This window comes from Hyla sarda, chromosome 2, assembly GCF_029499605.1.
Source record: "Hyla sarda isolate aHylSar1 chromosome 2, aHylSar1.hap1, whole genome shotgun sequence".
In the NCBI taxonomy this organism is placed as follows: domain Eukaryota; kingdom Metazoa; phylum Chordata; class Amphibia; order Anura; family Hylidae; genus Hyla; species Hyla sarda.
Window position 1 is genome coordinate 79991166 of NC_079190.1, and position 144179 is coordinate 80135344.

Consider the following 144179-nt stretch of genomic DNA (forward strand, 5'->3'; position numbering starts at 1 on the left):
GTGGGTCTCAGATACAGGTGAAATAAATGGATGGATTGCTTGGAATTGTGAGTGCTGTCTTATTCTTTCAGCTACATGTATATTCAGCACTGCATGGCTCTTTCTATAAAACAATTGGTAAATGTATAAAAGACGCCTTGATATCTGTGTTAAAATGTCCACTAATCAATAGAGGGGTGCTAATCGGTGGAGACACCACAGGCTGGGGCAGTCTCCTGGTGACATTTATGAAATACCATACATTACCGGAGTTACCTTTTGGACTTGAGGAGGATTAACAAAGAAATCGGAGACGATGAATTCACAGGAATACCATCGCATGAAATAATCACAAGGCTGAATGTGAACTTGGCTTTACACATAGATGAATGTTGGCTATTTATATTATGCGTTTTTATTGTCTGTTTATATTTGTGTTATGGCTTCCATACATGACTGAGACAGACCCCCAAAGTAAATTTTTTGGGACCATCTCGGACAGGCCAAGAGAGAGGAGGGAGGAAAAACGCTTGGCCATGCACTTCTTTCCCCACTGATTCTAGTGATTGGTCGGTGTCTGAACATTTTGGCGATGACATCTCTCTATGTCAAAAGCTTTTTAAAGTGACTTTAAAGCTAAGCATTATGGTGATCTATCCCAAGCACAGGTTGAAGTTAGATGCACCTGCTTATTTTATCCCCTACTAGCTGAGTACCCGGCGTTGCCCGGTTTTTCCTTTCTTATCCTTGTTGGGGAGGAAAATAAACAAAGGAGGAAGCTTTTGACTTCATATCCCATCCTCATATATTGTTGTCATATCCCAACCCCATATCCCATCCTCATATCCTGACCTCCTATCCCGTCCTCCTATCTCGACCTCCTATCCCGACCTCCTATCCCGTCCTCCTATCTCGACTTCCTATCTCGACCTCCTATTCTGTCCTCCTATCCCGTCCTCCTATCCCGACCTCCTATCCCGTCCTCCTATCCCGACCTCCTATCCCGACCTCCTATCTCAACCTCCTATCCCGTCCCCCTATCCCGTCCATCTATCCCGATCTCCTATCCTGTCCTCCTATCTTGTCCTCCTATCCCGACCTCCTATCCAGTCCTATTTCGACCTCCGATCCCGTCCTCCTATCCCGACCTCCTATGCCGACCTTCTATTCCGTCCACCTATCTCGAACTCCTATCCCGACCCGTAATATGTGTACCAGGTATTGAAATATCTCCAGCCATACGGAAGTTATGTGGGAACATACATTTCCCATTGATTTGTATGGGACTTTAAGCATAAACCCCGCCCCTGGCAAATGGGGATGAGTAAGGGTTAAATCACCTATCCTATGTTTGTTGTTAACATATAAGTAACGTGTGCCAAGTTTCATGTTAATATCTTTAGCGGTTTGGACGTGATGCTGGAACATACACACATACATACATACACACACACACACACACACATTGGGGGACATGTATCAAAGATTTTACCCCTGTTTTGTGTGTATTTTTTTGCGCAAAATTTTGCGCAAGCCCTTTTTTTTGCGCATTTTTTGCGCACGTTTTGGTAGAGCATGTCCTCCAGATGTGGCCAAATCGGGGTACCTTGGAGTGACATCTATAGTACACATGGATTTATTAACTGCGTACTTTTCCTTTACACCAAAACTTTTGCCGCAAGAGCTGTTTCAAATATAAGCCATCTTGGACTTAACGTAGCGAGATGCTCTAAATCATCAATTCCATTTTCCAAAGAGTGGATTGAGGAGATTACTATATTTACCCGCAATTTATGAAGCTCATTGCACTTGATTGATAAATTTAGCGCTTCTGCTCATAATTTAGAATTCGGGAAAAGGGGTAAACTGCTTCTACCATACACAAATAATGATACATGTCCCCCACTGAGTTTTATATATATAGATTTACACCTTATTAGGCTGTTTGTTGTCTCTACAACACAAACATTTACCAATGTTTGGATCATGCCATCAAACACTTGCACTACATACACAAACATCAATACAGTTTATACAGTTTTCACTTTCCCTATACTGTTGGTTCCTAATTTTAACAAAAAATGCACTGATCACTTCTTAAAGAATACCTGTGGCCAACCCCCCAAAAATAGGATTGCATTTTTATTAAATAACTTGGCCCACCATGATGACACAACTTGTTATAGTTTCCTAATATGCCCTTCCGTTCCTGAGATGTGTGGGTTTATAGTTTGACATTTCAGGGAATAAGTCAGATGGGTGTGAACTATAGTAATGGGAGTATATATCAGGTGATGGTGTAATTATACAGTCGGGGGAGGGGGGATTAGGCATACACACTCCTCATTCACACCCCTTGACTGTATAACTCCACCCATCACTTGATATTCACTCCCATTATTAAAATTACGTTTTTACCTTAAAACTAGATTTTTAGTATTTTACGTCCATGTACACATAGAACTGAATGTTATGTATTTTTTATGTTTAGAAGTCATGGTGCGTCTTGACTTTCTGCTTGAATCACACTTTTAGCCACCTATATAGTTTTATGAAAAATTACACTTTGACTTAAAAATCTCAAATGTGTCAAATGACATTTTGGCAATGTAACTAACTTCAGAAAATATACAGCCACATGGGGTTATTTTGTGGTCTAATGGGAATGTGTCATCCAAAAATTGCTTACATTTGTTTTTTGGGATTTTTTATTTTATTTTATGTTTTCCTATCTTTGCTATAAAATAACCCTGAAATCTTGCAGTTTTTATTCTCAACCCTAGACTTAAAGGGGTACTTCGGCGCTAAGACATCTTATCCCCTATCCAAAGGATAGGGGATAAGATGCCTGAGCGCGGGGGTCCCGCCGCTGGGGACCCCCGTGATCTTCCACGCCGCGCCCCGTTAGAATCAGCCCCTGGAGCGTGCTCTCTCCAGGTCTGATTACTAGCGATCACAGGGACGGAGCATAGTGACGCCACGGCTCCGCCCCGTGTGATGTCACGCTCTACCCCCTCAATGCAAGCCTACGGAGGGGGCGGGACCCCCGCGGTCAGGCATCTTATCCCCTATCCTTTGGATAGGGGATAAGATGTCTTAGCGCCGGAGTACCCCTTTAATATTAGGCTGAGACTTTTCTGTTCTGTGCAGATCACTTTCTACCAGTCTCCTCCTTATCATCACTGACAGTAGTACAGGTACAAGGTAACTTCAGTATATAGATAAGACAGGACCACAATAGCTGTTACTCCTAGCTCAGCTTACCCCTTCCTGCAAAATGACCTCCGCACTGGTCACAGAGTACGCCCAGACACCTCTCCCATAGTAGTGAAGATCGTCTGCTCCAGTCTATTGTGCCTATATCTTTGGGGCTTGTTGTAAAGCATATTCCTAAAGGCACCTAAAAACAGCTCAGGCAAGATGGCTGCTCTCATATTAATGTACAAAACATAAATAGAAAAAATTGCCAATCATATGTGAAGGGGGCCTTACTTTTGGCAAAATTCTACATGTACAGAGTACAGTGGCAGCATAACTCTCCCAAGTTTGAACCAAGAATGGGACATATTGGGTATATTAACATGCAAAGTCCTATGTTCCCCCAGAGATTGCTAAAGTTTACATACACATATAAGCTCGAGCATTCCCTTTTGACCATTTTTCTGCATAGATATTTGCTGCAACTGTATGTGTGTGACTAGAGCTAGACTAACAAAACAGTGGTTCAGCAGGGTCTCAAAATCAAACATCAATTTTTTTTTTTACCCTATAGAGCAAAGTTGTAGTTTTGCAACAGCTGGAGGCACACTGATTGGGAAATGTACATGTTACTTAGTGAATAATGACAACAGGAATACCTGTCTACAGGGTTCGGAATATATAGCTATAATTTCTAGAGTTCACAGCATAAAGTAAAGGAAAAGCTGAGCACAGATATAAAACTGTCAGACAAATGTCACACAACAAATACCTTTCTCATTACCATGTCCCTTCTGCTTTGTCTAATGTTCCAGGTAGATAAGCAGCTGCCAGCCCACTCTGTCACTGCTTATCTTAGCAAAACCACCAGACCTGTCTGATTCCTGTGTCCCCTAAGTAGCAGACCGCCTGTCAGTCCACATAGAGAAGGGATTTTCTAAATCTGTCTTTGGTAAATCTGACCGGGTTTCCTAGAAAATAAAAGATGTATTCTGTATAAATTCTTAGAATAAAAATAATGCAATATACTCACTTTAGTGATTATCCTTCATTTCTGCACTAGTGCTCTCTGCCGGTCACTGCAGTGTTTAGTTTACTCCTGTGTGCAGTGGTAAGGGTCCCAGTTAATAAGGTATTCAAGTAGCTGACATTTTCAATAAGATATAAAACTTACTAATATACTGTTATCACTAGTTGTTCTGGTTTCAACATGTTTTGGCTTGAATTACTCCTGACTGGAAGTTGTGTAGTCCTTTCATTGAAAGTGTAGTGTTGTCTCAGCAGCTCCTCGGCTCCTCTCGTTTCCCAAGATGGCACACCATCCTCTGTTGTCTCAAGAGGTGTGGCTGGATCATGTCTCTAGGCTTTAGGCTGCCCCAAATCATTTCTTCACCTTTGGCCAGTCCCTCCTACCCAAGTCACCACCTCTTTCGAGCCCACACAGCCCTGCCATATACACATACTCATGTATGTTTGTTTTTATTTGTGGTGGGAAAATAAATCTTTATTGGGATATTTAGGGCGCATGAGGTGTGCTTATAACATGCTGCCTTGTGATTGTAAACAATGCCACAGGCAGAGGAGCAGACAGGGGATGCATACAACAGGACTGTGTAAGGGCGCGGTTGCACATGGCAGATTTGTTGCAGAAACTCAAAAATAGTCCATTTACCTGGGAATTTTTCTGCAGAATAGGACAGTTGCAGAACAAATTCAGAGCAGAATTTTTGTAGTGTGCAAGGGCCCTTATTTTTCCCCCCACACTTATTATTTAGAATGTAGAAAAATGTCTCCCTCATGCCCCCTTATTGGGATATTCTAGAAAAACAGGGTATTGCAGAATGGAAAACCCTTACCTCACTAAATGTGTTGTGTTAACATAAGTAAGGTTTTTACAAACATTTTTTAATTAGAAGTGCCTTTTTTTTTCTACCTGAGCCCCAAAATGTCTGTACGCGTCCCTAAAGGATATGTTCACACTACGGAATTTCCACATGCAAAATTGTACTCAGGAATTCCCCTTTATAAACCTTAAAGGGGTATCCCAGGCCAAAACTTTTTTTTATATATCAACTGGCTCCGGAAAGTTAAACAGATTTGTAAATTCCTTCTATTAAAAAAATCTTAATCCTTCCAATAGTTATTAGCTTCTGAAGTTGAGTTACTGTTTTCTGTCTAACTGCTTTCTGATGACTCACGTCCCGGGAGCTGTGCAGTTCCTATGGGGATATTCTCCCATCATGCACAGCCTCCGGGACGTGACATCATCATTGAGCAGTTAGACAGAAAACTTCAGAAGCTAATAACTATTGGAAGGATTAAGATTTTTTAATAGAAGTAATTTACAAATCTGTTTAACTTTCCGGAGCCAGTTGATATATATAAAAAAGTTTTTGCCTGGAATACCCCTTTAACATTGGAGTGAATGGGTCTTCCGCTGAACCTATTCACACTGCAGATTTTTCTGCAGAAGTTGATCTGCTGAAAGAATGAACATGTTCATTCTTTCGGTGGAATTACGCCTGGACTGCACTAAGTCAATGGTGACACCGAAGGTCCGCACGGTCCTACCGCTGAAGGATTTTAGTGACGGCCAATCTGAAAGAATCTTCAAATAGAATTCCTGATCAGAATTCTGTAGTGTGAACATACCCTAAGGCTAGGTTTAGACTACGGAATCTCCAGGCAGAAAATTTCCGCCCGGAGATTCCAAGTTCCGCCTGCGCCGACTGAATTAGTTGGCGCTAGGACCGCGCGGACACTGCAGTCTCCTATAGACTGCTATGTGTTCCGCTAGGATTTCCGCCTGTAGAAAGAGCAACCCCTTTCTTCAGGCGGAAATTTTCTAGCGGATTTTTCATCCGGATTTTCCGCTTCACAAATTCCGAAGTGTGAATTTGTGAACGGAAAACCATTCACTACACTATGCATTATAGTAAGCGGAATTTCTGCCGAAAAATTTCAAAGCGAAAATTCCGGCGGAAATTCCGTAGTCTGAACCTAGCCTTACTGTGCAATACTGGTTGTCACCCAGCTTTTTAAAAGAGATTATTAACACCTTGATAGCATTTCTATGGACTGCTGTGAGTTTAACTTGTTCATGCTTAGGACAGTGTATCCCAATCAGTGTGCCTCCAGCTGTTGCAAAACTACAACTCCCAGCATGCCCGGACAGCCGTTGGCTGTCCGGACATGCTGGGAGTTGTAGTTTTGCAACAGCTGGAGGTCCACAGTTTGGAGACCACTGCTGTAAGGAGTTCCATGCTGGGAGTTGTAGTTTTGCAACAGCTGGAGGTCCACAGTTTGGAGACCACTGGGAGTTCCATGCTGGCAGTATGAATAAAGATGGTCCCCCTTATTACAACCAACTAGGTCAATGGTTGTCCTTGCATGCTGGGAGTTGTAGTTTTGCAACAGCTGGAGGTCCACAGTTTGGAGACCACTGGGAGTTCTATGCTGGCAGTATGAATAAAGATGGTCCCCCTTATTACAACCAACTAGGTCAATGGTTGTCCTTGCATGCTGGGAGTTGTAGTTTTGCAACAGCTGGAGGTCCACAGTTTGGAGACCACTGGGAGTTCCATGCTGGCAGTATGAATAAAGATGGTCGCCCTTATTAACAACCAACTAGGTCAATGGGTGTCCTTGCATGCTGGGAGTTGTTTTGTAACAGCTGGAGGTCCACAGTTTGGAGACCACTGGGAGTTCTATGCTGGCAGTATGAATAAAGATGGTCGCCCTTATTAACAACCAACTAGGTCAATGGGTGTCCTTGCATGCTGGGAGTTGTTTTGTAACAGCTGGAGGTCCACAGTTTGGAGACCACTGGGAGTTCTATGCTGGCAGTATGAATAAAGATGGTCGCCCTTATTAACAACCAACTAGGTCAATGGTTGTCCTTGCATGCTGGGAGTTGTAGTTTTGTAACAGCTGGGGGCACCCTGGTTGCAAAAAAAAAATAAAAAATTATTCAATTATTCCAGGTGCCCTTTTGGGACCCCCAGTATATCTGAAGGCTGGATAGTCCTGCTAGGTGAATGAATTACCTGGTTTCCTTATTGTGAACACTTGTTGCTGAAGTTTCCTCCACAAGTAGCCGGCAGCACATGTGAGACAAGGAGGGCGCCGGGCACAGCGACAAGAGGCGTGCCCAGGGGTGGGGGCAGAGGGGACCCACTGTCCTTCTCCCTATATGAAGCTGACGATGGCCGGGGAGAGGCAGATAGCCGGTCCTGGAAGATCTCAGGGTGACAGCGCCCTGGCACCGCCTGGATGCCGTACAGGGGACTGGCCACTCATAGGGCAGGGTGGTGCCCATGCTGGATGTGACAGGTGCCTCCGGCTGGCGAGCTCTCTGCGGGATTCATCACTGGCATTGCTTTACCTGGATCTCCTTCTTCATGTACAGAAGAGTGTGCTGGAATATAACTATTGTGAGGGGCTACACACCTGCCATAAGGCTGGGCACCGACCCCTGGGCACCTAGGGGAATCATTCCTATCTACAACACGCTTACTTGGCACTGACAGCCACCTTAGCCTGGTACAAGTCCACAATAGACTAGTGAGAAGGAGTCAAACAGTAGGTGCCCGATTGTGGAGAGCTGTGCCATATCTAGGATGCCCGCCATGCAGTGGTAAGAGAGGAGATGCCATCAGCCCGAGGTTTGGTCCTGGTTGCCTTCTTCTGGCTCCTCCTGGTCCCGGTCAGGTGTTGTGGTCCTGGCCGGGGTCCAGTGGGTCGGCACCGGTACATGCGGAAGCTGGTGCCCCTGCGCTATAAACAGTTCGTGCCCAACGTGCCCGAGAAGACCCTGGGGGCCAGCGGGAAGATGGAGGGCAAAATCCGGCGAGATTCGCAGCGGTTCCGGGAGCTGGTTCTGAATTACAACCCGGACATCATCTTCAAGGATGAGGAGAATACCACAGCGGACCGAGTCATGACCGAGGTGTGTACCCAGCAGAGTGCCAGGGTCTGCCTACTTACCTGCTTCATTCCTATAGAACCCCACTGGCACATTGCACCCCACTTCACCTCCACTTCTCTGTGATCTGCGGGGCTCATTACTATAGAACACAAGTGGCACATTGTACCCTGCTTTACCTCCACTTCTCTGTGATCTGCGGGGTCCATTACTATAGAACACAAGTGGCACATTGTACCCTGCTTTACCTCCACTTCTCTGTGATCTGCGGGGTCCATTACTATAGAACACAAGTGGCACATTGTACCCTGCTTTACCTCCACTTCTCTGTGATCTGCGGGGCTCATTACTATAGAACACAAGTGGCACATTGTACCCCGCTTCACCTCCACTTCTCTGTGATCTGCGGGGTACATTACTATAGAACACAAGTGGCACATTGTACCCCACTTCACCTCCACTTCTCTGTGATCTGCGGGGTCCATTACTATAGAACACAAGTGGCACATTATACCCTGCTTCACCTCCACTTCTCTGTGATCTGCGGGGTACATTACTATAGAACACAAGTGGCACATTGTACCCTGCTTCACCTCCACTTCTCTGTGATCTGCGGGGTCCATTACTATAGAACACAAGTGGCACATTGTACCCTGCTTCACCTCCACTTCTCTGTGATCTGCGGGGCTCATTACTATAGAACACAAGTGGCACATTGTACCCTGCTTCACCTCCACTTCTCTGTGATCTGCGGGGTCCATTACTATAGAACACAAGTGGCACATTATACCCTGCTTCACCTCCACTTCTCTGTGATCTGCGGGGTCCATTACTATAGAACACAAGTGGCACATTATACCCTGCTTTTCCTCCACTTCTCTGTGATCTGCGGGGTCCATTACTATAGAACACAAGTGGCACATTGTACCCTGCTTCACCTCCACTTCTCTGTGATCTGCGGGGTTCATTCCTATTGAACCCTACTGGCACATTACATCCTGTTTCACGTTTACTTCTCTGTGATCTTCGGGGTTCATGCCCATAAAACCCCACTGGCACATTACATCCAGCGTCACTTTCACTTCTCTGTGATCTGCGGGGCTCATTACTATAGAACCCCACTGGCACACTACACCATTCTTCACCTCCACTTCTCTGTGATCTGCGGGGCTCATTACTATAGAACCCCACTGGCACACTACACAATTCTTCACCTCCACTTCTCTGTGATCTGCGGGGCTCATTACTACAAAACACTATTGGCATATTGTATCCTACTTCACTTTCACATTTCTGTGATCTGCGGGGTTCATTACTATAGAACACAAGTGGCACATTGTACCCTGCTTCACCTCCACTTCTCTGTGATCTGCGGGGCTCATTACTATAGAACACAAGTGGCACACTACACCCTGCTTCATTCTCCTTCACTTCTCTTTGATCTGCGGGGCTCATTACTATAGAACCCCACTGGCACACTACACCCTGCTTCATTCTCCTTCACTTCTCTGTGATCTTCGGGGTTCATTACTATAGAACCCCACTGGCACACTACACCCTGCTTCATTCTCCTTCACTTCTCTGTGATCTTCGGGGTTCATTACTATAGAACCCCACTGGCACACTACACCCTGCTTCATTCTCCTTCACTTCTCTGTGATCTGCGGGGTTCATTACTATAGAACCCCACTGGCACACTACACCCTGCTTCATTCTCCTTCACTTCTCTGTGATCTCCGGGGCTCATTACTATAGAACCCCACTGGCACACTACACAATTCTTCACCTCCACTTCTCTGTGATCTGCGGGGCTCATTACTACAAAACACTATTGGCATATTGTATCCTACTTCACTTTCACATTTCTGTGATCTGCGGGGTTCATTACTATAGAACACAAGTGGCACATTGTACCCTGCTTCACCTCCACTTCTCTGTGATCTGCGGGGCTCATTACTATAGAACACAAGTGGCACACTACACCCTGCTTCATTCTCCTTCACTTCTCTGTGATCTGCGGGGCTCATTACTATAGAACCCCACTGGCACACTACACCCTGCTTCATTCTCCTTCACTTCTCTGTGATCTTCGGGGTTCATTACTATAGAACCCCACTGGCACACTACACCCTGCTTCATTCTCCTTCACTTCTCTGTGATCTGCGGGGCTCATTACTATAGAACCCCACTGGCACACTACACCCTGCCTCATTCTCCTTCACTTCTTCTTCCTCATCTGCAGGTTCATTCTGTTTATCTGTTCTTACATTTCTTGCTATATTTGTTTATTGTTACTTTTGCGCATTCTATGGGCTCATCATACATGAGCAGCCAGGCTTGTCTTATGATGTATTGTTATACTATTATTAATGATTAATACAGTGTGTGGGTCTGCTCCCTGCATACATAACCAGCTGTTAACCCTTTCAGCGCAGAGATTACCTGGGTATAGGTGATTATTATTGGCAGCAGGTGTGTAGCAGTGAAGATATCTCCAATGTTTCTCATTATACACTACTTATTTTTACCCATTGGTGATTGGAAGCTGAGCAGAGTTTAACTTAATGTCTTGTTCAGATATAGATGGTCTAAAGCACTGTTTCCCAACCAGGGTGCCTCCAGCTGTTTAAAAAAAATACAACTTCCTGCACACAGCCTTTGCCTGTCTATTCATGATAGAAGGTGTAGTTTTGCAACAGCTGAAGGTTGGGAAACACTGGTCTAAAGACACTGAGAACCAAGACACAGGGTTTTATATGATAAAGGAAAAACTAAAACTCAAATGACCACGGTTCTAAATTGGAACAGTCTATGGATATCCGGGCATGCTGGGAGTTGTAGTTTTGCAACAGCTAGAGGCACACTAGTTAGAAAACACTGTCCTAACTACTAACCAGACTGGGAGTCATAATTTTGCAACAGCTGGGGGCACCCTAGTTGAAAAACACTGCATTAGGCTATATTCCCATTCACTTTTTTGAGCCTAAAAAAAGGATATTTTTTTTCAGTAAAACTTTTTCTTTCAGATATTTTTCATCTATACCACATGCTATAATACAATTAGCAAACAGTTTTTTGGGAAAAAATTACCCCAAAATGTGCCTAACCAGTTCGTAAAAATGAACATGTTTTGAGCTGTATAGGTTGAAACAAGGACCTTGCAGTTAATGTGACGGCTGCAAAATTGTTCTGAATGGGAATTACCAGCCATTATTTTTAATAAGTTATAACAGAGTTCAGTAAAAAAAAAAAAAAAAAAAAAAAGCTATTTTGGAGCCATAAATGGCCATTGCCCTCAAGTCATGTTGCAAATGACTTAGCATATAGGACCATACATGAAAGGACTAGTCAGCGTTTGTATATGTTGACATTTCTTTAGAGAGTCTTCCAGACATGGATGGATTTCATACATCACTAGGGGCTGTTCACATTACAGTGTTGCTATCTGTCATATGTTTGAATGTCTGATAAACATATCATTTGACATACCTTTATCCTATTGTTTTTCAACCAGGGTGCCTCCAGCTGTTGCAATACTACAAGCAGCATGTTTAATTTTTTATTTTTTTTATTTTTTGAGGGACAGAATAGCATATTATCCCTAGTGGTAAAAGTTGAATGTGCACAGTTATATAAAAAAAATCCTTTTGATATGTCGTAGAGACTGCTGGGGGAACTGTGCACGAAGCGCGTTATCTCTCGACTCTAAATCACATGAAGGAGACAGTCTTATAATGTAAGTCTAAGGAACTGTCTCGGTCCCATAGACATGGCGTGGGGAGGGAAACGCTCAGTTGACCGCTTCTCCCCCTGATCTTCTAGCAAGCGGTCGGGGTCCAAAAACATAGAGCCGGACTAAATTTAAGTAACTTTGTAAATACAATCCTTTCTTGATCTTGTACCGATTCTGAGTTATAGTCTGTATTATCCTTCAAAGCTTCATTCATAGTTCTACTGGTTGTCGATAAGCTCAAGTCCTGTTGTTCTCCTGTATGTTATACTCTGTGCTAGAATCAGGATAAGCCATCAATATCTGATTGGTGGGTTCTGATACCCAGTACCCTACCGGTCATCTCTTCACCAGATCCATAGTGAATGGACTCGGAAGCAGACAGATCTGTACATTGTGTAGGGGCCATTATGTAGTGCATGGTAGTAACCCGCCATGGCCACAACACAATTATATTTTTATTTTATTGTTTTTATATTATCATTTTTATAGCACCCTTGGTTCCAGGACACTGTACATATGATTAGGGTTGAAATACATAACAAAAACGCAGTTACAGTGAATGTGATACAGAGTGAATGGCAGACTGTTATAGAGGGGGAGAGGTCTCTGTCTATCTACAAGGGGAGAATAGGGAAACAGTAGGTAGGGTAACAGCTGGGGGCAGGTTGTGGCTGGCCTTGCATGTCATAGCGAACAGCTTAAATGGGCACTCGCATTAAAACACATTTTTGCTATTGCACTCCTTATGGTAAATAAAAAATATTTCTAATATACTTTGTTTTAAACAAAATGAAGCTTTCTATGTTTTCTTTGTGCTTAAAAAAGCTCCATAGCACATTTTCCCCCATCTTATACACAGACTTTGGACCGAAGTCCAAACACAGGAAGTGCAGCCTGGAGTACTCCTTTAAACTGAATTAGTTGGCAGGAGGTAGCCAGATAAGGGATTGGCAGAGGCAGAAGAGGGGAGAGGTGGATTAGTCGAGCAGCAGAGTTGAGGATGGATAGAAGGGGAGAAAGAGTGTTTGATGGAAGGCCACAGAGGAGGATGTAGCAGTTGTCCAAGTGGGAGATGATGAGGGCATGTACCAGTTTAGTTGAGTCAAAGTTGAGAAATGAGCATATATGAGGTGAAGGCAGCAGAAGGTGGTGTGAGGGTCTAAATGTGCGAGTTGAAAGATAGTGCAGAAAATTAGGTGACCACAAGGCAGTGAACCTGTGGGACTGGGAAGAGAGGAGCCATTGTCTGTCATTGATAGATCGGGTGGTGGGGGCAAAGATAATGTACAGAGCTGTCTGCTTCCATTTCTCTTTACTGTATATATGGACATTGCGGCTCTATGGAATAGCTGATCAGCAGGGGGTGCTGAATTCTCACCAATCCAATATCCTATACTATACCAATGGCCTATGCTAAAGAGATCAATCAAAACGTAATTTTAATATCTCCTGCATCATTACTGTACAGTCCCCTTTGCAAAGTCCACACACCCTTAAATAACAAGTAATGCTGGGAGATTTGTGATCTGTGGGCTACAGAATTCTGAATGCAGCTGTAGACTGTAATAAAAGCCAGGTAACCAGGTAACATACATGTAATCCAATATATTTACAGTTACTTATCTTTTTTATGTAGATGTTATCTGTGTGTAAAGTGCAAAATGTGTTCAAAGGTGAACGCGTGTAGTTCAGTTCAGGGTATTTTGGGCCTTTAGGAATGGACACAGATTTTTAATATGTGTTATTTTAATGGCTATAACTTTTTTTATTTGATGACTTATCAATATGATTCTTGTAGAATTTTATCACAGCTAATTCTGATTTCCTTTTTTAACTTAAATAACTTAATTTAAATAACTTTCATCATCTTTAAAATTTATGCGGCTTATAGTTTAACCCGTCTAGGACCCAGGGCGTACCGTGACAACGTCTGGGGGAGTCCTTAGACCCCCTCCCATGTCAGCGATTCCGGGTCATACGGGTTTCCGGTGACCCGGAAAATACCGGGGATAGGGTCTGACCAAGATCGGGGCAGCGATCCTCTACCTGGTGCAGCGATCCTGCTGACTTCAGAAGCCGGTGAGTTGTTGCCTAGCAACATCTGGAGGGCTAAGGGTTTGAGACCACTGTACAGTGGTCTCTAAACTGTAGCCCTCCAGATGTTGCAAAACTACAACTCCCAGCATGCCCACACAGCAGTTTGCTGTCTGGGCATGCTGGGATTTTTAGTTTTGCAACCCTCTGGAGGGCCACAGTTTGAAGATCACTGTGAGGGGGTTTCTAAACCGTGGCCCTCTAAATCTTGCAAAACTACAACTCCCAGCATGCACGAACAGCAAACGGCTGCCTGGGCATGCTGGGAGTTGTAGTTGCGTACCTCCAGCTGTTGCATAACTCCCAGAATGCCCCTCGGCGATCAGTACATGCTGGGAGTTGTAGGTTTGCAACAGGTGGAGGCACACTGGTTGGAAAATACTGAGTTAGGTAACAAAACCTAACTCAAGGTTTTCCAACCAGTGTGCCTGCAGCTGTTGCAAAAGTACAACCCCCAGCATGCACGGTCTGTCATTGCATGCTGGGAGTTGTAGTTTTGCAACAGCTGGAGGTTTGCCACCCTGTACATTCACATGGGCAGGGGTTTACAGTGAGTTTCCTGCCTCAAGTTTGAGCTGTGGCAAATTTCCCGCTGCAGCTGAAACTCCAAGCGGTACCCCTAAAAACATTACACAACACTAACACAAAATAAAGAGTAAAACACTGCATATACACCCTTACACTGTCCCGCCCCCCCCCCCCCCCCCAATAAAAATGAAAAACATCTGGTACGGCAGTGTTTTCCATAACGGAGCCTCCAGCTGTTGCAAAACAACTTCCAGCATTGCCGGACAGCCACTGACTGTCCAGGCATGCTGGGAGTTTAGCAACAGCTGGAGGCACCCTGTTTGGGAATCACTGGCGTAGAATATTTTTGGTAGAGGCAATTGTAACACTTGTATCCAAGTCCACCCCTATGCAAATCACTAATTCCCTAATTTAGGCCTCAAATGCACATTGCGCTCTCTCACTTCCGAGCCCTGTTGTATTTCAAGGAAACAGTTTAGGGCCACATATGGGGTATTTCCATACTCAGGAGCAATAACATTACAAATTTTGGGGGCTTTTTCTCCTTTTACTCCTTATGAAATGGAAAAGTTGGGGTCTACACCAGCCTGCTAATGTAAAAATGTTTTAATTTAAATTAAAAAATGTGAAATTAAAAAGAGGTAAACGGAAAAAAATTTGTAACGCAATTTCTCCTGAATACAGAAATACCACATATGTGGACATACAATGCTCTGCGGACGCACAACAAGGCTCAGGAGTTAGAGCGCACTATGTACATTTCAGGCCTAAATTGGTGATTTGCACAGGGGTGGCTGATTTTACAGCGGTTCTGACATAAAGCAAAAAAATAAATACCCACGTGTGACCCCATTTTGGAAACTACACCCCTTACGGAACGTAACAAGGGGTATAGTGAGCCTTAACACCCCACAGGTGTTTGACAAATTTCCGTTAAAATTGGATGGGAAAATGGAAAAAGAAATTTTTTTTCACTAAAATGTTGATGTTACCCTAAATTTTTCATTTTCACAAGGGAAAATAGGAAAAAAAGCCCCCCAAAATTTGTAACCCCATTTCTTCTGAGTATATAAGTACCCCATATGTGGATGTAAAGTACTCTGCGAGCGAACTACAATGCTCAGAAGAGAAGGAGCGCCATTGGGCTTTTGGAGAGAAATTTTGTCTGGAATTGAAGGCCACATGTGTTTACAAAGCCCCCATAGTGCCAGATCAATCTGTCAAACACCTGTGGGGCGTAAATGCTCACTGCACCCCTTATTACATTCCATGAGGGGTGTAGTTTCCAAAATGGGTTCACATGTGGGGGGCAGAGCATTTTACGTCCACACATGGGGTATTTCCATATTCCAAAGAAATGGGGTTACAAATTTTGGGGTGTATTTTCTCCCATTACCCTTTGAAAAAATGGTAAATTTGGGGGAAAAACTGCACTTAAGTGAAAAAAAAAAATAATTTACACATCCACCTGTGGGGTGTTACGGCTCACTGGACCCCTTGTTACGTGCCTTAAGGGGTGTAGTTTCCAAAATAGTATGCCATGTGGGTTTTATTTTTTGCTTTTCTGGCACCTTAGGGGCTTCCTAAATGTGACATGCCAAAAACCATTTCAGCAACACTCACTCTCCAAAATCCCATTGTCGCTCCTTCCCTTCTGAGCCCTCTAGTGCACCCACAGAACACTTGCATGCACAAGAGGTATTTCCTTACTCGAGAGAAATTATGTTACACATTTTAGGGTGATTTCTCTCCTTTTACCCCTTGTAAAAATACAAAATTGGGTCTACAAGAACATGCAAGTGTAAAAAATGTTGATTTTGAATTTTCTCCTTCAATTAGCTGCTATTCCTGTGAAACACCTAAAGGGTTAACAAACTTTCTGAATGTCATTTTGAATACTTTGAGGGGTGCAGTTTCTATAATGAGGTAATTTATGGGGTATTTCTAATATGAAGGCCCTTCAAATCCACTTCAAAACTGAACTGGTTCCTGAAAAATTCTGATTTTAAATTTTTTTAAAAAAATTTGAAAAAATTGCTGCTGAACTTTGAAGCCCTCTGATGTCTTCCAAAAGTAAAAACATGTCAACTTTATGATGCCAAAATAAAGTACACATACTGTTTATGTGAATCAATATATGATTTATTTGGAATGTCTATTTTCCTTACAAGCTGAGAGCTTCAAAGTTAGAAAAATGCTAAATTTTCTAATTTTTCATGACATTTTGGAATTTTCCACCAAGAAAGCATGCACGTATCGACAAAAAATGTACCACTAGCATAAAGTAGAATATGTCACAAAAAAGTATTCTCAGAATCAGAATGATTAGGAAAACAATTCCAGAGTTATTAATGCTTAAAGTGATGGCAGTCAGATTTGCAAAAAATGCTCTGGTCCTTAAGGTCATAATGGGCTGTGTCTGTGTTTTATGTGTCTAGGACCTATATATCCCTAACAAATAGCATTTATATGTGCCTCACTTGTTTGTGTTCTTGCCCTCTAGAGGGAGCATGTCTGTCTCTCTCCTGTCTACTGTGGATGACTCATCTGGGAGCAGCCCTGGCATTCTGCAAATCATTGCACTTTGCAACCCTTTCTTCTCTGGGCAGTCTGCAAATCACTGCATAGTAGTTTTTATTAGGGATGTCCCGATACCGATACTAGTATCGGCATTTGCATGGTATCGGGGACTCGTTTAATGTCCCCGATACTACATCGGCTGTCCGGGCATGCTGGGAGTTGTAGTTTTGAAACTGGAGGTCCGCAGGTTGAAGACCACTCGGCCTTCGTCATGATCCAGACTCCCCCTTTTTTCTACTCACCTCCCCTCGGTGGGAAGGAAGGGTGAGCTGGTCCGGGCCATCTATGCTGCAGGGACCGTCCGGTGGGAGGGTTAGTCGTTTCGGGCTGTCCATCTTCACCGAAAGGCCCTCTTCTCCGCTCCGGGCTGGCCCCGGACTAGTGACGTTGCCTTGACGACGACGCACAGGGACGTTCATGCGCAGGGACCAACGTCCCTGTGCGTCGTCGTCAGGGCAACGTCACTAGTCCGGGGCCGGGCCCGGAGCGGAGAAGAGGGCCTCCCGGTGAAGATGGACAACCCAGAACGACTAACCATCCCCACCGGACGGTCCCTGCAGCATAGATGGCCTGGATCAGCTCACCCTTCCTTCCCACCGAGGGGAGGTGAGTAGAAAACTAAAGGGGGTCTGGATGATGACGAAGGCTGCAGTGGTCTTCAACCTGCGGACCTCCAGATGTTTCATAACTACAACTCCCAGCATGCCCGGACAGCCGATAGCTGTCCGGACATGCTGGGAGTTGTAGTTTTGCAACATCTGGAGGTTTGCAGGTTGAAGACCACTGAGAAGGGATTGACAGGCGGTGATGATGAAGGGGGATGATGAATGGGGGGGATGATGACAGCGTGATGATGACAGGGTGTTAATGACGGGGGTCTGGATGATGACAGGAGGAATGATGACATGGGGGGATGATGTATTTCCCACCCTAGGCTTATAGTCGAGTCAATAACTTTTCCCTGGTTTTTGGGGTGAAATTAGGGGCCTCGGCTTATATTCGGGTCGGCTTATACTCGAGTATATACAGTATTTTCATTTTCGATTTTTTTTAGTAAAATTGACTTTTTTATCATTAGTGCTACAAAATATAAAAAGTTTTTTTATAATGACGGTGCCTCTTTAAGGGGTTAAAAAATGCTTAAAAAAAATAATAAAATAAAAACAATTCTAGTAATCATATGATTTTACCCTACGATAGACTGTTTATGTGCGTTTGTCACTACGTGTACATAATTACTATAAAATGATATTACTATATCCTAATATGTCTATAGTAAGGTGATTTTTGGAGAGATATATTATGTGTATTTTTAGTTTAATTTATGTTTTGTTTTTCATGGATCTTCCTTCAAAGATTAAAAAAAAGACAATTGGGGTCCATTATTATTGATTTTTGCTGATTTATTGGTTCAGCCGACAGTTATTTTAGTATCACTTATATTGGCACCTTTGGATTATGTGATGTTGTATGTTACCTAGAGGTGGCTTCAGCATGCAACCCATTCCAGGTCAGTCTCATTTTAATGTGTAGTGTAAAACTGCACAGGAATGTGGTCAACAAGTGCTGCAATGTTAACAAATATAGTAATGGGAAATACCGGGACTAGTCATAAAAAAAGATAGCAGCTCCTTGCTATCTGGTTAGAAATAGTTATGCCAAGCAGAACATAAGTGGGTGTAACTTTTACTATTGCTATGAGGTCCCTTGCTCTCCACATCCTTGTTTCTTGTTTTCAGGATAATTCAGACTTAAACAATACACTACTTAGGCAAGAGTGTTTACATGCGTAATCTTACACAGGGGAAAAGTGCGGCAAACTGTGTCACACATATCTGACCAGTTAACAGTTGCCCCTGTTTATGGGGTTGTTGACCATGTGAGAAATGCGCATGTTCCACGCAAATAAGGTAGAGAATAGGGAACTAATAGATTATTGTGTTAAATAGTGAGTGTACACTGTAACTGGAGTTTGCGGGAGTCTACATCAAGAATATGCGCAAACATTTTACACTGACACTGCCGCTATGTAATGTATCTAATCTGCCTGTATGCAATGCAAAAAAAATGCTTTAAAAACACCTCTTCAAAATAAATTCAGATAAGGTTTGGTATAGCACTACCCCACTGTGTTTATATTGCAAGATCATGTTTTATCATGTTACTTTAGAAACCTTGTTTCTCCTCATAACTAGAAACAGCAGATTAGAAATATACAAATGTAAACTGCCTGCGCATGCGCTCTACCGACAGAGCGCAGCACTCACGTGACTAGGACTTGGAGTCACAAAATATGAATATGCTAAGTAAGGGGACGGCTGATTGAGAAGACGGAAAGAAGCAGCGGTGGCCAGCCGGGAGAGCCCCGTCTCCTGTGCGCGACTTCCTGAATTCAGAAGGGGAGCTTCGCCAGCCAATATTTCGGGAACCAAAGATCATAGAAAGTGACCCCTCTTTGGATTCCTAGTCACCAACACTATTACCCAGTGTATTAGTAACATAGTAACATAGTTCATAAGATTGAAAAAAGACCAGAGTCCATCAAGGTCAACCTATAACCCTAATGAGTCCCTACTGAGTTGATCCAGAAGAATGCAAAAAACCTCATACTAGTGGTAAAAATTCCTTCCCGACTCCAAATATGGCATCAGAATAAATCCCTGGATCAACGTTCTGTCCCTGTAAATCTATTATCCATAACCTGTAATGTTATTACTCTCGAAAAATGCATCCAGTCCGGATGGATCATTAGTGGATTTAGTATGACTAAGGCAGATACGTCCGCTGAAAGGCGTTACTCTGTTGTCCGAACGATCTTATGCTGATGTCTATACGGTTTTACTGCATGCCGCTGTGCTGGACCCTTTTTCGTTTCTTCTAGTGTAAATGTTAGTTGCATAGGCCATAGCTCTAAAATACTCTAAAAGAACCCCCAGCGATCAGATATCTTATCCCGTATCCTTTGGATAGGGGATAAGATGTTTAGGGGCAGAGTACCCCTTTAATAACATGAACTCTCCTGCACTAGGCAGTCATCATTTATCACTGACCTGTCCCCTTTTTAGACAGGTGTTCAAATACTGTAAGCCAAGTTGGGTGGTTGTTGTGTGTGCGCTCAACATTTATTGCAGAATTGTTTATTTGGCCTCTGCATGTGTTTACCCTGCCAGAACCCTCTGCAAATCTGGAAGTGGGAACAAGAATTCTTGATGTATTTTCCCACACATGACAATAGTAGTAGTCACCTGCTAGGCTGTTGAAATTTGCATACTTTAATAGGTTATTTGTTCACGGGCCAACTAAGTTTTACAACAACCACCGAAAACAAAAGAATCACTGAGAAATGAGGGGTTGACCATCACCCTCTAGTCAGTATTAAAGACTATTTATTAAAAAAATAAGATTTTAGTCAGTTTTTTCTCACTCTGTGATAACCACCGAAAACACAGAGAATTAAAGACAGATTTTTCTGACCTGTCACCCTTACCTGTTCACTCGGCGGAATTTCCAAGCAGAATTCGGGTTGATATCTATGGGATTCTGCTGCACCGTGGATGAGGTGGAAATGCTGATTCCGACGTCCGCAGAAAGAATAGTCATGACTAGTCTTTCTGCAGATTCCGCTTGGAAATGCATTGCCGCCTAAGAGACAGCGCATTTCCAAGCGGTCCTGGCGCCCACCAAAACATTCAAATGTGCAGAATCTCTGCTCATGTTTTCCAAGGGGGACATTTCACACATTTTTGGCCATGTGAACATAGCCTTAGGCAATCCTGCTTCATCATACCTGTACAGAAACTTGCCATTATCCTACCTCGCATTGACACATTGTTTTTTCAATGTGGCAAACTTATTGGCCAATCTCATAATATCACATATAAAGAATTGTGGTCAAACCTTGTGCTCATCCATATTTTTTCATTAGGAACATGAAAAGATTCCTTAAGTGTTGCGTAGTTCCATGGATGGCTTGTATTGATATCGTAGATTACATCTGTAAATAAATAAGGCATCTTTGCATCCAAACAATTCTGTTTGCACATCCTTGACATTTTCTATTCCCAGTATCATTATTTGTTATCTGTATGGTAATGACTAATAAATTAGTGTTGATCGGCATAGGCCACATTCGAATTTGCGATATTTCGCGAATATATGGACGAATATTCGTCATATATTTGCAAAATTTGCATATTCGTAATATTCGCGGTTTATTTTCGCATATGTGAAAATTCGCACGCCAGTCTCACACAGTAGTATTAGAACCTTCTTTACACCACACAAGCTGGAAGCAGAGAGGGATGATCACTGTGATGTGTACTGTGGAAAAAAAAAATATTCGTAATTATTCGTAATATTCGCGAATATTCGCGAGCAACACTACTAATAAATGATGGTGGCCCATTGAATTTGATCATCATTGAAGGAGTCAATTGTTATTGTTATCAACCAAAGTATATATTTTTTTATCTTTCTTACCCAATTCATAACTGGAGAGATTTAGGTGTGCTTAAAAGATATGAAGACTTTAGGCCATGTTTACACAATGGCCCTCATTTACTAAGAGTGTAGTGTAGGTTTCTTTGTGGGTTTTAAAGGGGTTCCCCACTGCTTTAATCTTCTTGGAGCAGTTGGGTAGTACTGTGGCTATATGTTATTACCCCTTTGTTTCCTGCTGGTAATGCTACTGTAGTTGGGTTATTTTTTACCCTATTTTCAAACCCGGAAGCTGGTTACTTCATTAGTTTGCTGGCTTTTTTCGACCACTGTTTTTTCAGCCGCCGCCATCTTTCCATCTTTACGTCACCCTGCAGGGTGTTGTGTTGGAGGCCGGCTTGCCCCACGCTCCGTACGTGCCCACCTCCCGCGCTGATGAATATTCCAACGTCATAATCGCGGACCTCCTTCCTTTCAGCTTCTTATAAGCTGATTGGGCTGCTCGCGGCGAATCGGCTCCGTTGTTGGGCGCTTGCACAGTTCGTCCTAGGTCGGGAGGGTCATCTGCCAGAGAGCGCCTAGCAAACCTTCGGGAGCTGTCCAGCACATAGGGACTCCCCTCTGGCAAGGTTAGTGTTAACAATACCCCAGCGCGTCAGTCCCGAAGCTGAAAACACAATGGCACATGCGCAGATAACCCTCCCGACCAAGGACGAACTGCGCATGCGCCCAACAACGGAGCCGATTCGCCGTGAGCAGCCCAATCAGCAATCAGCTTATAAGAAGCTGAAAGGAAGGAGATCCACGATTATGGTGGTTGAATATTCATCAGCGCGGGAGGCGGGCACGTACGGAGCGTGGGGCAGACCGGCCTCCAACACAACACCCTGCAGGGTGACGTAGCGATGGAAAGATGGCGGCAGCTGAAAAAAAAACTGTGGTCGAAAAAAGCCAGCAAACTAATAAAGTAACCAGCTTCCGGGTTTGAAAATAAGGTAAAAAATAACCCAACTACAGTAGTGTTACCAGCAGGAAACAAAGGGGTAATAACATATAGCCACAGTACTACCTAACTGCCCCAAGAAGGTTAAAGCATTGGAGAACCCCTTTAATTCCCTGCAATTTATTTTCCACGGTATTTACTAAGGTTTCCCTACATTTTCCACTTTCCCTACACTTTGCTTTTTTTTACACATGTTCTGATCTGTCTGGTTTTCCTCAGCTCAAATCCACCACATTTTATTCTCACCAAAAACAATGAGGCCAAATATGGAAAAAATTCATATACTTTATTGAAAATACAGTAAAAACTTGTACTAAAAAATTACAATACAATATTAAATCAGTGGTCATACAACACACACTGCAAGAAAATGATGAGAATGTCCCCTATGAGTAAACAGAATGAACATGATACAAAAAGTCTCATCCAAAATGGTGGCGTACCACATGGGGTATGTCAGTATGCAAACACACAATATGTATGAGAATGAGACTATGGAGAACAGGAATCAAATAAGAAGAAATAAAGACAGAGTAATCAAAGAATGGGAATAGCAAACAGATTCTGGTCATGCACCCTATCTTGGGACAGCTCACCTACCCCGAACGCGTTTTCGCTTGTCGCTTTGTCAGGGTGCATGACCAGAATCTGTAAATATTATAGCCGTAAAATATATTGACATCATCTTTTGTCAGGCGATTTGGACTTTTTTTGATTGGTATTTCCAGTCAATAAAAAAATGGCCAATTTTTTTTCAGCACTTTTTTTTTTTATGAAAAAATATCCCCTGTAAGCACTGTGTGAAAATGGTTTTAGTATGGAAATATACTTTTACATATGTTAGTGGTTACCACGAGTTAAAACTTAGCATACATTTTCAGGCTGCAATCTTGTTTCTCTAATTCATTTTAGGGACCCTGATATGCAGATTCAGACTTCTTATGTGGGCCCTCCTTACAGTAATACATGCTGAATGTGCTGACGCTGTTCCTGAGGGGTGTGTTATTATTTGAATCCCTTCCCCCCTGGCACAATACCCTGCGTTCTCTATTTATACTCTGATACAGTCTAGCCTCTGTGATCAGCCCTCCTGATCCTCCTCCTCGCTCTACATACTGATCCCCTGTGTACAACCCCTTCGCCCTCCCTGCTGGTATCTCTAATACCAGAGAATGGAGGAGGAGAGCAGATAGAGCTGGGTCTGCCCGATGTCAGACACCTACTTATGTGAAGGAATTGCACAGATATTACAACAGGAAAATCTAAATTTTTTCGTGAAAACTATTTAAAAACTTGTTTATTTTTCATTTTGGGAACCAAGGTGGACAGATACTAGGACTCAGGTTGCCAGGATCCTTCGGTTTACTTTCCTTTTGGTTCAGGCTCTTTTCACACTATGTTTTTGTAGTGTCCATCAGGGGTATATATTGGGGCACTCACTGATTGATACCTCCACCATATAACTATTACACATGGCACAGTGACTCACATAGCATCAGACATAGACTCCTCTGTAAAAATAAGTATATACTGTGCAGTATACGTTTTTTTAGGATCCCGCTCTATAGAATGAATAGCTCCGAGGTAGGTTCTTTTCTATCTAGCAAATAAGCAGAAACCATGACAGAAACCACCTGAACGGAGGCCAAAAGGACACTTTTTATGGTGAGGGGATTGGGGTCTGTAAATATATATATGCCATATGTGCATGTGACAAAAGTTAGGAGCTAGTTTTCCATATATATGTAGTGGTCTAACTAGGATTTAATTCACTTTATGTTTTAAATGTCTTCCTATTTTTGTATGTATGCCAGTTCATAGCTTTAGTCCTACCCACTAAAGCCATGATGTAGAAGCTCCGTCTCTTGGGTTTGCTCTTCCAATGGCTTGAGCGATGAGTGTGCATTCTTATGTCAGCTACCTAGTATATACCGTATTTTTCGTCCTATAGGACACACCGGCGTATAAGACGCACCCAATTTTTAGGGGCAAAATCTAAAAAAATAAAGATTTTGAACCCAATAGTGGTCTTCAACCTGTGGACCTCCAGATGTTGCAAAACTACAACTCCCGGCATGCTGGGAGTTGTAGTTTTGCAACATCTGGAGGTTCGCAGATTGAAGACCACTGCATAGGAGGTAATACTCACGTGTCCCCGCCGCTCCGGACCCGTCACCGCTGCCCTGGATGTTGCTCCATCGCTGTCGCCGTGTCCCCGTAGCTCCAGAACGTCTCTGCTGCCGGCCTGGTATCCTCGCTCTCCGTCGCCGTCATCACGTCGTTACGCACGCCGACGCACGTACGCAACAACGTGATGACGAGGAAGGAGAGCGCCGGCCATACAGGGGATCCCTGAACGGAGAAGACACCGAGGAGGCAGGTAAGGTCCCTCCCGGTGTCCTATAAGCACTAACCCGGCTATTCATTCGGGCTGTTCAGGACCACCGCGGTGAGATCGCGGCGGTCCCGAACAGCCCGACTGAACAGCCGGGTTAGTGTCACTTTCCCTTCAGACGCGGCGGTCAGCTTTGATCGCCGCGTCTGAAGGGTTAATACAGGGCATCACCGCGATAGGCCGCAGGGGCCGCTGATAGCTGCAGGGACCGCCGCGATAGGGGTGAATTCGCCGTATAAGACGCACCGACTTTTTCCCCCCAGTTTTGGGGAAGAAAAAGCGTGTCTTATACGGTGAAAAATACGGTAACTCATATACCCTGAAATAATGTCAATGTTGCTCAATTATGTAGTTTTTGCAGAAAAATAAATAAATTGCTCATTCCTGCACTTTAAGGGGTTGTAAAAGACAACTTATCCCCTATTCACAGAACAAGGGGAAAGTGTTTGATTGTGGGGGGGAGTCTGACCACTGGGACCCCTTGCGATCTCCTGTACGGGACCTTGACTCTCTGAAAGGAGAGCATTCTGGAGACAGCACACACTCAATTCCTTTCTATTGGAGCAATGAAGAGACCCGAGACTCTCAGAGAGTCAGTGTCCCGTTTAGGAGATCCTGGGGGTCCCAGTGGTCACATCCCCAAGATCAGATACTTTTCTATTTTTTTCCATAGACAACAAAAAACAGGACTTGTCCCACTCACAAAAATAGGAAACGTTACTTAGCATGGAGGGGGGATGCTGAGCTCTGCTGGGAATGTGGTGGATCCGGTGTTATCTCTTTAACGTTCACTGTGCTCTTCAATAGACAGGAAAAGGATCTGTACAGAACTGGAAGTCTCTGTTCAGTTTTAGACCTAGTGGCCAGAATGGAAACTGCAAGATTTCAGGATTGTTATTAAATATAGATTGTCAAATGAAGAACTGTAAAAAACAACACCTAAAATTCTTTAAAAAATATGGCTAACATAAAAACTTTATTTAAACAAAAGGTTATCTTCTGATGACACATTCCCTTTACCTAAATGCTTGTCAGCTTTGTGAGCAGTGTGTATTGAGCAGGTGCTTGAGGCTTATGCAGCACAGTCTGATGGTTGTGGTGGTAGGGCAGGCAGTGTGGTTCCTTCCATGTGTACAGCCACAAGAAGCTGTACTAGGTTCAGTCCTACCCCCATCAGATATTCCGACAAGCAAGAGAGACACCCCATTTTCTGGTATCTGAAAGAAGCTTGATCCAAACTTTTGACTCCTGAGCTAAAGTGAGCAGATATAGTTGGCTTCTTTCTTGAGAGCTTAAGAGAAGTTCCTGAACTTTGGCCATCACCAACAAGGACCTACGTCCTCTGTAATGACTGGAAGGTTTCCTCCCTATGTAGATCCTCAGAACCTATTACAGAAGACTGACTGTTGGGTGTCTGTTTTCAGGAGATAAATTGGCTAGGTTGTATTTTACCTTCCAAAGCTGGTATTGACAATAATGGAATGTAACAGCCGATGAATGATTGTACGATGAATGAAAGCACCGATCAACCTGGCTCTTGTAACGTCTACTCATAGAAAAGAGCTTTAACATTTCAGTTTGACATCAGTTTCTTAGCCTACTAATCTACTTAGGACACAAAGAGAGTCATGTGTCAATATATGTAGTTGCTCCAGTCATTTGGTGTACAGTTGTAAGTTTATTAATAGAAAATACATTTGCCATTATCGCCTAGGGCTGTACGTTTCGGTACTGCAACTAATTACAGTGTAGGCTTTCATTGCGAAATAAAATAAATAAATAAATAAAATGCACCATTTCTACAGTGATTCCGGCCATTCAAGGCAAAAATATATGTGGTAATTACATGTGGTACCAAAATATGTGAACACAGCCTAAGGCCCCAGTCACTTTTTGGCTAAGTTACCACCCAGGTTTTGGTAAGAATTTTCAGCTTCATTTTCAGCTGTTTTAATACAAGGCTAAAATAGTTGAATTGAGTCTGAGAGTCAGTCACATAGGGATGCAAAATGAGAACAAGGCAAGTTAATATAGAAAGAAAATATAAATCAATCATTGCAACAAATGAGAAACTTGCAGATATGTTTTTTTTTAGACATTTCAGCCTCATAGACAAAAACGTCTTTTTTTTTTTTTTCCCCCCAGTTTTTGTGTTTTTATTATGGGGTGTAAACTGCCCATTTTACAGATCAAAAACACCAGTATTTTAAGCATTTAGAAATTGCAGTTTTTCATGCAAAATGACTGGAAAATAGACAGAAATTTGCAATTGTGTTTGCATGAAACCGGAAGTTTTTCAAGGTCTTAAAATACGGTAAAATAAAAAACGTGTGAACATAGCCTTAATGTTAATTCCCAAACTATCAAAAAAGCTCTAGGTAAGACCTGGCACTGTTTAAAGGGGTATTCCAGGCAAAACCTTTTTTTATACATATCAACTGGCTCTGGAAAGTTAAACAGATTTGTAAATTACTTCTATTAAAAAATCTTAATCCTTCCAATAGTTATTAGCTTCTGAAGTTTTCTGTCTAACTGCTCAATGATGATGTCACGTCCCGGGAGCTGTGCATGATGGGAGAATATCCCCATAGGAACTGCACATCTCCAGGGACGTGAGTCATAAGAGAGCAGTTAGACAGAAAACAACAACTCAACATCAGAAGCTAATAACTATTGGAAGGATTAAGATTTTTTAATAGAAGTACAGTAATTTACAAATCTGTTTAACTTTCCGGAGCCAGTTAATATATATAAAAAAAGTTTTGGCCTGGAATACCCCTTTAATAGCATGGGCCGTATTCCCACCAGTATTGTTGAATACAGGACACTAATATCACTTTAGCCTTATATCCTTGCTCAGCTTCTATATGCCAGTGTTCACACTTAATCTAGAATTTGTATTATTGTAACACTTAAGCTATAACTTGCCATAAAGTATTTTTAAACAGCAACAAACACGTCAAAATAAAAAAAGGTCCTTTACGTAGCCCATTAAAAAGGGTTCAAGGTGTTCTGCCTTGTCAATAGGGTTCTGTACACAAGCCTTTACCTACCCCACCATATATATTATTAGGGCATGCCCCCCCCTCACCTCCTCACCCACCACATCCCGTCAACTGTACTTCCAAGCTTCTGGTTTAAATAGGATCAACAGTGTCCATGATCCTTTGGGGAATGTGTGAGTCACGTCACTAGTGAGTGGTGCTGGGTGCCGTATGTAATCCTCAGCCTCACCGTGACCAGGAAATCCGCTCAGGGTATGAGGCATCAGGGTTTTATTCTCCTGGTATAAGGCAGTAACCTGCACTTATGTAAAACCTCTATTGTGTCTAAACCCACAGGCTTCTATCAAATCTGTCATCCATCACTATGTATCCATCCACAAGGAAAAATAACAGTTATGGTTGGATTAGATACCCATATACCATATATTACATATCATTTATAACTAAGTACACACAAATCACAGAATAACTAGAATAAACTATATTCTCAAAACCTCAGGATTATTGGTTGCTGGTTATGTACAGCAGTTGTCCTATAATGGAAGTGGATATGGACCAGAGCAGTTGAAAGATTGTTGCTTGATATCTTCAATTCCCTTAAAGGAGTAGTCCAGTGGTGAACCCAGTGGTGAACAACTTATCCTCTATCCTAAGGATAGGGGATAAGTTTGAGATCGCAGGGGGTCCAACCACTGGGGCCCCCCACGATTTCCTGTACGGAGCCCCGACAGCCCGCGGGAAGGGGGTGTGTCGACCTCCGCACAAAGCTGCGGCCGACATGCCCCCTCAATACAACTCTATGGCAGAGCCGAAGCGCTGCCTTCGGCAATCTCCGGCTCTGCCATAGAGATGTATTGAGGGGGCGTGTCGGCCGCCGCTTCGTGCGGGGTCGACACCCGCTATCTGGCCGGAGAGCCTGGCCCCCGTACAGAGAGATCGCAGGGGGCCCCAGCGGTCGGACCCCCCCTGATCTCAAACTTATCCCCTATCCTTAGGATAGGGGATAAGTTTTTCACCACTGGACTACCCCTTTATACTGTGGTAAACATTAATGTATTTGTGTAGTTGTGTATAAACTGTGTAGGTTAAGGTGAGTCTGGCCCATCAGAGAACCAAATCATTCTCCAGGGTTTTGGAAATCAATAATTATTTAGCAACATTTTCTTCTCCTGTCTATATGTTAGGGGCATTTTTTATGGAACAACCTCACATATTGTGGATCAGCTGATCTGGTTGGCCAGGGCTTGTTTGAGCTAAGAGTTTCTGATTGATCAGCCTCTCTCCAAATGTCCCTGACTTTTGCAAGGTGATGCGGATTATGTCATATGCTGTTTGTGTCTAAACCACGTACCTTGTATTTCTCTAGTACCTTGTTCTAGCTTAGTATTCATCCTAGCCATTCAGTTCTTTGTTGGTTCATTATGTTTAGATATCTTGTAGTTGCTGTTGCTTCTCCTTTTTTATTTAAGAGCCGAAGAACGTGCTCTCGGATCACCCAAAGTGCACGAAAAACTGCAAACTTGTTACACTAAAAAAAAAACGTGCACAAAGGATGCGGTTCCAGGTTCGATGTCCCTTTTCGCCGAAGCTACTAAGGGACTACAAATGCTCCCGGCATCCCCCTTGGCCTTAGCCAAGGTATCTGCCTGCGGAGCCGTAAACGGTCAGTACCCTGCTCATGCAGGCGTACCCGGGGTTTTTGCAGGGAGGTGAGGAACCTGAGGGCCACACACACCTCCCCTAGACCGCAAGGAGGGACACCCAGCAGGGCTACCACTTCCTAACAATCCTGTGAACACACAACACGCAAAAAAGTGACACAGTGACAAAAATAAATAAATAAGTGAATGTGCGCAGGTATACGCCCGGACATCCGGACGGATCTATAAACATTTCTCTGATCCTAGCCAGAAGGCCGGAAATCAAGAGGTGAGTGCTACAAGGTGAAGAGATCATGGTGCCCGTGCTTCCACTTAGTGAGCCAGTACACCCAGTGAGTTTCGGCACCTCGGGGTCACCACTCCCCAAGGCACTAAAGTACCTCGGCTCTAGACCCTCTCAGCCTCATGGCGAGACCTGGAAGAAACAGGTCACATCAGGGCAGCCATCAAGCTGATTCCTCAGAACCAGCCCCGGAATGCCCCGGTACACCTGCCCCCTGCCATGCAGCACCCATCCCCACCAGCTCCACACTGGCGTCGCCTGCCACCGGCATGAAACTGATAAGAACAGATACTACACTTGATCTTAGCCAAAAGGCCGAGAAGCGATTCTGTTGTTTCTCCTAGTTTGATCTTGTTGCGGTTGTTCCTTAGTACAATACTGTTCAGCCTTGGTTTTTGTCTTTAGGTCCTAGAATCCTGCTGTTATTTGTGTTAGGGAGAGTTTTGAAGATTTGGGTTTGCGTTAGGGATATTCTTAGGAAAAGCAATAGGAAAAGCAAGGGTCATGCCACATCTGGTGTTAGGATATGTGTTCAGAGACAGCTCTAGGGAAAGATACCAAAAAGCTAGTTAGGGTCAGTTTTGTAGTTTATTTCTATCCAACTTCCATCTGCGTCAGTTCCTTAATGCCATCCATCTCTTTTTTTCCCCATCATCCATTCCCATAATCCTTCAGGTTTTTGTCCTCTATTGGTTGTTCCTATTCTTGTTTCCTTCTTGTATTGCTACGTGCTGTCTGGTTGTCACACTATTTGGCTCTACTTGAATTCCTGGGGAGCATCTGAGCACTTTTATTGTTAGGGCCCAGGAGATCAGTCTGCTATAAGTAAGCTTATTTTCTTGTGACCAGTTAGCATTATTACATCTGGTAGGTCTAGACTTTGACACAATAATAGGCCATAGTGAGTGTTTACAATATTGACAAAGATTACAATATAATAGGATAGGGGGTAATTAAGTAGGTGTACATATCTTTATGTATAACTAAGATGGAGGATGGACCCTCAGTACAATTTCCTCTGGTTGTCCTAAGGAAACCCCAGCCCAACTCTGACAAGAGGCCCATAGAAACTATTCAGGCCACTACAAAAATGGCACCAGTGGCCTGAATTGGTTACTTTAGGTAAATACAATGATTTTATTTTCACAGGGTTTTAATAATCTGGACTGTATAGATTGTACATGGTGCATATTGGATATGCAGTTTTGCAGGAATTTGTATATGTAAAATAAAGCATATATCTATTAGGTATATTATTTATGTTTGATGTGAAATTAAAGGGGTACTCCACCGGAAAACATTTTTTTTTAAATCAACTGGTGCTAGAAAGTTAAACAGCTTTGTAAATTACTTCTATTAAAAAATCTTAATTCTTCCAGTACTTATCAGTTGTTGCATGATCCACAGGAAGTTATTTTCTTTTTGAATTTCCTTTCTCTGACCACAGTGTTCTCTGCTGACACCTCTGTTCATTTTAGGAACTGTCCAGAGCAGGAGAGGTTTGCTATGGGAATTTGCTTCTACTCTGGACAGTTCTAAAAATGGATAGAGGTGTCAGCAGAGAGCACTGTGGTCAAGCAGAAAGGAAATGCAAAAAGAAAAGAACTTCCTGTGGAGCATACAACAGCTGAGAAGTACTGGAAGGATTAAGATTTTTTAATAGAAGTAATTTACAAATCTGTTCAACTTTCTGGCACCAGTTGATTTAAACATTTTTTTTCCAGTGGAGTACCCCTTTAAGGTCTTGTGTGTACATTTCCAACACATAATGGGTTAGCGGAGGGCCATATCCCCCAAATTTGTCCCTCTCTCTCCTCAATCATCTGACATTCTTCCCAGCCCACTGGAATGGCAGTAATTTCAAGGATTTTGAAGTGTTATTTATTTTTTTCTTTTTATGGGTGATAAACTTTTGCTGACCCTGCAGCACTCCTTGAACTCACAAAGCACCACCCCCTTCAGACAACAGAGCGCCCCCCCTCCCCTCCGCATTTCTTCTGCTACACACCTTGATCTCTCCCTCCACCTCACGCAGATACCTGCACTGGTCTGGGTGCTGCTAAGGTGTAGATGGGGGGCAGGGTCAGTCCTTACTCAGTCCTTTAGGTTAATATATTTTTGAACTTAGGTACAAGTAAATCTGTCAGTATAGTGAGTGCATTTTCATTACGATTTTTTAACCTTTGATAAGCGCATACTCATGATCATTGATTTTGGGCTCCTTACTCTGCACTATACTGTGGTGTGGTATAGGAGGATGGTGTAAATTTTCTTCTGCCTCATGCTAGCTATAGATCCTTAGAATAGGTCGTCAATATTAGATCATGGGGGGGGGGGGGCAACTCCCAGCCCCCCACTTAGCTGCTCAAAGGGGCTGCATTGCTAGTGCAACTGCTACAATTTGAAATGTGTCAGCCTTTCTTTGTTTTACTATGAAAACTTTCATTTCAGAAAAACCTTTGCATGTTGCAAAGACATGTCAAAAGTTTTTGATCAGCCAGGGACTCGTGCTAAGACCCCCACTGATCTTTAGAATGAGACAGGAGAAGTGCGCAGCTGAGCGCTTCTCTCCCCAGCTTGCTGCTCTCCCCATCTCGCTGCAGGCTCCACAGACTTAAAGGGGTGTTCTGGCTTTATACATCTTATTCCCTATCCAAAGGATAGAGGATAAGATGTATGATGCAGGGGACCCGCCGCTGGGGACCCCCGCGATCTTGGTGCAGCCCCCGACATTCTGTGCCGGGCGATGCCTCCGAGACGGGGATGTGACATCACAGCCACGCCCCTAGTGACGTCACGCCCCTCCCATAAACATGAATGGAGGGGGCGTGGCATGATGTCACTAGGGGGCATGGTCGTGACGGCATGTCCCCATCTTGGAGGCAGTGCCGGCTGCACCGAGACTGCAGGGGACCCCTGTGATCATACATCTTATCGCCTATCCTTTGGATAGGGGATAAGATGTATAAAGCCGGAATACCCCTTTAAGAGCATTAAGACAGTAAGAGACATACTCAGCATTGTCCTGCTCCTTCTTATGATAGGTAGGGTCTGAACACCCTGTCCCCGACCAACCAAAACTTTGGATATGTCTCTGTGACATGTCATATTTCTTTTCAAATGACAGTAACGCTTTAGGATTGTTTGATGGAATGTTGACTTTAAGACGAAATAAAAGATACATTTTACACAATTCTGGAGCTGTAGGATTTGCTAAATGAAGTGCTAATATTTTTGCACAAAATATGTTGTCACTTTTTCCTTATTATAAGAGGAATTTATGAATAGTTCTTGTGTAGATTTTGGTGTCAAATTGTCAAAAATGTTTGAGCAATCGTTTTATTTCCGATATTTTGCACAAAGATTGAGGTTGCAGAAAAGTTTGTATCTTTAAAAATTAAGAATAAACATAGTTCACCATAAACCTGTTTACAGGAAAAGTTGCTGAGTTGCCCATAGCAACCAATCAGATTTCTTGTTTCATTTCTCAGAGGCCTTTTCAAAAATGAAAGAAGCAATCTGATTTTTTCTCTGGACAGGTTTTGATAAATCTCCCCTTACCGTATATACTCGAGTATAAGCCGAGTTTTTCAGCACAAATTTTTGTGCTGAAAACGCCCCCCTCGGCTTATACTCGAGTGAACTCTCCACCTGTCAATACCTTCTCAGTGGTCTTCAACCTGCGGACCTTCAGATGTTGCAAAACTACAACTCCCAGCATGCCCGGACAGCCATTGGCTGTCCGGCATGCTGGGAGTTGTAGTTTTGAAACCTCTGGAGGTCTGCAGGTTGAAGACCACTGCGGCCTTCGACATCATCCAGGCACCCCCTTTAGTTTTATACTCACCTCCCCTCGGTGGGAAGGAAGGGTGAGCTGGTCCGGGCCATCTATGCTGCAGGGACTGTCCGGTGGGGAGGGTTAGTCGTTCCGGGCTGTCCATTTTCACCCGGGGGGCCCTCTTCTCTGCTCTCCGGGCCCAACCCCAGACTAGTGACGTTGCCTTGACGACGAAGCACATGGACGTCCATGTGCTTCGTCGTCAAGGCAACGTCACTAGTCCGGGGCCCGGCCCGGAGCGCGGAGAAGAGTGCCCCCCGGGTGAAAATGGACAGCCCGGAACGACTAACCCTCCCCACCGGACGGTCCCTGCAGCAAAGATGGCCCGGACCAGCTCACCCTTCCTTCCCACCGAGGGGAGGTGAGTAGAAAACTAAAGGGGGTGTCTGGATGATGACGAAGGCCGCAGTGGTCTTCAACCTGCGGACCTCCAGGACTTTCAAAACTACAACTCCCAGCATGTCCGGACAGCCGACAGTCTGGATGATGATGGGGGTCTGGATGATGACATGGGGGGATGATGTATTTCCCACCCTAGGCTTATAGTCGAGTCAATAACTTTTCCTGGGTTTTTGGGGTGAAATTAGCTTATATTGGGGTCGGCTTAAACTCGATTATATACGGTATATAGTATATGACAAGTTTATATACCCTAATACTTATTTGTGAAGCTTTCAATAAGAATTACACCTCCAAAGGTCTTTTGCAGTCATCTGTGAGTTTCTTGCACCCGTCTTCTGGTAGTTTCTCCCATTGCAGTTCTCTGGAGGTCTTGAAGGTTTTTTTTCCCAATAGAAAATTTCTGTTCTCTCCAAAGATTTTCACTTTGATTGAGATCAGGACTCATTGTTGGCCAGTTTAAAACAGTTTAAAACCATTCCTATGTACTTTTGGATGTGTGCTTTGGGTCTGTATCCTGCTTTAGTACCCTTTTAGTTTGCCTTCAAATATAGTTGTAGGGTAGGGTCACACATGCCGTATTTTCTCACCCATTGAAGGAATAAATATGCAGCAAAATACGGCATGTGTGAGCCTACCCTTAGGAGCACATTTTACTCTGACAATTCTCTGACCTTGTTGATCCTGTAGCACAAGGAGTAGTGTAGTGATTGTTTTATAATGCCAGTGTGCCCAGGCTGCAAAAAGTAAAAACACTAACTTTAACTCACCTTCCGTCGCTCCCCCGTTGCGCCTGTATAGCTCTTCAGTCCTCCAGTCCTGGTCTTCTTCCGTCACACTGCGATCAGCGTTTTGCCAGCCACAACGATGACCCGCCTTGGCCAGTGATACACTGAGTGCAGTGTCATGTAAGGGGCTTGGGTAGCAGGGAGAATGTGGGGCCCAGGCTCCTTACATGACATTGCATGTATCACCAGCCGTGTTAGGATATCGATGCAGCCAACAATACACTGACCTCAGTGTGACAATCTGCGCACACGGAAGCAGGAAGAAGACTGGGACCGGGGACCTAAGAGCTGTATCGGCACAACGGGGGAGCAACGGAAGGTGAGTTAAAGTTTATTTTTTACTTTTTGCAGCTCGGGCACAATGGCATAATAAAAAGACACCACTACACTACTCCTTTTAAGGGGTACTCCAGTGGAAAACTTTTTTTCTTTTTTTTACAATACACTGGTGCCCGAAAGTTTTCTAAACTGCTTCTATTTAAAAATCTTAATCCTTCCAGTAATTATTAGCTGCTGAATACTAAAGAGGAAATTATTTTCTTTTTGGAACACAGAGCTCTCTGCTGACATTACGAGCACAGTGCTCTCTGCTGACATCTCTGTCCATTTTAAGAACTGTCCAGAGTAGGAGAAAATCCCCATAGCAAACATATGCTGCTCTGGACAGTTCCTAAAATGGACAGAGATGTCAGCAGAGAGCTCTGTGTTCCAAAAAGAAAATAATTTCCTCTGTAGTATTCAGCAGCTAATAAGTACTGGAAGGATTAAGATTTTTTTTATAGAAGTAATTCACAAATCTGGTATACTTTCGGGCACCAGATGATTTAAAAAAAAAAAAAAAAGTTTTCCACCTGAGTACCCCTTTAACACCTCTTGTTCCAGAGGTAGCAAAGCAGCCCCAAAGCCTTATGGATCATCCACCATGTTTTTGCATAGGTGGGGATCACTATTCTTTATAAGCTTCATTGCTTCATCTATAAACATAATATTGGTATACTTTACCGAGAAGCCTTCTTTTGGTTTCTTCTTTCTATAGAACATCTGTGTTTAGTTCAGTGTGCAGAATAGGCTTCAATATGTCTCTAGGTCAGCCTGAAGTTCTTTGGATGTTGTCTGTGGCTTCTTAGCCACATTTTGAATCAACATTTAATAGGGTATTCTCTCAAATGTTCCTTTTTCCACCATGTTCTAGAGGGTTCTTGACTGTTCCACCATTAGGAAACTTATTGAAAACATTGCGCACTGTTGAAACCAGGATTCCAAAGTCTTTGGGGCATAGTCTTGTACTCTTTGGACAGATTGTGCTTCTTGATAAAGGCATTTCTGGGATGCGCAATTTCGCCATTATGAACATCGAACAGGAAATGGCCTATGAATATACCGTTCATAGGCCGAATAAGGTCACGTGAGCACAGACAAGATGGGGACTGGAGCCTTATTTCTAATGCATCACAGGTTTGTCTGATTTGGGGGTTTTTTTTAGGCCAAATTTTTTTTGTTACTTTTGTGCCTATATTTTGTTTCTCAATCACAGAAAAATCAAATAAATACACATATACCAAAAAAACAAATGTACTGTGCAGAAATCCACACAATTCACTGAGTGATGAGCGGCATATGCCATATTCGAATTTGCGATATTTTGCGAATATATGGACGAATATTCTTACTATATTCGCAAAATTAGCATATTCGACATTGATGCTATGGACTGGCCCGCACGTTCCTCAGACCTGAATCTAATTGAGCACATCTGGGACATCATGTCTCCCTCCATCCACCAACACCACATTACACCACAGACTGTCCAGGAGTTGGCGGATGCTTTAGTCCAGGTCTGGGAGGACTTCCCTCAGGAGACCATCCACCACCTCATCAGAAGCATGCCCAGGCATTGTAGGGAGGTCATACGGGCACGTGGAGGCCACACACACTAGTGAGCCTCATTGTGACTTGTTTTAAGGACATTACATCAAAGTTGGATCAGCCTGTAGTGTGGTTTTCCCATTTGATTTTGAGTGTGACTCCATATCCAGACCTCCATGATAAATTTGATTTCCATTGATAATTTTTGTGTGATTTTGTTGTCAGCGCATTCAACTATGTAAAGACGAAAGTATTTCATACGATTAGTTCATTCATTCAGATCTAGGATGTGTTATCTTAGTGTTCCCTTTATTTTTTTTTGATCAGTGTGTGTTTATATCTAGCCAAGCAGTTTAACCCCTTAAGGACCTAGGGCGTATGGATACGCCCTGGCTTTCTGGTACTTAAGGACCCAGGGCATATCCATACGCCCGTGGGAATTTCGGTCCCCGGACCGGGGTGACTGCTGATATCTATCAGCAGGCACCTCGAGCAAATGCCCAGGGGGGTCATCAGACCCCCCCATGTCGGCGATCGGCGCAAATCGCAAGTCAATTCACACTTGCGATTTGCGCCTATTCCGGGTCATTACGGGTCTATGGTGACCCAGAATATAAGGGGGATCGCGGTTGTCTAAGACACCTATGATCCCCCTGAAGGGATAGGAGTGAGGTGGCAGGGGTGCCATCCCTCCTATCCCTGCTATTGGTCGTCAGAAGCGACGACCAATAGCAGACCGGGGGCGGGGGGGGGGGGGTTAACTTTCGTTTTCCCCACTCTGCCCACCCACACACAGGCGGGGCAGAACAGGGAAACGAACGGTACCGAACGCCGAAGTCCACTTACCCATCCGGAGGCAGCGGGTGACGGTGATCGGCGGGCGGCGATGTCGTGCGACAGAAGAGGACGGCTCCCTGGATCCTACGGAAGCTGGTAAGTTGATCTGGAGGGCTACAGTCTGAGACCACTGTACAGTGGTCTCTAAACTCTAGCCCTCCAGATGTTGCAAAACTACAACTCCCAGCATGCCCAGACAGCTGTTTGGGCATGCTGGAATATGTAGTTTTGCAACAGCTGGAGGACTACAGTTTGAGACCACTATACAGTGGTTTCTTAACTATATCCCTCTAGATCTTGCGAAACTACAACTCCTAGCATGCCCACATAGTTGTTTGCTGTCTGGGCATGCTGGGGTTTGTAGTTTTGCAACATCTGGAGGTCCACAGTTTGGAGATCAATGTGCAGTGGTCTATAAACTGTAGCCCTCCAGATGTTGGAAACTGCGAATCCCAGCATGCCCAGACAGCAAACAGCTGTCTCTGCATGCTGGGAGTTGTAGTTGTGTACCTCCAGCTGTTGCATAACTACATCTCCCAGCATGCCCTTCGGTGATCAGTACATGCTGGGAGTTGTAGTTTTGTAACAGCTGGAGGCACACTGGTTGGAAAATACTGAGTTAGGTAACAGAACCTAACTGAAGGTTTTCCAACCAGTGTGCCTCCAGCTGTTGCAAAAGTAGAACTCCCAGCATGCACGGTCTGTCAGTAATGCTGGGAGTGGTAGTTTTGAAACAGCTGAGGCTTTCCCCCCATGTGAACGTACAGGGTACATTCACACGGACAGGTTTACAGTAAATTTCCTGCTTCAAGTTTGGGCTGCGGCAAATTTTTTGCCGCAACGCAAACTCCTAGTGGGAAATTCACCGTAACCAGCCAGTGCGAATGTACCCTAAAAACACTACACTACACTAACACATAATAAAGGTTAAAACACAACATATACACCCCCTTAAACTGCCCCCCACCCCAATAAAAATGAAAAACGTCTTGTACGGCAGTGTGTCCAAAATGGAGCCTCCAGCTGTTGCAAAACAACAATGCCCAGCATTTCTGGACAGCCACTGACTGTCCAGGCATGCTGGGAGTTTTTCAACAGCTGGAGGCACCCTGTTTGGCAATCACTGGTGTAGAATACCCCTATGTCCACCCCTATGCAATCCCTAATTTAGTCCTCAAATGTGCATGGCGCTCTCTCACTTCAGAGCCCTGTCGTATTGCTAGGAAACAGTTTAGGGCCACATATGGGGTATTTCTGTACTTGGGAGAAATTGCACTACAAATTTTGGGGGGCTTTTTCTCCTTTTACCCCTTATGAAAAGGAAAAGTTGGGGGCTACACCAGCCTAGTGTAAAAAAAAAAAAAAAAAAAATCACACTAACATGCTGGTGTTACCCCATACTTTTTATTTTCACAAGTGGTAAAAGAAAAAAAGACCCCCAAAATTTGTAATGCAATTTCTCCTGAGTACAGAAATAACCCATATGTGGGCAAAAAATGCTCTGCGGGTGCACAACAAGGCTCAGGAGTGAGAGCGCACCATGTACATTTGAGGCCTAAATGTGATTTGCACAGGGGTGGCTGATTTTACAGCAGTTCTGACATAAACGCAAAAAAAATAAATACCCACATGTGATCCCATTTTGGAAACTACACCCCTCACGGAACGTGACAAGGGGTATAGTGAGCCTTAACACCCCACAGGTATTTGACAAATTTTTATTAAAGTTGGATGGAAAAAGGAAAATGCTGGTGTTACCCTAAATTTTTCATTTTCACAAGGGAAAATAGGAAAAATGCCCCACAAAATTTGTAACCCCATTTCTTCTGAGTAAGAACATACCCCATATGTGGATGTAAAGTGCTCTGCTGGTGCACTACAATGCTCAGAACAGAAGGAACCTCATTGATTTTTGGAACAGTGGTCCGTGAAAATGAAAATCAGAAGAATTGGGGTTACAAATTTTGGGGGTCATTACCCCTTGTAACAATATAAAATTTAGGGAAAAAACTGCATTTTAGTAAAAATACATTTTATTTTTCATTTACACATCCAATGTTAACGAAAAGTTGTCAAACACCTGTGGGGTGTTAAGGCTAACTGGACCCAGTGTTACATGCCTTTAGAGGTGTAGTTTCCAAAATGGTATGCCATGTGGGGTTTTCTGCTGTTCTGGCACCATAGGGGCTTTCTAAATGTGACATGCCCCCCAAAAACTACCGCATTTCAGCAAAATTCACTCTCCAAAATCCCATTGTTGCTCCTTCCCTTCTGAGCCCTCTACTGCACCCGCCAAACACTTGACATACTTTCCTTACTCGACACTTGACATATTTCCTTACTCGAGAGAAATTGGGTAACAAATTTTGGGGGGCTTTTTTTTCCTATTACCACTTGTAAAAATTCAAAAACTGGATCTACAAGAACATGCAAATTTGAATTTTCTCCTTCACTTTGCTGCTATTCCTGTGAAACACCTAAAGGGTTAACACACTTACTGAATGTCATTTTGGATACTTTGAGGGGTGCAGTTTTTATAATTGGGTAATTTTTGGGGTATTTCTAATATGAAGGCCCTTCAAATCCACTTCAAACCTGAACTCGTACTTGAAAATTTCCGATTTTGAAAATTTTGTGAAAAATTTGAAAATTGCTTCTGAACTTTCAAGCCCTCTGATGTCTTTCAAAAGTAAAAACATGTCAACTTTATGATGCCAACATAAAGTAGACATATTGTATATGTGAATCAATGTATAATTTATTTGGAATATCCATTTTCCTTATAAGCAGAGAGCTTCAAAGTAAAAAAAAAATGCTACATTTTCAATTTTTTCATCAAATTTTGGAATTTTTCACCGAGAAATTAAACAAGTATCGACAAAAAGTAGAATATGTCACAAAAAAAACAATTTCGGAATCAGAATGAAAGGTAAAAGCATCCCAGAGTTATTAATGCTTGAAGGGACAGTGGTCAGATGTTCAAAAAATGCCCGGGTCCTTAAGGCATATTTGGGCTGATTCCTTAAGGGGTTAAAGGGGATATCCACCATAAGGTGATTTTAGTATGTACCTGGCAGACAGTAATGGACATGCTTAGGAAGGATCTGTGCTTGTCTGGGGCTAAATGGCTATGTTGTGAGATTACCATAATACTGTGGCTAGCTTTTTGTGAACTGGTATTTCCTGTTTGAGTTTTCTTTTTTGCCTAAAAATCCCATAATTCAATTTTCCTCCCTCCCACACATCAGCCACCCCACCAATTGAAACATAAATGAGCAGCATCCATTCAAAACACCTGTGGTTTTCAATCAGGGTGCCTACAGCTGTTGCATTAGTTGCAGATTGATCTCTCTCCCACCAAGCCATTCCTTTCACCCATTGAAGCAGACAGGCTTCCTGTCATCAGCTGACTAGTGATGTCAGGCCTTGGTCGCATTGCAACCTGGGAAAAATCTGAGACAACAGTCATTTTGTATGCTGGTAAAAATATTGGGGTGAAAATCACAGAAGAATTGTGAGAAAACTGTCACACACAGGTACAGGCACTATGTTATGAACTACACTAACTTTACAGGCCCTGTAGCATAGTCAATACCTGGAATACCCCTTTAACTAAACACTTTATTTCAGGAAAAGTTTTGGGTGGTGTACCTCATATTCAGGGTTGCCATTTATGTTAGGCACAGTTGTACAATTTACAAATGAATATCGTGTAAAAAATAGCTTTGTTACTTTCGTATTCATTGTTTATTTTGCTGATTGGAGTGTGCCAAAATAACTGCTAATAAAAACCAAAATAATATAAAAAATTCAATATAGTAATTTAAATAGGATAATATGCCTAATAAACACCACCTGTCAGTGATTTTAATGTAATGACTGTCCAGTGTTGGGGGAAAGGGTGAGAAAGGCAGAATGAAAAAAATCTATTTTTATTTATTTTTTTATTGATTTAAATGGGTTTTCCCTTGTTTATACAGTTTTTTGTTATTATGTTTGTGTGTTATGTGTGTATTTTATGTGTGTTGTGATTATGTATATATGTATTTTCTTACCTTTTGTGAAGATCCGGAAGCTGGCCCATTTTTCTTCCAGTGGCTTGCAGTGCACCTCGGCCTCCGCCATGTTGTGTTCGGTAAGTGGGATGTCGGGGGGTGTGTTCTTGCTTCTGTCCTTCCTATCTTCTGACGTCCCAGGCAAATCTTTTCTTGTTTGTTCCGTGGCTCAGCGACGAATCTGCGACCTCTTCCGGCGCATGCGCAGGTAGTTTTTTTTTTTTTTTTTACCAATAAAGTTTTTTTGTCTAATTTACAAACTGTCTGCGCATGCGCGAGTACGCAAGTGCTACGCTAACAGCGTAGCGTACGATAGGTCTACGCTAATAGCATAGCTTCGCGCAAGCACAGACAGTTTGTCAATTAGACAAAAAAAAACTTTATTGTCTAATTGACAAACTGTCTGCGCTTGCGCGAAGCTACGATATTAGCGTAGACCTAGCGTACGCTATGCTGTTAGCGTAGCACTTGTGTACTCACGCATGCGCAGACAGTTTGTCAATTAGACAAAAAAAACTTTATTGGTAAAAAAAACAAAAAAACTACCTGCGCATGCGCCGGAAGAGGTCGCAGATTCGTCGCTGAGCCACGGAACAAACAGGAAGAAAAGATTCGCCTCGGACATCAGAAGATAGGAAGGACAGAAGCAAGAACACACCCCCCGACATCCCACTTACTGAACACAACATGGCGGAGGCCGAGGTGCACTGCAAGCCACTGGAAGAAGAAGGGGCCAGCTTCCGGATCTTCACAAAAGGTAAGAAAATACATATATACATAATCACAACACACATAAAAAAAACACATACTTATACACACATAACACACAAACATAATAACAAAAAACAGTATAAACAAGGGAGAACCCCTTTAATTATGCAAAGGTAGTGATACATAAAAAATATTTGTTATGGCCATAATTGTAGCAATAAAAAGTGAAATCCACAAACACAAAACCCAAAATACAAAACCTCAAAAATTTGGGAATTCCTGTTTTCCTTCCATTTTCCCATACAATATGTAATTGTATGAACCGAGAAATGGTGCCATGATAAATACAATTTAAGAATATAATATAAACACATAAAAACATAATATACAACATAGTAAAATATGCCCTTTCCTACCTGCCCAACCTAGTATTCTCCCTATATAAGGAACATCTTCAGTGCTCCCACTCCACATGACCTGAATCCACTTTCAGACTACGTGATCTTGAATATCCCATGAAAAATGCCACCATGAAATAAGACAAATGAATCTTGTGTCAGAAGAAACTGTAAAGTAAGAAAAATATAAGAAGGCCTAGGAATGTCCCGAACAATGTATGAGTGTGTGTTTTAATAATAGATTGCATCTGAAATATTTCCACTCTTTTTCCTGACACGTCATCCAGGCCTGGTACAGCTGAAGTGTTATCAGCACCAGAGCCGCAGCATGACTCTTTTTGGATTAGAAGGTTACATATGAAAGTTATGTAGTTCTATTCAATCCTGTCAAGAAAGCCTGAACTCTTGTGCCACTCAGAGTACTGTGAAACTGTTGAGTGCCACTTTATAGCACTTTGTGTAACTACAGTGGAATTCATAGTATGGCTTGCGAATACCAGACTTGTCATTTGCTTATTTTTTTTATTTTTATTTATTTTTTGCTTTACACCTTTCCTTGTTACATAAATTGCAGATGTCTAGACATACTGTAATAGCAAAAAATCTCAATAGTTTATTACAGGTATAGTCAAAAGCACAAGAACCTGCTTAGTGCCTATGCAATCGCCAGTTTGTCCATGAGTCAATGATAAAACAACATTACTTTACATAACCTGGTGTCTGTTCTTATTACTCTTTTAACCCCTTAAAGGGGTACTCCGCCCCTGGCATCTTATCCCCTATCCAAAGGATAGGGGATAAGATGTTAGATCGCCGCGGTCCCGCTGCTGGGGAACCCGGGGATCGCTGCTGCGGCACCCCGCCATCATTACTGCACATTACTGCGTAATGACGGGCGATACAAGGGCCGGAGCAGCGAGACATCATGGCTCCGCCCCTCATGACATCACGGCCCGTCCCCTTAATGCAAGTCTATGGCAGGGGGCCTGATGACCGCCACGCCCCCTCCCATAGACTTGTATTGACGGGGGCGGGCTGTGACGTCACGAGGGGGCGGAGCCGTGACGTAACGATGCTCCGGCCCCTGTATTGCCTGTCATTACGTGTAGAGCGATCTCGCTCTGCGCAGTAATGATAGCGGGGTGCTGCAGCAGCGATCCCCGGGGTCCCCAGCAGCGGGACCCTGGCGATCTGACATCTTATCCCCTATCCTTTGGATAGGGGATAAGATGTCTAGGGGCGGAGTACCCCTTGAAGAATTCAGTTATTTTAAGCTTCACAATGCTGCAATTTTTTTCTTTTAGTTCTTTTTTCATCCCCTTTTGATGAGACCTGTGATTTTTCTGTTAATGTAACTTTCGTTTTGCTTGTTATTTTTTTTTATTTATGTATGTATGTATGTATTTATTTATGTCTGTGGTATGGGATCCCTTTATTATGTTACAATATTAAGGTACATGTATTTATATATATATATATATATATATATATATATATATATATATATTGGTTGGGGGCAAAAATAGGAATTCTGCAATTTAAGGTCATTTGCTTTAAGTTTTATTTTCAATGCGTTTACTGTGTGGTATAAATTACATTATAAATGTAGCCTGCAGGTCAGTACAATTATCATTATACCAGATATAGTTTTTTTTCTGTTTTACTACTATTGCATAACTAAAACATTTGTTTCTTAAAGTGTACCTGTCATGATCTTGTAAAATTTTATAAACCTCCCCGTTCACTGCCCCATAATAGTTTTCTACATTGATATCGCTCTGTATTTTCTGCTCAGTCAGATTCACAGACTGGGAAGGGGGGTTACCCAGCAGACGTGACACATAATCTAAAACCATACAGGGGAGAACTTCCTCCCTCTGCTACACACAGCCCAGAGCAGTTCAGTTTGAGATGAGCTATGATTGGATAAGGCTACACACACACACCCCTTAGCACTCCAGACTGCATTTCCTGATTTTGGACTATTGCCAGGCCAGCAGGAGTCAAAAGTCTGTGCAAGAGATGAGGGAAATGTGCTCTGGAAAAGTAGGGAGACACCTAGTGGCAGCTTTTGTAAACACAAATAAAACATAGAAAACTTAATTTGTTTTAAAATTTTGAAATATTTTTTATTTACCATAAGGAGTGCAATAGCAAAAAATTTTTTTGATGACAGTGCCCATTTAACAGTTTTTGCATTGCCAATTTTTTTTTTATATATAAGGGACTGTATGATGCTTTTCTGTGTTATGGGGTGATGGTTTATTGGTAGCTATTTTGGGTGACATTTGATTACTCTTTATTCTATTTTTTGGTAGGCAAAGTAAGCAAAAAACTACAATTTTGGTATAATAACATGTAAAGAAATAGCAGCCAGCTCACCCTTGTCCCGCCCTTGATGTTTGTCCTTTTGCTTTCACAATGTTCATATTGTTTCATGGTGCCAAAATTGTGTAAAAAGCAATTTTGGAGATGACTTCATGTGGCTGTGGGCTTCACTCCCTGGCTTACTACTCGATTAATCCAACTAATTGTAGTAGGTAAGCTCCATTATAGGTCTATAAAGCTCTTCTGTACTGAGTCAGATCAGTTGCATAACCGCAGATCCTCTCCTGGTTATATCTAACGATTAATAAGGGTCTCAGCACATAGACCCCGACCGATTAAAACTTTTGTTATGTCTGTGTGACATGCCAAAAGTGTTTTTAAATGACTGTAATGCTTCAATGGACGACATATAGATTTGATCATTTGAAGAAGTTATCACAAGTGCTGGATTTATTACTTCTAATGAAAATCTGGCATAATGCAGCTGGCACCTGTTCCATTTCTTGTGGCTTTAGGATCCTATCTATACTTTAAAGCAGTATACACAACATTCTGGAAACAACAGGGTCACTGAGGGTTTCAAGCTGACAGGGTCTAAGGGTAGTACAGGACCATGTACTGTGCTGGGATATTACAAACCCCCCTTACTTAACATAAGTCGTCCTTGACGTAGGTGCTGTCAGAGTTGAAGGACGAAGTGGCTGCGGGGCCAGATGCAGTCCTGAGGCATTTTGAGATAACAAACGTCCATTTCAGGCTGGTGAAATAACAGATAACATTAGAGTCTTTGTATAAATTATCCATACACGCTCTGACTAGTGGTTGAACAGGATTAGTGATGACATAAAACTTTTCTTTAAGGACCTTTGACTATGCATATAACAACTGGACTATGCATCTTACAGTTAACTATACACAACATAACATTGTGACTATGCATATAATATGCTATACATGACTAGACTATATACTAGACATTGTATATACAACTAGACTTAGAACTTTAGACTCCCCAGAACACAATTTTTAGTTTATTCTAGACATTTTTATGCTAGATAACTGACATAGATAACATTTTGACATTTCTGTTACCTTGTATTGACTATGTGCATTCAGGAGTACTTTCTGGCCAGGAAAGTATCCTGCACATGAACATAATTATATATGACATTAGATACATTTGACATTAAGTATACTGTGAAATGTTGAGTACTACAGTACTATTGTATGTGATTGAGGTATATACTACTTATGTGTACACAACTATGTGTACATGATGTGTACTTTAGTCTTTGTATCTGGTGGGCATCTGCCCTTGCGTGGACCATTGGGACCTACGCAGCACCATCTCTTGGGACTCAGGAACAGCAACCTCTTCAGGAGCTCTTGACTCAGCTGGACTGGCAACAGGTTCCCCCCTTTCAGCAGGCGAAGTAGGTTGTGACTCTGGACTGGCAGGACTTGAACTTGGACTTGGAAGTTCGATCATGGGTGAGGCAGGTGATCTGGAGGCTGGAGTATATTGTTATGCCAACGGTGACAGAGCTTGAGTCGGTGTAGTGACTAGAGTTGATTGCACAGGCCCACAGGTTAGTATGAAACCGAAGATTGCAGCTCGGCCAGGAGGGAACATGGGAACATCCATGGACGGGTGAATTCCCTCTCCGGGCACATACTCCCTCGCAGGTTTGACTGGTGGTGAGGGAGGTATCAGAAGCACAGGCAAATCCTCCTTGTGACACAACTAGATTCAATTGCGATGAACGACTTGCGGTTCTTACCTGGACTTCTGGATTGCATACACATCTCAGTCAGAATAGGGTACTATGGTCACCGTATAGGGCTCCATTTCCCAGATGGAGTCCAGTTTGTGAGTTCTCAGGAACTTCCGCAACCAGACCTTGTCACCTATTTGGAGGGGTTTGGAGGAGGCATGACGGTTGTACTCTTGCTACTGTTTCTGTTGAGCCTCACCCATCTTTCTGTTGACAATCTCTTTTGCTTTTTGGATCCTTTTTTGATGGTCGGAGACCCATCCCATAGAAGCCTGTGGAGAGTTATTGAATGGAGCCTGGAGTCTGAATGTGCGATCATTTGGTAGCTGGCCATGTCAGCCCATCATCAACTAGAATGGGGTGTATCCAGCTGAACAGTGCACTGAGTTGTTATAAATTTCCAAGAGCTCGGGTAACAACTCTTCATGCCTGGACACAGACGCTCTTCGTGCTCGCAGCATGTGAATGAAGACTTGATTCATCCTCTCACAGAGCCCATTCCCGTGAGGGTGATAAGCAGTCGTCCTGAGTTTCTTGCAGGCATGAAATTGACACAGCTCTTGGAAGAGTTGGGCCACAAAGGCCATTCCTCGATCAGTGAGGACAGACTCTGGACATCCAAGGATTTGATCCCAATGGGAGTAGAACATCTGGGCTGTGGTTATGGCTGTAAGATCTTTGACTAGCACGACTACAACCCACTTGGAGTAATGATCCACCATGGTTAGAGCATAAGAGTACCCGGACCGGGTAGGATACAACTTGACATGGCCTAGCATGACCAACTGGTTAGGCCTTTCACTCTGGATGGAATGGAGGGGTGCTCTAGCATCCTTACACTCGTTCTTGGTGACGTTGCAGATGGCACACTCACTGTACCATTTCTCAATGTCGCTCCGCATCCCAATCCAGTAAAACCGTCGCCTGACAGTGGCTTCTGTCTTGTTGACTCCGATGTGTCCCGACTGATCATGGTAGGCATTGAGGACCATCGCCGCGTCCCTTACAGGAACCAGGATCTGATAAAGTCGTTCACCTGAAACCGGATCCAAAGAGTTTCGGAACAACAGTCCCTTGTGCACGAACAGTCGTTTTCTTTGTCGCCACAACTGTTTCAACTTGTAGTCGTTCTGAGCCCGACGTAGACGGGTTGGTACCTTTTTCATTAGAAAGTAGTCCAACAGATCCCCCCATGACTCGACTTTCATCCTGCAGAGTCCTCCAGGTGTAGAAATCTTCCTGGACTTTCTTGAACCTAGATTCGCCCTCTTCGATGGTAGTTACAGTATTCCGACTCAGGAATCTCAGGTAGAATGGGGGCATCTCCATGTCTTCCCACTCATCTTCGACAGGTGGTTCCTCGCCGGGGGCCATCTGAGATAGTACATCAGCTTTGACATTGGACTTGCCGCTTCTGTACTTGATGGTGAAGTCATAATTGGCCAACCTTGAGGCCCACTGCTGCTCAATGGCACCCAGTTTGGCAGTGTTCAGGTGGGCCAACGGATTATTATCCATATAGACAGTGAATGGTGTGGCAGCTAGGTAATCTTTAAACTTCTCAGTCGCAGCCCATACAAGGGCAAGAAGTTTCAGCTTGAAGGAGCTGTAATTGGCATCATTCTTTTCTGCTCTGCGCAGATTACGACTTGCATATGCTATCACCGCTCTTGTCCTTCCTGGACTTGGGATAGGACTGCCCCCAAACCTTCAAAGCTGGCATCAGTGTACAGCCGGAACAGTTGAGTGTAGTCTGGATATGCCAGGATGGGTGGCTCTGCCAATAGGTGTTTCAGGGCTTGGAAGGCGGTCTCGTGCTCTTTGGTCCAGGCCATAGCTAGCTTCCCACTGTAGTTCTCCTTCGGTGTACCCCACAAGAGGGCTGTGAGGGGTTTCTTCGAAGTGAGTAATGAAGCAACGGTAATAGCCAGCAAATCCCAGGAAGCTCCGGACGTCTTTCACTGTAGGCTAGTTCTTAACAATTTTCCCATTACCTGCCACTATCTTGACATCAACACTGTAAGGTTCACACAGCAAATTAACATTCCAGTACTTGTAAAACAGTTCTTTAGATATAGTGGACACCTGTGACGCTGTATCGATTAGTGCCTCCAAAGGGGGTACCCTCCACACTCTTACATAGGGGCAGGGGGGCGACATATAGGGAGAGTCCAGACTTAGATTGTTCTGGGCTCGGACCTGATATCTGTTTTCCTGAGGGCCGGTCCGCGACCTCAGGGGAAATCCGTTTAAATCACAACATTGTACCTTCCAATGTCCCGATTTGTTGCAATAGGTACAAAAGAGCCTTTGAGTCCCTGCGGGCCTATTGGGCGGATTATGGCGGGGGTTAACTTGACGGGGGGCAGTAGCTGATACAGGTCTCTTAGGTAGGGGCAATTCACGGTTGGCCTGAGCACCTGACTGGCAAGTTCCTTCACAGCCTGAGTCAATTGTTCAATGTCCTGTTTTACACTCTGCATTTCTGAGGCTGTGAAGGCTGGTAGGGTATTAGACACTGGGGCGGGAGCCGGTGGTGGTGGTAGCATGGGGCCGGCTGCCGCACCCAGGGGTTCTGGCATAGGGGTATAATTCTCTTCAGACTCAGTCTCAGGCTCTATAACCTGAATAGCCAGCCTTTTAAAAGCAGAGAAGGACAGATTGGGATTTTGCACTGATAACATCCTCAACTGAGCTTTGTCCCATTTGTTATGAGCCCCATCAATAAACCTGTCCATCAGTACTCTGTTACCCTGGTCAAGAGTGATACCCTCTAACTTTTGAACAGTCTCTAGGGCATTTTGAAGAGCTACGGCATAAGCTCTCAGAGTCTCACCTGGCTTCTGTCACCTCTTGTACAACCTAAGGCGTACCTCTCAAACCGCTCAAAGATCTGCTCTACCATCACCTTCTCGGAGGTTGGCCAGGTGCGGACTTCCTCAAGTGCTGGTCCTTGTAGTTGTCCTGTGAGCAGCGGGACCTGTTGGTTAGGAGGGAGAGAATAAAAGACAAACAAGCTCTGAATATTCTCCTTGAAATCCCTCAGGGTGAAGGGGTCTCCTCTGTAGTTAGGGAGGACAGGATTCCCCAGAAAGACTGGTGCGGTTGCTGGGCCCCCACGTGATTGGCATGGACTGCAATTGGGACCGGCAGGACTCCTACCACTGGTGTAGCAGATGTTACCGCTGTTAGTGATGGAGGGGTACTTTAAGAAGGATTGAGTGCCCTGTCGCTTTCAGCTGCCTGGCAATAGACTGTAACAAGTAGCTGCAGAATTTACTGGGCACCGAGGGGTTAACGTTGACCGCCACCGATGCTGGAGACTTATTGTGGTAAATCGTTGGTTTATGCAGAGTCTGCGCTGCAGCTGGTACTTGCCGGTATTCTGGAAAGCCGGATGCAGCCGCGTGGACCTTCACTGTGGCTGAGCCCAGGGAGCTTCCGGTTTGGTTCTGGTAGCAAATTCTTCCCCTGTGCAACACAGAGCGGATTCTTAGTTCCGGCTTGCACACTGAAGAGGCGTCACCGCTGGGGACTGATTGGGTAGAGCTGCGACCGCTCCCGCGAGCGGGAAACACCGGACTCTGTTTAACCTCTTCAGGTATGGACTTTATACACTTAGCAATAACGATCAACAGTCTTTCTTTCACATTCCTCACAGTTTTTATCCGCGCCACAGTAAAAACAGATTTTAGCAACACAGTCCTGTAAACTTTGCTGGCACACACTTTTTCGCAACGGCATGCGATTTTGACTTGGACACAGTTCAGACTGGGGGGAAGGACTTGCGGCACTTTGCTTATGGCACATACCCTTATACTGTTAATGGGTGGCCTGACTTGACTTGGCTTGGTGGTTGAGTGGTTAAGGCACACACCCGTATCCTGTTGCAGGTGGCAAGGTGGTTGAGTGGTTAAGGCACACACCCGTATCCTGTTCGTGATGCCAAAGTTGTGGTGGACCACCGGTGTAGGTGGTGGGATCAGATGGTATTAACCTTTTGCTATGTCTATGTGACATGTCAAAAGTGTTTTTAAATAACTTTAATGCTTCAATGGACGACATATAGATATGATCATTTTAAGAAGTCATCACAAGTGCTGGATTTACTACGTCTAATGAAAATCTGGCATAATGCAGCTGGCACCTGTTCCAGTTCCTGTGCCCATGTCATCACTATGAAATACTATTATGTCAGTTCATGGGAACTATTAAGTATAGACATAATAATACATCATACAAGAATGATCATAACGTGTCACTAAATCCTAAAATTACATCCAATGATAAATGACGATGGTTATTCCTCTCAAATTAGAAATGTGGTGGACCACCGGTGTATGGTGGGACCATGGGTGTAGCGGTGTAGGTGGTGTGATCAGCTGGTATTAACCCTGGGGGCAAGATGTTATTAACCCCTAGTGTTCGTGACGCAAGAGTGGCTTTTGGTGCCGGAACCACACGAACAATATCTCCAATGGCTTGTTAAGGAAAGGAGAGTCCACAACCAGTTATGGTGTAATGGAGGCTTTACTGAGTTCAGACAGATGGAATTATCTTCACAGCTAGGCCAGATTCCCAGAGAGGTGGCCAGGAACCCAGAAGGACCTTACAGCTTGCTGGAACCGATTAGACTTGTAATAGCCTTGAGACAATTATCTTGAGGCTTGAATATGTGCAGGACTTGACTACTTGTAGTCACAGAAGACATATACTTTTGATTTACTGGAATGACTGTAGCTTTGTGGCCTTCCAGGTAGCTGATCACTAGCACTGAGATCTCTGGTGTTTGCTGTGCTCAGTAGCAGAAGGAATCTCAAAAGAGAAGAGAAGTGAATTGTAATGGCCGCCCCTTTATATACTGGGGGGCTGGACTAAAGCACATTGGTCAAGCTGCGGATCATAGGTTAAGCTGGTGCTCTCAGGGAGAACATGTGACAACAAATCATGTGACTGCATAACATGTGACAGACTTACAGGTCCTTGAGGCAACCTCTCACAGGTCCTCTGCTCTATCTATACATTAGGATCCTGTCTATACATTAAACCAGTATACACAACATTCTGGAAACAGGGGGAGACCCTGCAGGGAAGCTCCCAGGTCACTGAGGGTCTCAACCTGACAGGGCCTAAGGGTAGTACAGGACCATGTCCTGTACTGGGATATTACAGATAGTCAAAAAGAAAACAGTTACCAAAGCTACTGTGACATAGCATGCCCCCTATTGCCAGCAGTACAAAATATATCACATGTCCACCAGGACTTACAAACAGCGTGTATTAGGCCTCCTTCACAAACTCTGTTGCAATTTTTTTCACTTAAAAATCTCAAAACATGATTGCAGATTTTATGCTTTTTTCAGAATTAGTTTGTTTAAGTACATGTTTTTTGTTGCGTTTTTTCTCCAAAATTTTTCCTACTATAATTGTGTTTGTTTATTTGTTCATATTATTTAAGGATTTCTGAGGTTTTGTAAGTATATAAGACAGTTCTGATCCATGGAAAAATGGAATGTACAAGACCGCTGAAAAACACAAAGATATTAACAGCAGATCCTTTACTTCCAGTATGTTGTAAGGTACAGCCTCCATTGACCAAACGTTTCCAGGACATCCCTCAAATGTTTCATAGGATTGAGATCAGGTTTCCCAGTAGAACATTGCCCAGACTTATTATCAACCCATAATGTTTTCTGGTTTTATCTCTTCAATGGTCCAACAACTCATATGATCCCAACCATCCACATGAGGACTTTTTACACAGGTCAATTGGTGGCTAAACTGGCCAGTTATTGCCCTTTGTCAAATGGCCAACTATTAGCCAACAAATGAGGAAATGCTCATTGGTCGGCTCATTGCTTAGATTGTACGGCCCTAAAACTAATTGTTATTCGTTAGCACATCCTCCTGTGCAAACGATTTTTGTATGGTCGACAGTGATGAAAGAGAATGGCTGTATGAATGATCCAGTGATTGTCTGAGCGGTCCTTTACTTCCAATAGTTGGGCCATGTGAGGTCCCTTTAGATGAATACCCATCTACTTGTACAAAGTCATTTAGCGCTCGCAATGGGCAGCTGTCTCTCTGTCTACAAGGAGCCTAAAACATCAGCCAGAGAAAATACTTATTTCCTCGAAATTAGAAGACATGAGAGAATCTGGCATCCCCCTTATACTGTTGGCTGGCTTAGCACTTTAGCACATGGTTTTCGCTAATCCTTAAAAGATGTCATCAGAAAATGCTCTATTGTTTACATCAAGTTTTTATGTTAAACATATTTTTAAGAATTGCTGGTGATATTTGTTTTCCGTGCCAATAATGACAAAATTACACTTTTGCACAATGACCTCTGCACGGGTCATAGAGCATGCCTAGAAAGCTCTCCTGTACAGGTCAACAAGTCATGTGGCGGCTTTTTGATAACATCTCTCATCTTACCATTTTTCTATGTTTATATGTACAAGGCTGACCAAACTATGAGACATAAAAATGCGTAGGCAGTAGCAGATTCACTACCTACAAAATAACACCAGTAAGGCCTGAATCTGAACACTGACTGTGGTTTACTCAAACAACCCTTCCACCCTTTTACTATACACATGCATGCTTGTTAAATTTGCATATGGAAGATTATGGGAAAGTTGACTGACAGCGATCGTATTTATTCAGCAAGCCTATGGTAAGCCATACAGAATACTGACTGGGAGGCATAAGCCCAGGAGTGCCCCAAGATGGCTGACAGGAAGTAGAAACAAGCAACAAACTAAAAATTAAGAGGACTGTTGGCTGAGTTTATAGGAGGCCCTTAACTAGTGGTCTCCAAACTGTGGACCCCCAGATATTGCAAAACTGCCTGGACAGCCAATGGTATTTACAATTACGTCCTGTATATAAAGCGAGCATTCCAAAAAGAAAATCATTTCCTCTGTAGTATTCAGCAGCTAATAAGTACAGGAAGGTTTAAGATTTTTTAATAGAAGTAATTTACAAATATGTTTAACTTTCTGCCACCAGTTGAGTACCCCTTTAAGGTCAACTCAAAACGGGCTGTGTCCTTCAGGGGTTATTAATAATAATAATAATTATTATTATTATTATTATTGTTGTTATTATTATAATTAGTATTATTATTAGTGTTATCATTATTATTGTTGTTATTATTATAATTTGTATTATTATTAGTGTTATCATTATTATTGTTGTTATAATTATTATTGTTTTTATTGTAATTAGTATTATTATTAGTGTTCTCATTATTATTATTGTAGTTATTATTATTATAAGTACATGGGTGTAATGTGGTTATTTCCAAGGATTTTTACTCCATTTAAGAAGGGCCTTGAATACAAGACGTGTTATTATTACACTCTAGCTAAATAATCTTTTATGCCCCAATAAATTGTCAATGGAAGTCAGTATAGCTCTAGCAAATACACTGCAGTGTTTCCATCATTGTAGTAATACAGAGAGTGACATACGGGCATGTGTATATCGTATAGGCAGTATAGCAGACATGATGATTCCGCAGTTCGCATTAGGAAGGAGTTCAGGTTGACATGGGAGAGGTGCCCACAAGGAATCATTTGTGCCTGCTGGAGGGGAAGGACGCACACAGGCCACAGTGATCTCTCTTTAGTCCCACGTTGCCCTTTTCCCCGTTTGCCCCGCTTCCTGACAGCAGTGACGTCTCTGAAAAGCTCTTTTGTGGGCAGGCTGGGGAGCTAGCTGGTATGTTGCTTCTGAACTCTGCGCTGGCAAATTCTCACCCTGTTAAGTCATTTAGAGAATGGAAAATGGCTATTGTTTGGGCTTGGCAAGGAGTCCAAGTACCATTCCTCATGCAGACCTTTTTTCCTAGGTCAAGATGCTTAAAGGTGCAGACACACCAATTAATGTATGGATTCTTTATTAAGATCTCCATTGGCTGTAATATCGAAATCTGGATCAAATCCTTTATATTAAGGAATTTCACAGTCAAAATGTCTTTTTTTTCAGCTTTTTTAAGATTTTCTGTTTGTAGAATGGAAAGCAGAAGGTCACTGTCCTCATCTCTGCACCTCCTGCCTGTGGGAGGATAACAAGAGGATGTGAGAAATGTGGGTTTTCCAACCCGAAGGACAAAAACCTGTGTCCAGCTCAGAAAGTCACACAGAAAAAAAGCCATTGTTCTCCACAGAATAACTGAGCTATCAAAAAATCTACATCCATCAACATTCCGCCTGTGCCGGCCGTGTGCACTGCAAGGATCTGTAGGGAAAGATATTTGGTGGACAGACTATGAACGGGCAGAGTGTAGGAGGAGGTGATGCCAGTTTACAATAGGATAACAAGACAACATAAGGCTTATTCAATGGACTGCAGCTGCATCATGTACTGGAGCCCACTGAATCTCTACACCCCCCGAAGAACTATTTAGACACGCTATGTATACCCACATAAACAAACCACACTGGCTGGGTTCTTGTGCACAGGATACAAACAATTATCCTTCTCAGTAGTCTTCAACCTGCGGACCTCCAGATTTTGTAAGATTACAAATCCCAGCATGCCCGGACAGCCATCGGCTGTCCGGGCATGCTGGGAGTTGTAGTTTTGAAACATCTGGAGGTCCGCAGGTTGAAGACCACTGGGCCTTCGTTATCATCCAGAGCCCCCCTTTTATCTACTCACCTCCCCTCGGTAGGAAGGAAGGGTGAGCTGGTCCGGGTCATCTATGCTGCAGGGACCGTCCGGTGGGGCGGGTTAGTCGTTCCGGAGGCCCTCTTCTCCGCTCCGGGCTGGCCCCGGACTAGTAACGTTGCCTTGACGATGACGCACAGGGATGTTCATGCGTAGGGACGAACGTGCCTGTGCGTCGTCGTCAAGGCAATGGCACTAGTCCGGGGCCGGCCGGAGCGGAGAAGAAGACCTCCAGGTAAAAATGGACAGCTCAGAACGACTAACCCTCCCCACCGGACGGGGATGATGACAGGGGGATGATGACAGGCGGTGATGATGAAGAGGGGGATGTTGACAGGGGGATGATGTCAGGCGGTGATAATGAAGAGTGGGATGATGACAGGGGGATGATGTCAGGCGGTGATGATGACTGACAGGCGGTGATGATGAAGGGGGGGATGATGACAGGCGGGGATGATGACAGACGGGGATGATGTCAGGCAGTGATGATGAAGGGGGGGATGATGTCAGGCAGTGATGATGAAGGGGGGGATGATGACAGGCGGTGATGATGAAGGGGGGATGATGACAGGCGGTGATGATGAAGGGGGGGATGATGAATGGGGGGGATGATGACAGGGTGATGATGATGGGGGTGTTAATGACGGGGGTCTGGATGATGACGAGGGTCTGGATGATGATATGGGGGGATGATGTATTTCCCACCCTAGGCTTATAGTCGAGTCAATAACTTTTCCCTGTTTTTTGGGGTGAAATTAGGGGCCTCGGCTTATATTCGGGTCGGCTTATACTCGAGTATATACGGTAGTCTTCATATGGCGCTAACAGAAAGAACAACTAAAGAAAGTTTAATGTAGAACCAAGAAGCGTAATAAAGAAAGGGGGTTGGGTAACTAAGGTTAGTGATCATATTCCTATGTTTGTGTTTTTTAGTCATTATCATATTTATATATTTATTTATATATTTATATATCTCCTGCTTGTATATATATATATATATATATATATGTGTATGTGTGTATATATACATATTTTTTTTTATATATAAATACATAAGAGGTTCTGCAGCCCTCCAGTAGTGAAAAAAACATTTATTTTATTCACCTATCTCTCTGATAAGTTTCTCCGATCACACATCGGCTTTCTTAAGTATATATATTATTATTATTATTATAATAAATATTTTGTACATTCTAAATCACTGTTTTCCAAACAGGGTGTCTGCAGCTCTTGCAGAACTACAACTTCGGGCATGCTGGAAGTTTTAGTTCTGCAACAGCAGGAGATACACTGTTTGGAAAACACCATTCTAAATCTATCTATATATGATGTGATTCTGTTTGCCCCCTTCTCATTTGGTCAGTATTTTGGTGAGTATGTTTACACAAAACCAGACAGGGACATGCACAGACATTTTGGAGCCTAAGTTATTTGAACGTAGCCTAAGTTATTTGAGGCATATTCCAACAGAATAAATATCAGGACTCTTCACTGACTTTAATGGAGTCTTTTCCGCAGTGGAAATTCTGCTGCCAAAAATCTGTTGTGGAAATCCTGCTCAGATGCAAAATCGTGGCAGGAAACATGCTACTTTCTCTCAATAAAATCGGTGCATGTGAACAAGCCCTTAAAGGGGTACTCTGCTGCCCTGTGTCGGAAGCTCCGCTCCCCAGCGTCCGGAAGTTTATTGTTCCGAACGCTGTGTGCGGGCTTACGTGTTCAGGGCCGCCCCTCGTGAAGTCACGCCCGCCCCTTGTGATGTCACGCCCGCCCCCTCAGCGAAAGTCTATGGGAAAGGGCGCGATGGCCGTCACGCCCCCTTCCCATAGACTTTCGTTGAGGGGGGGGGCGTGACGTCACGAAGGGGGCGGGCGTGATGTCACGAGGGGCGGCCCTGAACACGGAAGCCCGCACACAGCGTTCGGAACAATAAACTTCCGGACGCTGGGGAGCGGAGCTTCCGACACAGGGCAGCGGAGTACCGCTTTAAGCAGGATTCCACCGTGTGAAAGGGCCCTACGTGTGCGTTCACACTGGGAATTTCCGCCATGGGCAATAGGATTGCGCAAACCTGTGGCATGACTATTGGCGGCAATGCAGTAGTCATATAAGCTTCCACTTTACATGTGAAGATTGGTTGTTGATGTGAACCCAAACCACAGTATTAGGTGGGAGGTGGTCTTCTTAAAGATTCTCTTTTGAAGAGGTATATACATTAATGTATCTATACAGTGGGGAGATAAATATAAACTGTCTAGGTATTAGACTGCATAAACTTAGACTAGACAGTCACACACAGTTTTTGGTCCCCTATTTTTACCCACAAATAAGACAGTTTTTATAGCCGTCTATTGTGTAAAGAAAATATAAAAATAAAAACCACAATCCTTTAATAATATAGCAGCATTTTCCATTAACTCAATTAAAAAAAGAGACCGCTTTTTCATAAAAAACACTTTTTTCCCCCCTATCTTTTGTACCAAAACCCATTATTTAGCCCTTTACTAGGGCAAACAAGGCCAGTAGCACAATAATGCACACATTGGCCCTGATTTACTAAGAGTGGAGTGTAGTTTTACTAATGTTTCCCTACACTTTGCTCTTTTTTTTAACACATGCTCTGATCTGTGTGGTTTTCCTCAGCTCAAATCCACCCCATCCCCCCATTAATCAGGTTTTTTTCAAATTCTGGGGCCCAACCCAACAAAACATGTCAGGTTTGCAATAGTAAATCAAAGCCACACCCCCTTGTCAAATTGGGCACACATTTTTGGGCCCAAATGTCGATTCTGGTGTACACACTTTTGTCTCCCCCAGTATTTTTGCAGAAACCAAAGTTAAAGGGGTATTCCAGGAAAAAACTTTTTTTTTATATATATCAACTGGCTCCAGAAAGTTAAACAGATTTGTAAATTAGAAGAAAAAATGTGCAAGTGCAGCTCCCAATTATAGTACAACACTAGCCGAGGTCACAGGGCATGCAACTATACCTCAGTGGCAAGAGAAATTGGGGAAAAAAGAGAAAAATTTGCCCGGACCTTCAGGGTAGTGTATATAATAATGTATATATATATTGTATATTAATATGTAAAATAGATTTCTGGGTCGTGCTTCAATGATAATTCAATTGTTTTATTAAAATATGATAATATGCAATACGTTACTCCTCACAGGGCCCTTGTGAGAAGAACACATAAAATATAAAATGCTAAATGCTAGCAATCTTACAATATAGGTATAAAAATCACTGGTGTATATATATATATATATATATATATATATATATATATATATATATAGCTTAATAAATGCATACAATGCCTATATTATGCAGCTGAAATCCACAATGGGATACTGTTCGAAAGAATATTATATGTCCTTTTGGACCAAACAGTTTGTAGCAATTTGTATACTATGTTACCGGTCCTGTGTTGGATGGTTGTGACAGCTCAAACAGCTTGCGCTGGAGGCAGGTAAGGTAGTTCCCGTGCCTGGATAGGTGGCACAAAAGAGCTCCAGGTGGCGGTCCTAGATGGTACTGGTAATTAGGCCTAGCAAAGTCCTGATGGAACGCGGTGGTGGTCGTTGCGGGCTGAAGAGCGCTGGCAGGTGCTGATGGTATCAGATGACCGGGAGACCGTTGGCGCTGGCAGGCGCTGATGGTATCAGATGACCGGGAGACCGTTGGCGCTGGCAGGCGCTTTAAGATGTTCTTTTCCTCACCGCTGGACTTAGGTGCTGGCGGAATGAAACCAGAGACCACAAACTAGATGAATGGAGCTTGCCTCGTGTTGCCGGCGTGTGACGTCATCAGAGCTGGAGCCGGGATTGTGTAAACAGGATCGGACAGATAAAGGGCTGTATCGGTTTCTGCACGAAAGTCCACAAGGTATGAACAGCTGCTTCCGTAAGTAGTAGGGACAGTTCATATGTGGCGTTAGTACCAGTGATGATACAAGACTAGACGCGTTTCAGGGTTCTCTAATGTGACCCTTTCCTCAGTAGTCATGACTACAACCATGAAACACAGGACCGGTAACATAGTATACAAATTGCTACAAACTGTTTTGTCCAAAAGGACATATAATATTCTTTCTAACAGTATCCCATTGTGGATTTCAGCTGCATAGAATATAGGCATTGTATGCATTTATTAAGTCATATATATATATATACACATATATATATATATATATATATATATATATATACCAATGATTGATCTTTTTATACCTATATTGTAAGATTGCTAGCATTTTGCTTTTTATATTTTATGTGTTCTTCTCACAAGGGCCCTGTGAGGAGTAACGTATTGCATATTATCATATTTTAATAAAACAATTGAATTATCATTGAAGCACGACCCAGAAATCTATTTTACATATTAATATATATATACATTATTATATACACTACCCTGAAGGTCCGGGCAAATTTTTCTCTTTTTTTCAGATTTGTAAATTACTTCTATTAAAAAATCTTAATCCTTTCAGTACTTATGAGCTTCTGAAGTTAAGGTTGTTACTTTCTGTCTAAATCCTCTCTGATGACACCTGTCTCGGGAAACGCCCAGTTTAGAAGAGGTTTGCTATGGGGATTTGCTTCTAAACTGGGCGTTTCCCGAGACAGGTGTCATCAGAGAGCACTTAGACAGAAAAGAACAACCTTAACTTCAAAAGCTCATAAGTACTGAAAGGATTAAGATTTTTTAATAGAAGTCATTTACAAATCTGTTTAACTTTCTGGAGCCAGTTGATATATAAAAAAAAGTTTTTTCCTGGAATACCCCTTTAACTAAAGAGGAGAGGAAGGAAGGCATAGTGAAATGGAAGGAAACTGCTGTCATCTTTATGTTGTAGTTTATGTGAGTCTAGGAAGAAAGTTCTTGTCACCACTGCTGGAGTACAGCATGCGCTCCTATTGAATAGATGGTCAGAGTACCCAGGGCCTCCGCTTCCTCCGCTGTAGATTGAAGACACAACAGCCAATCAAAGTGACAAACACACCGGCACATAGGGCTTTGAAATGTATCAACAAAGGGGTTTTATCGAGAAGGAAATGGAATGTTGGTGGTGCACACAGGATACTTCTCTGTGAAACCATTCTAAAATAGGATAACATGATCGTGTGATCTCATTCTGGTGAAGACTAAAGCAGAACAGAAAATAATGTACAAAGAGCTATATTTAGTCGTGACAGTGCTTGTGGGTGACAGCCTGATCTCAGACATGTTATACTGAACATCACTGAACATTCACGTATGACCATAACAGATACTGGAAGGTTTAGGCCAATGGCTTTATTTGGTTTTACTTGTACTTTTAGGAGTCTTGGTATCAGGATATTGACATTGATATTGAGTCAAGTGACAAGAAGTTACATAATCCTTAAAGATTCAGTAAACAAAGATAAGATTTTATTATTATTATTATTATTATTATTATTATTATTATTATGGCTATTTTGGGCACAGTTGATGATTTTTGAGACCAATGATACGGCTATAGAAACGTATATGGACAAATGCAGGGTTAGAAGAGTAGTATGCTGTTCCCTCTTAACAGCAGGGACTGCAACTCAGGGACTAATATGGTGCTATTTGCAGATGCTGGGCCACAGTGATCGGTTGTAGTTGGCGGTCAGGGTGAGGGTGTTGGTGGGATTTTCTACTTTTTTTTTTATTTCTTTAACAGTAAGGCTATGTTCATACATATATTTTGCTGTAGCCCAAAAAATGATAAAAAATGCGTCAGGAAAAAAAAAACAACAGTAGAAAAGATTTGGAAAAAAAAAAAGGACAAAATGATTAGCAAAAGAACCAAGCCGATGGTATGAAGATGGGGGTGGTCATAGTAGTGGCTCAACAGCAGGTAAAAAAGTAGCAAGTAGAAACAATCAGTAAATAATGACGGCGGTGCTCTGGATGGACACATCGCAAGTCCATTAAAGTATATCTAAAAGTAAAAAAAGCAGTGGCACTCACCCATGCACTGTAGATTAGAATCCAATTACTTTATTTACTCCATTAAAACAACAGGTCTTTGCATGGTTTATGAATAGCATGCTGTAAAGTCTTAATGGAATAAATAAGCTTTTTCTATATTTTACTATATTTGAAAAAGAAAAACATGGCCAAAAAATAGGCTAGGTTCACACAGCCGTTGTGCTCCAACCCATCTAGGGTCCTTTCGGCTCTTTTGTTTGGCACCAAACAGAACTTCACAGATGAAGCAAAATCAATACCCTGCTAAAAATATCGATTCACAGAAGGGGTAAGGACATATAAAACATAACGTTTAATCCTGCTATTTAAAACAACAGAATCCCCACTGACATCCAAACAACAAGGAAATAAGTCAAAGAGGCCCAGAGGCCACAACTAGCGATGATAGTTGGAGTCAAACAGTTCAGTGGCCTGAGTAGAGACAACAAGTGGGGTAACCGGGAAATTGTGAAGACCAGGTGGGGTGGGACTCGGACCCTAGTATACCCTGCCAGGGGAGATGTTGTGCCCACTAGCCCTGCTCGCTCAGGGAGCTGTCGGGGCACTCGTCCTTGAAAGGACGACCCCTGCCCCGGTCTATCCCTTGGTCAGCCCCTAAACTAGAACAGATGTAAAGCCCGCCCAACGCGTTTCCCCCAAGTTAATGGGTTCATCAGGGGCTCCAGGGCAAACAAAAAAGTTAGGTCAGTACTGCGTTACCAAATGTAAACAATAATACATAAGGTGCGATAAAAAAATTGCAAGCAAAAAATCAATTCATAGGCCAGCAACGTGCAACAATAGTAATAATAAAGTGCACTAATTAGAACCAACACGTGAACATAGTCCACAAAATAAACAAACACAATTCCCTTAGAACAAAACCAAGGGAGAAGGTGAAGTAGGTGTGCTGGTTACCCAGAGTAGAGCCCTGCTACTGGGTTTGACTCACGTGACCACAATGGCGGTCGGCGAGATGTCGGGAACTGCAGTGGCAGAGTGCGCGGTTATGGCGTCTGTATCCCGTCGTGGCACCAAACAGATCCTAAAAGAGACGGAGCAGAACGGACACTGCTGGATCCTGACTGATGCTTTTGACTCAAATGAGGTGTCCAGTATTATAAAGGAAATAAGTGGAGGGAAAAAAACAAAACATGAAGTATTTTTTCCCCGCTGAACTCGCGTCTTTTTGTGACGGCACTCCCTTTAGCAGAGCACAGTGGCAATGTGGCCTTACTCAGCATACTAGAATTATGGTAAGGCCGCGCTCACACAAAAGAAATTCTGTCTAAATTTATTGCCCATTAACTTTAATGGGATTCCGCAATTTCATTCACACAGCAAAATTTCCGCATGCGGAATTCTACTGCTGAAATTCCGATTTCTGCGGTCCAGAAAAATATAACTCTTAGGCTAAGTTTCCACTTGTTTTTTTTTCTGGCAGTTTTTGGATATCTGCCACTGCAGTTTTTGAGCCAGAGCCAGAAATGTATTCAAAAGGAATAGGACATATAAAGGAAGGACTTACACTTCTCCTCCCTTATGGATCCACTTCTGACTTTGGCTCAAAAACTGCAGTGGCAGATCTCCAAAAACTGCCAGAAAAAAACCCAAATGGAAACTTAGCCTTATGTGGCAGCAGCTACCCAGGTAAATATTTTTCATTAACCCCTTAAGGACCCAGGGTTTTTCTGTTTGTGCATTTTAGTTTTTTCCTCCTTACGGTTAAAAAATCATAACTCTTTCAATTTTGCACCTAAAAATCCATATGATGGCTTATTTTTTGCGCCACCAATTCTACTTTGTAATGACATCAGTCATTTTACCCAAAAATCTACGGTGAAATGGAAAAAAAATCATTGTGAGACAAAATTGAAAAAAAAAAAAATCCCATTTTGTAACTTTTGGGGGCTTACGTTTCTACACAGTACATTTTTCGGTAAAAATTACACCTTCACTTTATTTTGTAGGTCCATACGATTAAAAAGTGTACCCTACTTATATAGGTTTGATTTTGTTGTACTTCTGGAAAAAATCATAACTACATGCAGGAAAATGTATATGTTTAAAATTGTCATCTTCTGACCCCTATAACTTTTTTATTTTTCCGCATATGGGGCGGTATGAGGGCTCATTTCTTGCGCCGTGATCTGAAGTTTTTAGTGGTACTATTTTTGTATTGATTGGACTGATATAAAAGTGACCAAAATACGCTATTTTGGGCTTTGGAATTTTTTTGCGTGTACACCATTGACCGTGCGGTTTAATTAACGATATATTTTTATAATTTGGACATTTCCGCACGCGGCGATACCACATATGTTTATTTTTATTTACACAGTTTTTTTTTTAATGGGAAAAGGAGGGGTAATTCAAACTTTTAATAGGGAAAGGGTTAAATGATCTTTATTCACTTTTTTTTTCCACTTTTTTTTTGCAATATTATAGGTCCCATAGGGACCTATAACACTGCACACACTGATCTTTTACATTGATCAGTGGTTTCTCATAGGAAACCAGTGATCAATGATTCTGCCGCTTGACTGCTCATTCGGCGATCGGACACCAGGAGGCAAGGAAGAAGACCCTCCTCGTGTCTTACAGCTTTTCGGGATGCGGCGACGATCCCGAACAGCTCCCTGAGCTAACCGGCAAAGTTTTACTTTCACTTTAGACGTGGCGTTCAACTTTGAACGCCGCGTCCAAAGGGTTAATAGCGCAGCACCGTGATCAGTGCTGTGCGCTATTAGCCACGGGTCCTGGCCGTTGTTAGAGGCTGGGCCCGACCCGCTACGACGGGAGCGGACTCATGACGTATCGGTACGTCTTGGGTCCTTAAGGGGTTAAAGTGGTACTCCGGTGGAAAGTCATTTTTTTTTAAATCAAATGATGCCAGAAAGTTAAACAGATTTGTAAATTACTTCTATTTAAAATCTTAATCCTTCTAGTACTTATCAGCTGCTGTTGACTACAGAGGAAGTTATTTTCCTTTTGAGTACAAATACATCCCCACATCCTCTCCTGCTCTGGACAGTCCCTGATACAGACAGAAGTGTCAGCAGAGAGCACTGTGGTCAACCTGAAAAGAACTCCAGAAAGAAATAGAACTGCATACAGCAGCTGATAAGTACTGGAAAGATTACATTTTTTTTAAATAGAAGTACAGTAACCCCCCGACCTACGATGGCCCCGACATGTGATAAAATCGACATACGATGGCCTCTCAGAGGCCATCGCATGTCGATGTCAGCATCGACATACGATGCTTTTATATGTCGGGGCCATCGCATTAACTGCTATCCGACAGCGCAAAATGCTTAAGCTGCTGTCGGATAGCAGTTTAAGCATCCCGGGCAGGTTCGCTTACCTATTCCCGCTGCTCCGGGTCCACTTCGCGATCCTCCTGTGTCTTGCGCATCTTCTCCAGGGTCCGGGCCTTGTTTTCCGGCATCGTTATTACGTCACTACGCACGCCGCGCCGGCGCAGCAGCGTAATAACGTCACCAGAAAGCGAGGCCCGGACCCTGCAGAAGATGCGCAAGACACCGGAGGATCGCGAAGAAGACACCGGAGCAGCGGGACAGCATCGGGAGCCCCTGGAACAGCAGCGGGAGCAGTGAGGACCTGGTGCGGAGCGGCAGGGACAGGTAAGTACAGCTTCCTATACTTTACATTGCACGGATCCCTCAACATACGATGGATTCGACAAACGATGGGTCGTTTGGAACGAATTACCATCGTATGTTGAGGGACCACTGTAATTTACAAATCTGTTTAACTTTGTGGCACTAGTTAAGGCACTTTGTGGTGCTACAGCTGGAGGCACATATTTAGGAAAACACTGATCTAACAAGTCATTTAATAGTACTCAGTATCCAGATTTTAAAGTTCACCGATTGTCTGCAAAAAACATTTTATATAAAGTAGAAAATAATATTATATGTATATTATTAAGATACACTGGTTAAAAAAAAGTGTATATTTTTGGGTGAAAAAAAATGCTGTCTTATCCCTGCAGCTATTGACTTGTGTGACTCTGTGCTGAAACAAAAGTGTGGACAGGGCTCTGTGTATCAGCAATTCCCTAGCGTGTATACAGCCAAAATTGAGCACATTTTCCACAGTGTAGAACAGAATATATATATATTTTTTTAATCTTAATCACATAACTGCTATGATGGGAATTTTTGACCACAAGATCTGCAATTTGAACTTGATTTTATATTTTGTGACATCTGGGATCAAGAAAGGTAAATCGTTTCTTCTAGCTTTTTTAGATTAGAAGCTTCCACTGATCCTTACTGTATATGTTTCATGGGCACTTGCTAATAAGTAAAAATATCCAGTCTAGAATTTTTTTAAGTGTTAAGGGTACGTTCATATTTCTGCTGCATATTTTCTGCAGCTAAGTTTGCTATGCGTTGAAGTCAATGGGTCACATAATCAATAGCAGAAAATATGCAGCAAAATACACTGCTCAAAAAAATAAAGGGAACACTAAGATAACACGTCCTAGATCTGAATGAATGAACTAATCGTATTAATTACTTTCATCTTTACATCGTTGAATGTGCTGACAACAAAATCACACAAAAATTATCAATGGAAATCAAAGTTATCAACCCATGGAGGTCTGGATATGGAGTCTCACTCAAAATCTAAGTGGAAAATCCCACTACAGGCTGATTCAACTGATGTAATGTCCTTAAAACAAGTCAAAATGAGGCTCAGTAGTGTGTGTGGCCTCCACGTGCCCTTATGACCTCCCTACAATGCCTGGGCATGCTCCTGATGAGGTGGCGGATGGTCTCCTGAAGGAACTGGACTAAAGCATCCGCCAACTCCTGGACATTCTGTGGTGCAACGTGGCGTTGGTGGATGGAGCGAGACATGATGTCCCAGATGTGCTCAATCGGATTCAGGTCTGGGGAACGGGCGGGCCAGTCCATAACATCAATGCCTTCCTCTTGCAGGAACTGCTTACACACTCCAGACACATGAGGTCTAGCATTGTCTTGCATTAGGAGGAACGCAGGGCCAACCGCACCAGCATGGGGTCTGAGGATCTCATCTCAGTACCTAATGGCAGTCAGGCTACCTCTGGAAAGCACATGGAGGGCTGTGCGGTCCCCCAAAGAAATGCCACCCCACACCATTGCTGACCCCCTGCCAAACCATCATGCTGGAGGATGTTGCAGGCAGCAGAACGTTCTCCACGGCGTCTCCAGACTCTGTCTCATCTGTCACATGTGCTCAGTGTGTACCTGCTTTTATCTGTGAAGAGCACAGGGCACCAGTGGTGAATTGGCCAATCTTGGTGTTCTCTGGCAAATTCCAAACATCCTGCAGTGTGTTGGGCTGTAAGCACAACCCTCACCTGTGGGTGTCGGGCCCTCATACCATCCTCATGGAGTCTGTTTCTGACTATTTGAGTGGACACATGCACATTTGTGGCCTGCTGGAGGTCATTTTGCAGGGCTCTGGCAGTGCTCCTCCTGCTCCTCCTTGCACAAAGGCGGAAGTAGCGGTCCTGCTGCTGGGTTGTTGCCCTCATACAGCCTCCTCCATGTCTCCTGATTTTCTAGCCTGTCTCCTGGTAGCGCCTCCATGCTCTGGACACTACGCTGACAGACACAGCAAACCTTCTTGCCACAGCTCGCATTGATGAGCCATCCCGGATGAGCTGCACTACCTGAGCCACTTGTGTAGGTTGTAGACTCAGTCTCATGCTACCACTAGAGTGAAAGCACCACCAGCATTCAAAAGGGATCAAAGCGTCAGCCAGGAAGCATAGGAACTGAGAAGTGGTCTGTGGTCACCACCTGAAGAACCACTCTTTTATTGGGGGTGTCTTGCTAATTGCCTATAATTTCCACCTGTTGTCTGTTCCATTTGCACAACAGCATGTGAAATTGATTGTCAATCAGTGTTGCTTCCTGAGTGGACAGTGGGATTTCACAGAAGTGTCATTGACTTGGAGTTACATTGTGTTGTTTAAAGGAAATCTGTCAGTAGTATCACCCACACTAAAGCTGTTACACAGGCTTGTAGTGTGGGTGATGCTGATTAAAATAATACTCACATTGTGTAGATTCGCCCAGCCATTCCGCCACAAATTGCGTTTATCTATATATGCCAATGAGGGCCTTGGGGCATGGGCAAACTCCGATCCGAGCTTCGGGCACCCTGACGTCATCTTAGCTAGGCTGCCGCTGCGCCCGGCTCGTCAATATTCATAAACTCCCTCCCTGCTCCTTTGGCCGTGTTATAGTTCTGCGCATGCGCCGCTTACTGTGCAACGACGTCTGCAGCTGTGAAGCCGAGGGGAACGCCGCTTCCGGAAGAACACAGTAAGCGATCATAGTGGCGGGATCCCCGCGATCTAACATCTTATCCCCTATCCCTTTGATAGGGGATAAGATGTTTAGCGCTGGAGTACCCCTTTAAAAAAATAAAGTATAGCAAGTAAGCAAGTCTTGCAAGGCTGTATGCACCATATCATCATGTACAGAAAATAATGCCAAAGCCTCGGGGAGATGACAGGAAAAGTACCTAAATACGATGTGTAAAGCCAAATCCAAACACACATAACCCAACACACGTTTCACTAGGGCACTTCGTCAGGGGGCAGATGGCACCATTGCAGGGGAGTGTTAGTCTTACATGTCAGTCATTCTAGTGAGAGGTTGGCCATGTAATACAGAAAGATTGAAGACCCCCTTCGTAGTGTCCATATGTCCTAATAGGTTGTTGCAGTCTTCTTACAGGAAATATGCATCTTTTTAAGATTCTAACAAGAGTATAAAAAAGATTAGCATTTTCAGATCCAATGTTATGTAGTGTATTTTTGATCAGTTCAGAATCAGCACATTATATTGTATCACTGAAACAATTGTACACCTATAAACATGTCATTTTTTTTCGTTATTGTTGTGGCTATTTAAAAAGGGCAGACACCTGTAATCCTCTTATGTGCTTGCTTGTAATGTCTTTTGCTATTTTGAGCATTTTGTCAAATCTATAAAACGTTTATTGATGGTGGGGAATACATGTCCTATTTTTAACGACCTTTAAGCTGTAGGTTCTGCTTGGCAAGGTGATTTGTTTTTTTGGTAACCAGGCCCCAAAAATCAACAGGTGAGTCACTACTGAATATACATGAGCCTTACGTAGACAGTAAATTTCTATGCATCTAAAGTAAGGACTGAAGACTGTGTGTAACATAAGAAAGAAGTTCTTGTGAACCAAAGAGCATGTAGCGGTCATGCCTAGTACGTAGCGGTCATGCCTCCTCCCATAGAAATGAATGGAGGGGGTGTGGCGGTTGTACTCCTTTAAAGGAGTCATCCAGAGTTAGAAGAATGTAGCTACTATCTCCTAAAAACAGCAGAAAAAAACCTGTCCTCAGGTTGTGTGTGGTATTACAACTTGACTTCATTCACTTTAAAGGAACTGAGCTGCAATACCAAACACAACCTGAGTGGCGCTGTTTCTGTTTGTGTTTTTCTAATCCTAGATGATGCCTTTAAATAGTTCAAGTTCCTGTTATTTGATTTGCATTGGTTATCATACCCATGTTTCGGGTATCTGTGTATTTATGTTTGTATTGCTTTTCATCTTGGCTTATAATTAAGCTTCACTTTTTGAACCATAAATAGTACAATATTAACAATATCACACAAAATACAATATCTATATTAGGATTGACTTCTGAGTATAACCTTTTCATGAGGGTGGGAAAGCCTCTTCTGCTTAGAGATTTCCTCTAAAATGATCCCTTTTAAGTGTAATATCAACTTTGTAATATTCAATGCACTAAGATGCCCATACATGTTCTGTTAATGGTGGCTAAACCTGCCCCCAGCGGTGGGTTGGGACAACTCTTTCCCATCAGATGTCGGTGGAGAGAAGGGTCAGGCCTGATGGATTTTTGTTGCTTGACTCTTTTGTTTTGGGATGGATAAGCCAGCATCAGACAACACATGAACATTCATGATGAGGTCAGAAGAGATAAGGCTACGTTCACACTGCCGGCTGTCTGCATTATTTTAGGATCGAGAAAAGCCGGAGAAAAGCAAGCACTATTTTTTCTCCGGCTTTTCTCGATCCTAAAATAACGGAAACAGCTGCTATTGAATACAATGGGGTCCATCGGGACCAATTACGGCCGGCAAAATGCAAAAAAATTAATAAAAAGAGGGAGTTTGATGGCCGAATTTGCCGGAGCATACCCGCAGTGGTCAAACGAACCTTTCTCCAACTGTTTTAGAAAATATATACGTGCCTTATGTGTGTCATTTTAAAGCGTGTTTTTCATTTGGGAGTACATATGCTAATATATTTATTGTTGTGTTTTCTGCAATTCCCTTATATGCTTTTATTAAAGGTTATGCCACTGCATCAAGTGGGATTGCTCCAAAGTAGAGAATGGGGCCAATTTGTTTTCCCCCAATTTACATACTGTAGTTTTAATACTCTCTTGTTTCTAGGAGTCTGCTTGCTCAGCACTTATACAGACAAGATCTATCTAGGGCATATGGCTGCTGGGACTACATGATATTAGTATCTAGTTTTGAGAGTAAATCATTGTCCTGGTTATACCATGTTAATATAGGTCAGGATAACAAAAACGTTATATATATATATATATATATATATATATATATATATATATATATCTCAACCAGTATATCGGAATGTTATCAGAAGCATGATTGTTTTCACAGCTTATTCTATGTTAAATGAATAAATGTATATATTTATATGTATATATATATATATATATATATATATATATACAGTGACCCCCCCGACATACGATGCTTTTGTATGTCGGGGCCATCGCATAAATGGCTATCCGGCAGCGCTGACTGCTTCACCTGCCACCGGATAGCCGTTTACGGTGCCCCGTGTGGTCCGGTGACGATCACTTACCTGTCCTCGGGGCTCCGGCGCATCCTCTTCGGGATCCTCTGCATCGTCAGTGCTCTCCATCGTCATCATCACGTCGCTGCGCGCGCCGTCCCGTCATCCAATAGGAGCGGCGTGCGTAACGACGAGATGGCGGCAACGGAGAGCGAGGATGCCAGGGAAGCAGAGGCCTTGCCGGAGCATCGGGGACACCCTGGGGACGCGGCGACCGCGATGGAGGGCGACATCCAGGGCAGCGGTTATGAGCGGTGACGGTCCGGAGCGACGGGGAAACACGTGAGTATAACCTCCAATACCAGTGGTCTTCAACCTGCAGGCCTCCAGATGTTGCAAAACTACAACTCTCAGCATGCCCGGACAGCCGTTGGCTGTCCGGGCATGCTGGGTGTTGTAGTCTTGCAACATCTGGAGGTCTGCAGGTTGTAGACCACTGTCCTATACTTTACATTGCACGGATCCCTCAACATACGATGGTTTCAACAAACGATGGTCCATTTGGAACGGATTACCATCGTATGTTGAGGGACCACTGTATGTATATATATATATATATATATATATATATATATATAGCAAACAAAATATAGAGCAGCGCCCAAGTAGATAGTAGATGGTGCAGGCAGCGATGAAAAGATCCTAGGTCAAGGTAGGTAACACATCCAAGAAGAAGCTGCAGCACTCAAGGTTATGAGTGTAGAAAAGGTGTTTATTCCATATCAATACAAAAAGTGCAACGTTTCTGCTGCCAGTGCAGCCTTTTTCAAGGCTTGAAAAAGGCTGCACTGGCAGCAGAAACGTTGCACTTTTTGTATTGATATGGAATAAACACCTTTTCTACACTCATAACCTTGAGTGCTGCAGCTTCTTCTTGGATATATATATATATATATATATATATATATATATATATATATAGTGTATCAGCAGAGCAGCATAAATAAAGGGGATCATATATAGAATACACTGACTAAAACTGTAAGTTTAGGGTGCCATTGATAACTATTTATTTGTGGACTATAGTCTTTCTGGCTTCTGCCATATAAGTGGTGTGGACAGTTATATTTTGCAATACCTGCTTGTAGGAGTCATCTACTAGTGGTGGCAGATTTATTAGGATAGGTGACTCCACGGAGTAACACTTTGAACATATGTAAGGTAGAAGATCAGACGAATAAATACATGATCATGCACATTCTAGATTGTCCAAATAGCCGCCCCCAAAAAATGTGAATAATAAGTGTCCATATAATATATGTATATTCTTAGGACAAGTTCTGTTGCTTTAGTAAATGTGTAGGATACTTTGTGACAGTTGCCAGGAAAGAAACAAGAGTGAATCAATTTCTCCCACTCGTTTGGTGATGACTAAACTGGCAACGGTCCCTGAAAGTGATGCCGGCCATAGACAAAGAGATTTTTTTAAGAATGTCTAATATATTTATGCGACTGATCCATAAGAAATTGAATTATTTTGCAAACAATCTGGACTTAGTGAAAAATATTGACAATGATACTGAGAGTGGTGGTGGTTGATGGCTGGCATGAATCTTCGGACTTATTGGTAAAAAGCATTGCAAACACTGAATAAATCCAATCTAAAGAAGTTGCAGGAAAGCTAGTCCTTAAAGGGGTATTCCAGGGAAAAACTTTTTTTTATATATCAACTGGCTCCAGAAAGTTAAACAGATTTGTAAATTATGTAGAAAAAATCTCAGCTCACCTGGGACTTGCGTGGCTACCTCCAGACAGCAGAAGAACAATGCAAAAAAAGGCCAGCAAGTAGAAGCATAAAACTTTTATTCAGGAATCTTCCATATTAAAAACCTTCAGGTGGCAGACAAACATGGACATGTAAAAAATACAAAAATATTGCACATGTAGAAAAAGAGAGAGGTCCCAAGCAATAGCTGACGCGTTTCTGATCTATTGATCCTTACTCATAGCTACTCAAGCTATGAGTAAGGATCAATAGATCAGAAATGCGTCAGCTATTGCTTGGGACCTCTCTCTTTACATGTGCAATATTTTTGTATTTTTTACATGTCCATGTTTGTCTGCCACCTGAAGGTTTTTAATATGGAAGATTCCTGAATAAAAGTCAAGTTTTATGCTTCTACTTGCTGGCCTTTTTTGCATTGTTCTTCTGCTAGATTTGTAAATTACTTCTATTAAAAAATCTTAATCCTTTCAGTACTTAGGAGCTTCTGAAGTTGAGTTGTCCATTTCTGTCTAAGTGCTCTCTGATGACACGTGTCTCGGGAACCGCCCAGTTTAGAAGAAAATCCCCATAGCAAACCTCTTCTAAACTGGGCGGTTCCCGAGACAGGTGTCATCAGAGAGCACTTAGACAGAAAAGAACAACTCAACTTCACAAGCTCATAAGTACTGAAAGGATTAGGAATTTTTTATAGAAGTAATTTACAAATCTGTTTAACTATCTGGAGCCAGTTGATTATATATATATACATATATATATATATATATATATATATATATATATATAAAAGTTTTTTCCTGGATAACCCCTTTAAAGAGAAACTCTTAAATCAAACATCTTATCATGGTCCCGATTTGTGCCTAAATTTTAGTTCCGCTTCTGATCCCATGACTTGCTATGAGACTATCATAATCTGTAAACGCATTTGCCCATGCAAGTCTATGTGACTTCCGGCGTATATATATCTCCATATCGCAATGCTCTCAAAACAAGTCATAGGATCAGAAGTGGGTGTGAAATTTAACCATAAATTGGGACTATGATTAGAAACAATTTACAGAACTTTTACCTTAAAGGTCATGTTTACACGGCCCTGGGTCTGCAAAAAATGTAGCACAGACATTCCGCTGCAGCAGAGTCCCATTGATTTCAATGGGATTCTGCTACACATTCACCTTTCTTTTCTTTTTGTGTAAGGCACTTTGGGCATGTGGGTGTATGTGAAATCATGGTCTATGGAGGTATTGAATTCATCATATTTGTATATGGCTTTCTCAAAACAAAATCTATATTAAAAGATGTGATTTGTCACTATAAAAATCATGTATCGCATCATAACTGTGACCTGAAGATGCAGGGTTTGCAGTGAATTATCCGAGGAACATGTGGGACATTGTATACATAGTGTAGGGTGTCTTATAAGGAATGCTATTAGTGGGAGTGTTGCAGGAAGCAAAAGCTTAAAGTTTTTGGATTTTTTACATTCCGAATGAGAAATTTGCATGGATAGAGTTAATTAATGACCGACTATTAAAGTGGAAGTCATTGAGCCGAATATTATGAGCACTGGGAGTGATGGGACCCGACAACTTGGCTTCATTCAGGCATTCATGGCCACATTAGTTTTTTTTTCTTCTTTTTTTGTAAATAAAGGCTTCAATGACTGCCCCTCTCTGTTACGGAAAGTGAACACGAGTCAGATTAGTGTCTATATCTAATGTGGGTAAGTATACAGAGAAATACTGTAGTCCACATCCATATATCAGGCACACCTTTCTATGCCTTTATACACTGAATTATTTATAGAATGGACTCATCAAGGTCCTGGAAACATTCTGGTTCAAGTTCACATAGTTCATATACATTGACTGTCTAAGCCATTGGAGTGCACTGGGCTCATTGTCATGGGACCCGATTACTGATGTCATAAATGGCATGGCACATTATTCTGCTGAAAATAGCCATTAAAGGGGTACTCCAGTGAAAACCTTTTTTCTTTTAAATCAACTGGTGGCAGAAAGTTAAACATATTTGTGAATTAATTCTATTTAAAAATCTTAATCCTTGCTGTACTTATTAGCTGCTGAATACTACAGAGGAAATTCTTTTCTTTTTGGAATGCTCTCTGATGACATCACGACCACAGTTCTCTCTGCTGATGTTATTATAATAATAATAACGCTTTATTTATTGTTGTCCTTAGTGGGATTTGAACCCAAGTCCCCAGCACTGCAAGTCAGCAGTGCTAACCACTGAGCCACCATGCTGCCCTTAGCATACATCTGCTATGCATGGTTGCTAAAATGGACAGAGATGTCAGCAGAGAGCACTGTGTTCGTGATGTCATCAGTGTTCCAAAAAGAAAGAAATTTCCTCTGTAGCATTCAGCAGCTAATAAGTACTGGAAGGATTAAGATTTTTTAATAGAAGTAATTTACAAATATGTTTAACTTTCTGCCACCAGTTGATTAAAAAGAAAAAAGGTTTTCACCGGAGTACCCCTTTAAGGGGAACATTTATGAAACATTGCTTTTGTAGTCTATTTTTAGTAATTTTTTTCAACTACTGTTTTGCTTACATGCGACAAATGTATTATTCTGTTTCATGGCCTTAATAAATTTGTCGCATGTAAGCAAAAGCGGGAAAATACGTAAGGTAAGCGCCGGAGATTGCTTTGCTGTTCCTGCGTTAGCTAAAGAGGTGGTTCTTTGCTGTCCTCACTTGTTTCTCGGGCTCAAAATCATCCAGCATTGCCTAACCCGTTGTGATAGCACATGTAGGGGGCAAAAGGAGGTCCAAATCCAAACACATTTCCCAGCCTAGTGCCGCGGAAGAAATATTACAAAGTATGTGTTACGCCTAGCGCTCCGGGTCCCCGCTCCTCCCCGGAGCGCTCACGGCGCCTCTCTCTCCGCAGCGCCCCGGTCAGTCCCGCTGACCGGGAGCGCTGCACTGTCATGGCTGTCGGGGATGCGATTCGCACAGCGGGACGCGCCCGCTCGCGAGTCGCATCCCAGGTCACCTACCCGTCCCGGTCCCCTGCTGTCATGTGCTGGCGCGCGCGGCTCCGCTCTCTAGGGCGCGCGCGCGCCAGCTCTCTGAGATTTAAAGGGCCAGTGCACCAATGATTGGTGCCTGGCCCAATTAGCTTAATTGGCTTCCACCTGCTCCCAGACTATATCTGATCACTGCCCCTGCACTCCCCTGCCGGATCTTGTTGCCTTAGAGCCTTGAGAAAGCGTTTACTGTGTTTGTCCTTACTGTGTACTTGACCTCCTGCTATTGCCATATTGACTACGATCCTTGCTGCCTGCCCCGACCTTCTGCTACGTCCGACCTTGCTCCTGTCTACTCCCTTGTACCGCGCCTATCTTCAGCAGTCAGAGAGGTTGAGCCGTTGCTAGTGGATACGACCTGGTTGCTACCGCCGCTGCAAGACCATCCCGCTTTGCGGCGGGCTCTGGTGAAAACCAGTAGCAGCTTAGAACCGGTCCACTAGCACGGTCCACGCCAATCCCTCTCTGGCACAGAGGATCCACCTTCTGCCAGCCGAGTCGTGACAGTAGATCCGGCCATGGATCCCGCTGAGGTTCCCCTGCCAGCTATCTCTGACCTCACCACGGTGGTCGCCCAGCAATCCCGACAGATCGCCCATCTAACCCACCAGCTGTCGGAAGTGTCCACCATGGTGCAGCAACTTCAGTCGCAACTTCTGCCTCTGCTACAGCAGCAACCATCTCCTCCGCCAGCTCCTGCACCTCTTCCGCAGCGAGTGGCCACTCCTCGCCTCCGCTTGTCCCTGCCGGACAAATTTGATGGGGACTCTAAGTTTTGCCGTGGCTTTCTTTCACAATGTTCCCTGCACTTGGAGATGATGTCGGACCAGTTTCCTACTGAAAGGTCTAAGGTGGCTTTCGTAGTCAGCCTTCTGTCTGGGAAAGCTCTGTCATGGGCCACACCGCTCTGGGACCGCAATGACCCCGTCACTGCCTCTGTACACTCCTTCTTCTCGGAAATTCGAAGTGTCTTTGAGGAACCTGCCCGAGCCTCTTCTGCTGAGACTGCCCTGCTGAACCTGGTCCAGGGTAATTCTTCCGTTGGCGAGTACGCCATAGAATTCCGTACTCTTGCTTCTGAACTATCCTGGAATAATGAGGCCCTCTGCGCGACCTTTAAAAAAGGCCTATCCAGCAACATTAAAGATGTTCTGGCCGCACGAGAAATTCCTGCTAACCTGCATGAACTCATTCATCTTGCCACTCGCATTGACATGCGTTTTTCTGAGAGACATCAAGAGCTCCGCCAGGAAAAAGACTTAGATCTCTGGGCACCTCTCCCACAGTCTCCGTTGCAATCTACGCCTAGGCCTCCCGCCGAGGAGGCCATGCAAGTGGATCGGTCTCGCCTGACCCAGGAGGAGAGGAATCGCCGTAGGGAAGAAAATCTTTGTCTGTACTGTGCCAGTACCGAACATTTCTTGGTGGATTGCCCTATCCGTCCTCCACGTCTGGAAAACGCACGCTCGCACCCAGCTCTCGTGGGTGTGGCGTCTCTTGATTCTAAGTCGGCTTCTCCACGTCTCACGGTGCCCGTGCGGATTTCTCCTTCAGCCAACTCCTCCCTCTCAGCCGTGGCCTGCTTGGACTCTGGTGCCTCTGGGAATTTTATTCTGGATTCCTTGGTGAATAAATTCCGCATCCCGGTGACCCGTCTCGTCAAGCCACTCTACATTTCCGCGGTCAACGGAGTCAGGTTGGATTGCACCGTGCGGTACGGCACGGAGCCCCTCCTAATGTGCATCGGACCTCATCACGAAAAAATTGAGTTTTTGGTCCTCTCCAATTGCACTTCCGAAATTCTCCTTGGACTACCATGGCTTCAACGCCATTCCCCAACCCTTGATTGGTCCACAGGAGAGATCAAGAACTGGGACTCTGCCTGCCATGGGAAGTGCCTCTCCCCCCCTCCCAGTCCCGTCAGGCAAGCCTCAGTGCCTCCTCATGGCCCCCGTCCTGGTGTCACACTGCCCCGTGCCAGGCTTCGCCCTCTGCCCTCCCTCCCCATTCCCATTCCTGCTGTACTGCCTGCCGTTGAGGAAACCCTCCATTCTTTCCCGGTGTCCTCATCCCAGGGGAGGCAGTTACCGGACAAAGAAAAGGGGAGACCTAAGGGGGGGGGTACTGTTACGCCTAGCGCTCCGGGTCCCTGCTCCTCCCCGGAGCGCTCACGGCGCCTCTCTCTCCGCAGCGCCCCGGTCAGTCCCGCTGACCGGGAGCGCTGCACTGTCATGGCCGTCGGGGATGCGATTCGCACAGCGGGACGCGCCCGCTCGCGAGTCGCATCCCAGGTCACCTACCCGTCCCGGTCCCCTGCTGTCATGTGCTGGCGCGCGCGGCTCCGCTCTCTAGGGCGCGCGCGCGCCAGCTCTCTGAGATTTAAAGGGCCAGTGCACCAATGATTGGTGCCTGGCCCAATTAGCTTAATTGGCTTCCACCTGCTCCCAGACTATATCTGATCACTGCCCCTGCACTCCCCTGCCGGATCTTGTTGCCTTAGAGCCTTGAGAAAGCGTTTACTGTGTTTGTCCTTACTGTGTACTTGACCTCCTGCTATTGCCATATTGACTACGATCCTTGCTGCCTGCCCCGACCTTCTGCTACGTCCGACCTTGCTCCTGTCTACTCCCTTGTACCGCGCCTATCTTCAGCAGTCAGAGAGGTTGAGCCGTTGCTAGTGGATACGACCTGGTTGCTACCGCCGCTGCAAGACCATCCCGCTTTGCGGCGGGCTCTGGTGAAAACCAGTAGCAGCTTAGAACCGGTCCACTAGCACGGTCCACGCCAATCCCTCTCTGGCACAGAGGATCCACCTTCTGCCAGCCGAGTCGTGACAGTATGTCGTCCGCCATTGCCACAACACAACCTGTAGGAAACTCTATTCCACCAAATTCACCCAATAAATTTGGCAAAGATATTTTGAGTTTTAAGTGATTAAAAAAAGGTTCTCATATGCTTTTTTTGTCATTACTCTTTTTATTTTTAAAATACGTTTAATTTTATCATTTTTTTAATACGTTTAATAAGTTTAAAATACGTTTTGACAAGCAAAGATTGGAATTAGCTTGAGTAGAAAAGGTTGATTATGGCAATCAGTGTCAAAAGAAAAAAGCCAAAAAAATAAAATAATAATTTCACAGACAGCGCACAAAATTAAGCATTAAAAATAATGTAGTTATGACACACTTTCATAAAAGAAAAGAATAATACCATTAATAAAAGAGGACAATTCATTTTAGAGGACGTAAGGCATTTTAGCAAGCCAGGAATGTGCTGGAGTAAATTTAAGCAAAGTTTTCCTCTATTGTGACTTTTTAGAGACAGTCGCATTTTATAAATCTCTTACTACTGCAAGTCAATTTCTAAAACTTGCTTACTTAAGCCAAAATCAATTTTCTTGCTTTTCTTGCTCTTAGGTATGATTGTCGCACAGAAAATTGCATAGTTGCAGTTGCGACTTTTTTGCGACAATTATATGATAGAAAAATTGGTAATTGCTTTTATAAATGCCCCCCTAAAAGAGTATATTAGAATATATAGCATGGCCAGGTACAAAGTTATATCATGGCCAATAAGGGATATACATGGTCTGCAATAATACTCGGGTTGGCATTGGTATTTAATCCACACATGGGTAACAAAGAATCCTTAGAATATGTTCCCATGGCAGAATTCTGCCAGATATTCCATCGTTATTTACTGTACATTTATTTCAATGGGATTCCGCTGTCTTATTCACACATCAATCATCAGTCTTATGATCTCATTCAGATCAGTTTATATTTTGCTGAATTACGTGGCGTAATCCCATTAAAGTCAATGGGGCTTGAATTTCGGTGGAATTCTGTGTCCTGAAAATACGAGCTTTGCTGAATGGAATTTTTGTGGATTTGTGGAAATTACGCCATGTGAACAGAGCCTTATGGGGAAAGTCTTTGTGGGAAAACAATGACTTCATCTCCACCACCACCAGGTTGTAAGCATTGACCAGTGGTATTTGGCTAGAGCTACACTGCAACTTTTTGTAGCGTTACAAGACATCTGCAGTGTATATGTAACAGTATACATGCAGTGCATCGCTGTGGACTGCAGCTGTACCTTCAGAATCAAAGTGTCGAGTGATGTACATTCCATGCACTCTTCACAGTTTGGCATGGAGGGGCACAGCTCACTCAAGCACTGAACTTGCTAGGTGTCTTGTGGTTGGCTCCTCCTGATGTGGGCCGTGTCTCTCCTTTGAGTGCGTTGGACGAGCATTACTGGAATGACACTTTAAGATCAATCTTGCACCACTACGAAAAGTCCCAGTAAAGCCCTGGCCTAACTTGGAACTCCTAAGCCCCATTACAAACCTAACAAGTATAAGGTATATTACAGGAAGGGGGCTTTGGGTTTTCTCATGCACAAAGACCACCTAACCCTTGCACTCCTTATAGCTAGACCCCTGCTATTGTCGAAACCAAGAGAAATCTATATATATATATATACATCTGGTTCTTTACAAAACTTGGACCAACCATCTGCATTTTTAACACAGCATGTAGTGTTTTTCTATTCTTCAGCCGTTTTGGCAGTGTCAGGTCTACTGCCATAGCTCATCGTAGCTTTCAGTTCTTATTCAGTACAGTAGGTCATGATGAGCCACATTATAGGGAAAAACAGGACAAAAAACACAACCAGTTACAACATACAGATTGCCAAACAGAAAACTGCAGTGTGACACATGTAAAGTGTCAGTAATAATAGACAACTTGCTCAAAGGCCAGTTTTTATAGAGAAGGACATGGGGGGTTATTTATCATTCTATTTCTTTTTTTGGTTTACATTTGCGATTTTCTGTTAATTTCGCGCTATTTGCAGGGGGGTTTTTTTTTTTGCATTCTAAAATCTGTCATTTTGAGAGAGAGAGAGAGAGAGAGAGAGAGAGAGAATAATAATGTTTAAAGACATTAAAAAAAGTAAAAAAAAAATTAAAAAAAAGGGCAAAGGAAATGTAAAGCACTTGTCCAAATGAAACAATCAGATACATTTTTTAAGGTACAGGTATAAGGAATGGTAAAGATATAAGAAACAATAAGACTGTCAGCAATGGTCACCATCTCACGATATAATGTGCCCAAGTTTAAACAAATATCCGACAAAGTGATCATAACAAAATAAAAAAAAAGTGAAAGGTTAAAAAATTAATATCTGTTCAATGAAAACATCCGTCTCTCGAACAATTAAGTTATTTTTTTTCCTGGGCTGCGGCAAGGTAAACGACTATTCCAATGTGAGGGGGACTCTCTTTGCAGACCTTCTTTTAGACATGAATTTGCCTTAATATTAAAACTAAAACAAATAAAGCCAAACACACAGACAAACAAGCTCCTCAGAAGCAGGGTAGACGTGATCTGAAAGTGACAGTAGAAAATGATCCGGGTGCAGATCTGCGCGAAATCTATCATGGATTGTCAATGCGACAATATGATAAATTTGGAGCAGCACCACCAATAAAAAAAAAAAACACACCTAGAAAAAACAACAAAAATGATCTAGCCAACACCATTATTGATAAATAACCCCCATAGTACCAAAAACTTATGTGATCCTGATCCTGGCCTAATGCCAGTTATTGGAGGATTATTAAAAACACTAGGACCTCTCGGGTGCCACAAGTGCACAAGCGTGTCTACAGATGCCAACGGCTAGGAAACCACATGGAGAACAACGATGTAGCTTATCCACTGCAATGACCTTTGTATTACTGTTACGTTGTTGGGTTACTGGACATCTTTATTCAGTCTTATTCAGAGCTTTTGACTGCTCAGAGAAATATACCGGATGCTCCCTTGACTTTTTGGGTTTGGAGGATGTTCTCCATTATCTCTAGAGACATGGAGGTCAGCAAATTTTAATAAACAAAACCGGTTCACACCACGATTTTCTATACAGTTTTTGGATATTTTTTTTTTTCTTAAATCATATGCAACCGTACAGAAAACCGTGCCCATAGACTTTCCATTCAAAACCGTATGCACCACAATGTATACGGTTGTCTCCGTTTTCCCACCACACAGTTTTTTACTTTTTTTTCTGGACAGAAAACCGTGGCCTACCACGGTTTTTGGTCCAGGTGAAAAACCTTGTTGACCCGTATATGTTCTGTTTTTTTTAACATGGGAGTCAATGGGAACCGTACAGACCTGTATGTGCCTACGGTTCCATGCAGTTTTTACCATACGGTTTTTGACTTTGCACAGTTTTTTTTTCTTGGAATTTCAATCAAACAATTGAAACTTTATTCATAATGGAGTGAAAAGTTCAAAACGTATACGTTTTTTTTTTTCTTAAAAAACGGATGCAACCAGACATCATTTTTCAAACCGTCTACGGTTTACAGATAAAACTTTGTACACACATTTTGATACAGTTTAGTCAGGTTTTGAGGAATCCGTTTTTTTTTTTTAATCCAAAACCTGATAAAAAAAACTGTATTGCAAAAACGTGGTGTGAGCCAGAACAATTCAGATCACATTTCCTCACAATTCTGGTGTTGGTTGTGAATCATAACTGAACCTCTAGACCGCACTGCCTACATCATTGGTTGTTTACTAGAGATGAGCGACTTACAGTAAATTCGATTCGTCACGAACATCTCAGCTCGGCAGCTGATGACTTTTCCTGCATAAATTAGTTCAGCTTTCCGGTGCTCCGGTGGGCTGGAAAAGGTGGATACAGTCCTAGGAAAGAGTCTCCTAGGACTGTATCCACCATTTCCAGCCCACCGGAGCACCTGAAAGCTGAACTCATTTATGCAGGAAAAGTCATCAACTGCCGAGCCGAGAAGTTTGTGACGAATCGAATTTACTGTAAGTCGCTCATCTCTAGTTGTTTTATATATTTGCAGTGATGGTGAGGTGTACACACTAAAGACAATGGTGTGCTCTTATTAGCATGATGCTACAAGGAAACATTTGGAGAATTTTATAAAGCAAAAAAATGCAAAAAAAATAAAAAACAACTGCACGTTCAAGATACATTTCAAGAATATACAAATGTAGCAGAGCTGACATGACAAAATCTCTGTGCCAATGGATTGTCTTCGAGAAACACAAGATTGTCCCTGGGTACTGAGTGCAGAGCAGGCATACCAGAGATAACTGGCTGTGCCCGTGGGTGACTCGTGGAGGATGGGCACCAAACAAATTACTTGGGCACAACATTTTGTTACAGAGCTCTTAAATGGAACCATTTATTTGTCTGTAGCTGAAAATGTCCATGTTTTTCCTGTCAATAGAAAAATGAGGAAGGCATTAGAAATAGACAGACGGGTAACTAGGCAAAAACGACCGAACATAATCGTTCAATCCGTTCATCATAAGAAGAAAAGGAGCAATAAGAGATAAGGATACAGAGTAAGAACAGATTTCTGCACTAGTTCTGTCCTACTCATTCCTGAGAAGACCACCCCCTTATCCATATAGGGTTGCCACCTGGCCAGTATTTGACTGGCACAGCCGGTATTTTGGCCACCCTGCCGGAATTTTTATATTAAATATACCGGCCATGCAATCCAACCAATCCTCCAACTCCCGGAATGTTGCACCATATACTATACCAGTGTTTTCCAACCAGAGCTCCTCCAGCTGTTGCAAAACTACAACTCCCAGCATGCCCAGACAGCCAACGGCTGTCCAGGCATGCTGGGAGTTGTAGTTTCCTAACAGCTGGAGACACCCCTGGATGGGAAACACTGACCTTTACTATATACTCCTATATAGTCCAACATGCTGGGTGTTGTAGTTTTTCAACAGCTGTAGGCACCCCTGGTTGGAAAACATTGACCTATACTATATACTCCTATATAGTCCAACATGCTGGGTGTTGTAGTTTTTCAACAGCTGTAGGCACCCCTGGTTGGAAAACATTGACCTATACTATATACTACTATATAGTCCAACATGCTGGGAGTTGTAGTTTTGCAACAGCTGGAGGCATCCTGGTTGGAAAACATTGACCTATACTATATACTACTATATAGTCCAACATGCTGGGAGTTGTAGTTTTGCAATAGCTGGAGGCACCCCTGGTTGGGAAACACTGACCTTTACTATATACTCCTATATAGTCCAACATGCTGGGAGTTGTAGTTTTGCAACAGCTGGAGGCATCCTGGTAGGAAAACATTGACCTATACTATATACTACTATATAGTCCAACATGCTGGGAGTTGTTGTTTTGCAACAGCTGGAGGCACCCTGGTTGGAAAACACTGATCTATACTATATACTACTATATAGTCCAACATGCTGGGAGTTGTAGTTTTCATTTTGGGCAGCTGCTGAGCCACAGGCTGTATCAGGGCATGCTGGGAGTTGTATTTAGTAATTAACTGAAACTCCCAAATACAATTAAAAAAAAAAAAGAAAAAAGTCACATCAAGACAAAAATGGTACTGTTAAAAACCACAGATCGGGGCACCAAAAAATGAGCCCTGAAACAGGCCCGTATAAGGAGTAATAAAAAAGATATAGGGGTCAGAATTGGACAAAATGTTCCTTGCATCTGTGTATCCTGTGATATTATGCATATATAATTAATTATGCACATTAAAGGGGTTATCCAGTAAAAAACTTTTTTTTATATATATATATATATCTCAACTGGCTCCAGAAAGTTAAACAGATTCGTAAATTACTTCTATTAAAAAATCTTAATCCTTTCAGTACTTATGAGCTTCTGAAGTTAAAGGGGTATTCCAGGCAAAAGCTTTTTTTTATAAATACCAAATGGCTCCGGAAAGTTAAACAGATTTGTAAATTACTTCTATTAAAAAATCTTAATCCTTCCAATAGTTATTAGCTTCTGAAGTTTTCTGTCTAACTGCTCAATGATGATTTCACGTCCCGGGAGCTGTGCATGATGGGAGAATATCCCCATAGGAGCTGGACAGCTCCCGGGTCGTGAGTCATCAGAGAGCAGTTAGACAGAAAACAGCAACTCAACTTCAGAAGCTAATAACTATTGGAAGGATTAAGATTTTTTAATTGACATAATTTACAAATCTGTTTAACTTTCCGGAGCCAGTTGATATATAAAAAAAACGTTTTGGCCTGGAATACCCCTTTAATGTTGTTTTTTTTCTGTCTAAGTGCTCTCTGATGACACGTGTCTCGGGAAACGCCCAGTTTAGAAGCAAATCCCCATAGCAAACCTCTTCTAAACTGGGCGTTTCCCGAGACACGTGTCATCAGAGAGCACTTAGACAGAAAAGAACAACCTTAACTTCAGAAGCTCATAAGTACTGAAAGGAGCCAGTTGATATATATATAAAAAAGTTTTTACCTGGAATACCCCTTCAACATGGCCGGTATGTTTTTTACAAGAAGGGTGACGACCCTATATCCAGACCATATATCTTATGACAGCTTTCAGTTCCACATTTATTATGCATTCCTTGATTTTGGGTGGTGGTCTCAAAGAGGTTTTATTTTATATCTTTTTTTATATTAACTGTGTATTTGACATATTTTTGCTTTAAAGTGTTTAATGTTATGTGTATGCAGTGAATCCATATGTTTTCATGTAGTGGCCATATATTAAATATACATAACAATATGGAAGTTATATTTTGCTTATAGGACTATATAACCCAGATCTGTTGACCAGTCATTTTTGTTCTTTTATTTCAGCGCTGCAAGGACAGAGTGAATGCATTGGCTATCTCTGTGATGAACATGTGGCCAGGTGTGAGGTTGCGGGTAACCGAAGGATGGGATGAGGATGGCCACCATGCCCATGATTCCCTACACTACGAAGGACGTGCACTTGACATCACAACCTCAGACCGAGACAAAAGCAAATATGGCATGTTGGCTCGCCTTGCAGTTGAAGCTGGCTTTGACTGGGTGTACTATGAGTCGAAAGCCCACATTCATGTCTCTGTGAAAGCAGGTATCATTTGACTAGATAAAGAACTTGGCTATGACTACTGTATATCTACAGCTCTACGCACATCATGTTTTCTCTTCATGGTATATTTCGGCCACCTATTATAAAAGGCTTCCAACTTGGGCTTCATTCAGATCATAATTTGTGTCCCCAAGACACGTCTACGGCACAGGCACAGGTTCCATTCATTTCAATGGCCTGAGCATAATCAGCTAGTGACTACGTTTGAGTATTTTTTAAGCATTTCCATGTTTTGGGTCAGATTGAGAAGCTCATTACTTTTCCGTGTGAGACAAAGCTCGGATACATTCAGTAAATGACCCAAAATAGTCACAAGCTGACTACATTCGGGGTCATTGAATTGGGCCCGTGTCTGTCCCAGCACTAATATGCCAGCTTTTTTTTTTTAAGGCAAGTGGTGTATTCCAGCTCACTCCCACAGGTGCACCCGGACTGGACTGGATCGGTCCACACAAATAGCAAGAAGAAACAAGATGTCCAGCGCAGATTCGTGAAATGGAACTTCTTTATTCAAACATCATGGTTGCCATAGGAAACACACAGGATTCAGTAAAAGTGATGCGTTTCGGCCCGTGAGGCCTTAGTCATACGTATGTTTGAATAAAGAAGTTCCATTTCACGAATCTGCGCTGGACATCTTGTTTCTGCCAGCTTTTTTAGTTTCCCCCATATACATGCCTCAAAGGCATACTGATGTGAAGCTAGCCTTATACTGCACCATAAAGACAGGAGGGCCATTGGGTTTAATAGGTCAAATGTAGCAAACTAGTGACTATGCTCAGTTCAAATTCAGATCGCATGCGTTTATTTAGTATTTAGACTGAAAAGTGGACAACCCAAGCCCTTTGATCACTTCATTGGTTGGTGAAGATGAGGTTTGACTAGAGTTGAGCCTACTCTCCATTCAGTCATATACAGCAACAGGAGAATACAGCAGCACACTGCTAGCACAAAGATATAGATGAAACAGGAGTATATAGATAAAACATGAGTATATAGATAGAACATGAAAAGCTATATAGCTGTAATGCAATAAATGAAGATATGAAACTATGAAATTATGAGGTACGTAGCTTGAAAATTTGGCGCCAAATAGCGTGGACCGTCCAACCACGGTAAAGTGACCTCATTCTGGGACGGACCCTACACTGTGAATATGCCTCTGTGTGAACAGTGCAGCAGGCATTGCAAGGTCTGAAACATCCAAGGCACCTTATATACACCTAATAGAGATGGGTGGGGTGGGTGGTGCTATTTGGCTCCAAATTTGCAAGCTAAGTACCTCATAATTTCATAGTTTCCTATCTTCATTTATTGCATTACAGCTGTATAGCTTTTCATGTTCTATCTATATACTCATGTTTTATCTATATACTCACGTTTTATCTATATCTGTGTGCTGCTGTATTCTCCTGTTGCTGTATATTTAGCCCAGCAGCCTGCACCTGCAAGCCAGGTCTTTACAATAGTTTGGAATTAATAGTGCTGGCCAACTTATTCTTTGGTTGCATTCAGTCATATAGAGAAGCTGAGATATGGGTTGAATTAGCTTTACAAGGGGCGCTTTCAGGTAAATGAGGGCCAGCTCATGTTTAGCGCAGCCACTAAAATCATTGTTTTAGTGCCTGCTGTTGTAGAGGAGAAAGAGAAAATAACATTTAGTAGAATTTGTATTTGTTTAGATCTCGGCTCATTCTGGGTTTAAGAATCCAGTGGGAGGTCCTAATAAGTGATTAATAGCCATGCTTATACACAGAAGGCTGTCAATCACAGATTAGGCTATTTTGGCTTCAGAGGAACCCGGTTCCCGGTGCTGAACGACCAGACAGGTGTGTAGATTCAAGGTAAGTTTATTGACCAGAATGCAACGCGTTTCGCTGCGCATGCGCAGCGAAACGCGTTGCATTCTGGTCAATAAACTTACCTTGAATCTACACACCTGTCTGGTGGTTCAGTGCCGGGAACCGGGTTCCTCTGAAGCCAAAATATCCTATGGTCATACCTATCCCGGAGGGCAGCAGATGATCTACCTACCTTACATGCCTTTTTGCATTGTTGTGTATGTGCCTACACAACCACCCAGGGTGAGCAGTACATTTATACATTAAACTCACACCGTGGGTACAAACAATACTATATTCTATGGAGCGCTTATCCCTTTCCTTCAATCACAGATTAGGACCGCCCACTGGACTCCTAACTTATAACCCAGAATTTACAGACGTTTAATTGAATACATTACTACTTCTATTAAATCTTTTCCTATAATTATATATATCAGCCCATCCTGCTCTATAACACGATTCCTACAGATTAGACTGCATTTCCAATGTGGCAGGTTCCCTTTAAGGTGTATCTACCAGTTTAGGTTTTTATATGCATTTATGTGGGGGAACGGTTTCCTAAAGGAAAAACACCAAGAATAATAGAAAAAACACTCGAGAATTTACACTGCTGGTTTTGTAGAAGCAAAATGTAACAGTAGATGCACTTTTATGTGTATTCATTACTTGTTCCAGTCTAGTAGACAGTGGGAGGTTTTACCTTGAGGAGATGTAACACTGTATCGCTTCATTATACAGCAATGAAACCATTAATACTAGATTGTGTGTACTGACTGTAAAGAGACTATTTGACTTCATTTCTCTTCACACCTCTCTGTACCTTTTGCATTATATCACCAACATTTCACGTTACTCCCTTTGTTGTCTTCTCGGTCCTCTTAGTCACTTTTTGTCCTTTCATCTCTTGTTAGTTCTCACTATTGTTTTCTCTTAATTACCTCTCAAAAAAATTCACTTTTTTTTTCACACTTACCTGATGAAATTGGGGAATGAAACACTAAAAACAATTAGACATCACTCACCAGTAGTTTTTTTTTTTTTATATCAGGTAAGTTACAATCCAAAGTGGCAGGTGAGGTGTAGATGCAGTTAACTAGTGTAAATACTATTTCACAACCGTGACCTTAATAGCATTAACAAATAGAATTTTGTATGAGAAAATAGTGCAAATAGGAACAGTACTTGCACCTATTAAAACAATACATTTATCAATGTTTGCTTATGTATTCTTTTTTGTTAGTAATTTTTTCCTTACTTTTTTATTGCTTATGTGTGACTTATTTATCACCTGGTTTCAGCCTGTTGATAATTTTCTTTCACGTAAGCAATTTTTCCTTTTTTACTTTGGTAGTAGCTTTTTCTGCTCCATGTTTGAGCTGGAGTAAATTTAGTCAATTTTTAACCCTGTTGCGACTTTTTTTGGCGCAGTTGCGACTGTCGCAGTTAATAAATACCTGACTACCCATAGTTCATTTTAAAATTATTACTACGTAGTTAATTTTTGGAAAACTTGCTTTTCTCGCTTTCCAGTCAAAATGTCGCACAAAAATCGCGTAGTCGCAGTTGCGACAATTTTGCGACAATTATGATGGTAAAGAAAACCTGACTAAACCCGTTGATAAATGTCCATAAATAAGTTTACTTTTCTGGTCTTATTTTGTTGGTTTTGTGGTAGAATAGTGGTGTATACATCATTACGGGTACTATTACATTCATAAGTCTAAAAATGTGTTTCCCAAGTGAGGTCCTCATGTCCCCCCCAACAGGTCATGTTTTCAGGATTTCCTTAGTCTTTCACAGGTCATATCGTTTTTGTCAGTGCATCAGGTATCACCACAATGATATCACCTGCAAAAGACTAAGGAAATCCTGAAAACATGACCTGTTAGGGCCGACTTGAGGACCACACTTGGGAATCACTGTTCTAAAACATATTTGCAGTGTATCTTTAATTTCAGGTAATTTTTCAAGATAAGCTGTCCTGTGAATGTACATGAGAAAAAGCACTATTTCTGGTCATTATATATTCTGGCATTCTCATCAGACTTCTGCTCTCTCTTTCTTCAGCTTCCCCTGAGAAAGTGATTGGAGCCTACCTTCTACCCTCTAAGTGGTTGAAGTATTCTATTCATTGCACACACACACTTAAGTGGATCCTACTCTTCTGTGCCAGCAGCATGGCAAGCATTTTAGAGCAGTAGTGAACAGTCTAAGCTGTGACCCATGCTCTGGGGTGAGATCTGTTACTTAAAGTTAGTGTGCATAATGTCTTTGCACCCTCTCTGTGCCTTTCTCTCTGCCTCTGCTCTCTAAACAACTCATTTCCACTTTCATCCCACTCCTCACCCCTCCCTTCTCTATAGACTTGCATGGGCATCACATAATCTGATATCTCAGAGAGCTGTTTTTTCAGAGTGAATGAAAGTTTTATGGGGGAGCTTGATACAAGGAGAAAGAAGATCTTTTTTCTGAGGACTTGCATTGCATTGAGGGGACATCTACAAGACAGAGCAGGGCATGATAAAACAAGTTGTAAAGATGCGTCCCCTTATAGGAGTAACCCACATCACTGGTTACTATTTGTTTCACTATTTTGTTACAAGGTTTATGCATTTTCTCATCACGTTTTCCCCCTTAAATCAAATGTATTGCAATTGTATTTTGACATGTACCTATCTTCTCTTTCAGACAACTCCTTAGCAGTCCGCTCTGGGGGCTGTTTTCCTGGCACTGCCATGGTTAGCCAAGCTGGTGGTCAAAGAAAACCTCTTTCTGAGATTCAGCTTGGTGACAAGATCCTCACTACTGATGAGAAAGGAACAGTGACAACAACTGAAGTCTTGTTGTTTTTGCACAAAGACCTAGATAAAGTGGCCACCTTTGTTGTTATAGAAGCTGAAGGACATCCCTATAAGCTACGATTGACGCCGCACCATCTACTTTTTGTAAGCAAACAACTACGGGCAGGTTTCCTCCCCATTTATGCCCATCATGTTCAGGTGGGAGACTTTGTTCAAATTTACACCAATGGCACTCAGCTTATGCCATCGAAAATTGTCAATATTTCTATACAAGAACAAACAGGAGTTTTTGCTCCTCTGACTTCCCATGGTACACTACTAGTAGATGGCATTTTAACCTCTTGCTATGCAACTATTGAATGGCATGACTTAGCACATAGAGCATTTGCTCCTCTGAGATTCCTTTACAACATGTTCTCCATATTTCCCAATTTTGTAGACAGTAATGGAATTCATTGGTACTGCCACTTCCTCTATGTGCTGGCTAAGAAAGTTCTCTGGTGGGACATGCCGTGAAGTGTGGTTTATTGGGTTGGCTAACTTAGAAATGCTGCTGAAGTACGGTCTTATAGACCTATAGTGACTTCTATCTTGTGCTTCCTTTATGCTGCCGAAGCTCAATAATCATAACACATGCTCTATGGCTCCAAAGGTCCTCACTTCCCAAAGTCAGAAAAGCTAAAGAATAAAGATCATGTTGTTCAGATGGACCAGCAGAATGTCAAATGCATGTTAAGAAGCTGCCAGCTTACCTTTGCGGATAACGGATGATGGTCATGTTAAAAAAAAGTAAGAGGACAAGAGGATGGTCAGAAAGTACATTTTTGATCAGTCGTAGAAGATGATAGGTTGCATTTAACTATTACACATCCTGGCCTGTTCAACCTGTTAAAGATCCCATGAACATCCCTTGGTGGAATCCATGTAACATGTAACTAGGGTTGATACTGATTTTATATTAGATCTGAAAAATTACGTTTTTGAAGAATCTGCTTAACAGTAAATAACCGGCATTAGACTTTACTGCTGGTGGGATGACCATCTACTTACAAGTAACTGCCTTCATTCCTCGTCTGGCCTGGCACGACATTCTTCATCCACTGACTGCCCTTGCATGACGTCATGTACTTCTTTTATTCCAGCAGACATGCATGCATACATCTCCAAGTATGTTTAGCTGCAAACCGAAATCTGTAAACAAGAAACATAGGAGGTAACAAGGTCATCGTGCACTGATTATTTATTACTTTTATTCAATAACTGCTATGATCTTCCAGTATGTGCGCTAACCAATGGAGGATTCCTACTGAACTTGTGTGAATGCAGGATTCCAACTACACTGGGTGATACAGAGCAGTAAAGCACAATGCCCGTCTACAGAATTGTTATATACATCATTAATATTTATGTTGATTGTATTCAATGACAGATCTAAATATGTGACCAATCAAAGTTGTTATAAGGGAACTACACCCATGACATACGCAGCTTCGGTGTTTGGGACATTCCCATTCACTGGTAACCATCAATTATATCCTGTTTCTAAGTAAAGTAGCCAAGAATTATTTAAAGAACAAACAAACAGATTTTGCTAAATATATTTTTACTGATAGTGTCCCTGTCATAAACCAAAACTTCTGATATGTCATAAAGACTGTCAAAAGTTTTCATCGGTCGGAGTTCAGCTGAGCACTTCTCTCCGGTCTAGTAATCGATATTAATAGAGTAGCACTCCTGCACTCACCGAGACAATGCTGTCTCTGGGCTTCCATTGGAGACTTCCCAAGGACGGGACGGCAGATACAGCTGGGAGCGCTCTAAGCGCTCCCAGCTGTATCTGCCGTCCCGACCGTGGGAAGTCTCCAATGGAAGCCCAGAGACAGCATTGTCACGGTGAGTGCAGGAGTGCTACTCTATTAATATTGATTACTAGTACCTGATTGGAGTTACATATATCTCCTAGCACCACCGCGGGTCAAATTTTTTCTCTGGGTCCACGATCCATCCTCATTTTGCCATTTTTTCATATCAACTGGCTCCAGAAAGTTAAATAGATTTATAAATTACTTCCAATGAAAAATCTTAAAGGGGTACTCCGGTGGAAAACTTTTTTTTTTTTTTTTTTAATCAACTGGTGCCAGAAAGTTAAACAGATTTGTAAAAAAAAAAAAATCTTAATCCTTCCAGTACTTATTAGCTGCTGAATACTACAGAGGAAATTATTTACTTTTTGAAACACAGGGCTCTCTGCTGATATCACGAGCACAGTGCTCTCTGCTGACATCTCTGTCCATTTTAGGAACTGTCCAGAGCAGCATATGTTTGCTATGGGGATTTTCTCCTACTCTGGACAGTTCTTAAAATGGACAGAGATGTCAGTAGAGAGTACTGTGCTCGTGATTCAGCAGAGAGCTCTGTGTTCCAAAAAGAAAAGAATTTCCTCTGTAGTATTCAGCAGCTAATAAGTACTGGAAGGATTAAGATTTTTTAATAGAAGTAATTATTTACAAATCTGTCTAACTTTCTGGCACCAGTTGATTTAAAAAAAGAAATAAATAAAAGCTTTCCACCGGAGTACCCCTTTAATCTTTCCAGTACTTATCAGCTGTTGAAGTTGAGTTGTTCTTTTCTGTCTGACAACAGTGCTGTCTGCCAGGGCTCAAGTCCTGCAGGAACGTGTGGGAACTGAGTTCCTACACTTTTTCCACAGCAGGAACGCGGTTCCCATTATCAGGAGTCCGGCAGGACCAGCCCTTGAGTGGAAATCTTGGGTGTGTTCCCACACGTTTTTTTTACAGGACTTGACCCCTGCTTTCTGCTGACACCTCTGTCTGTCTCGGGAACTATCCAGAGTAGCAGCAAATCCCCATAGCAAACCTCTCCTGCTCTGGACAGTTCCTGAGACAGACAGAGGTGTCAGCAGAGAGCACTGTTGTCAGACAGAAAAGAACAACTCAACTTCAGCAGCTGATAAGTACTGGTAGGATTAAGATTTTTTAATAGACATAATTTACAAATCTGTTTAACTTTCTGGAGCCAGTTGATATGAAAAAAATATATATGTTTTTATATGGAATACCCCTTTAAATCCCTTCATTTTCATAAGAAAACCAGAGCACACTAGGTAATCTGAGGCAGATTCCTGCACAATTTCCATGTGGATTCTGCCTAAAATTCTGCTTGGAATCCTTGTGGAATCAAAGCTCCATTCATATAGGAGACCCTGATGAGAATTATTTTCTGCTTTAAGAATTGAAATATTCCAAAAGATAAGCAATGTTCACATCATGTTTGAGCACTATTTTTGGCCTCCATGTTTGAAGAGAGAGGACGTTTAGTTTACAATCAAATTCCTAACCAGTTTCATATGTCTGTTGTTATTTACATATACAGTGAATTTGGAAAGTCTTTAGTCCCTTTCATTTTTTTTTTCACATTTTGTTATGTTAAAGCATTGTTCTAAAAATTTTTTAATCAAATCCCCCCCCCCTCTTGATGTCTCATAATGGGAATGTAAAAACAGAATGTTAGAAATCTTTGCTAATTTATTGAAAAGAAAAAAAATCTTGTAATCTTCTCTAGTATGAGGCCACAAGATTTGCACCCCTGGATTTGGGGATTTTTTGTCATTCTTCTTTGCATATACAGTGTTCCCTAAACATACAATGGTAATCCATTCCAAATGGACCATCGTTTGTTGAGGGATCCGTGCAATGTAAAGTATAGGAAGTTATACTCACCTGTCCCCAACGCTCCGGACCGTCACCGCTGCCCTGGATGTCACCCTCCATCGCTGTTGCAGCGTCCCCAGGGTGTCCCCGCCCCTCCGGACCGTTGCTCTTCATCGCCGTCATCCCGTCGCTGCCCACACCGCTCCCATTGGATGACAGAACGGCATGCGCGGCGACGTGATGACGATGAAGGAGAGTGACGGCCATGCAGGGAAGCCCGAAGAGGGCAGTCCGGAGCGTGACCATCACCGGACCACACGGGGCACCTTAAACGGCTATCCAGCAGCAGCTGAAGCAGTCATCGCTGCCGGATAGCTGTTTATGCGATGGCCCCAACATACAAAAGCATCGTATGTTGATGCTGCCTTTAACATGCGATGGCCTCCGAGAGGCCATCGTATGTTGAAATTCTCGTATGTCGGGGCCATCGTAGGTCGGGGGGATCACTGTATATGTTATGTATTCATTTTCCTTGTTTGATAAACATCAGTCATGTCATGTCATGTGCACACAGGTGCTCGAGATGTTGAGCTGGCCATATATTTCAGATAGCTTTCAGTCGAACACTCATTCATCCAATAGCTATCCCTCCTGACCTCCCCTCCCCCTCCCTCTACACTTGAACACTCAACCTGGCTGAGTGCGCATGTGTTCTGAATGAGAAGAGAGGGGTAAAAAGCCACTGTGAGGCACCTATGATGGTGGCTTTTCTTCCTCAGAACAAAAGGATTCAGAATATAGAAATTTAACTACCTGGTCCTTTTCCGACCCAACACTGAAATTAATCTAATGTATATGACCAACTTTAGAGTTACAGTACAATTATATACCCCATAAACCTATACTATAATTTTTCCCTTAGTGCGATTTTAAGGTTTTTTTCACCGAAAAGAGTAAAATAATCAAATTCATATAATTTGCATGGAACATTGTATGGACGCTCAATTACACCTAAAGTATAAGGGTTCGTTCACACCACATGTTTACATTTTGCTGGATGCATAAACATAGTCCATAACACTATTCTGTATGCCAAGAAAGTTTTGTTGCTTTATAATGTATATCAATGGGAAATAGATGGCATATAACAGCGTTGTGACGTGATCGTGATGTCATGACTCCGCCCCTTGTGATGTCACGCTCCGCCCCCTCAATGCAAGTCTATGGGAGGGGCATGATGGCTGCCACGCCCCCTCCCATAGACTTACACTGAGGGGGCGGGGCGGGATGTCACACGTGGGCGGAGTCGCGGCATCACGATCTTCCGTTCCCGTGGTCAGGAGCCAGAACCTCCAGCGCTGCCGGAAGCAGATACAGGTGGGTGCTTCATGCTATATTGCGGGGGTCCTCAGTGGCGGGACCCCCACGATCAGACATCTTTTCCCATATCCTTTGGATAGGGGATAAGATGTCTAGGGGTGGAGTACCCCTTTAAGGGTTGCCGGTTATTCTGTTTTCTTGCTCACACTATACTATAGTATTTCCCTATATTTTTTACATTTACATAAATGGGTGGAGTTCCCTTTTAACATATTTTAAGTTAATAATCTCCTAGGCTGAGAGATGGACTCAGAAACTACTGTAGACTCTCACCCAACCACACGCTATTACTAAAAATACATAAGGTGGGAGGTGCGGTTTTCCAGGGAGTTGCCAAGTTCCCTGAATAAAAAGTCTATTTTTTTAGATCATGTCTTATTGTAACATTCCAAAGGAAATCTGCCTTAACACAGCTGCTGCACAATCATTCTTAGAGTATATTTTTCTACTTATAAATTGTAATTTAATTTGGTCATTGTAAAGTTCCAGCTTCCTGTAGATGTGAGACAGTGAATGTTCAAACAGAATTTAATATCTTTTTAACAATCTTATTTAATGTGTTTTCTGTTAATAAACCAAGTTATAATTTATCAATACTGGTTATATTGACTGGGTATGTGTTGTGTATAAATGCTTACGCCTTGTGAAAATATTCATCGAAATCATTAAGAAGTACTTGTCATATCCCACAAAGAACACACAGATATTACTCAGTACCTAATCCTAAACATGTACATATAATTTTTATGTGTCTAGTACATATATTTCTCTCTCAAATGTCTAGCACCTATATTTCTGTCACAAATACCTTCTCTCTGTTGCTTACTTGTTTTGTTATCATGTGCTTTGGGGGGGGGGTGTCCTCACTCTGTATGACTCTCTGCTGACACCTCTGTCCATGTCAGGAACTGTCCAGAGCAGGAGAGGTTTGCTATGTGGATTTGCTCCTTCTCTGGACAGTTCCTGACATGGATTGAGGTGTCAGCAGAGAGCACTGTGGTCAGACTGGAAAGAACTATACAACTTCCTGTGGAGCATACAGCAGCTGATAAATACTGGAAGGATTAAGATTATTAAAAAATAAGTAATTTACAAATCTGTTTAATGTTCTAGCACCAGTTCATTTAAAAAAAATTACATTTCACCAGAGTGAAGTAAGTATTGAACACGTCACCCGTTTTCTCACTAAAAACTTTCTTTGAGACAATAGTACAAGCTAATGCAAGGCCTTGTTGTAGCTCTCCACAAGTGTCCTTGGCTCTTGGACAGCTCTTCTGATTATTCTTTTCACTCCTCGGAAATCTTGTGAGAAGCACCTGGAAGGCAAAATTTATGGTGAAATGGTTGTTGTTCACTGGAACATTACCTTAGAATAGTGCCTGTAACCAACACCATTGTTCTGTTTTGCATCAATTAGGTTATGAAAGTCTTGAGAGACAGCTCTTTGCTTTTACCTATCATGAGATGTGTCTTGTGTGACACCTTGGAAATGAGACCTTTATGTAGGGCATCAGTGGGGACTGAACCAGCTGATATTGATTGCAGTCAAAAGGGACTGGATTGCTTTTTGATTACTAATAGATTTCAGCTGTTGTATTGGCTTTCCCTGCCTTTTTGCACCTTACTTTTCTTCATGTGTTCAATACTTTTTCTCTGTGTTATTTCACGTTATTGCACATAATTTAATTTCAGCACCTTTGGAAATACATTTAGTAAAAAAAAACGGTGACGTGTTCAATGCTTATTTTAACCCGCTGTATGTGGTTAATGGATGAGGATTTTCTTTGATCGGTCAAAACAAGACGATCATGAACTGTTTGCTTGTGTGTTAGCTGATCGCTGGCCGTATTACACAAGCCAATATTGGCCATCATTTCCCATGTATTAGGGCCCTTAGTGCAGGGACTTCATTATTTTTGCCAAGGGTTGAAAATGCAGATATGATACATTTCACAAACTGCACACATTTTGTCAATGTTTTCTCTCTGTGTTTATGTTGTTTTAAATATGAAATGGGATATGGACAAGGGAGTTTTAAAGCAGATATAGTAGCTTGGCAAATAGATACAGTATAGCTATACCAGAACAGTAAATGGATTGGAATTTGAGGTCAGTTCTATGCATAAAACATAAGATAGGAAAATCTCTCACAAGTTTGGCTCCGATAATGTCCGCATGTTACAATTCACTTAGAAGAGACATCTTTAAAAAAAACTGGGAAATGGAAATCCCAGTATTGGTACTATGGGTAAGAAACGGAAGAATGTAGCTGATATATCACCGATCCAGGAGTGTCAGAACATGACCATGATACATTATAACTTGAGTTAAACCAACATTACATGAGCTGACTCCTCATCTCTCGATACATTTCCTACCTCCCCACTGAGCACTCGGATACAAATGGAAAAGAACATGTAAAACAAGACTTGCATTGAAGGCTCTGCAGTCGTCCCCAGTAAATATTGTGTAAGCCCTGAAAGAATGTGTTTATCTGGGGGGAGAAGGAGGGGATTACCACGGTAAGCGGGGAAGCTAGTGGTGGGTTTAATGAGTCTAATCCCAGCGTGATTAGCAGGCTCAATGCAAGGGCAGCAGCACTGGGTGCCGGGAGGGGCTCTCCTCTGCGGAACCCCTGCAGCTGCCCCCCATCCATTTCAACCCACCCAAATTCTGTATGAATGTGTAGCATTACCAAGTCGGACAGTAAGTGAAGGGTTTCAGAAACCACAGTAATACAGATGTCAAAGGTCACAAAGACTTACCATACCGTCACTGAGCAAAAAGCCAACCATCATAGAAAATAAAGATTGTACTAAAACATAACTTGTATTTATATTCATTAAAGGCAAGATACCAAGAGGATGGGATAAACAATGTATCTCAGACTGATGTGGCGGCCTCCAAAGCCTTAGTGTCACACATACATACAATAGGATGGATAAAAATATACAGTGAATAAAATATATCATATACATCCACTGTGAGACTATCGACTTCTTTAACATCATTTTTCTTTTTCGATACTGTGGTTAGTACATTGTACATTTCCCCCCCCCCCCCCCCTCCACAGTTATCTATTTTATTCCTCACCCTTTAACAGGAAAGGACGTTCATCAAGGTCGGGGCCACCCTGTAATGGAGGTGGGGACCCCAAATGGCAGGGAGAGAGGTTATTGGAGGATAGATTAGTGTTCTCATATCAAGCATCCACAGTATACTGTATTTTGCATATTTACATCCTAGTGTAAATATTTGTGACACTCGGGCTTGGGAGGCCTCGGCGTCAGTCTGAGATACATTGTTTATCCTATATCTTAAATCTTGATTTTATTAAATAGAAATAAAATGTACGTTTTAGTAGGATCTTTTGGTTGGTGAGAGTGTGTATGAATATGTAGAAAGATCGGTCTGGAACCTTTGGAGTGAGAAGAGGAGACAAGGCAAGAAGAAATAGGTCTAGTGATCGCTGAGCTCATTGATATCTACATTAAAAATGATTTGTGTTACTGAGTATATTTTAGTCCATTCATTTATTTATCTGTATTAAGATGAGAATGCTCATGTGGCTAGTTATCTTATAACGTACATGGTGATTAAAGCAGAAGGCTTTGTCATTGGAATATGTATTGTACTATCACGATGTGTTATATTTTGTTCTTCATGGGACTGCAAGTAAATTTAAAAAAGGTAAAACAGGTCAATACAAATAAAACTAAATTCCATTCCATTATGCTATATATATATATATATATCTAGATGTGTAATTTAGGCAGACGATTTTTATCATCCACAGATTATCATGGATCATTCAATCTAAATAATTTCACAGTACAGTGGTCCCTCAAGTTACAATATTAATTGGTTCCAGGAAGACCATTGTATGTTGAGACCATTGTATGTTGAGACCATATCTCTATGGAAACCTGGTAACTGGTTCTACAGCACCAAAATGTTATCCAAAAAATAGGAAAAAGTGAGGATAAACAAAAAGAAAAAATAAGTAGATAACTAATACAGATAAAGCAAATTCTTACATATAAAAGTAAGAAAGATCTGCTGGGAGCTGTAATCATTGTCTGTGTTTCCAAACCAGGATGCCTCCAGCTGTTGCAAAACTACAACTCCCAGCATGCCCGGACAGCCGTTGGCTGTCTGGGCATGCTGGGAGTTGTAGTTTTGCAATAGCTTGAGGCACCCTGGTTGGGAAACAATGATTTATGTAGAGGACAGGAACTTCTTCAGGGTCCTATACAGTACACGCAGTGTCCCAAATGGAGCCGCCCTTACTTGGTGTCCAAAGGAGCAACTAACCCTGGCACAGGTAAGGAGTAGTACAGGACTTGTAGTTCCTCCCTGTACTGTAGGGGGCGCTACCAGACAGCCAGTCAGTGCATGCACTTAGGTAATAGAGGTGATTTACCAGTAAAATGCCCATTCTGATTGGTCAGTTCTTCCAGCCATTGACATGTTTCGCAGATCTGGACTGTTAGTAGCATTGTATGTTGAGTCTGGTTTAAAGTTACAATGGGCCAGAAAAAAACATTGTATGTTGAAACTATTGTATTTTGAGGCCATTGTAAGTTGAGGGATCACTGTACAACAGGACAACTAATAATTCAGTTCTTACAGGTTACACCTTACACCTTTTATACAGGTCTCTGGTCACTGGTAATTTCTGATAGTCCTGAAGATTTAGAATAGAGGAATATTACGTTTCATAATGCACATTTTAGCTTCCACGGAACCTTTTTTGACTGAAAAATGATTTGAATAGGTGTATTATAGTGACTCTCATAAGAGTGCCATCCACAATTCTGTCTTTTACATGGGCCAAATATGAATTTTTAGGACCTTTTCTTCTCTATATTTGTCCTGTGTTAAAAAAAAAAAGGGCCATCGATCAGCTAACAAATGAGCAAATGCTTATTCGTCTATTGATTGAATCTTTTGTTTGGCCAATAAAATCATTGTTATCGGCTGCGCACCACTCTGTGTGATCACCAAAATGGCAGCTGGTTTGCTGTGCTAGAGAGAATCAGTGATCCCAAACTACGGTTGCGAGGGAGGAGCATCTGGTGTTTTCCCAACACCCCACCCCCATTCTTTGGCCATGTTTTGGCGCTAACTCGGTGAGAATAGTGATTCCACTATTACCCTGTAACAGTGACAAATGATACTAAAGTTGGTTGTAATGCCTCATTTACAGTACCAAACCCAAGAGAATTAACATTCAGCCAATCCATCTAACTGCACCAGTCAAACTGTTACAAAGTTTCCCATTTCCAGTGCTATCTACAAATAGTCACAAGCATCAGCCAGTGCCCCCAATGGTAGCCACAATGGCCACAAAAACATTCATATATTCATATACAGTACTAACCATTGTTGTCAGCCGCCAAACAAACACACTGGTGACAACAACTTCATTTATATTCCCCAGATAGTTGTACTGAGATAAAAAAAAAAACATGTTTATTTTATACACCAATCACATCATTTTAGTCCTATACAGTGACCCCCCCCCCCCCCCCGACATACGATCATTTCAACATACAATGACCTCTCAGAGGCCATCGCATATTGAAGGCAGCATCAACATACGATGCTTTTGTATGTCGGGGCCATCACATAAACGGCTATCCGGCAGTACAGACTGCTTCAGCTGCCACCAGATAGCCGTTTACGGTGCCCCCTGTGGCCTGGGGCTCCGGCGCGTCCTCTTCGGGATCCCTGCATCGTCGGCGCTCTCCATCGTTGTCATCATGTCGCTGCGCACGCCGTCCCGTCATCCAATAGGAGCGGTGTGCGTAGTGACATGATGACGACGATGGAGAGCGAGGATGCCGGGGAAGCAGAGGCCTTGCCGGAGCGTCAGGGACACCCTGGGGTCGCGGCGACAGCGATGGAGGGCGACATCCAGGGCAGCGGTGACGGCCTGGAGCGGCGGGGACACGTGAGTACAACTTCCAATACCAGCGGTCTTCATCCTGCGGACCTCCAGATGTTGCAAAACTACAACTCCCAGCATGCCCGGACAGCCGTTGGCTGTCCGGGCATGATGGGTGTTGTAGTTTTGCAAGTCCGCAGGTTGTAGACCACTGTCCTATACTTTACATTGCACGGATCCCTCAACATACGATGGTTTCAACAAACGGTGGTCCATTTGGAACGGATTACCATCGTATGTTGAGGGACCACTGTACATTACATCCATAGGCATCACTGGCAGCACTTCTCGATGAAAATACTTATATTTATCGCCATCAATACCATTAGAATGTCATTGGATTCCTCCTAATTAAGCAGAAATGTCCACAATGGGGGAGATTTAGCAAAACCTGTGCAAAGAAAAACGTGCCCAGTTGCCCATAGCAACCAATCAGATTGCTTCTTTCATTTTGCAGAGGCCTGGTTAAAAATGAAAGAAGCGATCTGATTGGTTGCTATTGGCAACTGGGCAACTTTCCCTCTGGACAAGTTTTGATAAATCTCCCCCAATGTCTTCATCTGTTCCAGTCTGCGAGTGCTATGACATAAGAGTGAACGTATATTTCCCCGTCTGTGCCCATGAAGCATATGCTCGGCGTGTATTTGCATTGGAGGCTGTGTGTGCAGATACAATTGTAGGATTTCTGTTTGCCTTGATATCAGTGTGTGTCAGAGTGTGTGTATGTATAGCTGGATCTCAGATTGTGTGCATATTGAGGGAACTCGGCCTTCCTTGTGAAGTATTTGTCAAGAGTGAATAGTTCACGATTGTTAACCAGTTAATGATCTTCTTCCTCTGCTGATACCTGGCCTTTGTTTGGCATCTTTATTAACCATTCAATCGGACAAGTCTTTGTATTCAAACTAGTGTTATTATCTGAGTTCCAGGTTTCTTCGTGCAGAGATTGAGAAGAAAAAGAGGGCGACAGAGACATCTGAAAGCCGCTTATATACTCATCACTGGTGTTTGTTTGGGAATCAATGATTGAAGTTCTTGGCGATTACATCAGAGATAACCGGATCACACGGGAAACAAATCGGGATTTATCCCAACTAGTGCAAGGGATAAAAAGTCCCTAGCTACTAATAGGGTTCTTGCTTTTCTCTTCCGATGGTCCTGTGGAAAATCTAAACTGGAATGGGAATGGTTGCTATGGGCAACACGCCCTCTTTTCCTGATGCTATTTTTGATAAATCTTTAGAAATAACTATTTTTTATAGACATTTCAGCTGCATTTGGTGCAGTGTTCAGATGAATGTTATAGTCCAGTGGTCTCTATACTGTGGCCCTCGGGATGTTGCAGTTTGGAGACCACTGATAGGCTAGGTTCACTCTACGGAATTTCCGCCTGCAATTCGCTTTGAAATTGCAGGCAGAAATTCTGCTTACTAAAATGTACTGTATAGTGAATGGGTTTCCGTTCACAAATAGTGTTGAGCGGCATAGGCCATATTCGAATTTGCGATATTTCACAAATATATGGATGAATATTCGTCATATATTCACAAAATTTGCATATTCGCAATATTCCCAGCATTTTTTTTACTATCCGCCATAAAATTCGCATGCGCATGTACAATATCGCGTGATAAAAGAGCTAAAAGAAGGGAGAGATCAACATGCGCAAAAATTCGCATATGCAAATTTTTGGGCGCCCGACAGTCTGATACAGTAACTAGTATTGGAGCCTTGTTTACACCACAAGCTGGAAGCAGGGAGGGATGATCACTGTGATGATCACTGTGATATGCAATATTCGCGATGAATATTCGCATTGCGAATATTCGCGCCCAACACTATTCACAAATTCACACTTCGGAATTTGTGAACCGGAATTTGTGATTGGTAAATCCACTTGAAAACTTTCGCCTGAAGAATGGGGTTGCTCATTCTTCAAGCGGAAATACTCACGAAACACATTGCAGACTATTGGAGACTGCAGTGCCCATGCGGTCCTAGCGCCAACTGATTCAGTCGGCGCTGGCCGCACTCGGAATCTCCGTGTGGAAATGTTCTGCCCGGAGATTCAGCAGTGTGAACCTAGTCTTAGGCTCTATGCACATGGCAGAATTTCTGCTTGTGGAATTTCGCCTTTAATTAAAACCCATAGACTTCTATGGGATTCCACATTCCCATTCACACTTCTGAATTTCCGCTTGTGGAATTCTGCCTTTAATTAAAGCCCATAGACTTCTACGGGATTGCACACTCCCATTCACATTTCTGAATTTACGCTTGCGGAATTCAACAAGCGGAAATTCAGAAGTGTGAATGGGAGTGTGGAATCCCATAGAAGTCTATGGGCTTTAAATTGAGGCAGAATTCCGCAAGCGGAAATTCTGCCATGTGAATAGACCTTTAGGCTAGGTTCCCACTACGGAATCTCCGGGCAGAGCGTTTCCACCTGGAGATTCCGAGTGCGGCCAGCGCGACCGCGCAGACACTGCAGTCTCCAATAGACTGCAGTGTGTTCCGCAAGTATTTCCGCTTGAAGAATGAGCAACGCCATTGTTCAGGCGGGAATTTTCAAGCGGATTTTCCATTCACAAATTCCGCTTCACAAATTCCGGAGTGTGAATTTGTGAACGGAAACCCATTCACTATACAGTCAGTTAGCAAACGGAATTTCTGCCTGCAATTTCAAAGCGGAATTGCAGGCAGAAATTCCGTAGTGTGAACCTAGCCTAAGGCAAGGTTCAGACTACGGAATCTCCAGACAAAATATTTCCATCTAGAGATTCCGAGTGCGGCCTGGACCACACGGATATTGCAGTCCCCAATAGACTGCAATGTGTTCCGTGAGTATTTCCGCCTGAAGAATGAGCAACGCCAAAAGTGGGAATTGGTGAACGGAAAATCCATTCCCTAGCATGTACATTTTAGTAAACAGAATTTCTGCCTGCAATTTCAAAGCGGAAATTCTGTAGTCTGGACTTAGCCTTATCAAGATGTACAATAAAACTAGACTGAGGTAAAGCTACACAATGCTGAGACTGTCAGGAAATTCTAGGCCCCAGAAGGGGAGAGATACAAGGTTAGAGGGCTCTGTGGAGGAGGGGGCAGGACGAACACAAAATTATGGGGCTGTGTAGATAGGAGGGGGGCAGCAAGGAGAAACAACCTGCTACAGGCCACCAGTGTATGCAGCGACATATATGTGTCAGAAGACTCCTACCACCCAAGGGTAAACCAAGCACAGTCTACATTTCATGATCACTTCAATCCTTGATGGTTTCACTTTGGTGGAAGAACCTTTTATGTTTTCATTATCGGTTTTATGGGCTTTATTGTGTTGTTTAGCAGTCAGCACCATAAGCAGTTAAATGGGCAATGTTATTAAAACTAATTTTTGCTATTGCACTTCTTATGGTTAACCAAAAATCTTTCTAATGTACTTTATAAAAAATGTTTTCTATCTTTTATTTGTGTTTAAAAAAGCTGCCACTAGGTGTCTCCCTACTTGTCCAGAGCACATTTTCCCCCATCTCTTGCACAGACTTTGGACTCCTGCTTGGCTGGCAGATGTCCAAAATCAGGAAATGCAGTCTGGAGTGCTGAGGGGGGGGGGGGGGGGGGGGGTTGTGCAGCCTTATCCAATCATAGCTCATCTTAAACTGAAATGCTCTGTGCTGTTGGTTGCAGAGTGAGGGAGGAAGTTCTCCCCTGTATGGCTTCAGATGATATCACGCCTGCTGGGGGACGCCCCTTCCCAGTCTGTGAATCTGTGAGACTGAGCAGAAAATACAGAGCAATATAAAGGTATAAAACAAAAAAATTATAAAAATAAAGGTAGGGGGTGGTTTATCATGATGGGTCAGTGTGCTGGGAGGATTATAAAGTTTAACAAGAACATGAGAGGTGGGCCAGTACTACCATAATGGGGGCCCCGTACAAGGCAATTACCATGTTTATAGCAATAATTGAGTAGCACAACCAACAATGAGCAATGGAAATAGCGTACATTTTTTAATAATTAGTCATAGGTATAAAATAGAACAATCCAAAATTGTCACTTCATGTAAACCACATACAACATATTATTGTAAATATTATTGTACCTATCAGTTCAACATATGACATGTCATAAGTTTTTATTGTTGGGGGCCTAGGTGCTGAGACCCCCACTAATCACTAAATATGAAGGGGCAGAAGTTAGCAGCTTTATTATGCCCCTATAATTCCTCTCAGCACAGCCAAAGCGAGTGGTATACGGAATTACAATTTGAGTCTATGGGATTTCTGGCAGTTCTGTATATTGCTCACTTTAGTTGTGTAGGTCTCAGATGAAGAAACACAGCACATGCAGCTGCCCCTTCATTCTAGAGATTGGTGAGGGTCTCAGCACCCAGACTCAAATCCCATGTTAAGCTAAGTTTCCACTTGTTTTTTTCGTGGCCCAAAAAAATGCAAGAAAAAAAAAAACTGAAAAAAAACTCACAGCATTTTACTGTGTTTGGACTTTTTTTTCTTGCATTTTTTCTTGCGTTTTTTGTCTTCGAGTGGAAATTGCATTTTTGGCCCTTTGACGTTTTTTCAAAATTTGTTGGGTACCCAAAAAAAAAATAAAATAAAAAAAAAAAAAAATAAAAAAAGTGGTGATGGAAAAAAATGTGTTTAACGAAATTTATATTTTTTAGAACGAAATTTTAATAGATTTTTAAACAGGGATCAATTTATGTTGGGGGGCAGGGCACTAAAAATGTAGCCAACAATAATACAAATGTAGTGTGTGTGTGTGTTTTTCACTTTAAAAAAAAATATTTTTTAGGTAGTACTACTATTCCCAGCATGGAACACACTGGGAGTAGTAGTAGTAGTAGTAGTAGACAGATCGCCCTGGGTGTCACTCCTGACACCAGATGCAATCATCCATAATATAGCAGAGATGCAGAGCGGCTCTATACAGCTCTCGCATCTCTGCACTTTACTCCAGGCCGGCCAGTGATGTGAATAGAACATAACTCATTCATATTTTCCGCCCAGAGTGGGGATCGGCTGGATGGCGGCAGTCAATCCCCGCTCTCAGTGGGAAATATGAATGAGTGAGTGGCCGGTCAGTGTATAGAGCAGAGATGTGAGCGCAGGAGAAATTCGCTCCACATCTTAGGGATGAAGGATGATCGCAGCAGATGTCAGGAGTGACACCCACTGTGATCTGTTCTTAACTGCAGGTACTACTGCTCCCAACATGGAGCAGAGTTGTGATTGGCTGGAACCATCTGCCCAATCACAGCTCTCTGTCGGAAATATGAATAGGTGTATATGTACGGCAGTGCAGGGGACCATAGAAGAGCAGCCGCCCGCATCTATACATTATACAGGAGAATCGCAACGGGTGTCAGAAGTGACACCTGGGGGTATCTGTCAATTAGTACAGGAACTACTACTCCCATCGTGGAACAGTGTGTTTCATGCTGGGAGTACTAGTACTACCTAAAAAATTTGAAAAAAATTGTGAAAAACACACACACACTACATTTTTATTATTGTCGGCTACATTTTTAGTGCCCTGCCCGCCCACCTAAATTGATCTCTGTTTAAAAATTTATAAAAATTTAGTTATAAAAAAGATACATTTTGTTAAATACAATTTTTTTCATACCTATTGTATCTTTTTAATATTTATTATTACATTTTTTTTAAAACGCCATGATTTCAAGGATAAAACTGCCATATGCTCAACATGCTGGGACTTTGTAAAACCGCCAAGGAGCTAAAAAAAAGAGTGAAAAAACGCCAAAAGGATAAAAAAAAATGCCGAACTGAAAAACGCAAATTGGAAAAAGAATTTAGCAATTTCTCATTGATTTACAGCTAACATCTGGCCGCAGCATTTTTCAATGAAAAAACGCCATGGGGCCGTTTTGGCGTTTTTTTTAGGGAAAAAGTATAAACTTAGCCTTAAACTCAATGGGCTTGCTTGGGTGCTGTTGGTGTGTGTGGCACCTGGCATTGCGGTTATTCTGAAGTTATTCTGCTCCTATAACAAAGCAGAACAATGTGTACACGTAATGCAATGCTTATTTATGCTCAACCTCATAAAAGCTTGAGCTTAGCAATAAGAGGATTCACTGGCATATGGCTCCTCTATATGTGCATTTCCAAGAAGGAATATTTTGGAGGGGTGAATAGTTTATTTCTTCTTCCTTTCTCCAGCCAGCAGCAGTCTCTCTGTGCAGTCCATGTGGTGCACACCACATACCACCTCTTTTAACAGCTGTGTGCAGTAATATTGTCCCACCAAATACCAGTCCTCCCTGCACATCAGAGAGAGTCTTCTCCTCTGTGTGGATCATTAGATCATGACACATGAGCCCAGATTTACCAATGTGAGACAACACACAGCACAAACTTAGACAGACTTAAAGGGGTTATCCAGGAAAAAACTTTTTTTTAAATATCAACTGGCTCCAGAAAGTTAAACAGATTTGTAAATTACTTCTATTAAAAAATCTTAATGCGTTCAGTACTTATGAGCTTCTGAAGTTGAGTTGTTCTTTTCTGTCTAAGTGCTCTCTGATGACACGTGTCTCGGGAACCACCCAGTTTAGAAGCAAATCCCCATAGCAAACCTCTTCTAAACTGGGCGGTTCCCGAGACACGTGTCATCAGAGAGCACTTAGACAGAAAGAACAACTCAACTTCAGAAGCTCATAAGTACTGAAAGGATTAAGATTTTTTAATAGAAGTAATTTACAAAATCTGTTTAACTTTCTGGAGCCAGTTGATATTTAAAAAAAAGTTTTTTCCTGGTTAACCCCTTTAAAATCCATCAAATCCATCATGGTGTCTCAGACTGTTCGATGGTTTGGGGGAATCTGAAGATTACAAGTGTAAGTTCACACCAACTAATTCCTTAGCTTTTTTGTGCGTAAACTAGAAGTTGGTGCAATTTTTTATGTTTCTAAAGCCACACCCCAGATAGCCGTGCCCCATTTTACCAAGGACATGGCCCTTTATTGGAAGAGGAGGAAAAATTTTAAAATTTTATAAAATGCATAATAAATTAGGCAGTTTTTGGTGCTACTGCACCAAAATGCTGGCAGATAAGCTTTAGTAAATCTTGGCCATGGTGCCCCTTTGGCACCATCACCATGGCAACCACAAGAGCAGACACAAGACACAGAGGACACAAATCAAGTGTAGGTAGACAACACAGACAGCAGGTATGGAATAAAAGGAGGAAGGAGTAGCAAGCAATCCATGACTGCCTAATAATGGGAAGGGGAGAAAGGATTTTGGGCCCCTTAGGCTAGGTTCACACTACAGAATTTCCGCCTGCAATTCTGCTTTTAAATTGCAGGCAGAAATTCCACTTAGTAAAATGTATAGTATTGTGATAGCCTGGGGGAGTAGGGTATATGGGGTGTAGCTGTGCGGTGACTAAAGGGTGTTTGGTTAACCCTTTCTATTCGTGACGCCAGGGTGAGGGCTTTTCTGTAATGCTTGTCCTACCGCCACCCTTCCCAAGAGCGATAGGGAGGTATGCAATAATTGAATGTCCACAACCGAAGAGTTTGCTGAAAACAGTTGGAACTTTTACTGAAGATTTTATGCAACCTTCACAACAGGAACAGTCTCTACAAGTGCAAATTCTCTTGGAGATTGACAAAGGTTGGGACCTTAAGCAATTTTGAGTCCTTAGACTGATATGCGCTATTCCACTGGATTTAGGGGATATAGTTGCGGTCCAGTAGTCACGCTAGCTTTAGCGAGGATTAGTTTAGAACTCACGGTTTAGTTTAGGCTGAGGCCGGCAGGCTTCTGGCCTAGCTTGTCGTTGAAAGTTGCGCAGAACCGTCCTGCTAGTCCGGCATCCACGAGAGCAGCAACCCAAGAGAGCGATAATTGGCTACAGCTCCCTTATATGGGCAGGGGCTGAACTAGAGTTAATTGGTCCAAGACTGCTGTCAATCACCTTTACATAGAATTATGGGTAGCATGTGACCCAAGGACCTCCAAAGGTCCTCTAACATACCATAGAGGAATTAACATGGTAACATGACTGAAGGTCCTGTGATGCTAACAACGTAAGCATACTATACATTATATTAAATATACACATTATTATTAAATATGTACATGTAACCATCACAGAATTAGAATAGAAGAGAGGCGACTAGGGGCTGTCCCACCTGGGGGACCCTACCTGAGCGTAGTTACTCTACTCTGACTTTGGGGACCACCATACAAGGTACGGTATGCAATACGGTACCGGGACACCACAGTATAGTGCAGTGGTCTTCAACCTGCGGACCTCCAGATGTTGCAAAACTATAACTCCCAGCATGCCCGGACAGCCAATGGCTGTCCGGGCATGCTGGGAGTTGTAGTTTTGCAACATCTGGAGGTCCACAGGTTGAAGATCAATGGTATTACGAAGGAGTTTCTGTTCACAAATTCACACTTCGGAATTTGTGAAGCGGAATTTGTGAACGGAAAATCAGCTTTAAAATTTCCGCCAGACGAACAGCGTTGCTCATTCTTCAGGGGGAAATACTCGCGGAACACATTGCAGTCTATTGGAGTCTGCAGTGTCCGAGCGGTCCTAGCGCCGACTGATTCAGGCCGCACTCGGAATCATCCGGGTGGAAATTTTCTGTCCGGAGATTCCGCAGTCTGAACCTAGCCTTACACATGCTTTTACAGGAGGAATAACAGAGGAAAAACACAATACAGATTTCTGAGAAAAGGTGCTCCAGTATTATTATTACAGGTATTTACTACAACACACAGGTCAGGAGAGCCAATAGATCTTTCCTACAGCTTTTTGGTGTGTTTTTTCTTCTGTTTTTCTGAGCCAAAGCCAGAAGTTACTTCAAAAGGAATCAGAAATATATGGGAAGGGAGTGGCAAGGGACGTGACCAAACAAAGCAGAATTTGCCATGTTCACATTGCATGCTGCTATTTTCCACCCTCAGTTTTCAGCCCTTGACCTACATGTTACAATACCTGGGGTGTTATGTATTTATTTTTTGGTATTTTATCTAGGACCTCTGACAAACAATTATGGTTCTTGCTTAGGCGACAGTTAAGCAGCATACAAATAGTTACTTTGCCATTGTTATGATACATAAAACTGCCTTGCCCTAGTTAATGGTTAATAGTAAACTGCCATCCGTCTATTTGTTTTATAGGTGAAAAAGGCATTTCTCAGTGTAGACATATGGATGACTGCAGAGGGTCCGCTCCCTAATAAATCATCGCCAGGATAATCTATGAAACCACGTTCAAAGGTTTATCTATATATGTTGCACTATATTCTACATTAAAAGCTTTACAGGTGGGATAGTACAATCATTCTGCAATACCACTTGTAGAAAAATACCTCTATTGGGGTACGTTCACACGAGCGGATTTTTTTGCGGGTTTTCCGCTGCGTATTTGAAAGTGGGCGGGCTCTTCTCGGCTGTCCGCAGCAGATTTTCTGTGGTGGAATTTACACTGTCCCTACTGACTTCAATGGGGCTTGCGGCGGATTTTAAATTCCGCCACGGAAAATCTGCTGCGGACAGCCGAGAAGAGCCCGCCCACTTTCAAATACGCAGCGGAAAACCCGCAAAAAAATCCGCTCGTGTGAACGTACCCTTTGTCTGGGATCATACATAGCATTTTTTGTGTGTGGGGGGGGATTGCTGGATCCACTTCTGGCTAAATGAAAAACTATCACAATAAGGCTAGGTTCACACTACTGATATTCCACTTTGAAATTGCAGACAGAAATTCTGCTTACTGAAATGTACATTCGAGTCAATGGGTTTTCCGAGCACCCATTCACACGCTGGAATTGTTAAAGCGGAATCTACGCTTTCATATTTCCGCCTGAAGAACGCTCACTCTGTGCGTAATGACCGGCGATACAGGGTCTGGAGCATCGTTACGTCACGGCTCCGCCCCCTCGCGACATCACGGCCCGCCCCCTCAATACAAGTCTATGGGAGGGGGCGTGGTGGCCATCACGCCCCCTCCCATAGACTTGCATTAAGGGGGCGGGCCGTGATGTCGTGAGGGGGCGGAGTTGTGACGTAACGATGCTCTGGCCCCTGTATCGCCGGTCATTACGCATGGTGAGCATGCTCTGTGCAGTAATAATAGTGGGTTGCCGCAGCGGAGATCCCGGTGATCTAACATCCTTTGGATAGGGGATAAGATGTCTAGGGGCGGAGTACCCCTTTAATCTTTCTGCAGATAATCCAGCACCCACTGGATTATTCTAATCTGCGAAATGTCCTCATGTGATTTCCATGCGGACATTTTGCACATTTTACATTGAGTGAACATGGCCTAACTGTGTTCCCACTTAGAATTACAGTGGTCCCTCAAGTTACAATATTAATTGGTTCTGGGACGACCATTGTATGTTGAAACCATTGTATGTTGAGACCAGAACTCTATGGAAACCTGGTAATTGGTTCAAAAGGCACCAAAATGTCATCCAAAAATAGGAAAAAGTGAGAATTAAAGAAAAAGAAGTAGATAACTAATATAGATAAAGCAAATCCTTACATATAAAAGTAATAAAGATCTGCTGGGAGCTGTAAATCACTGTCTATGTCAGTGTTTCCCAAGCAGGGAGCCTCCAGCTGTTGCAAAACTACAACTCCCAGCATGCCGGACAGCCAAAGGCTGTCCGGGCATGCTGGGAGTTGTAGTTTTGCAACAGCTGGGGGCACCCTGCTTGGGAAGCACTGGTCTATGTAGAGGACAGGAGCTTCTTCAGGGTCCTATACGGTACACACAATGTCCTAAAAAAGTAACATGGAGCCGCCCTCACCTGTGTCCAAAGGAGCAGGTAACCCTGGCCCAAAGAGTAGTACAGAACATGTAATGACTCCCTGTACTGTAGGGGGCGCTACCAGACACCAGTCAGTGCATACACTTCAGTAATACAGGGGTTTTACCAGTGAAAAGACCATTGTATGTTGAAACTATTGTATGTTGAGGCCATTGTAAGTTGAGGGATCACTGTATTTGGTGCAAAATCATTGAGCCAGCGGGGGGGGCTCGCCAGTTCACACTACTGTCTAGACGCACTGGGGTCCTGGGTATGAATGTGACTAATAGCAGCATCTGCCTGGAGTTTGTATGTTCTCCCTGTGCTTGTTTGTTGTTTTTTTCCATTTTCTACAGTTTCTTCCCACACTCCAAAATATCCAAGGAGCTGATAGGGACCACTGCGGCAGAATCTTGGGTTCTTGGTCAGCTGAGAAGACGAGCGGAGTTCTCCTACCAGGTTTCATCCCATGCTGTGCTATGGCAAATCATTGTCCAGTGTATGCAATCGAGAAATTACATGTAATAGTTCTCTATGGGGACTAAAAAAAAAAAAAAATTGTGTTCCCTAATAAAAGTTTGAATCACCCCCCTTTTCCCATTTTTTAAATAAAATAAAGATAAACAAAAATAAACATAAACATTTGTGGTATCGCCGCGTGCATACATTTCAGAACTATTAAAATATAATGTCAATTAAACTACGGTCATAGTCTAGAATTGCTGAAAATGTTTTATAAAGAGTGATTAAAAGTCCCATCAAAACAAAAATTGTACCGATAAAAACTATTTTAGATCATGGCGCAAGAAATGAGCCCTCACATTACAATACTTTTATTTGGAAAAATAAAAAAAGGTTTAGGGGTCAGAAGAGGACAATTTTAAAGGGGGTACTCCACTGAAAACATCTTATCCCCTATCCAAAAGATACGGGATAAGATGTTGGATCTTGGGGGTCCCGCTGCTGGGGATTCCTGCGATATCCACTGCGGCACCCCTGTGACATTCAGTGCACGGAGCGAACTCCGCTCCGTGCCTGATGACTGGCGATGCTAGCAGCCACGCCCCCTTCATTCATGTCTATGGGAGGAGGCGTGACGGCTATGTTCTAGCTGTCATGCCCCCTCCCATAGACATGAATGGAAGGGGTGGGGTGTAACGTCACGAACATGGAAGCTTCACGCGAGCTGCTGCCAGTGGCTGGACCCCCGCAATCTAAGATCTTATCCTTTGGATAGGGGGATAAGATGTTTTCAGCAGAGTATCCCTTTAAGCATACAAATTTTCATCCAAAAAGTTATAGTTTTTTTTTTAGATTAATAATATAAAACAAAACCTATATAAATTGGGTATCATTGTAATCATATGGACCTACAGAACATTTCATATCTACAGATAAGTGCACTGAGTATAAACGGAAACCCACAAAATTAGCAAAATTGCGCTTTTTTTTTTTTGTTCCACAAATAAATATTTTTTGTTCTACTGTATATTTTGTGGTAAAATGAGTTATGTCAATACAAAGTACAATAGGTTCTGCAAATAACGAGCCCTCATATGGGTCTGTAGGTGGGAAATTAAAAGCATTATGGCTGTTAGAAGGTGAAAAAACGAAAAAAACTAAAGTGTAAAAATACGTCCTTAGGGTACATTCACACGGGCAGATTTCTTTGCGGGTTTCCCGTTGCATATTTGAAAGGGGGCGGGCTCTTTGCTGTTGTTTGCAGCAGATTTTCCACTGCGGAAAATCCGCCGCAAGCCCCAGTGAAGTCAGTACGGTCTGCGGCGGATTTTCCATAGCGGAAATTACACAGCGGAAAATCTGCTGCGGACAGCCGAGAAGAGCCCACCCCTTTTCAAATACGCAGTGGTAAACCCGAAAATAAATCCGCCCGTGTGAACGTATCCTATTTACTTCAATAGGAAGGAAAATACGAAGCAGCAAAATACGGCACGTGGGAACCTACCCTAAGGGTATGTTCACTCTACGTAATTCCCGCGGAATTCCGTGAGCGTAATTCCGCAAACGGAATTAAGTGATGTGAACATAAACATCAGTGCGAACGGGTTTCCGCGAGACCCGTTCCCACTGTGGAATTTCAGCGGCGGACAGAACATGTTATATAGTTACATAGTTAGTACGGTCGAAAAAAGACATATGTCCATCAAGTTCAACCAATGTTCATTCTTTGCGCGGAAGTCCACGAACACTGCACAGCCGTCAATGGTGACGGCGCGGTCCTACCGCCGAAGTATTGCGGCAGCGGCCGCCAGAATGGAATCTCCGCTCGCGGAATTCTGCGAGCGGAGATTCCGTTCATAATCCGTAGTGTGAACGTACCCTAAAGGGCATAACAATATTTGCACTTGTGTGCCAATGCTATGGCTATACAGTAGCACATTCCTAGGTAATGTGTTAGCACCACCTACTGGTCACAGACACAAATATCACTCACAGACAGGGTACATTTGTTTGTCTTTATACATCCTCTATCTACCTTTTAAATCTGAGTTTCTTTTGAAGCTGTGATGTCTGATCTTTGTGTAAAAGTAAGTTACATACGAAATCGAATCAAACAATACGGACATATACAATGCAGGTATAACAGAACCGAACCGGCCATTTAAAGGGAGTCCCTATGATGCTGTTAGTTCTGGTCGACCATAATATGGGCAAGTAGCAATTATTAAAAGGGAATATCTGTGGGGCCTGCAGTTTACTTATACCTATAGGAAAGCAGGATTATAAAATGCATAAACATTGGTTGATGGTATGTGCATGTGATAGCAAATGCACAATAAAATATGCATTTATATAGCTTTTCAACTATAGTGATACAAATATTTTGTAATGTAAATATAGTCAGTAAAGCATGTAACATACAGTTGCCTGCTAGCTACAAAAATGCAGTGTTCTCCAACCAGGGTGTCTCCAGCTGTTGCAAAACTACAGCTCCCAGCATGCCTGGACAGCCGAAGGCTGTCCAGGCATGCTGGGAGTTGTAGTTTTGCAACAGCTGGAGGTACCCTGGTTAGGAAACAGTGCACTATTAAATGCCATCTGATACATATACTCAAATTTCCATATATAATTTAAAGTGCATTACTGTCTTGGAACGGAATCTGCCTTCTTAGGCCTGGTTCACACAAATGCGGAATGTGCGCCCTGAAAACACGGGTTAATATTCCGCAGATCTGAATGATCTGGCGGCTGCTAGGACCCCTGGGAAATGAGCCCTCTTATAGATTAGATCTCCGAGCGCAATACACAGAAAGAATAGACAAGTCTATTCTTTCTTCGGACATCAGAATCGTGCCACCTAAATTCCGCCCAGCGCAGCAGGATCCCATTGAAATCAAAGGGACTTTGCTGCAGCGGAATGTCCGTGCGGAATATTCCAGCCGAATTCTGCACAAACACTCCGCTGGTTAACCATACTCTCACAAGTAATCCTCAGTACATGATGGATCCGTGCGTTGTTCAATGTATACTGAGTTCCATAAATCTATCGTAAAGCTTTGAATGAGCCCATTAAACAAGAAGTCTCAGGATATCGGTGAAAGGTGACGTCCTACTTTACTGTGAATTTCCACTTCTACGTGGTTAAATCACTAGCAAACGCAATACAATACATTAGTATATCCGAGCTTTTGTATTACCGAGCTCAATAAAATATCTGAAATAACTGAAGAGATTATCCTTAACTAAATCAGTCCCTTCCAGCTTGCTGCACGCTGCGGAAAGCCTAGACGGGCACGTCCTGTGTTACCGGCCGCCATTCTGGAGAATGTGAACAGTTTCAATAAATGCAATCAGAAATCAGAGATGGTGGGGGAGATCTATCCAAACTGTGCAGAGAAAGAGTGGTGCAGTTGCCCATAGCAACCAACAGGCCTGGACTGGCCTACCGGGATACTGGGAAATTTCCCCGTGGGCCGCCGGCCCTGGGGCCGCCTTGCAGGGTCGGATTAACGTAGGGGCTCCAGGCCCCTACATGAAAATAGGCAAAGCGGCCTGCACAGGTGGCCCGCATAGGCTGCCCGACGCCCACGATAAATATGTTAACAGAAATAGAGGGCCGGCCCTGCACTGTCCCAGGCCGGCCTGCTTCTTACTTACGGCCCTGGGTGGTCAGTGTGGCTGCCTGGGAGATGCGCTTTGAACCGTGGGGGTGACGTGACCTCACGTCTAAGCGCAGCAGCGCCACGTCGGAGTTCACTGTGCCACCGATCAGTGTGTCCACCGCCCTGCTCTCTCTCTCGTACAGGCCCTGCTTGTCCTCAGGTACAGAACCCTGCTTGTCGTCAGTGCACACGGCCCCGCTTGTCCTCAGGTACAGAGCCCCGCTTATCCTCGGTGTACAGAGCCCCGCTTGTCCTCGGTGTACAGAGCCCCGCTTGTCCTCGGTGTACAGAGCCCCGCTTGTCCTCGGTGTACAGAGCCCCGCTTGTCCTCTGTGTACAGAGCCCCGCTTGTCCTCTGTGTACAGAGCCCTGCTTGTCCTCTGTGTACAGAGCCCTGCTTGTCCTCTGTGTACAGAGCCCTGCTTGTCCTCTGTGTACAGAGCCCTGCTTGTCCTCTGTGTACAGAGCCCTGCTTGTCCTCGGTGTACAGAGCCCTGCTTGTCCTCGGTGTACAGAGCCCTGCTTGTCCTCGGTGTACAGAGCCCTGCTTGTCCTCGGTGTACAGAGCCCTGCTTGTCCTCGGTGTACAGAGCCCTGCTTGTCCTCGGTGTACAGAGCCCTGCTTGTCCTCGGTGTACAGAGCCCTGCTTGTCCTCTGTGTACAGAGCCCTGCTTGTCCTCTGTGTACAGAGCCCTGCTTGTCCTCTGTGTACAGAGCCCTGCTTGTCCTCTGTGTACAGAGCCCTGCTTGTCCTCTGTGTACAGAGCCCTGCTTGTCCTCTGTGTACAGAGCCCTGCTTGTCCTCTGTGTACAGAGCCCTGCTTGTCCTCAGTGTACAGAGCCCTGCTTGTCCTCAGTGTACAGAGCCCTGCTTATCGTCAGTGTACAGAGCCCTGCTTGTCCTCAGTGACTGCACCTAATGTGGGGAACTATACTGCACCTATTGTGGGGAACTGTACTGCACCTAATGTGGGGAACTATACTGCACCAAATGTGGGGAACTGTACTGCACCTAATATGGGGACCTATACTGCACCTATTGTGGGGAACTGTACTGCACCTAATGTGGGGAACTATACTGCACCTATTGTGGGGAACTGTACTGCACCTAATGTGGGGAACTATACTGCACCTAATATGGGGATCTATACTGCACCTAATGTGGGGAACTGTACTGCACCTAATGTGGGGAACTGTACTGCACCTAATGTGGGGAACTGTACTGCACCTAATGTGGGGAACTGCACTGCACTTAATGTGGGGAACTGCACTGCACTTAATGTGGGGAACTGCACTGCACCTAATGTGGGGAACTGCACTGCACCTAATGTGGGGAACTGCACTGCACCTAATGTGGGGAACTGCACTGCACCTAATGTGGGGAACTATACTGCACCTAATGTGGGGGAACTATACTGCACCTAATGTGGGGGAACTATACTGCACCTAATGTGGGGGAACTATACTGCACCTAATGTGGGGGAACTATACTGCACCTAATGTGGGGGAACTACACTGCAGAGAAACACAAAGAAATTGATCAGCTCACCAAAGTCCATATGTGTCAAGCATCAGGCAATAGTCCCGGAGCACGGAGACAGGGAGCCGCCACTCCCCGTGGAACTGAGAAAAAGAAGTGGAGGGGGTCCAGCTCCTGGGTGGAGGTATCCAGTAAAACTTAACCTTTAATGGCAACTAATTAAAACATGGAAAATTGCCACAAGGTGGCAAGTGACATGGCACTTAAAAACAAAAAGGGGGGTGAAACGCTGACGCGTTTCGAGCAGTTGCTCTTAGTCATGGCGTTGGTACCTTGTCACACGGGGGTTTAAATACCCACTGGCATATGGTCGGGTCCCACCGTGGAAAAAACTCCCCGCCTCCATCGAACAGGATGTGACGTGGCAAATGGAAGGTAGCCAGAAAGAGAGGAAGGTGCGGCCAGGTAAGATCTAATTGAGTCAAAAAAGATGGCTGATTAACCCATGAGTGACCTGTTTGTCATATAAGTATACGTATGATGACGCCTAATGCATACAAACAGTGCAGTATTATTGTACAACGGCCTCTCATGGAGCATACCCGGGTGGCTGGACTGTCATAACATAGTCAGCATTAGATAAACCCCGAGCACACTAAGAAAAAATATGGTAGTAAATAAATAAAACGCATGTTGTGAACCCCAACCTATATGTACAAAAAAACGCATATAAGTATAATGATATATATGGGAGTTTACCCCATAGCAAAATATGACAGTAAATAATGAAAAAATAGTAGTAAGAAACATATTTATAGATAAGGTGGGTTAAATGCTTAAATATCTACTGAGCAACCAATATGGACCGTATAGCTGTCCAAACAAAAAAATAAATAAATTTAAAAAAATGAAATATAAAAATGAATGAAAAATTTATATAAAGGTGTGAATAAACAATAAATACAAAATGAATAAATATAGGCATAGACGCACAGAACGCACAATGTGCACGAGACCACTGATAGAAAGAATGTATATGAGCATATGTTGAGACTGCCATGAAATCGTATTCTCGGAGACATGATAAGTTCATAAATATTTTAGTATACAGACACATGGGAATCTGCGGGTAAGCATGTAAGCACAAACCATTAATACAAGCACAAGCTACATAAGAAACCCTAATTTTGTCTTTAAATGGTGTCAGACATATCGCATGCAAATGTAATGGAAAAACCCTGTAAATCATCAACGACCTAAGTGGTCAAAAACGAGAAAATATATATAAAAGAATATAACATATAGCTTAAGTCTCTTAAATGTATAACCCTGATAGCACCTAAAAACAGCCGAGACAGGGATCGCAGCACAAAGCTCAGACGGCGAATAGATCCTACCATAACCAAGACTAGAAAATATACAGAAAACACCACATAAAACTGAAAAAAAGAATACTAGTTTAGTAAAAATACATGAGGTCGTTTCTATAGTTCAGACCCATAGGAGCACGTGTTTCCATCCTTAAGATCCAAAAAGCCTCTCTCGTATGAAGAGCATGTAACCAATCACCTCCCCGTTTGGGGAGGGGGGGGGGGGGGTACTTTTTCAATTCCCTGGATGGAGATGGTGTTGTTTTTTCCTTCATGATGCTCCACTAAATGCCTGGTCAAACCAGACATGGATCGGGAGGAGAAATTGGGGCGAATGGCAAGGTGTTCATAAATCCTTCTTTTTAGTTTCCGCCCCGTGCACCCTATGTATTACATTCTGTATGTAACACATGTTACACAGTATACAACATATTCGCTGTCACAATTAATAAAGCTTTTTATGGTGTAGCTGGTGCCTGTTGCCATTGACACAACCTGATGGGAGGAGGGCATTAGAGTGCACATATTGCACTTATCATGTCTCCGAGAATACGATTTCATGGCAGTCTCAACATATGCTCATATACATTCTTTCTATCAGTGGTCTCGTGCACATTGTGCGTTCTGTGCGTCTATTGTGTCTATGCCTATATTTATTTATTTTGTATTTATTGTTTATTCACACCTTTATATAAATTTTTCATTCATTTTTATATTTAATTTTTTATTTTTTTTTGTTTGGACAGCTATACGGTCCATATTGGTTGCGCAGTAGATATTTAAGCATTTAACCCGCCTTATCTATAAATATGTTTTTTACTACAATTTTTTCATTATTTACTGTCATATTTTGCTATGGGGTAAACTCCCATGTATATCATTATACTTATATGCGGTTTTTTGTACATATAGGTTGGGGTTCACAACATGCGTTTTATTTATTTACTACCATATTTTTTCTTAGTGTGCTCGGGGTTTTTCTAATGCTGACTATGTTATGACAGTCCAGGCACCCGGGTATGCTCCATGAGAGGCCGTTGTACAATAATACTGCACTGTTTGTATGCATTAGACGTCATCATACGTACACTCATATGACAAACAGGTCACTCATGGGTTAATCAGCCATCTTTTTTGACTCAATTAGATCTTACCTGGCCGCACCTTCCTCTCTTTCTGGCTACCTTCCATATGCCACGTCACATCCTGTTCGACGGAGGCGGGGAGTTTTTTCCACGGTGGGACCCGACCATATGCCAGTGGGTATTTAAACCCCCGTGTGACAAGGTACCAACGCCATGACTAAGAGCAACTGCTCGAAACGCGTCGGCGTTTCACCCCCCTTTTTGTTTTTAAGTGACATGTCACTTGCCACCTTGTGGCGATTTTCCATGTTTTAATTAGTTGCCATTAAAGGTTAAGTTTTACTGGATACTTCCACCCAGGAGCTGGACCCCCTCCCCGTGGAACTGAAAAAAAGAAGTGGAGTGGCGGCTCCCTGTCTCCGTGCTCCGGGACTATTGCCTGATGCTTGACACATATGGACTTTGGTGAGCTGATCAATTTCTTTGTGTTTCTCTACTACATTGTCGTCTATGAGATCGTGCTTCCATTGGTTTGTGAACATTCAAGATAATCATACTGCATTATGTTGAGCATCTGAATGAAATAATAACTCTACTATCTTACTTGTTTGAACTTTACCTACTCCTATTTATAAATTTATTATAGATGACATGACTGGTACCGCTAGTCTTACCAACTCCCAAACGGTAGCTTTGTCTAATGACCCAAATAGACGCACACGTGTAACAAACATTTTCTCTGGAAATCAAGAACAGGATGTAACATCTGATCTTAAATCTCTTATGAAGGAATTGCAACAATATAAAACACAACAATTGAGGGTGTGGTGGGACGCCACCACACTCACGCAGTACTGTAATAAAAATATGATTCCGAGGGGTCTAAGAATTCGCAAACGCTCTACTACAGTATTTAGTGAAGCATTCACTACCAAGTGGAACAAGATACTTGACAAATGTTCTCTTGATCTCATGCAACTGATTATAGAGTGTGAACAGCAACGTATGACTGAACTGGAGGACAATATTAATCAAACCACTATTCTCTTGGAAAAATATACTGGATCCCAGGAGCTTGTCACATTACAGGACAAAATGAATGAACATTTATCAAAACTGGAGGATGCTATTGCAGATGTAAAAAAAAATCAAATTCACCAGAGACACAAATGACAAAATGATACAGTCTGTACATTGCAACGTAAAGAGTACAAACCCAGATCAATACTAAAACATCATAATCAACCAGATACTTATGCCGCAAAAAATGTCAGTTTCACGTCATCAGATAACGATACTACTGATTATTGTACAGAGGGATCAGATGACGACCGGAGTGCAACTAGACATCAGCAAAAAGACAATAGTCTATATCAAAATCATGCTGGTCAGAATCAATACAACTCATCTCATAATACGGCTTCAAAAAACGATGTAGGTCCGGATACCAGAAAGAGGAGAAAATACAAACCAAGAAGACACGATCAAGGAAACACAGAGCGGGGCGCAAACATCGACGGCATGCGGACCAGAAACAGGAGACAATAATGGGGCTTGTACCTGAAGATCTATCCCATGAATATACTGTTATCAATTTGTCTGCGTGCAACAAGCAGAGGTCCTGGAAAAAGGCCTAGGATTTGTGCCATTGTACTCCTTTGATTTATATCAGACCATCAGGGACGTTAATAAATTAATTCGAGCCCTTACTGTAAAAAAAAACATTTTTTTGGTATAGATATGGTGGAATCACAATCAAATGGATCAAAACCTTCCATATTGAATCAAATAGGAAAAGCTAACTTGCCGCTCCATTCAAGCTTTTCAGATCAGATCACATGTTTGGATCTCATGGATTTACAAACTTCATCTACTAGTGCAAACAATAACATAACTTCCACCAAGGACATTTTTCCTACAACAAACCCCAGCTTCTACCCTATTAATTCCAGAGTCGAAGCAATGGATGTATATCAACGTAGAGTGGAAATGGATCTGCGCAATCTAGAAAGACAGACATCAACATCACCCACTAATTTCAATAGGAAGGAACACAAAGCTTTACAAGATTTAAAGAATAACCCGCACATATACATCAGACAGGCAGATAAGGGAGGATCTGTGGTTATTTTGGACAAAGCTCTTTAGGAGAGAGAGATTATGAATATGTTAGGGGATGCAACAACATATAAAAGAATTCCATCCGATCCCACTAATGTGGTGAGAACGAAATTGGAACGTATACTGGAGGAAGGGGTTGTGTCTGATATAATCACTCAAAAACAAAAAGAATTCCTTAATCCTAAATATCCAAAAATACCGTTTTTTCATGCTCTTCCTAAGACCCACAAAAATGTCTTCCCACCCCCTTTCCGCCCCATAGTTGCGGGTATTGATTCGCTCCTTGAGCGTCTGGGCAATTGGCTTGATTATATGCTACAACCCCTGGTCCAGAGAACGATGGGCTACATTAGGGATACAAAATCTCTTCTAAATGCCATGTCTCAAATTGAGTGGAAAAGTGGTTTTGAGTGGGTCTCCTGTGATGTGGCATCACTATATAGCTGCATACCACATGACAAGGCTGAACTAGCGCTGACATACCATCTTAACAAATACACTGAGTACAGTCCTTGTCTAAGGCAGTATATAGTTGAAGTGTTGGTTTTTCTGCTACAATGCAATTATTTTACCTTCAATGGTTTGTTTTTTCTTCAGGTTACTGGTTGTCCCATGGGGGCCAAATTCTCCCCCTCCCTCGCTAATCTTTACATGGCGTTCTGGGAGGAGCATCGTCTGTATGCTGCCTGCAATCCGTACCAGAGCAACATCTACTGGTACGGCAGGTACATAGACGATCTCCTCCTAATATGCCAAGGATTGGGGGAGCATGAGTTTGATGGTTTTTTGTCTTGCCTTAATGACAACGATTTGAATTTACGCTTCACTATGGTCAGAGAAAAAGAAGCGATTAGCTTTCTTGATGTTACCCTGATGGGTAACAAACATACTCTAAAAATTGACACAAGTATGTTCCGCAAAACCACAGCGGGTAATAGCATCTTGCATGCCCAAAGTGGACACCCTGTACATACCACAAAAAATCTCCCCATAGGAGAATACATAAGGGCAAAAAGGGCGTCCTCGAATGACACATTTTATCAGTCAGCAAGTGCTGGCATCACTGGACGCCTGAAACGCAGGGGATACAGTGGTGCCATGCTTGCTAGGGCAAAATCCATTGCTGATGCTAAACCAAGGGATGAGTATTTGCTTCCGTCATGTAAAGAAAATAAAGAATGGTGTTTCACTCCTACTTTCACCACTCCTTACAGCCAAAATTTTGATCCAATTAGAAATATAATCACTAAACATATTCCGGTACTGCTACAAAACGACGATATGGCGAAGCTGTTGTCTGGAGGGGTTAGATGTGTAGCCAAGAAAGCTAGATCTCTAGGGTCCATTTTGTCACCCAGTGATCTACCGGTTGACAAACCCACTAACACATGGCTCCATGCTAATGGGAGCCACAAATGTGGAAGGTCCAGGTGCAATATGTGCACTCTAATGCCCTCCTCCCATCAGGTTGTGTCAATGGCAACAGGCACCAGCTACACCATAAAAAGCTTTATTAATTGTGACAGCGAATATGTTGTATACTGTGTAACATGTGTTACATACAGAATGCAATACATAGGGTGCACGGGGCGGAAACTAAAAAGAAGGATTTATGAACACCTTGCCATTCGCCCCAATTTCTCCTCCCGATCCATGTCTGGTTTGACCAGGCATTTAGTGGAGCATCATGAAGGAAAAAACAACACCATCTCCATCCAGGGAATTGAAAAAGTACCCCCCCCCCCCCTCCCCAAACGGGGAGGTGATTGGTTACATGCTCTTCATACGAGAGAGGCTTTTTGGATCTTAAGGATGGAAACACGTGCTCCTATGGGTCTGAACTATAGAAACGACCTCATGTATTTTTACTAAACTAGTATTCTTTTTTTCAGTTTTATGTGGTGTTTTCTGTATATTTTCTAGTCTTGGTTATGGTAGGATCTATTCGCCGTCTGAGCTTTGTGCTGCGATCCCTGTCTCGGCTGTTTTTAGGTGCTATCAGGGTTATACATTTAAGAGACTTAAGCTATATGTTATATTCTTTTATATATATTTTCTCGTTTTTGACCACTTAGGTCGTTGATGATTTACAGGGTTTTTCCATTACATTTGCATGCGATATGTCTGACACCATTTAAAGACAAAATTAGGGTTTCTTATGTAGCTTGTGCTTGTATTAATGGTTTGCGGAATACATGCTTACCCGCAGATTCCCATGTGTCTGTATACTAAAATATTTATGAACTTATCATGTCTCCGAGAATACGATTTCATGGCAGTCTCAACATATGCTCATATACATTCTTTCTATCAGTGGTCTCGTGCACATTGTGCGTTCTGTGCGTCTATGCCTATATTTATTTATTTTGTATTTATTGTTTATTCACACCTTTAAATAAATTTTTCATTCATTTTTATATTTCATTTATTTTTTATTTTTTGGACAGCTATACGGTCCATATTGGTTGCGCAGTAGATATTTAAGCATTTAACCCGCCTTATCTATAAATATGTTTTTTACTACAATTTTTTCATTATTTACTGTCATATTTTGCTATGGGGTAAACTCCCATGTATATCATTATACTTATATGCGGTTTTTTGTACATATAGGTTGGGGTTCACAACATGCGTTTTATTTATTTACTACCATATTTTTTCTTAGTGTGCTCGGGGTTTTTCTAATGCTGACTATGTTATGACAGTCCAGGCACCCGGGTATGCTCCATGAGAGGCCGTTGTACAATAATACTGCACTGTTTGTATGCATTAGACGTCATCATACGTATACTTATATGACAAACAGGTCACTCATGGGTTAATCAGCCATCTTTTTTGACTCAATTAGATCTTACCTGGCCGCACCTTCCTCTCTTTCTGGCTACCTTCCATATGCCACGTCACATCCTGTTCGACAGAGGCGGGGAGTTTTTTCCACGGTGGGACCCGACCATATGCCAGTGGGTATTTAAACCCCCGTGTGACAAGGTACCAACGCCATGACTAAGAGCAACTGCTCGAAACGCGTCGGCGTTTCACCCCCCTTTTTGTTTTTAAGTGACATGTCACTTGCCACCTTGTGGCGATTTTCCATGTTTTAATTAGTTGCCATTAAAGGTTAAGTTTTAGTGGATACCTCCACCCAGGAACTATACTGCACCTAATGTGGGGGAACTATACTGCACTTAATGTGGGGAACTAAACTGCACCTAATGTGGGGAAACTATACTGCACCTAATGTGGAGAGCTATACTGCACCTAATGTGGGGAAATATACTGCACCTAATGTGGGGGAACTATACTGCACTTATCTGTAACAATCGGTGTCCTAAATAAAGAGCTGTAGTAGGGCAAATTTCTAAAAGTAGTCTAATCGCCATAGCAATAAATGCTCTACTCTTGATGATTGCTCCAAGTTTTCAACTTTTTTTTGCTCTTTATATATGTCTTATCTATAAATAAGGCACTCATCAAATATGCTTTAAAATGCATGATTTTACCTTTTATGAACAAGAAAATGACAACGTGCTGGTATAATGACGCAACACTATGGGGCTGGTATGTAGTTTTTTCCAGGGCTGGTTTCCACACCCAGTCCGGCCCTGGCAACCAATCAGATCACTTCTTTCATTTTTCACAGGCCTTTAACCCCTTAAGGGGGTTTTTACACCTCACCTTCTAAATATAAGAACGCTTTCAATTTTGCACCTACAGACCCATATGAGGGCTTATTTTTTTGGGCCACCAATTGTACTTTGTAATGACCCCAAATTTTATGGCAAAGTCAGAAAACATTTATTTGTGGGGCAAAATTGGAAAAAAAAAAAACGCTATTTTGTAATTTTTAAGGGCTTCCAATTCTACGCAGTGCACTTTTCGGTAAAAATGATATTTATTCTGTAGGTCCATATGGTTACAATGATACCCAATTTATATAGGTTTTTATTTTATTTTACTACTTTAAAAAAATGATAACTACATGCACCAAAATATGTTTCAAATTGTCATCTTCTGACCCTTATAACTTTTTTATTTTTCCGTATGAGGGCTCATTTTTTGTGCCATGATCTGAAGTTTTTATCGGTACCATGATTGTTTTGATTGGACTTATCGATCGCTTTTTATAAAAAATTTTAGGGTATACAAAGTGACCAAAAATGCGCAATTTTGGACTTTGGATTTTTTTTATGTGTACGCAATTGGCCTTGTGGTTTAATTAACAATATATTTTTATAGTTCGGACATTTATGCACGTGGCAATTCCACATATGTTTATTTTTTTGTCAACTTTTTTTAATGGGAAAAGGGGGGTGATTCACACTTTTTTTCAGGAAGGGGTTAAATAACATTTATTCACTTTTTCTTTTTACTTTTTTTATACTTTTTTTTGCCCCCATAGCGGAGTATTACATGCAATCTTTTGATTGAATACACTGTTCAATGCTATGCCATAGCATAGCATTGATCAGTTTATTCTGTGCTCTATTGCCCCAGTCTGGATCTCAGGCTTGGAGCAATGGAGCGACAATCGGACAGCAAGGAGCAAGGTAAGAAGCCTCCTGTTGTCCTTTTAGCTGTTCGGGATGCCGCGGTGACTCCCCAACAGCTCCGCTGAGCTAACCGGCAATATTTTCTCCCGGTTTAGATGTCACAATCAACTTTGATCGCGGCGTCTAAAGGGTTAATACCGGACATGAGCCCTATCGGCGATGTCCGGTATTAGCCGCGGGTCTTTGTTGCTGATAGCAACCGGGAACCAGCAGGTACGAAGTGCGCTCAGCTCGGTCCGTGGTCGTTAAGGAGTTAAAATAAATGAAAGAAGCGATCTCTTTTCCTCTGGACGGGTTTTGACAAAACTCCCCCTGTATCCTTACAAACAAGAGCATAAAAAGCCAAACTAAACTAAAATGTCAGGGTTTCTTTTCTATCTGCCTTCTAGATTGTCAGTCTTCCAGAATAGGAGAGATCACTTGGACCTCTCACATAACTGGCAAAACACTCAAGCCAGGTTCACACTTGCAGGCTCCGGATGGGAAACTTCCGCCGACTGAATCAGTCCCCACAAACGGTAATGTCTGTGAATTCAGCAAGTTCAATGTTCCGGCAAAATTTTTTTATTGTAATTTTCTGTCAGAAATTCCAACCAGAAAATTCCACAGTGTGAATGGGTTCACAGAAAACCCATTCACCGCAATGTTAAGCTTCATGCAGCTAAATTTCTAACCGAAATTCCTGAGCGGAATTCCGGTCGGAAATTCTGTAGCGTGAACCCGGCCTTAGTGCTCGTTCACACTACATATTTTCCAAGGGGGGTTCTGCTTGAAAATATGGCGCAGCAGCCTCTCATTGTTCTCTTTGAGGAGAGGGTCAAATCCTTTGGATCCACACCATGCACCCTGTCCTGTACCGGTGAGGGGCATTCACCCTCAAACAGCGGTCTGCAGATGGGTATTATGTCCTTCTGGAGACATTTATGGCTTGGCATACATTACTAGTTAGTTTTTAAGACTCCTAGTTGAAGTGAAACACTGACTTTAAAGGGAATGTGTCATAAGAAAATAACATTTGTTTTTCACCAGAGTACCCCTTTAACAAAAAAAACAAAAAAGAATAATAAAAAATCCCAAGAAGTCCCTGGGCATACATAAATTTTCAGTACAGAATACAAGGGGTACAGATCCACAAATTAGACTAGCACCCACAAACTAAAGTGCCCCTTTTAAAACATCACTTTATTTGTATACTTTAAAATAATAATATACCCATTATTCTCTTTGAGGAGAGGGCAAAATCTTACCCCTTTGGATCCACGCCTGCAGGCCTACCTCCAGCCAATATATATATATATATAATGTAAGAAAATAACATATTGTTTAAATCAGCTTTTAATTATAAAATATTTTTTTAAGAATAGTTTTTGGTTTGTTTTAAAAGGTTACTTTTTTGTCTATATTTTAGAATAGTGGCCCAGATTTATAGAGTGATTTTCCCACAGCAACCAATCACAGCTCAGCTTTCACTTTACCAGAGCTTGTTAGTTGAGCCGTGATTGGTTACTGTGGAAAAATCACTTAATTTTTTCTCTCAAACAGCTTGATAAATCTGGGCCAATAATCCCAAAATCTTGCAGTTTCCATTCTGGCCATTAGGGCTAAAACTAAGCTGAGACTTCCTGTTCTGTACAGATAATTTCCCAGTAATGTCTTTCTTCTCAAGAGCAGAGTCAAAGGTGACGCTAGTAGAGAGATAACACTGGATCCACCACCATTCACAACAGAGATCAGCACCTGCCTATAGAATGACATCTGCAAAGGTATCCAATTACTCTGAGTGTAACATGTCCTGCCTATGATTGTCCAATAGATAAACACATAAGGCAAGGTGACAGCCCCCATAAAATTTAAAAAATAAAATTACAATCAGAAAATAGAAACAGATTAGAAAAAAAGATGTTTCAGTATCTGTCTGTAATCAGGAGAAAAAACTAGGTGATATTTTCCCATTAAAGGGAAAGCAAATGGAAAAGGTGGTATAAAAGATCTGCTTTGCATATTATTTCTTCACAGAGTCACAGATACATAATAAATAACCTTATTCACTACTGCCATCTAGTGGAACTGAAATGGAAAGCAATTCCATATGCAGAGGATCACATGCATCCCATTCATTGCCATAAGTGAGGCCTGAAGACCTGGTTGATATAACAGTACACGGCACGTAACAAAACAACACACTGTCATTTTTTCAGCATTCCACAGGACTCCTGTGTTTTTATTTATTGACCCATAGTGTTTATATTATTATTTTAAAGTATACCAATAAAGTGATGTTTTAAAAGGTTTTTTTTTAGTTTGTGGGTACTAGTCTTCTTTGTGGGTTTGTACCCCCTGTATTCTGTATTGAAATTTAACTATGCCCAGGGACCCCTTGAAATATATATATATATATATATATATATATATATATTTTTTTTTTTTTTTTTAAAAGGGGTACTCTGGTAAAAAATAAATGTTTTCAAGTCAAATGGTGCCAGAATGTTATACAGATTTGTAAATTACTTCTATTTAAGAACCTTATAATTATTTCCAGTCTGACCACACTGCTCTCTGCTGACACCTCTGTCCATGGCAGGAACTGTCCAGTGCAGGTGCAAATCCCCATAGCAAACCTATCCTGCTCTGGACAGTTCCTGACATGGACAGAGGTGTCAGCACTGTGGTCAGACAGAAAGAACTTCACAACTTCCTGTGGAGCGCACAGCAGCTGATAAGTACTGGAAGGATTAAGATTTTTACATAGAAGTAATTTACAAATCTGTTTAACTTTCTGGCAACAGTTGATTTGAAAACATGTATTTTCTACCGGAGTACCCCTTTCACATAACCACATACACTGAATATATAATCCATAAAAAAATAAATAAAAATAAAACTTAGGTAGAGCACCCTTTCTCTTAATGACTTTTTCTCCTTCCCCTTTGTATATTGGAATATATAATGTATATATATCAGAACCAACATTCAGAGTCATGGCCATAGCTGCCTTAGTGTCAAAGGGGCACAGTGTGAATACACTCCTAATACAGTATGGCCACTGCATGCAACATTTTGTCGTTAGTTAGGGTGCATTCACACCACGTTTCTGCTATACAGTTCCCGCATAAGGATTCAAGTTAAAAACCGTACGGAACCGTATAGAAAACCGTATTTACTGACTTAACATTGTAAATTATAAGGTCAAACGTATTGTCCGGTTTAGTCCGTTTTGCGTCTTATACGGTTTTGTCTGGTTTTTTTCTACCCGTACCCAAAAACGTAGTCTACCACGGTTTTTGGTCTGGGTGAAAAACTGTATTAAACCGTATACGTTTTTTTTAACATGGGAGTCAATGGGAACCGTACAGACCTGTATGTGCATACGGTTCCATCCGGTTTTCACCATACGGTTTTTGACTTTGCAGTTTTTTTACTTGGAATTTCAATAATTGAGTGGAAAGTTAAAAATGTATACTTTTTTTCTTAAAAAACGGATGCAATTTTTAAAACCGTATGCGGGTTGAAATTTGTATACACATTTTCATACAGTTTAGCCTTTTTTAAAGAATCCATTTTTTCATCAAAAACCTGATACGGGAACTGTATTGCAAAAAACGTGGTGTTCCCTTAGAGAAGTCACTTTCCAAGAGATTTCAGATTTCAGGGGGATATAATTGAAAACTGTCTAGACTAAGTTCCCACTTGGTTTTTTTTCTGGCAGTTTTTGGAGATCTGCCGCTGCAGTTTTTTAGCCAAAGCCAGAAATGTATTCAAAAGGAATAGGACATATAAAGGAAGGACTTACACTTTTCCTCCCTTATGGATCCACTTCTGACTTTGGCTCAAAAACTGCAGTGGCAGATCTCCAAAAATGGCCAGAAAAAAAACAAGTGAAAATTTAGCCTAAGTCTTAGGTGGTGTAAATTGAGTTTTCAAATCTATACTACATCTATTACAGTGATTCAAGTTGTTTGGAAATCCAGTACATCTTTAGACTGTCTAGTCTAGTCCACTTAGGCTGCTTTAACACTATAAAAATTAATCCGTAATGAACGTCCACCATAAAAATCTTGAAAATCGTCCGTTAACCGGCCGTTAGAAAATCCCATTATAGTCTATGGGATTTTTCTAATAGCCGTTTTAACCCGTTATCGCCCGTTATGGATGCATTTTTATAGTGTGTGTGAAAGCAGCCTTAGTTTTACACCAAAAATGGGTGCCAAAATGTGGCACTTTTTGGGGCCTCTGCGTCCATTACCTTATAAGCTCCATCCCTTGGTTAGTTAAGGCTAAAAAGTGTCCTAAAAATGTGACCTAAAGCATGTACGAAACATTTTTTTGCGCAAATTGCACCACATTTTAAGATTTTTTTGGCACATGCAGTTTTATTTTTCCCATGTTTCCCAGTTTTAGGGTGGGGTTACTGGTTGCCATTGAGGAGATCTGGCGGGTGTGTAGACTCTTACAGTCTATGCTCTATGGGGGGGGGGGGGATATGAAATTTCTTAAAAGAAAGGAAACAACCTCTGTAGTACAGTGTTTTTCATATAGTGTGTTTCCAGCTGTTGCAAAACTACAACTCCCAGCATGACCGGACAGCCAAAGAATGTCTGGTAATGCTGGGAGTTGTAGTGCCAACTTTATGTTGCTACCCTGTAGGTCAATGTTCAACCCATAGGTGGCACTAAAGAGACAATGTTCTTCCTTCTGTAGTGCCAACTTTATGTAACTACCCCGTAGGTCAATGTGTAACCAATAGGTGGCACTAAAGAGACAATGTTCTTCCTTCTGTAGTGCCAACTTTATGTAACTACCCCGTAGGTCAATGTCCAACCCATAGGTGGCACTAAAGAGACAATGTTCTTCCTTCTGTAGTGCCAACTTTATGTAACTACCCTGTAGGTCAATGTCCAACCCATAGGTGGCGCTAAAGAGACAATGTTCTTCCTTCTGTAGTGCCAACTTTATGTAACTACCCTGTAGGTCAATGTCCAACCCATAGGTGGCGCTAAAGAGACAATGTTCTTCCTTCTGTAGTGCCAACTTTATGTAACTACCCTGTAGGTCAATGTCCAACCCAAAGGTGGCACTAAAGAGACAATGTTATTCCTTCTGTAGTGCCAACTTTATGTAACTACCCTGTAGGTCAATGTCCAACCCATAGGTGGCGCTAAAGAGACAATGTTCTTCCTTCTGTAGTGCCAACTTTATGTAACTACCCTGTAGGTCAATGTCCAACCCATAGGTGGTGCTAAAGAGACAATGTTCTTCCTTCTGTAGTGCCAACTTTATGTAACTACCCTGTAGGTCAATGTCCAACCCATAGGTGGCGCTAAAGAGACAATGTTCTTCCTTCTGTAGTGCCAACTTTATGTAACTACCCTGTAGGTCAATGTCCAACCCATAGGTGGCACTAAAGAGACAATGTTCTTCCTTCTGTAGTGCCAACTTTATGTAACTACCCTGTAGGTCAATGTCCAACCCATAGGTGGCGCTAAAGAGACAATGTTCTTCCTTCTGTAGTGCCAACTTTATGTAACTACCCTGTAGGTCAATGTCCAACCCATAGGTGGCACTAAAGAGACAATGTTCTTCCTTCTGTAGTGCCAACTTTATGTAACTACCCTGTAGGTCAATGTGCAGCCCATAGGTGGCACTAAAGAGACAATGTTCTTCCTTCTGTAGTGCCAACTTTATGTAACTACCCTGTAGGTCAATGTCCAAACCATAGGTGGCACTAAAGAGACAATGTTCTTCCTTCTGTAGTGCCAACTTTATGTAACTACCCTGTAGGTCAATGTCCAAACCATAGGTGGCACTAAAGAGACAATGTTCTTCCTTCTGTAGTGCCAACTTTATGTAACTACCCTGTAGGTCAATGTCCAACCCATAGGTGGCGCTAAAGAGACAATATTCTTCCTTCTGGAAGAGATCTACTATGTTTACATTACTTATGTTTAGTAGAAAATAAACACAATTTCAGGAATGGGGAAATGGTCCAGTCTAGCAATAACATGTCGTATTCATTTCACATTCCAGTTAGTATTTTAACATTTTGCACATGGCATTTAGTTGCATTCTGTTCTGTTACATTTTGGTTAGTCTAACACAGTGGGAACATATTCAAATCTCCTTGCATCATGCTTTACTATGTTTTGCGCCAAAATTTCGGCGCAAAACAATCACACTACATTTTCAAAGGAGTTTAAACCAAAAAGGACAACCGTTTGCACAATTCACTCCACTTTTTGAAAAGTAGGCTTGTCTGTGGATTTATTCTAGATTATGGGACACTTTAAAGAGCTTAACATGAAAATTATGGCGGACAGCTATTTATGGAATGGTGTAAAAAAAATGGTGTAAGTTAACAAAAAATGTTATTTTGTTTCATTTCCAATTTATTCACACACACACACATAATATACAGTGACCCCCCCTGACCTACGATGGCCCCAACATACGATCATTTCAACATACGATGGCCTCTCAGAGGCCATTGCATGTTGAAGGCAGCATCAACATACGATGCTTTTTTTATGTCGGGGCCATCGCATAAAAGGCTATCCGACAGCGCAGACTGCTTCAGCTGTCACCGGATAGCCGTTTAATGTGCCTTGTGTGCTCCGGTGAGTGTCACTCACCTGTCCCCGAAGTTCCGGATCGTCCTCTACAGGCTCCGCAGCATGGCCGTCGCTCTCTCTTCATCATGTCACCACGCACACCGTTCTGTCATCCAATAGGAGCGGCGTGCGCAGCAACGTAATGACGGCGATGGAGAGCGATGATCCAGGGCAGCAGAGACGGTCCGGAGCAGTGGGGACATGTGAGTATAACTTTCTATATTATTATTGCACGGATCCCTCAAGATACGATGGATTCAAGTAATGATGGTTCATTTGGAACGAATTACCATCGTATGGTGAGGGATCACTGTAATACATTGATATAATATAATCCATTGCAAAGTATTATTTAAAGGGGTACTCTGGTGAAAAACAAATGTTTTTAAACCAACTGGTGCTAGAAAGATAAACAGATTTGTAAATCACTTCTATTTAAAAAATATTAATCCTTCCAGTACTTATCAGCTGCTATATGCCCCAGAGGAAGTTTTGTAGTCCTTTCCAGTCTGACCACAGTGCTCTCTGCTGACACCTCTGTCCATGTCAGGAACTGCCCAGAGCAGGAGAGGTTTGCTATGGGGATTTGCTTCTACTCTGGACAGTTCCTGACATGGACAGAGGTGGCAGCAGAGAGAACTGTGGTCAGACTGGAAATAACTACACAACTTCTTCTGGAGCGTACAGCAGCTGATAAGTACTGGAAGGATAGCTGATAAGTTCTGGCACCATAGGGGCTTCCTAAATGTGACATGCCCCCCAAAAACCATTTCAGAAAAACTCACTCTCCAAAATCCCATTGTCGCTCCTTCCCTTCTGAGCCCTCTAGTGCACCCGCCGAACACTTGACATACACATATGAGGTATTTCCTTACTCGAGAGAAATTGGGTTACAAATTTTGGGGGGCTTTTTCTCAAATTACCACTTGTAAAAATTCAAAAACTGGGTCTACAAGAACATGCGAGGGTAAAATATGAAGATTTTGAATTTTATCCTTCACTTTGCTGCTATTCTTGTGAAACACCTAAAGGGTTAACACACTTACTGAATGTCATTTTGAATACTTTGGGGGGTGCAGTTTTTATAATTGGGTCATTTGTGGGGTATTTCTAATATGAAGACCCTTCAAATCCACTTCAAAACTGAACTGGTCCCTGAAAAATTCTGATTTAGAAAATTTTGTGGAAAATTGCTGCTGAACTTTGAAGCCCTCTCGTGTTTTCCTAAAGTAAAAACATGTCAACTTTATGATGCAAACATAAAGTAGACATATTGTACATGTGAATCAATATATAATTTATTTGGGATGTCCATTTTTCTTATAAGTAGAGAGTTTCAAAGTAAAAAAAAAAAATGCAAAATTTTACCACTAACATAAAGTAGAATATGTCACGAAAAAAACATTCTCGGAATCAGAATGAAAGGTAAAGGCATCCCAGAGTTATTAATGCTTGAAGTGACAGTGGTCAGATGTTCCAAAAATGGCCGGGTCCTTAAGGTGTATTTGGGCTGGGTCCTTAAGGGGTTAAACCACATTTATTTATTTTTAAATGGGGACCGAACATACAATCTGCTGGGGCTTACTTGGAACTGGAGGCATGTTATTGGGGGTATTGTCTCTGTACTGCTGTTTTACTGCGCCCAAAAATTGTGCAACATTATCGCACAAAAATCGCTGTAACATGCACTATTTATACCGTGATTTCAGACATTTGACGTAAAAGCAAAGCCAAAAAAAAGTGCCGGACCGTAAGAGTACTGTTAATGAAACACCACGTGTTAACAGCTGCTGGTCTCTGAAGAAAGCAAAAACATACTGATAGGTTTTAATTGTGAGCCCCAATGGGGACAAGGACCCCAACCTATGAGAATCTGAGTGCGCTGTATAAATAAATAATTTTTACTATAATTTTCTTCATGGACTGGACATAATGCAGCCAGCAGGTGGCAGCATCACTAGTCCAGCATCATCAAAAACTTAGCACTACCCTGCCACCTCCAAAACCACCTATAAAACTCTTTAAGGGTACGTTCCCACACGGCGTATTTGCTGCGTATTTGCTGCTGTGTATTTTATTTTCCCTGTTGAAGTCAATGGGTAGGAAAATACGCAGCACCAAATACGCAGCAAATACGCAGCAAAATACGCCACGTGGGAATGCACCCTACGGCTGGGTTCACATCATGTTTTTGCCATACTGTTTTCAATCAGTTTTTCTAAAGAAAACCGTATGGCAAAAAAACGGATGGAACAGTATGGGAAAAAGTTAACCGTTTGCGTTTTTAAACCGTATACTGTTGTAGTGCATACAGCTCCGTCCGTTTTTATAAAGAAAAAAAAAACATATGTTTTTGAAAATGTTGTCCATTTTTAATGGGAGGGGTGTTGGGTGGGGACTTTAGGATGAAAAATGCGCATGTGCAAAGTAAAAACTGTACACTGTTTCCCGTATGGAACCGTATACATGTGCGTTTCCTATTGACGTCCTTTTAAAAAAAAAAAAAAAAACGTATGCAGTTGCAGTACAGTTTTTAAACCGGAGACAAAATCGTGGTCAACCATAGTTTTGACACTGGTATAAAAAGCGTACTGCAACCGCATACGTTTTTTTTTTTTTTTAACATGGACGTCAATGGGAAACGCACATGTATACGGTTCCATACGGGAAACCGTATACGTTTTTTACTTTGCACATGCGCATTTGCATCCTAAAGTCCCCACCCAACACCCCTCCCATTAAAAATTGACAAAATTCAAAAAACATATGTAATATATTATGATTAAAAACGGACAGAACTGTATGCGCTTTCAAAAACAGTATACAGTTTAAAAACGCAAACGGTTTACTTTTTCCCATACTGTTCAATACAGTTTTTTTTGCCATATGGTTCTCTTTAGAAAAACGGATTGAAAACAGTACGGCAAAAACGTGATGTGAACCCAGCCTAATCAATTTAACTGTAACAAAGACACTGATTGCCTTCTTACCAACCCGAGAGGTGCTGCCACACTGTCCTGTGTGGAGGTCTACCTCGGGTTGACCCCGCTTTCACAGTCTTCTTACCGCCAAGCTGTGACTTACAATAAACAGAGATACAAAAAAGGGAGGGAGGGCAAAACTCCGGGTCCTGGGCAGATTGAGGGGGGAAGGGAGGCACCACAGCTGTAAATACCCAGGGGAGGGCCCCTGAAAGCCCGGGAAACTATTGAACCCCTGATTGGTGCACTCCTCCCCCCCCCATGGGACATACCACTATAGCCACTGGCAAGTTTTACAGGTGGGGGAGGGGGCTAAAACATTGCCTGTATATTTCTTAACCCCTTACTGCTCACCAGTCAGGGGGCAAGCTAGTTATGCACAGCTTGCCCCTCCAGGTTTTGTTTTAATGGTACCCTGAAAGATATAATTTACAATGTAAAGGGTGAAATCTGCTGCAATTTCTACACTCAGGGAGATTTATCAAAACCTGCTGAGGAAAAGTTGCTGAGTTGCCCATAGCAACCAATCAGATCGCTTCTTTCATTTTTCAGAGGCCTTTTCAAAAGTGAAAGAAGCAATCTGATTGGTTGCTATGGGCAACTCAGCAACTTTTCCTCTGGACAGGTTTTGATAAATCTCCCCCTTGTCAGTTCCCAAAAAATAGGACATCATACAGTAGTGTTTCCTAAGCAGTGTGCCTCCAGCTGTTGCAAAACTACAACTCCCAGCATGCCCGGACAGCCGTTGGCTGTCCGGGCATGCTGGGAGTTGTAGTTTTGCAACAGCTGGAGGCACACTGCTTGGGAAACACTGTCTTACATACATAATCCATAGCAGATTTGCAGCAGACACATTGAATGGGTAGCAACAAAATCTGCCATGACGTCTGCACCTTTTACTCCTGCGGTGTTTTTGAAAGGGTCAAGCGAGACCATTTTGACTTTTACAACGTCCACCTCTACACCTATAGGGGTCAGTGGAACTGGTAAGACTGCATTTCTAAGGAAATAGCCCTTGTAGAGTATACAGAAAAAACGTCACTGTGGCCTTCAGCCATTGTCCGACACGGTGATATGATGTTATGTTGCTATGGAAAAACCCTCACTGCATCCTACAGCCATTTAGCCATTTAACACAGTGACACCCGGCCTTGTTCACGCAGACAGTGAGTCATCAACAAGTAGAGAACGAAACCATGTACGGTATTTAAAAAAATAAAATAAAAAAAGACGGGAAAAAAAATACCAAAAATTTAAAAAGTAAAAAAAAAAAAATTTATACCAAAAACTAAAAAAGTAAAAATAAGTAAAGGCTGCATGTGAACAGAAAATGGCGCATTCCTATCCAGCCACAGCTAAGATGTGAGCTATTATAACTGAGGCAATAAAACTAAACCAGGCCTGGACCATATTTATCAAAATGGGGCAATCTGTATGATAAAAATGGCACATTTTCTTGGCAGGCTTAGGGCCCTATTATTGGCAGAACAGGCCAATATCGTCTTGGGTAATACGGTCAGTGATCAGCAATCTAATGCCTACATTCCGGCATCCTATAAAGCCACCGTCCGTTGAACTTAAAGGGGTATTCCGGGCAAAAATATTTTATCCCCTATCCAAAGGATAGGGGATAAGATGTCTGATCGCGGGGGGCCCGCTGCTGAGACCCCCCGCGATCTCCCTGCAGCACCCACATTCTATGCGGGTGCTGAATCTTCAGTTTCAGAAACCTCCAGGTTTCCGGGACTGGGGACGTGACGTCACGCCACGCCCCCTCCATTCATGTCTATGGGAGGGGGCATGACGGCCGTCACGCCCCCTCCGATAGACATGAATGGAGGAGGCGTGGCGTGACGTCACGTCCCCAGTCCTGGAAACCAAGAGGTTTCTGAAACTAGAGACACAGTCCCTGCAAAGAATGCTGGTGCTTCATGGAGATCGCGGGGGGATCTCAGCAGCGGGCCCCCCGCGATCAGACATCTTATACTCTATCTTTTGGATAGAATACCCCTTTAATTTTACACTGACAGAGGGCCTAATAGGCTTGGTACACTTTACACTTTAGTGAGGCACTGAGGATCATCTGAGGGAACTCCCTCTTCTTCTCCAAACCACTTAGGTGTTGTGGCCACTATTGATCGTGGCATCTAGGATGTAATGTGTGGGATAATCATGTCCATTAGAACAGGAGCTCGTAAGGCCTTCCAATCTATGATAAGTTGGCCATGGTCTCTCTAGGTTCTATTACAACAGGTTTCTATTGCTTTTTCATTGGCAAAATACCCTTAATGCTGCCCTTTTATTTCTGGTAAATAAAAAAACAAACAAACACAAAAAAAAACGTATTATGCGTCAATGTGGATTCAGTTCCAACCAGGGCAATTAATTATAAGCAATCATAGGGACTGGTCTAGTGTGATAATATCTGTACAGCACTACAGAATAGGTTAATGGTATATAAATAAATACAATGAATTACCGTATATACTCGAGTATAAGCCGAATTTTTCAGCACGATTTTTCATGCTGAAAACACCCCCCTCGGCTTATACTTGAGTGAACTCTCCGCCCTCACTGTCCAGTGGGGAGGGATAGTCGTTCCGGGCTGTCCATCTTCACCGGGGGGGCCTCTTCTCCGCGCTTCGGGTCCGGCCGCAGAATAGTGACGTTGCCTTGATGACGCACAGGGACGTTCATGAGCAACGTCCCTGTGCGTCGTCGCCAAGGCATCGTCTCTATTCCGGGCGCGAAGCGCGGAGAAGAGGCCCCCCTGGTGAAGATGGACAGCCAGGAACGACTATCCCTCCCCCTGGACGTTCCTGCAGCACAGATGGCCTGGACCAGCTCACCCTAACGTCCCGCCGAGCGGAGGTGAGTACAAAGCTAAAGGGGGTGGGGGGGGTCTGGATGATGTTGAAGGACATTGACAAGCGGTGATGATGAAGGGGGTGGTGGGATGATGACAGGCGGTGATGATGAAGGGGGGGGATGATGACAGGGTAATGATGAAGGGGGGATGATGACAGGCCGTGATGATGAAGGGGGGATGATGACAGGGTGATGATGAAGGGGGGGATGATGAAGGGGGGATGATGAAGGGGGGAATGATGACAGGGTGATGATGATGAGGGTGTTAATGACGGGGGTCTGGATGATGACAGGGGGGGATGATGTATTTCCCACCCTTGGCTTATAGTCGAGTCAATAACTTTTCCTGGGTTTTTGGGGTTAAATAAGGGGCCTCGGCTTATATTCGGGTCAGCTTATACTCAAGTATATACGGTAATTGTTGTCTAATACTGTACCCAACTCATTTTGAAGGCTGCTACCTTCTTCTTCTGTGGTTACCAGCGCCCTTGCTTTAACACATTGTATAAGCATTACCTGAATGACAGGTCTTCAGCACTGGCCATAGACATCGGAGTCTTGTTGGTAGATAATAATGTCTATAGTTACTATCAGGCTGTCCCCTGACTAAACAGATTGTTTTTTAACCCATCAGATACCATTGTTTCCCCCAACAAAAGCACCAGAGGTGCATGGCTGCCACATATTCTGTTCTCTCCATAGACATAATATATCCGCTTGGCAAACCCAAATGGACAGTTGGTTACAGCGGTAGATAGTATTGTATGTCTATCATATGGCCTGGTGTCTGGACATCTAACAGTTATAAATGTAGGGTGCATTTTACGATTTTTTTTGCAAACTTTACCACAAGTTTAACATTTAAAAAAAGGTTTATATGTGGCCAAATGCCTTTATATCAAATGAAATGACCTTTTGCCTCTAGTTTGCAGGGGGTCTTTAACTTGTCTCTATAAGATTGTACTTATCACCTGATAGCACCCATAATAGGTGGGCAGTACCTAACTTTACAGATATACTTTGTTTAGTTTAATTCAACTAAGTTTGCAATGGGGGCTTGGGAGAAGGGGGCAGGTGCAGACAAAAGGAATGTATAGGTCAGCTCCCTGCCTCTAAGCTTCCAGAGCAAAAGGTGCATGTTTGTTATCTAAACAACAATAAAATGTAAAAGAGTTTTCTGATTACAATAAAATTTCCCATGGGTCAGGGGTTGGGAGGGGACATTTTTAAGAAAAAAAACAAAAACTATACTCATCATTAGTGTTGAGCGCGAATATTCGAAATGCAAATTTTTACCGCCAATATCGTCATTTTGCGAATATTTAGCATATAGCGATATGTACACATCACAATAATGATGTGTACTGTGTAAAAAAAAAAAGTGATCATCCCTCCCTGCTTCCAGGTTGTGGTCCAAAGAAGGCTACAATATTATTTACTGTGTGAGTCGGTGTGGAGCGCGAATATTTCGTATATATAAATATGCAAATATTCGCGAATATCGCCACTTCCAGAGGACACTGATCCCTCCCATCTTTTAGGTGAAAGATGTGCCGTATTTTTCGCCATATAAGACGCTCCGGCATATAAGACGCACCCAATTTTAAAGGATGAAAATCTAGAAAAAAAAGATTCTGAACCTTCAACCTGCGGATCTCCAGATGTTGCAAAACTACAACTCCCAGCATGCCCGGACAGCCAACGGCTGTCCGGGCATGCCAGGAGTTGTAGTTTTGCAACATCTGGAGGTCCGCAGGTTGAAGACCACTGGTATAGGAGGTAATACTCACATGTCCCCGCCGCTCCGGACCCGTCACCGCTGCCATGGATGTCGCCTTCCATCGCTGTCGCCGCGACCCCAGGGTGTCCCCGTCGCTCCAGAACGTCTCTGCTGCACGGTATTCTCGCTCTCCGTCGCAGCCATCACGTCGCTCCTATTGGATGACGGGACGGCGTGCGCGACAAAGTAATGATGACGAAGGAGAGCACCTGCCATGCAGGGATCCCGGCACGGAGCAGACACCGAGGAGACAGGTAAGGTCCCTCCTGGTGTCCTGTAAGCTGTTCGGGACGCCGCGATTTCACCGCAGCGGTCCCAAACAGCCCGACTAAGGAGACGGGTTAGTGTCACTTTCGCTTCAGACGCGGCGGTCAGCTTTGTCCTGTATTAGCCGCGGGTCCCGGCCGTTGATGGCCGCAGGGACCGCCGCAATAGGACAGGTTTTAATGTGTATTTGCCGTATAAGACGCACCAACTCCCCCCCCCCCCCCACAGTTTTGGGGAAGAAAAAGTGCGTCTTATACGGCGAAAAATACGGTAATCGCGCATGCGCACTATTCGAATTTCATTATGAATTTTAGCATGAAAAAAAAAATAGAACGAACATAGCGAATATGCAAATTTTGCGAACATAGGATGAATATTTGCCAATATATTTGCAAAATATCGCAAATTCGAATATGGCCCCTGCCACTCATCACTACTCATCATTGATCACGGTCAAATTCTGCACAGTTCCAGGGTAATGAAATGACATCCTATACACCAGTGTTTCCTTTGGCTGTCCGCGCCTGCTGGGAAGTGTCGTTTTGCATCATTTGGAGGCACCCTGGTTGGGAAACACTGTTATGCACTCTTCAGGGATTGGTGGCTGCAACATACTATACAAAGAGTGTGGAAATGCCCATTTTCTAAAAATATGTTGTTAGTGATCCTGCAAAATTTATTAATGTAAGCATTGCTGATTTGTAGTCACATCACATCCCAAAAAAAAAGGAATACAAAGCTATAAAAATGGTACACAAACTACAGGAAACAAACTACAGAACATGGCACAAAAAAATAGTCCTCAAACTCCTCCATAGGCAAAATAAAAAAGATAAAGGAGTCAAAATATGGTGAGCATTTCTATAAAAAAGTAAATTGTTTTTTAAACCTAGAAAAAAATAAACAATATAAATTGGATTTCACTGTAATTATATGAATTGAAGAATATAGATAACATGTCACTTTTACTGGTAACAGAGCAGCATAACAATGAAGCCCCTCAAAACTTTCATAACTGCATTTTGTGTTTTTTTTTTCAGTTTTAGCCCACAAATGTTTTGTTTCACAGTACATATAATGGTAAAGTAAATAATTAAAAAGTACAATAGGTCCCACAAAAAATAAGCCCTCATGTGAATGGGAACATAATAGAGGGCTATGTTCACATGGTGGAATGTCTGCACGGAAAGTTTCTGTGCAGACATTCAATAGACAGAGAAGAACACGCCGGGACGCACTAGGATTACTTGGAAAAGTGTTGCTTCATAGACGGCAATGCATTTCCGAGCGGAATTTGCAAAAACATTGAACAGGTTCAATGTTTTTGTGGACGCCGAAATCCGGATTTCTGCGGCAGATGTTGCTGCTGCAAATATTCTGCCGTGTGAACAGAGCAGCAGAATCTCATTGAAATCAATGGGACTCAGCTGCTGCGGAATATCTGTGCGGAATTTTCATATGGAATTCCGCACTGACATTCTGCCATGTGAACATAGCCTCAGATCCAAATATACCCCCCATAAAATTGCCATAGTCGTAGCGGTGTGTTTATGAGCCAAAAACCCTGCAGACAGATCTCAGCTGGGAATCCCTGGTAGGGAAATATGTCACATCGTAACCACATTTTTTGTTTACCCTGATTTTGTAGAGTTTTTCCTACCATAGGCCTCTATAGGTGGACATAACATTCCAAAAAACTCATATGAACATACATGTTGGCATTTTCCCCCAGTTATTGAATTTAAATCCTTGTCACATGATGTAAGAATCATATGACTACAGAAAACATCACAGAAAAAACAACTATATAATATACACTATTTGGGGCAAAATGCCACAGAAACTGCAATATGGAGGAGAAAAAAGAGGGGGGAGGGAGGCATTTTTGGGGTATTTTATTCAGGGCAAAAAAAACAGTTTTGGCAGCCTAAGGCCAGGGCTACACTGCAACTTTTGTAGTGCTATACATTGATTTGAACTATCAAGCTGCAGGGCAAAGCAATACATTGAGGGCTGGAACACCTCTTTGCTCCCCCTCCCTGTCCCTGCTTGATTGAAGGTCAATTGGAAGCCAAGCCCTATGTCAAAATCTCACACCTACACACAACTTGTATGTTAGGCACAGGAACAAGATTTGGAAATAGGGCTTGGCAACCAGATGACTGTCAATCAAACCTGGACAGGGAGGGGGAGTGAGAAGGCATTTGAGCCTTCAGAATTTCAGGGGCTTAGAAAAGCTTCTTAGACTCTTTGTATTAGAGAATAAATGGATAGCAGTGCCCCGCTTGTCCCGCCACACTTTCAATATTTTGTCTGCAGGGACAGGACAGCATTTTTACCCAAAATTATACACAATTTTTTAAGAATTTATATTACAAATATACATATAATGTTATTATTTACATTATAAAAAAAAAAAAGGTTTTGCAAATCATAGGTACACTACGTTCACACAGTGCAGATTTGATGCGCTGGATTTGTAACTGCCGATTAGAAGCTGTGATCAGTCATTTAGCTTACATTGAAATCTGCAGCAGAAAATCCTGTGCATCAAATCCTGCACATCAAATCTGCATAGGCGTGAACTAAAGGGGTATAGGATATACTATACTATATACTATATAGTATACTATACTATATACTATATACTATATAGTATACTATACTAAAGGGGTATAGGATAGGGGATAAGATGTCTGATCACCAGGGGCCCACCGCTGGGACCCCCGCGATCTCCGTGCAGCACCAGCATTCTATGCAGAGCTGTGTCTCCAGTCTAGGAAACCACTTTGTTTCTGGCCCCCTCGTGACGTCCCGCCCCCCTGGTGCAGGTGCTGCACGGAGATGGGGGTGGGGGGGGGTCCCAGCAGCGGGCCCCTGGCCATCAGACATCTAATACCCTCCTTTAGATAGGGGATACGATGTATTTGTATCTTTAGATTGGACATACTACATGCTGGGCGGAGGGGTTGCGGAGCCAGAAGTCAGTGAGCTTGTGCTTGTAACTTACTGGACGCCATATTGTTGCCTCTGCAATCGTCGTACTGCCCAGAGTGGACTGTATCACGCCAATCTGATGGGAGTTCTACTTTACAGGTATCCTCTACAGAGGTTCCAATAATGTTGACCCATACATTTTAAGGTGCTTTTCATGAAATAAAACAACACCCAGTTAAATATGAATGGATTTTCAAAGGCCCATAAATGTCATTTTATCACAGGCAGAGTCCTTTTGTAACTGTGCATGAGGAAGCTGACTTACTACCAACAAAAGCTCCGCTGGCATTTCCAATTAGGATTAGTTAATTGTCACTCATTTACTTTGAAATCAGCTATTTACAAACACCGA

At 42.6% G+C, this 144179-nt stretch overlaps 1 protein-coding gene and 1 pseudogene across 1 annotated transcript; one reads left to right on the top strand and one right to left on the bottom strand.

The window, feature by feature from the left end:
• Nucleotides 1-7282: 7282 nt before the first annotated feature.
• On the top strand, nucleotides 7283-91524 carry DHH (desert hedgehog signaling molecule). The gene is made up of 3 exons (XM_056562214.1): nucleotides 7283-8125; nucleotides 84856-85117; nucleotides 89668-91524. Exons 1-3 carry the CDS (start codon nucleotides 7826-7828, stop codon nucleotides 90294-90296), a joined length of 1191 nt encoding a protein of 396 aa, XP_056418189.1. The 5' UTR covers nucleotides 7283-7825; the 3' UTR covers nucleotides 90297-91524.
• On the bottom strand, nucleotides 30057-30147 carry LOC130359799 (U2 spliceosomal RNA; annotated as a pseudogene).
• Nucleotides 91525-144179: the final 52655 nt, after the last annotated feature.

Bases quoted from the DNA above. Each gene is read 5' to 3' on its own strand.
- DHH (XM_056562214.1), top strand. From the start codon at position 7,826: ATGCCATCAGCCCGAGGTTTGGTCCTGGTTGCCTTCTTCTGGCTCCTC. The intron at 8,126-84,855 runs GTGTGTACCCAG...CTTTTATTTCAG, and splicing joins CGGACCGAGTCATGACCGAG to CGCTGCAAGGACAGAGTGAA. The intron at 85,118-89,667 runs GTATCATTTGAC...CTTCTCTTTCAG, and splicing joins TCATGTCTCTGTGAAAGCAG to ACAACTCCTTAGCAGTCCGC.